General features: G+C 42.3%; 12 protein-coding genes across 18 annotated transcripts; 8 read left to right on the top strand and 4 right to left on the bottom strand.

Annotated features, from left to right (window-relative positions):
- The first annotated feature begins 9,637 nt into the window (after positions 1–9,637).
- Positions 9,638–10,636, top strand: LOC115397779 (C5a anaphylatoxin chemotactic receptor 1-like). Its single transcript, XM_030104237.1, has 2 exons — positions 9,638–10,500; positions 10,594–10,636. Exons 1-2 carry the CDS (start codon positions 9,638–9,640, stop codon positions 10,634–10,636), a joined length of 906 nt encoding a protein of 301 aa, XP_029960097.1.
- Positions 10,637–12,857: 2,221 nt separating this feature from the next.
- On the top strand, positions 12,858–13,775 carry LOC115397781 (G-protein coupled receptor 183-like). Its single transcript, XM_030104238.1, has one exon. The coding sequence runs from the start codon at positions 12,858–12,860 to the stop codon at positions 13,773–13,775; it is 918 nt and encodes a 305-aa protein (XP_029960098.1).
- A 1,820-nt stretch (positions 13,776–15,595) lies between these two features.
- On the top strand, positions 15,596–16,483 carry LOC115397782 (uncharacterized). The gene has a single exon (XM_030104239.1). It carries the CDS (start codon positions 15,596–15,598, stop codon positions 16,481–16,483), a length of 888 nt encoding a protein of 295 aa, XP_029960099.1.
- A 2,128-nt stretch (positions 16,484–18,611) lies between these two features.
- Positions 18,612–22,068, bottom strand: il12b2 (interleukin 12B 2). The gene is made up of 8 exons (XM_030104240.1): positions 22,063–22,068; positions 21,106–21,187; positions 20,740–21,003; positions 20,541–20,643; positions 20,263–20,453; positions 20,038–20,186; positions 19,833–19,943; positions 18,612–18,743 (listed from the first exon to the last, which is right to left on the bottom strand). Exons 1-8 carry the CDS (start codon positions 22,066–22,068, stop codon positions 18,612–18,614), a joined length of 1,038 nt encoding a protein of 345 aa, XP_029960100.1.
- A 1,868-nt stretch (positions 22,069–23,936) lies between these two features.
- On the bottom strand, positions 23,937–26,177 carry LOC115398029 (transcription factor BTF3-like). Its single transcript, XM_030104644.1, has 6 exons — positions 26,063–26,177; positions 25,273–25,341; positions 25,072–25,185; positions 24,607–24,808; positions 24,457–24,513; positions 23,937–24,311 (listed from the first exon to the last, which is right to left on the bottom strand). Exons 2-6 carry the CDS (start codon positions 25,339–25,341, stop codon positions 24,265–24,267), a joined length of 489 nt encoding a protein of 162 aa, XP_029960504.1. The 5' UTR covers positions 26,063–26,177; the 3' UTR covers positions 23,937–24,264.
- A 127-nt stretch (positions 26,178–26,304) lies between these two features.
- Positions 26,305–31,125, top strand: utp15 (UTP15 small subunit processome component). The gene is made up of 12 exons (XM_030104769.1): positions 26,305–26,475; positions 26,922–27,038; positions 27,159–27,251; positions 27,408–27,592; positions 28,098–28,276; positions 28,597–28,722; positions 28,922–29,057; positions 29,279–29,363; positions 29,563–29,718; positions 29,887–29,988; positions 30,103–30,236; positions 30,435–31,125. The coding sequence occupies exons 2-12, from the start codon at positions 26,949–26,951 to the stop codon at positions 30,733–30,735; spliced, it is 1,587 nt and encodes a 528-aa protein (XP_029960629.1). The 5' UTR covers positions 26,305–26,475; positions 26,922–26,948; the 3' UTR covers positions 30,736–31,125.
- Positions 31,126–32,623: 1,498 nt separating this feature from the next.
- LOC115398459 (rho guanine nucleotide exchange factor 28-like) lies at positions 32,624–67,598 on the top strand. Of its 4 annotated transcripts, XM_030105218.1 has the most exons (38): positions 32,624–32,682; positions 36,899–37,040; positions 37,171–37,280; positions 38,239–38,425; positions 40,375–40,558; positions 40,996–41,197; positions 41,524–41,599; positions 42,807–42,853; positions 44,008–44,101; positions 52,415–52,536; positions 52,683–53,065; positions 53,863–54,037; positions 54,571–54,682; positions 55,709–55,751; positions 56,710–56,799; positions 57,364–57,487; positions 58,204–58,348; positions 58,581–58,636; positions 59,313–59,370; positions 59,975–60,107; positions 60,515–60,645; positions 60,737–60,877; positions 61,018–61,268; positions 61,353–61,478; positions 61,864–61,981; positions 62,267–62,521; positions 62,608–62,684; positions 62,779–62,957; positions 63,115–63,212; positions 63,291–63,488; positions 64,164–64,295; positions 64,418–64,551; positions 64,641–64,688; positions 65,197–65,301; positions 65,429–65,593; positions 65,794–66,045; positions 66,130–66,493; positions 66,595–67,598. In XM_030105218.1, the coding sequence occupies exons 1-38, from the start codon at positions 32,650–32,652 to the stop codon at positions 66,783–66,785; spliced, it is 5,481 nt and encodes a 1,826-aa protein (XP_029961078.1). In that variant the 5' UTR covers positions 32,624–32,649; the 3' UTR covers positions 66,786–67,598. The 4 variants fall into 4 exon arrangements, with proteins under 4 accessions (XP_029961078.1, XP_029961075.1, XP_029961076.1 ...); XM_030105215.1 differs by lacking the exons at positions 32,624–32,682; positions 36,899–37,040; positions 37,171–37,280; ... (4 more) ...; positions 42,807–42,853; positions 44,008–44,101 and adding an exon at positions 47,320–47,551; XM_030105216.1 differs by lacking the exons at positions 32,624–32,682; positions 36,899–37,040; positions 37,171–37,280; ... (4 more) ...; positions 42,807–42,853; positions 44,008–44,101 and adding an exon at positions 47,320–47,551 and having other exon boundaries at positions 66,598–67,598.
- A 198-nt stretch (positions 67,599–67,796) lies between these two features.
- Positions 67,797–74,069, top strand: osmr (oncostatin M receptor). Its single transcript, XM_030105042.1, has 17 exons — positions 67,797–67,885; positions 67,977–68,128; positions 68,439–68,592; positions 68,715–68,987; positions 69,075–69,198; positions 69,322–69,470; positions 69,801–69,934; positions 70,015–70,153; positions 70,465–70,547; positions 70,617–70,821; positions 70,992–71,177; positions 71,278–71,379; positions 72,255–72,431; positions 72,521–72,667; positions 72,782–72,863; positions 72,949–73,021; positions 73,255–74,069. The coding sequence occupies exons 1-17, from the start codon at positions 67,798–67,800 to the stop codon at positions 73,630–73,632; spliced, it is 2,646 nt and encodes an 881-aa protein (XP_029960902.1). The 5' UTR covers position 67,797; the 3' UTR covers positions 73,633–74,069.
- Positions 74,070–80,296: 6,227 nt separating this feature from the next.
- ykt6 (YKT6 v-SNARE homolog (S. cerevisiae)) lies at positions 80,297–84,957 on the bottom strand. Of its 3 annotated transcripts, none has more exons than XM_030105122.1 (8): positions 84,758–84,957; positions 84,307–84,428; positions 83,447–83,529; positions 83,047–83,147; positions 82,857–82,961; positions 82,565–82,630; positions 82,266–82,367; positions 80,297–82,130 (listed from the first exon to the last, which is right to left on the bottom strand). In XM_030105122.1, exons 2-8 carry the CDS (start codon positions 84,408–84,410, stop codon positions 82,095–82,097), a joined length of 597 nt encoding a protein of 198 aa, XP_029960982.1. In that variant the 5' UTR covers positions 84,411–84,428; positions 84,758–84,957; the 3' UTR covers positions 80,297–82,094. The 3 variants fall into 3 exon arrangements, with proteins under 3 accessions (XP_029960982.1, XP_029960980.1, XP_029960981.1); XM_030105120.1 differs by having other exon boundaries at positions 84,307–84,460; XM_030105121.1 differs by having other exon boundaries at positions 84,307–84,460; positions 84,887–84,933.
- A 4,810-nt stretch (positions 84,958–89,767) lies between these two features.
- gck (glucokinase (hexokinase 4)) lies at positions 89,768–92,807 on the top strand. The gene is made up of 10 exons (XM_030105118.1): positions 89,768–89,869; positions 90,054–90,216; positions 90,303–90,457; positions 90,572–90,691; positions 90,817–90,912; positions 90,994–91,093; positions 91,200–91,383; positions 92,025–92,180; positions 92,342–92,575; positions 92,660–92,807. Exons 1-10 carry the CDS (start codon positions 89,783–89,785, stop codon positions 92,805–92,807), a joined length of 1,443 nt encoding a protein of 480 aa, XP_029960978.1. The 5' UTR covers positions 89,768–89,782.
- Positions 92,808–93,953: 1,146 nt separating this feature from the next.
- Positions 93,954–95,411, top strand: myl7 (myosin, light chain 7, regulatory). Its single transcript, XM_030104662.1, has 6 exons — positions 93,954–94,058; positions 94,492–94,567; positions 94,650–94,754; positions 94,854–94,932; positions 95,018–95,066; positions 95,149–95,411. The coding sequence occupies exons 1-6, from the start codon at positions 94,023–94,025 to the stop codon at positions 95,251–95,253; spliced, it is 450 nt and encodes a 149-aa protein (XP_029960522.1). The 5' UTR covers positions 93,954–94,022; the 3' UTR covers positions 95,254–95,411.
- Positions 95,412–97,258: 1,847 nt separating this feature from the next.
- On the bottom strand, positions 97,259–105,967 carry agpat9l (1-acylglycerol-3-phosphate O-acyltransferase 9, like). 2 transcript variants are annotated; one of them, XM_030105503.1, is made up of 14 exons: positions 105,906–105,967; positions 105,387–105,590; positions 105,222–105,288; positions 103,419–103,567; positions 103,133–103,278; positions 102,258–102,332; positions 102,088–102,177; positions 101,899–101,992; positions 101,684–101,799; positions 101,264–101,319; positions 100,982–101,067; positions 100,768–100,896; positions 98,893–98,972; positions 97,265–98,745 (listed from the first exon to the last, which is right to left on the bottom strand). In XM_030105503.1, exons 2-14 carry the CDS (start codon positions 105,528–105,530, stop codon positions 98,640–98,642), a joined length of 1,338 nt encoding a protein of 445 aa, XP_029961363.1. In that variant the 5' UTR covers positions 105,531–105,590; positions 105,906–105,967; the 3' UTR covers positions 97,265–98,639. The 2 variants fall into 2 exon arrangements, with proteins under 2 accessions (XP_029961364.1, XP_029961363.1); XM_030105504.1 differs by lacking the exons at positions 105,387–105,590; positions 105,906–105,967 and having other exon boundaries at positions 97,259–98,745; positions 103,487–103,567; positions 105,222–105,281.
- Between the last annotated feature and the right edge of the window lie 301 nt (positions 105,968–106,268).

Genomic DNA, 106,268 nt, shown 5'->3' on the forward strand with positions numbered 1-106,268 from the left:
ATTGTGCAACCTGATGGTAAAAAGTGATTGTCGCATGTACAAACCTCCCACACGTTTTTAATCCCATCCCTCATGTGTTGTTTGTGGCCCCCCATTCAGCGCATGTCCACGTTATGGCTCAGTGCCAAAGCGCTCGTCTGACACTGTGTGGTTTCCTCGGAAACTGCATCTTCTGGGTGGATGTTCATTAAACCGAGTTGCGTAATTTTAGGGTCCGAAGGCACTCAGGATGTTTTCAGACTGATTTTTTTAACTGACACTAGTTTAAAGAGGGAACAGCATCTACTAAAGCAAAGCTGGACTAGATGCAAACTTCTAGGTTAGGGATTCTGAAACCTCAAAGATCAAATGGAAAGACGCACAATTTCAGCTTTGTTTTTTTTTAGGGATTAAATTTTAAATAATTCTACAGGAATAACCCCATTCATAAAAAAAAACAAAACAAAACAAAAAAAAAAAACTACACGATCATATTTCTTTTAAATAATTCATATTGTGGAGTCACTTTTTTTCTTAACATGACTTTATTCTGCAGAAATGTCAACATAATGAGAAATAACCAAGAACAAATCCAGTTAAAAAAAAAAAAAACAAAAAAACAAAACAATCAGCCGTCGGATTTGATGAGTCAGGCCAATTGAAAGTCATCCAAGACAGCAAAGAAAGAGTCGTCGGCGTTGTTTTACGCACCGCTGGCATCAACATCCTGCAAATAACGATCCAAGGTTTTTTATTTATAGGACCCGGTAACTGAATGCTTCGAGGGGCCAAGACGTCGATGATTCCTGCTTTGTCATGAAAAGAAAAGAGAAAAATACATCGGATTGCATTATTATTTTGGAGTCATCATGGCAGATACACATGAAGCTTCTGGGAGGCAAAGAAAAAAAAAGGCAGTAAATATGGAGAGGAAATTGCGAAGTTTATATCATGGTAAAATGTGGAATGGCAGAAAGTTGTGGGGGATAATTTAACAAATCATGAACGGAGTGAAGTGACCAGACAGGCAGCCTCTCACCTCCTCCTGCAGCAGGGTCTCCACACTTTGGTGAGCAGCGTGGCTCTGAGCGCAGAGCAGCCTCTGATGTACAGAAGGGGGGTCAGAGCAGCGTTAATTCTGGGCAGAATGCGGAGTGGGTCAGTGCCTTCATTCTTAAAGTTATAGCACGTTCTCCCAATGAAATTACAGGTGATGATATGGATGAATATTGGGAGCCAGGTCGCCAAGAAACACGCAGCCACCACCAGTATGAGATAGACGGAGGAGCGCTTGTTGTCCCTCTCCTCGGAGGGCGGCTCCCTCTCCAGCTGATACCTGGCGATGATGAACAGCTTGATGTTCAGCCCGATCATTATTATCACCGTGAAAATGTTGCCAATAAATGTACCAATGCCTGTGATCTTCTTGGCAATCCCGAGCGTGACCAGGTTGTTCATCGCCACGATCAGGAAAGCGTAAACCCAGTAAGCAACCACGACCCCCAGGGTCCTGTTTCGGGTCATGCGCTGCGCGTACTTGAAGGGGGCCACCACGGCGTGGTACCTGTCCGCCTGCGCGGCCAGGATGGCCATGTAAGACAAGCCCAAAAACGTGGGCGCAATGTAAAACGTTCTCGTCGGGGAATCATAGGTATCTCTTATGTCAAGAACTCCCACATAATAGTAGGACACGCCGCTGCAGATGTCGCTGAAGCAGGTGCTCAGCATGTACATGAAGCGGTTCTCGCCGCGCAGCGCCTTGTTCAGCATGATGGACAAAAACACAGACACGTTCAGGAAAAGGATGGTTGCAGCCAGAAAAATGCTAAAGAGGAATATCAACACATTTCCGAAACTATTGAGGGGTACGACAGGAGACAAGACCAGGCTGATGTTTCTCATCGGTGCGGAGAAGGTGCGCGCTTTGGTTCAGGGGCTCATTGCGCAGCGGAGACTCCCCGCAGAGCAGCTGTACCTGTACAGCCGAGGGCCTTCACGTCTCGCCAGACTTATATAGAGAGCACAGCCAAACTTACATGAGGAGTTTCTCCCTGAGAGTCTCTATTCCCCAGGACCACAGGCCAAGGATGGAGGTCAGCAGTCACTGAAATGCCAAGAAAAACAAATTACGAAATGATTAGGGTGCCATTTCAGCAGACTGATATTTTATCATCATCATATAGTCCCGTTAAAGTCTTTTTAAAGACTAAAATGCAGTTTTGTTGTTTTTTTTTTTTTGTGTTATGACTTTGAGATGTGATTCACATGGCAGCCCTTTTAGGCTCTGCAGCACATGACAATGTTACTTTCAATAGAATATTGTGTTAATCATATAGTTTAGACATTTTTTTTTAAATTGCATAAGAACTTTGAAAGTAAATTGTGTTTCAGTCAGATTTTATATTTGCACATTGTTCGTTCAATTTGCAGCTTTAATCTACAAGAAGACATCATTGTTGTTTGGTGTTTTTGGGGACCAGTCTCTCTTCGCCTTCAGTCTTGTGTACAGAAATTCTGTCATTTTGCTTATCAGTGCTGGGCAAGTAACTTTTAAAAGAAATCTGTGAAAAATTTTTTTAAAAGGTAATTAGTTATGTTCATTTCTTCAACTGAGTTACAGTATTTTAAGAGTAGCTAACTAATGAGGCAAAGTAACTATGGCATTACTTGAAAAAACGTGTTTAATATGTAAAATAATTTGAATTCCCTCTTAAAGGAACTATATGACGCATTTTCAATTATTTATTAAAAAACTGAATATATGATTAATTAAATAAATCGAATGAATTACAAACAGGAAACGTTAATCTAAATCATTCAAATGATGCTTTGTGATGGGACAAGAAGCCAACTTTCTCCCTAAGTAGAAGGATAATAAAACAATAGATGTCTGTACTTCCATGAAAGCTGCCTTTGAATGATCAGGGTCTCTCTATGGCTGTAGCTCTGTCGTCTCATGTGACACACATCTGATGACTCTTTTGAAATCTTCCTGACAGGAGTTTGCAACAATGTATCGGATTTAAATGACGTCACCATCTAGTGTTGACCAGCGATACAACTGAGCAGCTATGCTAATTAGACGATGACGTCACTAGAACGTCCTAGGCGAGGAGTTTGCAACAATGTATCGGTTTGAAAGCAACGTTGTATTTTTTTAAAGCACAATAAAGTGCTTTTTTTTCTGCAACAGACTGGTGACCAGAGTATACCCCAATTTCACCAAAAGCAGCTGTTATTAATTGGTTCCAGTGCCCTGTGACCCTGAATAGGACAAAGCAGCTAAGAAAATGGATGGATGGATGGATGAATGGATGAATGGATATTTAATTTGATTAATAAGCATTTAATGTAATTTTTATCATGATTTAGTATAAAACTCTCATTTAAATTATGATGACATTGTAATATGTAGCCTATAACACAACTCAGCATTCAATTCAGTTCAGCTTTATTTAAATAGTGCCAAGTACTGCCCAACCATTCCTAGAAACTTTAAAGGAAGGGGGCAGCCCCAGCTCCACACAGGTTCAGTGAGACACAGGTTCGGGATAGGAGTGATGGTCGACAGATAAGAATTGGCAATAAAAAAAGGATTATTTTTTCTCTATCAACAGAAAATCATGCTTAACAGAACATCTTGTCTAAAACAGAGGAGATGCAAAACGTAGGTTACATTTTAATGATCTCCTTTCCTGTTCGTTTGTACAGGAAAAATCATAAACCACTGGTGCACTAAACATGTATACTTCAGTAATTTTTAATTTTCTTCTATGAGTGGGTGTTAACATACACACAGACACACACACACACACATACATACACACACACACACACACTCAGCAACAAAACCACTAGTATTGCCTACCACCAGAGTATGTTTGTTTCAACAAACATGGCAAAAGCCATTCTCACAGATATTGAATGAAAATCTTATCTGAATTTATCTGTAAAGGCCAAATTATCAGTCCGGCCCATATCTAAATATTTTTTATACATATCAAGGCTGGAGTTAGGTTGTGAGAAAAAAAATCTTATTTGTTGTGGTTTTCTGAGTCTTCAGGTCATTTCCTTGATCATGAATTAAAAGGTCTTGCTTTGGATGTGGTAAAGCTTTATTGTAGACAAGCAACACGTTGTTGAAGCATGTGAGAGATCTGTCAGGATTATTGCTTTTTAAGCAGTCTCTTATACATCAATGAGTGATAGAGCCTGGTTTTTTACATCCTCCAATTGACTCTGCTCCACATAACAGAAATGATCAGGTGACATTCTCACTTGTTAATGAAACTTTTTCAAATATCAATGAGAAAACTCTTAGCGTGTTGAACTGGCCACATCTACCTGCAACACACATCGGCCTCGATGCTGCCCAGGTAAACAGACACACAAAACGTCTCTTCTAAACAGTTTATATGCAGCGTTTTAAAGAGAACTGAAAGTTTTTACAAGTACAACTGTTGGTGCATTGCTTAATTTGTACTCAGTCACATATAAGTGACATGACTGGGAAAAAAAATCAAATAAAAGTGCAAAGTACAATTCTTAAAAGAGTGCAAAGATTTACTGCAAAGTTTTTACAAGCAGTTACTTTTTAACTTCAAATCCATGTTTAAAATATCCTGAACCTGATGAACTTCCCACATGTTGACTGGAGCACCTGCAGGCTGTCTCTCTTCTCTCTGCGGTGACAGAACAGTGTTCATCTTGATATTAAATCTGCAGTTGTTCAGGTTTTGAGTTGGATTCTGCCAAGGTTGTACTTCGCCTTCTGTCTTGTTCATGATCTTCATGATTTTGGAAGGCTAAAAGGTGGCGTCTCTGCTTTTGGATGACGTTCTTTTGGCACTATGACATGAGACGCTCTATCACTGAGCCACTGTGCGTTAACAGCTAAAGTCTGAGTCCATGGGCACATGGTGATGGGAAGAGGGGTTGTGACATTGGACAGACCGGCCTGCTGAGAGGAGTGCAGTGCAGCAAAGAAAAGCTTTTTTCTAACAGTCGTTCTTTATCCCCACTCTCACTGTTGGCTGTGAAGTCTGGGCCATGACCTAAAGAATGAGATTTGCAGATTCAAGTGGCTGAAATGGATTTACTTCTAGGGTGGTGGGCCTCACTCTGCGTGATTAGAGTGAGAAGTTCAACCATCCAGGAAAAGAGTCAAAGTAGAGCCGCTATATGTTGATGTGAGCCAGTTGAGGTGGTTCAGGGAATGAGGATGAGTCCTGCTCTCTGTGTCCAAATGGGAGGCCTGGTGTTTGAAAGTCATGGTGGACAGTCTGCGCTTCGTTACTCTTAATCAGAGGTTTTTAATTGTTTGGGATGCAAATCAAGAAAAATGTTCAACTTTTCCAAATCATTTAATTGAAATTGGGAGCAGTTTGAACCTGAGAGAGCTGAATAGAATATTGAAATGTGTCATAACACACACACACACACACACACACACACACACACACACACACACACACACACACACACACACACACACACACACTCAATCCATCATCAGAATGAAGATAGGGAAATAATTCTTCATTGCTCAATTGGCTACATGAAAAATAAGCCCTTCATTTCAGTAATTACAGTATCTTTTAACAGAGTAGGTGATTTCATGCACAATTTTTGTGATAAATAGATCTATTTTCAAAAAAGTGCAGAAGACACTTCAGTTTTGATGGCTTTATTCTTTCATATGCTAACACCTCACTGCATAAAACCTATGTTGTCCTCCATTGTACTAAATGCGATTAAATCTTATTCTGCATCACATCTGCATAGCAAATTTTGTTGATCTTAACAAATGGTCTGAAAATAGGGGTTGTCAAATCACACCACAAAGCACTGTCTCCACAAAGGTGTTTGGAAAGCTTTTTCCTGTCCAGGCAATTCCCCTTAACCCACCAGACAATACACTTGTGGACATAAACCGCCTGTTGAGAATCACTGCTCTAAATAATGCCACAAAAAAAAAAAAACCCCACTTGGACCATTCTTTATTTTATCTCTTGTTTCTTTGTCCAGAGACCATACTGTTGTTATTATTATGCAAAACATTAGATGGATGGATAATGGATGATAAACAATGGATGATGGATGGATATCATATTTTTTCAGACATTGAAGTAAACTAAAATTAAACTATGGTTATTTGCCTTGTGAACAGTATGTAAATATAAAGCACTTTTTTTCTTTGAGAAGATTACAGTTGCTGTCTTCAAAAATGCAACATTTTTTGGTCTCTATTTTTGCCATTATTGTAAGTTTGAATATTATTTTATCAAATCTGACATACTGTGCTACGGTTCAAAGCTTACCTATGAGGTGTGTGTAAGACTTTTTTAATCAAGTCCTACACTTGCATATATTGTTTCTTCCTGTCTATCAGTAAGCAATGTGTCCATATAAAGTCATGTCGGAAGCATGAAAGCAACCTGAATATTTTTTTTTTTTTACATTTTACCTCTGAAGTAGCTGTTTAAAATTCAGCAGACAATAGAAATGAGGAGCTGCTGACCTGTGAGCTGCTAGAATGAGTTTCGTGTCCTTATCTCTGAAACTGAGGTGAGACAAAAGTGGGATACCTTTGAAAGCCAGTGGATTCTCTCTCATTGACATTATAACCAAACTATCATGGCCTGCTTCAGTCACAAACAACAACAAAAAAACTCTCCGAAACACAATCACTTGTGAGGTTTTGAACTGATGTGGTTATGAGAGGAAGAAAGGCAGGAGTGAACAGTTTGATGTGCTTCAAACAGTTAAACTTAGAGAAGGAGAAAAACCAATAACAACCACGGTGTCACAACAGCACAAAGACAACACATCAGGTATTAGATTTCACACTGTTTGCCATTAAATTATTTCATTCTGAGTATGAGGACAGCAAATTTATCTTTCAAAAAGTTGAAACAGTGGAACACCGTAGAGACAATAATAATAGTTATACTAAGTTTTTTTGGCAGGTGGTCAGTAATATCAATGAGTATGAATAAGTATGAAAACATTTTTGCAGAAGGTGAAACTAGTCAGATCCTCAGTGGCTCAGTGCCAAAGCGCTCTCCTGACACAGTGTGGCTGAAGAGAAAACTGCATCCTCTCACCTCAGCAAAATCCGCAGTGTTTACAGCAGACTCAAGACTCACATTACGCATTTACTTTACTTAAAAAGTGCTTTATTATTATTAAAGTTTTTCGTTTATCATAATTCATTGTATTATAACTGAATTGATTTATTTTGAAATATTTTCTGACGCCTTTATAATAATTCATTAAGTATTTTTTGGGAAGCAGTTGGCATGACAAACCACTTGTGAGATCAATTAAACGAAAACAGGGAAGAAAGGAAACGGTAAAGTCTGAAAACGCATTTCATTTGTTGATCCATGTTCTCTGAACTGATTTCATTATCTCCATTTAAGAAATTGTTTCTGAAGAGTTAGAGAGCAAAAACTGTAGTTCTATCAAGAGTTTGAAACCTGGAGAAGAAAGTGAAAAGTATGCGCCATGATCATTCAAAACAAAGCAAAAACGGGGAAAAAAAAAATAACTTCAGAGTGAAGTGACCAGACAGGCAGCCTCTCACCTCCTCCTGCAGCAGGGTCTCCACACTTTGGTGAGCAGCGTGGCTCTGAGCGCAGAGCAGCCTCTGATGTACAGAAGGGGGGTCAGAGCAGCGTTAATTCTGGGCAGAATGCGGAGTGGGTCAGTGCCTTCATTCCTAAAGTTATAGCACGTTCTCCCCACGAAATTACAAGCCGTGATATGGGTGAATATTGGGAGCCAGGTCCCTAAGAAAAACGCGGCCACCACCAGTATGAGATAGACGGAGGAGCGCTTGCTGTCCCTCTCCTCGGAGGGCGGCTCCCTCTCCAGCTGATACCTGGCGATGATGAACAGCTTGATGTTGAGGCCCATCATGATCACCACCGTCAGGATGTTCCCAATAAATGTACCGATGCTCGTGATCTTCCTGGCCACCCCGAGCGTGACCAGGTTATGCAAAGCCACGATCATGAAAGCGTAAACCCAGTAAGCAACCACGACCACCAGGGTCCTGTTCCGGGTCATGCGCCGCGCGTACTTGAAGGGGGCCACCACGGCGTGGTACCTGTCCGCCTGCGCGGCCAGGATGGCCATGAAAGACAAGCCCAAAAAAGTAGGGACAACGTAAAATGTCGTGGTGGGTGAGTCGAATGTGTCTCTTATGTCAAGAACTCCCACATAGTAGTAAGACACGCCGCTGCAGATGTCGCTGAAGCACGTGCTCAGCATGTACATGAAGCGGTTCTCGCCGCGCAGCGCCTCGTTCAGCAGGATGGACAGGAACACAGACGCGTTGAAGAAGATGATGGCTGCAGCCAGAAGAATGCTGAAAAGGAACATCAACACATTGCCGAAACTATTGAGGGGGAGTACAGGAGACAGGAGCTGGCTGAAGTTTCTCATCGGTGCGGAGAACACACGTGAGCGGGAGCGCTCCTCGTTGCGCAGTGAGGATTTATGTAGAGATGAGACAGTCAGTGTTGGAAAACTTTGCCCCGAGTGTTTTCAATCCCCGTGGATCGATACCCCCTGATAGAACATGGCAAAGGGTCAACATCTCATCAAAACAGTAAAGAAAATAAATGACAGTTTAAGAGGAACATAGGATTTAATGATTTTAATCTGTCTCTTAAGAAATATGTACATTTAATAATGTACACATTTTTTCAAAGTGGTGTTTCCTCATAATACATGTTGAATTTAGGCCTGTGTGGTTGAGGTTGAGGCCTCCTTCCAAACTTTTTGGAATGTGAATTGAAATGAGAATGAATATCATTTTAAGAGATTTTCAAGCTTGGAAAGCCTGAGATTTAAATCTCTGCACACACTAAGCTCCCTGCTGGACACATAGCCCAGTTAACATACTTTTAAATAGGATAAGACAAATAAAAGATAGTAGAATGCAATTTACTGTCTCATTGGCTTGCATTCATCAAAACATGTAGGCTTCACTCACATCACAAATAATTGCCCAGACCTGCAGTCTGTAACCTTTATGGCCAAATTTGCTGTTTCTGTCACTTTTCACAAAAATACAATTTGTCTGCTTCAGCAATATGTTTAATCTTTAAAATGAGAATGTTTTTTCACATTCTAGCTGGTAAATAATATTTTTTAGTTATCTCTGTTTCCAGCTGTTTTATATATTTGAGCTATTTAGCCATCCATGTGTTTTTAGCTGTTCTATCTGCCCTCAGAGTTTTGACTCTTTTGGTCAGTGTTTTCCTGTTTCAGTGGTTTCTAGCAATTTTAGCTTTCTGGGTTAATTTTCTGCTTTAGTTTGTCTTGTGGTTTTAGGTTGAATTGGGTGGCACAGCTTCCAACAGGAAACCAATATCAAGTAAAAATGGCCTAATATTGGTGAAATTTAACACACATAATTTCAAATCATAAATAAATTAAAATAGATCAGGTTTCCGCAATTCCAAACTCAGTTTGCAAAACTGAATTAAAAAAAAAATATGTGTGAACACAGTGTACTTATGCTGTAATCGACTCAATCGCCCACTGATTGACACGCATCACCTGCTTCTCCTGGATTTGCGCCCCAGAGATTTCCCTCACTCCTCTATAAGGATGCTGAAGGCTCGTGCTCTCTCTGAGCTTCAGGATGCTCCCCAACGCCACCGTCCCTCTGTCTGTGGATTTCGACACTCCGGGGGACTTTCTCATCTTCATCTTCCACATCCTGTTCGCCACCAGCGCCGTGCTGGTGGCCGGCTCCGTGGTGATCGCGATCTCCTGCACCCGCGCCCTCCGGGGCCAGAACCGCTTCATCTTCATGCTGAACACCAGCATCAGCGACACTCTGACCGGCTTTTCTGTCTACTACCTGGGCCTCTTCGACGTCCAGGAGGGCTACCCCTCCAGGAACGGCACGTTCTACATCTTGCCTTCGTTTCTGGGTGTTAACGTGTTGACCTTCCTCTTTGCTCAGTTTGACCGCTACTTCGCGGTGTGCCACCCTTTCTTCTACAACCGCTACATCAGCAGATCTGTAGTCATCGGCATCTGTGCGTTCTGCTGGGTTTACACATACGCCATCCTCACGGCGCAAAACATGGTGCCCATCTCCAAGGCGGCTCAAATCAACGCGTTCGGCGTGATGACGCTGCAAATTATAGTTTTTGTAAAAGTGCTCATGACTATCAAACTGTACATCATCGCCAGAAACCACCTGGTGAGAGAGGCGCCGAGCGCGGAGAGGGACAGCAAGAACGAGTCGCTGCGCATCATTGTGTTCGTGGTGATTTTCTTCCTGGCTCTGTGGTGCCCTTCTTTTGTCAATATCATTGTGAGACAGCTGACGAGGAAAGGCCTCAGGTTCCGGAATGAAGCCACGAACCTGTTCGCCATCATGGCGCGTCTGAACGCGCTGGTCACCCCGGCGGTGTACATCTGGGGCAGCCCGGCGCTGCGCGCGGCCGTGTGGGCGACGGTGTGGTGGAGGCTCTGCCCCAGCCGCAGGGCGAGGTAAGAGAGAATCAAGGAGAAAATGTTTGCCATTATGACAAGACTGCAGAATTGCGGGAATGCTGTAATAATCTTCCTTCCTCTGTGTTGCAGAGTTGGTTTCCACGTGAATGGAGTGACAAGGAAACTGCCGTGAAGCTGCTCAGGCAGGGGTCATCACAGGATGTGAGAGAAATGTCGAATTTTCAGTCACAGATGAGTTTTGACTGAAACAAAAACACACGAGTTGTGTTATAAGCAGTGAAGTTCGGACTGTTTAAAGGACAACTGTTTGACTATTTGCATTTCAAAGCCATGATGTTTTCCTACACTTCTCTCACTTTTTCCTTTAAATATTTTTATTTGAATTGAGCTTTTTAATATAGTTTCTGACACATTTACACTTTTTGGTTTCACGGCCTTGCATTTTGGAGACTTCATGATGTTTTAATATTCATGAATTAACCCACAACATGGGGATTTTACAGTGTCAAATTCTTGGTAAGTTTATTTGCATACCTGCTTCCAAGCAACGTCCTGATCTGAAATACAATGTTATTTGAGATAACCACTGAATTTATTGTGGGGCCTTTTGACGCGCCGAAGTGAAGTAGTGCGTTTGAACATGTTTACTGTGATCTGGACTTCACCATCAAACGGATCAAACTGCTAATATAATGTTTATAATAAAACCCAATCCGCTTTTATATCAATGGTTTTTCTGAAATTTAATTTTATTTCTAATTCATTACAGGTGAACTCTGCTGAATAAACATTAAGTTAGATGGATTATGTGGCACTGATTGTGTGTTTTTATGCTTCAAAACTGAATGTTGATGATACTTACTTGTGATACTAAAGTTCTTGTGATTATGATGAAGGAAATGATAAAGTAACCACCTCATAATAATGTAACGATGGCAGAGGGAAATGAAACGTTCTTTACAAATATATTAACTTCACAATAAAATCAACACGAAGACGCAAATAAACAGAAATGTCTTGAGGAATTACATGCTTCATGTCCACTTATTAGTCCACATCAGATGTTCGAGGTCCCTTCACTCTCTTCAGCAACTTTATTCATTTTTTACATGAAGTCTTAAAGAGCAAGTCGCGCAATTACGCATGCATGTGCGCATATCCGTTGAGCCAACATTACTTTAATTCCGTTATGTTTTGACCTTGATAGTCCAGCAGATATCATCCGCACTGTAATGGCAAACCTCCGTGGTCTGCGGGGTTATTAACACCCGCGCTCTTTCGGCGCAAAAAAATCTGCTGCTCCAGGGGCGCAAAAGCTGGTCACGATGTGGAAAAGAAATACAAAGTATCTATAAAATAGGCTAAGGAAAACAAATGTTTTCTTTTTTTAAATGGTGGCGTGATCTTCACACAATTTTCATTATTTTGGCTTGACTCAATTGAAACTGAGCCCTGAAAGAGGCCTGGTGTGGCCTCTGAAATGTAAATATCTAATTTAAATGTTGGCAATAAATTCTACATTTTCGGACCGAATGAACGTTCACAGTCTCTACAAAGAAAAACATGTGATCGTGATGTTGAACTTAATAATAGTAGTAGTAATAATAATAATAATAATAATAATAATAATAATAATAATAATAATAATAACAACTTTGGACTTGAAAATAGATTTTTTTTTACATTTTCGCGATGGTTCAGAAGTTTTGAAAACATATTGTGATGAAATATAAACACTGCAATGAGTCGATCTTCAAGTGTGACGTGATATAATACTCTCATTGATAATATTGTTCTCAAATAAATTTCTCATTCGATTAACGCTGATTTAAACTCAAACGTATGTGTAGAATACGCTTTGATCTATTCCAGATTTTGAATTTAGACCCTTTTCAATGATATTCAAATGATGAGTATTTTACATTTTGAAATTCACTCTTTTCAAACACAAGGACATTTTATTCTTTTTTTAATTAACATTGGGGTTTCTGCACAGCGTGGACTTATAAAACAGGAATATTTCTAATTCAAATACGAAACCAAACAAAGGTTCAGTGAGTTTAATGGTGGATGAATCATCGTTAAAGTTCTTATTTGAAAGTTAGTGGGCAAGGTTACTTTTCAGTTTGTCTTTCTGTTAAAATCAAGGTACCTTTTATTAGTTTGTTATGTTAAATTAATGTCCGATAGTCGTGGTTGCGTCATGCGCTGAGCCTCATGGGGGCTCAGTTAGAATTGGTGGAAGGCCAAACCTGCAGGACTGGTAAAACAACAACATTTATTATTCAAGTATAGTGATTGGACGCCGTTTAACACCGCTGCCTCCTCCCATGCGCCCTATATCCTTCTTCCCAGTGTGTCCACTTCACATCCCCTCTCTGCGCGCTCCCAGCATGACCCTCTTGGTCAACTTCACTATGGTCCCTCTCTGTGTCGACTTCGACAGTCCAGAAGATTTTCTCATTTTCATTTTCCACCTCTTATGGGGGATCGGCACCGTGCTGGTGGCCGGCTCTGTGGTCTGCGGCATCCTTAACACCCGCGCGCTTTTGGCGCAACACCGCTTCCTGTTCATGTTGAACACGAGTGTTTCGGACACTCTGACAGGCTGCGCAATTTTCTACCAATTTTTATTCGATGTCAAGACTGGCTTTCCGTCCAGAAATGGTACATATTACATCGTGCCTTCGCTCCTCGGCGTGAATATGATGACTTTTTTATTCGCCCAGATTGACCGCTACTTCGCCGTGTGCCATCCTTTCTTCTACGGTCGTTTCATCAGTGCGTGGTTCATTGTGTGCCTCAACCTTTACAGCTGGGTGCATGTTTACGCGCAGCTGCTCATACAAAATATGGTGCCTCTGTCCCTGGCCATAGAGATCGGAGTGTTTAGCAGAGTCAGTCTGATGGGGATCGTTGCGACCAAAATCAGTATGACCATCAAGCTGCTCTTCGTGGCCAGATTCCAGCTGCTGAGAGAGCCTCCGAGCCCGGAGAGGGACAGCAAGAAAGAGTCCCTCTTCATTATAATAATAGTGGTCTTGTTCTTTCTGATTCTGTTTTTTCCCGCTGTGCTTTATACAATCCTTTCATGGGTGACGGGGAAATACATCAGCTTTAGAAATGACGCAGTGAACCCGCTCAGGATCTTGTCCCGGAGTAACGCTCTGTGCACCCCGTCCCTCTATCTGTGGGGGAGCCCCGCTCTCAGAGCCGCAGTGTGGAGGACAGTGTGGGGGAAAATCTGCTGCTCCAGGGGACACAAGAGGCTGGTCACCGTTCAGCTGAAGAGGAGATCCGATTGTGTTTAAATTGACTATATACAGGATATTATATCTATTGTGTCCACATTGTGTTATCATTTGTTTTGCCGGTACACAGCAACACAAAGTGAGCCTGAACAAAAGACAACGTGTTTTTTTTTTTCTCATCAAGTGAAAAGGTGTGAAGGAGAGGAGACCTGCCATATCATCTCAGCCAGGATTATACTCAAAAACGTGAAAGTGCATAAATTGTCAATAATCAATTGTCACTTGTCAACAATTACGCATGTTTTATGGAAAAAATACTCTGAATTTAAAAAAAAAAAAAAGCAATACTGGTTTTCTTGAAGATAAGAAATGATTTCAACAGTGATTTCATTTCAGGAAGTATCTTTTACGCATCATTTTTTTCCCATATGATCGTGTCCAGCTGTAACAAGGAGGCCTATTCTGATTATAAACTACAATGTAATTTGTCCTATATTGGACATTTAATCTCCAGTTTGACTCCGAATAAAACGAATGTGTGTTCAAACACTGCACGGTGATGAAGAAAGTTGCTGAAAACGTCGCAAACTACAGTGCACAACTCAAACAGTTCTCCATCAGCCTGCAGTGAACCCTTTAACTGTGCTACAGCATGTTGGAGAGTCAGCGTGTTCAATAAAAATAGTCTTGATGCAACCAGCTTCATTTTACGTCTTTTTGCAGAAAAAAAAATCTCAGTACAAAATTTAAAACGCATGTTTCACAATGACCACAGAAATGAAAAAGCTGATCTTGTTATTAATTTGTTTTCTTATAGAAAACCTTTATTGACTCATCAGGCTTTGTGATGTGACATTTTGACTGATGCAGGATAGTTCAGAAAAAAAAACTGAAGTAAAGTTGAATGCAGCACATTTTCCAGAGCATACTCTGGGGCTGAAACGAGTGTGATGTTCAGAGTCAGACAATGGATCATCTGTGATCAGTGCCAGTTTTAGTTTGCACTATGAAGGGGACAAGGGAGAGGACATTTTCACTCTCTTTCAGGCAATAATGACTCTTTTGGACACGTGAGCACACATGAAGTATAAAAATAATCAAAATTTAAAAAAAATATGACCGGATGAACTCTGCAGGCTGTTTAACTGTTTTTAGTCAGTTGATGGTATAAACAGCCTCGATGTCCAAAATGAAACTGGAACCATGCACAAACCAACATCTGAAGAGAATAACCTGCATTTTGCAACTTTAAATGCCATGAAATGTATCATAATATGTCTTTGAATTTTAGTGGGAAATTCGACATTTTATATATTTTTTAAATGAATATGAAAAGTATAATTAAGACGATACTGAATAATGTCGTGGAGGTGCTTAGAACAAATAAACACATTTAAAATTGATGAATGCTCTTAATTCTCTGTTTGAAAAGACCATAGCACCTCCGAGTGGTGATATGGATAAACACACCTAACCTTACAGGGACACATTTCATCCGAAGGAACCTTGTTCTTTGTGTTTCTCCACATCCTACACTAATTGTGTTGAAGTGGAATTAAACATATAACATTGTCATCTCAGACTCAGATCGGGTATGTTGTGAGTATTATTTTTCTTTCCTTTATGCAAGATTCGACAAATAAGTCAACTGAAATTGACCAAAAGCAGGTTTAAATAAATAAATAAATAAATAAATAAATAAATAAATAAATAAATAAATAAATAAATAAATACTTTGTGATGGAGGAAGAATGAAATGTTCAAAACTCGAGCATAGTTTCTGCATGTTATGATGGGGAAAAGAGCAGAAGGCGCGTGTCTCTTGGGGCGTCAAACAGCGCATATAACGGACGCGCAGCGGAGGCCTTTGCGCACAAACGATGCCCCTCTCGAACGAGACAGACTCCGCCGCAGGAGGAGTTCCTCTCTCAGTGGACTTCGACAGTCCCGAGGACTACCTGGTCTTCATTTTCCAGCTCGTGTACGCCACGAGCACGGTCCTTCTGGCCGGAACAGTGGTGATCAGCATCGCGGCCACCAGGGCGCTGCGCCTCCAGAACAGATTCATCTTCATGCTCAACACCAGCGTGTGCGACACGCTGGTCGGCCTCTCCGTGTATTACCTCGGTCTGTTCGACGTGAACGAGGGGTACCCGCCCAGAAACGGGACTCAGAACGTGCTGCCTTCGCTTTTAGGTGTCAACATCCTGACTTTCCTGTTCGCGCAGTTCGACAGGTACTTCGCCGTGTGCCACCCCTTCATCTACAGCCGCTTCATCACCAGGCCCTTCGTGATTTGCGTCAACATCTACTGCTGGGTCTACAACTTTGCGCACCTGCTCGCCAGAAACGTGCTGCCGATTTCCAAAGCCATGCAGCTCTACGTGATCAGCATCATCCTCTTTCAGCTGGTCGTGCTCACCAAGGTGGTCATGACCATCAAACTGTACGTGATCGCCAGGTTCCAGCTGGAGAGGGATCCTCCCAGCGCCGACAAGGAGAGCAAGAAGGAGTCGTTGAAAATCATCATCTTCGTGGTCATCAGCTTCTTGGTCCTGTGGTGTCCCTCTTTTATAAATATCATCTTGCGGTTCGTGGGGGGAAGAGGGCTGGTGTTTAGAAACGAGGCCACCAACGTGTTCGCCATCATGGCTCGCCTGAACGCCCTGTGCACGCCGTCCGTGTACGTGTGGGGCAGCCCGGCGCTGCGGGAGGCCATGCTGAAGAGGGTGTGGGGCAGAGCGTGTCCCAGGTGCAGGAGCAGGTAGGATAGGAGGGCTGGCAGCACGATCAGGGCACAGACGTGGAATCAAGAGGGAAAAAGCAGCTTTAATGCAACTTCAATCCCAATCTAGAATGAAAAACAAACACATTTTCCTAATGAAAAAAGAATGGTATTGGTGTTAAGGATTGATTAATACATGATTTCAGCTGAACGATTATATTTTGGGTGACAATATGTATTATATATTTAATCTTATTATAACAAAACAAACTAAAAAGAAAGTATTGGTGTGCCTGGATCACTTGGATCAGTGTCATCTGATTAAATTATTTTGCTGTGAATCATCATCTCCTGATATGTTTGTGTTTGAATGCAGGAAGCAAATGAAAAAAATTCACCATTGATTTGTCACCTCTGCTGTGAGGAAAGTGGATGAACACGAATTTATTTTGTAAGCTGCTTATTTAACCTGACTGTGGTTGTTTTCTGCAGGGTCAGTTCCTGGCATGAGAAGACAGCTGCCACTAAATCGTGAGAATAAGAGCCAAGCCTGAGCTCTGCATCGTAACCTGCAATATCAACAAGTTTCATTCAACAAGCAAAATGATGACAAATGTGTCTGAAACAGGTTTCACAACTTGACTGATCAGAGGATTTACACACTGTGTGTATTTGTTTTTGTTTGGTTCAAACATATTGTCATAGAATGCCTGCAACACTGTAAATCACTCATAAAAAATGATTCTTTGAAACATAATTTATTTCTTTTACAAGATGAATTTACCACTGTCAACAAAAGTTCAACAATATGTTTTCTGTTTCATTTAGGTGGGGACAAATGATGCTTTTGCCTGAAAATGAAATATCTGACTCATTTTAAATGTTAATGAGCCAGTGTAATCAGTCTTTTGTACAGGAAGGTGGATTGTAAATGTTATCGTGGAATTCAAGTATTTTCAAAGATTTATTAAACATTTGCTGAAAAAGTCCTTTCTCAAGTTGTATTTTATTTTTCACCATCAGCAGAGTTAATGTAAACTTTAAATGTAACACAAACCTCCAGCCACCTTCCACTAAATACAAGGAATAAAGAAAATGAAAAAAAAATCCCAATTTTCAAGCACAAATGAATGTGAAACAACAATTAAAGTCTTCTTTATTATTCTTCTGCATTATGGAAAATTACTTTCCACAAATTTCTACATCTTCCAAGTTTACACACTTCTGCTTACTGCTCTTGGTTCTGAGGAAACATAAGTCCAAGAGGCCAAAAGGAATTAAGCAAATGTTAAATTTCTCTTTCAATAGTTAATTTATAAGGTTTAAGAGATCTCCAAGGTCATTTTGGAATTCATAAATGTTGCAAAATTAATTATCTGTTTCACAAAGAAAATCAACAGAACATTCAGGAGAATTTTAAAGAACTAAGTCTTGATGGAATTGCAAAAGGATTATAAATAAAAGAAACTAAAAAAAACAAAAACAAAATATAACATGTTTTATACAGATTTCAAGAATCAACAAAATAACATGCACCTTATTTGCCTGTTTCATTTGTAATTCTAACTTGTCATCTAACTTTCTTGTTGTGAGTTGAAATCTGGAATGCAGAGAGGTAAAAAATGTGATTGCACATTTCAAAATGTTTAGATACAAGGGAAATGTTTATTTTTGCCATAATTTCATTCAAACACTGTCATTAGCTTTCAGCTTTTCATTTAGTGAAACTCCTTCAGTGAAATTGCCAAAACTTTAGTTTGTTAATCTATTAAATGAGCCATCACAGCATCTAAAGTTTTGATTTGATAGGGAGAAACGTCTCTTCTTCTTGGTTTTTACCAACATTTGCCTCTGTGTGGAGCCAGCTTCACTTGCAGTGGTATTTTTCTCACTATGACAGGACAGGATAGGTGGTAGGATTTTATGATCAGGGTGTTTCATGCTTTACATTTGTCTTTTAACTTTCTTTAAAATAATCGAATCAGACAGAATTGAAGATTTTTTAAATTATTTTTTAATTTCCAGGCACATATATTATCATTCAAAATTGGTTGTGAATGCAGAGACTTTTTCTCCACCTGGAGGGCGTCTGGCAGCCACGAAGCAGGTCGGTGCAGAACGTAATTTTGTGGAGACAGGGTTGGTCGGTGATACATCAGTGACAACATGTCTCATTCCCACCAGCATTGTTCATTCTTCCTTCTCTTCTTGCAGTGGTCTGAGGATCCAGGTGGTGACTGTTGGCAGCATTTTTTTGGCCCCCTTTTTTTGGGTTTACATGGGTTCTTTTTCGATTTTGTCACCTGCAATGAATTAATCCACATTAAAGTTTGAATGAGCAATTACAGTATGATATTAAAAAAAAAGCTTTACATGATTTTGTTGGAGAAAGTTATGGGAACAATTTACTTGAAGCACCCCTGTATAACACATTATAAGTACATTATAGCACTGTGTAGCTAAAGGTATAAACACTCATAAATGATCACAGTGCTTTATAACATCAGGACCTAACCCTAACCCTAACCCCATGCTGTATAGTGGGTTATAAAGCATTATGATCATTTTATGATTGTTTATAACTACTTATAATGTGTCATACCAGGTGCTTCAAGTAAAGTGTTACCAAAACTACTTTTAGGACTGTGCAGGATTACATAATGTTTACATTTTGGCTCTAATTGCTTGAGAGTTGTAGTAAACTGCAGAAATGTTGTTTTGTATTCATCTTATATTCATGATTTATGCAATAATTTCAACCTTTTTTAATTGTTCATTTTTTCAAACATCCTGACACTGACATGTGTTCCAACATTCTGCACTAACTGCTTTCAGCATTGGTTCATTATTTGGTTCACTGATCAAAAGCAGAATTCTGTCAATGTCTGTGTTTTATCACAAACAATAAAGTTTTCTTCTTTGAACTTTGACCCAGTGAAGCGTTCAGGCCCACCAGTGAGTGTAAAACTGGAAATTCAGGTCATCAGAATGCACATGACGACAGCCACACACAAATAAAGAAGGAACATGCATACGGAAGGAAGCACAAAGATCTTTTAATAGACATTTGCTCTGCTCTTCACCAAACCACCAAGAGGCAGAGAAACACTGACACACTCACAAGAAAAATAAGCTCAGGAAAGGGGCAAACTAGAATGACTGATGCCTTTTTTTCTCTGTAAAATGTATCATTTTAAATAAATAATAAATAAAATACACAAATAAATAGTTTGAGTGTAGAATAAATAGGTTTTTAGCATTGAAAATGTGTTGGAAGTGCTTGGCTGGTCAGAGGTTTGCCCCACACACAGATGGACACACACTTACGGACATGTGGAGACAGAAAAAGCAGGAGTGGACAGTACTGGGTACAAAGCTTAGTGGTGAGTTACATTTGTCCAGGGAGTCCACAGACTCCAGGCGGAGGGCACCAGCGGGTCTCGGGAGCGGACCCTCAGCCTGCTGATCCCCTTTGGAACCAAAGAAGTGGAAGAACATTCAGTCTGAAGACAAAAGAGGGAGAACATTTACTATGAAGAAAAAATGTCAGACATCCAGAGAGCAGCAGGCTGGGACTTTGGAAGACCTTCTACGCACCCTTCCATCATCTCTGAGAACATATTGGATCTCATGCTCCAGGCTGAAGAAGCTGTGAGGAATGGACCAGCTGGGCGGGGGGGCGACGGTCACGTTGAGGTTCTCCCCCACCTCCTTGCACCTGACGATGTGGGAACTGTCAGGCTGGACTGCAGGGAGAGCAACCTTATCTTTAGCAGGGCAGGGCAGGACGGTGAAGACGCTTGGTTTGACTCATCATCTCACCAATGTCCCGGAGATAAAACCTTCTGGTCTTCCTGACGATGGACAGGTCCTTGATGGCCTCAGCCGTGACCTCCAGCTTGGAGCTCTCCTCAGAGTAGGGCGTGAGGCTGTGGGACAGGACAAACTGGAGGCCTCCGTCTGGATCCACACCGCTCTTTCTGATCCAGTGACATGACTCCCCACCTTCACTGCTGCAGAAGAAACTCCATGTGTGAAATTTACAAAAAAAAGAAGAAGGGGATTTTCTTCATCAGCCACTTCTAGTGCTTGGTGTTTACCAGTCAGGACCCAGCCCGAGACGCACTGCGGTGTATTCACTGCTGGTCCAGCTGCAGTTGAACTCACAGTCATAAGACCTGGCCCGACATTTCAGGAGAGAATCTGTAACAACACGCGATATATAACAAATAAATGGATCAGTGACTTGCATGCTTATTACAAAAAGCCTCCACAAAAGAAGAAACAAAGGATTCTGACCAAATTCCTCTTCCTCCTTCTCCTGCAGCAGTATGTAGGTGGATGAAACCATCTGGTTTCCTCTCCAGCAGCTGTATTCTCCCAACATCGGAGTGTCGACTTCATCGAGGACCAGAGTTTGATTCTGCTGCTGGATGAAGGGATCCGAGTCCTCCATCACTTCACCACCAAACTTCCATGTGACGGCGCCGTCGCCCCGGCCGCCGCAGGTCAGTGTGACTGGATTTGAATAACTTTCCCCATCATTCCTTCTGGCTATTACGACTACACAGGGACACACACACACACACACAAATTAACATTTGTATGCACACAACCAAGAGTGATAAGCTACAGTATATGTTGAGCTATACTTTGAAGACGTACAGTTTTCTGGAAAGTCACTGAGTCCACGCGCTCCTGCGAAGCTGATCAACAGAAGTCTGAATATCCACGGAGTCCGCTTCTCCTGAGGGTGTGTGAGACAGCAACAGGATCACTGCTGATTGCTTGCTAAAGCCTAAACTGACTTGTGATTGGATATTGATTATTATCATGTGCTACATCCTCTCTGCAACAACAACAAAAAAATAAATATTTTGAAATGCGTTTAGTTTGTGAAGTTTTGTCGCTGGAATTTATGCAATTTCTGAAAATGGCAAAAAATGTTATTCTATTAATGGAAAACCGATCACAACAGTCAAAAAGGGTGAGGCAAACATTCTTTCGCTGAGTCTTTTCTTACCATTCGGATGAAGTTATGCTGAACTGAGGCTGATAAAGTGAAGGCAGGCGTTCAGTGGCAGAAATCCTGATGACTACCTGCTGAGCGCCTTCTTATATAGTTGACTATCATGCAGCATCATGGGTGTCATGGCTGTTTTACCACTTTCAGAGGTGAGAGAGAGCTACCGATTTAGTACACTGATAAGAGTATTGACAGAAATGGTGGGACGCTAATTTCCTCTATGTTGTTTTGCATGTCAAATATGGTATTAAAAAAAAAAAAAAATTGAGAATTTCCAGCAGGGGCCTGTTAGACGGAGATATGAAGTATGAGGTGGGGGATTGCCCTCAGTCTTCAGTATGTCATACTGTTGCATGACTCTGCATCTGAGATGGACGGTGTCTGATTAACACGAGCTGAAATCACACAGGTGATGTTAGAACTTCTTCAACTTTAGGTCATAGATTTTAGACTAGATTTTCTGTATAAATGTCACTTTAACAGTTTTAAAGACTTCCGCATGGTGACTTGCAGCTTGATCTTCAGCCCCAGACTGAAAAACACAGAAATCATTAAACATTACTTTGGTTTTAAGAGAAGTTTTAACTCCACGTTGCCGTCATGAGACCGCCTGAGGGTCCTCTCGTTCATGAACATGCAAACATTCACACAGCGGAGGATGGACGGAGACGCGGCAGGACTTTCCCCTGCGTCCCGTTCATGTTTGAGGCAAACCAGTTTTGCTTGGTGAAATGTCACGTTTGGCAGAAGTAGAAGTCGACATTTAGCTCACATTAGAAAAGCCCGTTTTGCTCATGTGTCATGTGTGTGAGGGAAGGCCGAAGTGAACAGAGACCCATTGAAGGGCTGCATTAATATTCAGTGTCATATTTACCCGTTTTTTTTTTTTCTCTGGATTTCACAAGAAGCCGACATCTACCGCAACGCTTTAATCATCAAGCCGAGTCTTGATTCAAGTTTTGTGAAACTTATTCAGTCATTTGTACAGAAATAACTGGTTTCACTTCCCTAAAAACCTAGAAAGTGTTATTCATCTGTCTGAAGCGAAAGATGCAATATTAGATCACAGAAAAGCCCAGTTGTTTGGAACACTCCCATCCAAAAACACATTTTACTAGAATCAGGCCAACTGACCCACTGATGACGGCAGACGACGACTTAACCGTCTGATTTTTTTTTTGAAACTATCAATTTTTTATGTAGTGTCTCGTGTTTAAATGTGTTATTTCAGTGGTTTCCTTCATTTGTGGCTTCATGAGAGCTGCTATGAGGTCATGAATCTTTTTACGTCAGTCGAAGAGTGTGAAGAAAACTAGAAAATCCCCCTCAGTTCACACTTTGCATGTGATCCGCTTCCATGGAGTTCAGCGCTGTGGCGAGCTCCCGGATCACCTCAGTCCTGACGACAGAAAGACCCCCCCACACAGTGCCGACCGAGAAACTACCCCAGCATTAGTGACTCATTAACTGACGGGACGGTTAACAGAAACTATTCTCTGGTCACACGAGGAACGTCACAGACAGGGTTACTACGGTGCAGAGAGCAGAAGTGGATTTCGTCACGTTGCTGACATTTCTCAAAGCTCAGTTATTTACATAGGAAAGTAGTCGGATACCTTTACCAACGTCATTTACATGTGTAAAGTATGAGAACAAACAACACGTGCAGTATATCATGTGAGAAGAATCATTTCACTTTCAAATGTGACAGAGTCATGCTGATCATTCAGCAGAGGACAACAACTCTGCTGGGCAAAACCTTACGTCATGGCATTATGATCTGACTTTCTATCTGTAGCTTCTCGGCAGTAAAGTGATGCAATGTATGGACAAATCATACTATTGCATTTGGTTTCGACTGCTTCTGATCAGGTGGGGGAACGGTGGTTTCCTCACAGCGAGGATCTCCCTAATTCACCTCTGGGCTTGGTGTCAGTAACAAGCAACAATATGCCAGTGATCATGACCAATAACACAATACCTGCCAATGGTACAACAATTCTTTCCTTTTTCAATGTCACAAAGTCAATAGTATAATAAGCTGCTCATGGGAGTCAAGTTAAATTAATGAAAGTTTCAGTGGATAAAAATAATCAAAAAATAAGTTATTTGAAATTGTTAATTGCCAGCAAAAGATTCATTTGGTTAAATTCATGGTTGATCTGAAGAGCTGTCTGCATGTGAAAGACAGCATTTAGCCACACTGCCAGAAGTGTAGTAACATTTTTCAACTTATACAATAAGCTAGTCCATGATAGAAGTAGATTTAAAAAAATCTTTTCAAAAAAAGAGTCAACTTCACTCAATAATGTAATAATATATAACCACTGCTGCGTTTTTTGGAAATAAAAGCTCCTTTTTTTCTTTACAGGTTTGGTGAAGTTTGCTGTTGAAGAATATATTGTAGTAGATGGGATATTTAAATTTACTTTTCAATAATAAGTTTAGGTACTTTAATAATGGAGCACAAAAATAATTTTAATGTAATCTTTATTACATGATTAATTCCACTGATACATTTTTGATGTGTAGGCATCACAATGCTGGAGCGGCAGCAGGAAAGAGAGAAAGGTGTGCACATTCCACTGAATTAAATATATTTCACCTGTACTGCAGGTCAGGTACAGAGCAGTTAACAGTTGGCAGAGGAGGTGGGAGTTTACTTGCTGTAGCCAAGTTGTCACAGTTACAGTTAGAAAGCATGTGTGTGTGTTTGTGTGTGCGTATTGTAACCACAGAGCAATAACAGTGACGGAGACAGTGAGTCCACAGGAGCGCTGAATGTCTGCTGGTGCTTGTTAGTTGGCCTCGTTCTTTGAAGCTTCATCAAAGTTCTCAACAAGATCTGGAAACAGAAAGAAGGTGAACGCTGTCAAGAGGAACGGAATAAAACTAAAAAGCAACAAATACAAAGTACTGACAGTAAGAAACTGCAAACTGAATGAAAATGAATTCAGACAGCTGTCTTTCCCACATGTGAGTGTTCTTACCTGGGACCTCATCATCCTCCTCCTCTGCAGCCACCATGGGAGCCTTGTTCTCTCCAGCTGGAACGCAGAGCAGAAAGTACATCGTTATCAAACATCGCACAAGACTTTTGACACACGCATGTAACTCAAGAAAAGCTCCATTACGGATACCTGGCTTGGGTAGGGTCTCTGCTAATCTCCTGAGGCTGGTCAGACTGTCGGCTCCCAGCTGGTTTAGGATTCCTGGCAGCATCTCTGTGAGCTGCTTGTTCTCAGCGTGCCCCGTGATCGTGAAGGTGTTGGCGGCCAAGGAGGCCTGAACCTTGGGGTTGTTGAAGTGGATCACTGTCCCCTGGTTTGTGAACATGTTCACCTGCGGGAACCAGCAAAGATGCAGTCTGAAGACAGATCACTGTCAAAACTGAATGTCAATTGAAAGAAACAAACAAAACAGAATCAACACTACTATTTTTCTTTACAAAAACATTTCTACTGACAGTACTTTGTTAACTGGATGACTTCCTGTAACTACACTGTTCAGACTTACAGAGATCTAATTTAAAAAACAAACAAACATTGTAGACAAGCATTCAGGCTGTTTGCTTTCAGTTGACTGTGACACATAATTTGATGTACCTCCTCAATGCCGGATATGTTGTTGACTCCCAGTTTCTTGAGGGAAAACTGCAGCTTCTTGTCATCTGCTGTAGCTGTTCTGTGCACCACCTTCTTCTTTCTGCGAGCTGAGCCCTAACAGAGCAAGAGAGCAAACAGAGAAACTGAGTAATACATCCACAAATTGTGTCTCAATGTACCATTCATACACTTTTAACTCACCTTGCCACCTATGCGGACCTGCGCCTGCAGTTTGGCAAGCTTCTCCTGGTTCATTATATTCTCCTTCATCTGAAACGATAGAACACAAGAATTCTTTTTGTCAGTCATTTTATTCTTAAGGGTTAAACTAATTCTCATCCACTTAGCTGGAAAATGTGTAAGAAGCCAACAGCTGTTCCAGACCATCACTTAAGTGCATAAATGCTGATTTTATTAAGACTGCTTCTCATATATAGACTGACCTTTACGTTAAACCTTCACTCAGTCTGTGACAAGCAAGAAATGGAATATTTTCTAAGCAGGTGAAAACATTAACTACTTTCAGGGCTCATGACATTTGCAATGGCCAAGAAATGACGAAAAGCCTTCAGAAATGTCTTTATTATTTTTTACATCTTGACAAAACAAAGTGAGAAAGTGCAGCTGCCAGGAGGCCAGAAATAGCTGCACATGAATGTGACAAGCCATGCTTCCCCTAAGATATTAGTGCTAAGTGAGTCCAGACATTCACTAACTTGCGTTAAACAGATGATGAAGCTTTGAGAGCTGTGAGCTTTTCACTCATTAAACACACAACTCCGCCAAATATGTCACCTGAAGTGCTAAATTAGCAAACCAAGCTAACGGAGCTAGTGCAGGCCTCTTCAGCAGCGTGTTTGCATTCCGGTATTTCTCCCTCTTTTGTTACATTTTAATGCTCAGCCTGAACGGCGTGTGTGTTTATCGCGCTCCGCGTTTTAATGATAACAGCTGGAGACTGTCGGAAAGCGCTGATCAGACGTGAACTGACCTGGGACAGTGTAAACACGCGGCTCACACAGGCGGCGGAGGCTCAGGGAAAGGGGGGCCGGCCGGAAGTTACGTCACTGACATGAGCGTAAAGCAGGAAGTTCACAACCTTTCAAAGTAAGTGCTCGTCGTGCAGGGCGGTGGGTAGATATTGAGTTGCACCTCAACCCCCCGCCCTTCAGACGGCGCTGTGCGCCGCGAGGCTGTCAAAGCTGCCAAAGCAGGCAAAGAAGAAGAGAAACGTGGTTACATTTACTGTCATGGCGTCCCCCTGTGTGCTGAGAGGCAACGTGATTGCAGGTTGAGATAACTACATGTCAGCTTTCCCCGAAAGTTGTCATCGCCATCAGTTCATTCTAAAACAGCGTACGGACAAAAAAGCAAGTTTTCACTCCCAGGTCTCATATTTTAAAGGTGAGAGTAATCAGAGCGAAGTTTACTAAGAAATGCTAACAGGCTAAAGCGCAGCGTGCTAACTAAGTTGAGCTGTCTCGAGCACGTTGGCTAAATGTCTGTTTTGATGATGCGGCTTTACTTTCAAACTCCAAACACATATATCTATGCGTATGCGTTTTGTGAGAGAATTGAGCATGTATAATTTCTTGATGAGATACAGTTTTCTTTGTGTTTTTTGTGGGCTGTCATGGTGCCGAGTGAAACTTCTTTTCCTGCTCTGAATGTGTTGTTGGATCTGTAGTTCTGGAGATTGCTTTTTTTATGGTTAAGGGTAATGTTTTAACTTTATTTTAATAGCTAAACATCTAAATGAGTCAGTTTAATCTTAATCGGCTCGCCAAAAAGTGTCAGACGCCAAGTAGCCTGTGTGTTGGTATTCAGCTTGTTTTGCTGCATCTCCACAGGTTCAGGTTACTCTGGTCATCACAGTCATGGCATCCTTTAAGCCAACAAAAGTCCAGGTCTATCCTAAACTTGGAGAAAAAGTCACACAAGATACACTGTACTGGAAAAACTACAAGGTAAGACTCTCAACTGGTATGGTGTAGTTGTACTTTGTCACAAAAAGTCTTTTGTTGTGTTCAGTCTTTTATATATGTTGTTTTATGTTCATTTAATTGTGTGAATAACTGTCTTTGCAGGCTCCAGTGCAGATCAAAGAGTTTGGCGCTGTCACAAACATTGACTTCTCTCCTGTGGCTCCACATAATTATGCTGTGACAGCATTCACAAGAGTATGTTTCACTAAAGTTTGTTTGCATGTGTAATTTCAAATCGGCTTCTCTTTTTTTTTTTTTTAAACCAGTGTGACCACTTTTGCTGTTTAGTGCCTTTTTATTTTTCCAAAGTTATCAGCAATCATATGGCTTCTCATTACCACTCCTGTACAGATTCACATTTACGGGCCGTTCTCCCAAGAGCCTGTCAAATCGTTCACGAGATTTAAGGACACAGCGTACAGTGGCAGGTTCAGATCGGATGGTCAGCTGCTCGTGGCGGGATGTGAGGACTCGGTCGTCCGGCTGTTTGACATCGGTGGCAAGGCGGCACTCAGGATGTTTAAAGGACACACAAAGTAAGTGTTGGGCTTGATGCTGCTCGCATGTCTCGTAATTGTTTTGCTTTAAAATGAAAGGTGGACTTCTTTTTAACCTCTGAAATGTTGTATTTGTCGGGTTTCTTTTTCAATATGAGACAGCACCTTCATAATTATGGTCATTTGAACATAATAATAAAACCTTTGAATGTCAGAGACCAAGATTACAGTGTAATATGTTAGAGGAAGTGAAGTGTTACCTTCAGGTTTTTTGTTTTCATGATACAGTTTCAGAAGTTTAGATGACCCTCATTTCTTAGCCAATTTATTTTTGACTAATTTTTGCTCAGAACTGGAGTCAGGGGTAGATGGGCAACAATGGAAATGTTGAATGATGATTTCTTGAGTGATCCATCGACTGATTACATGATGATTCCCAAGATTTCTGACAACAAACTGTTACTGATCTGTAAGTGTCTGTTCAGGAAGGCAAACTGATGTTATTGTCATGGTTTTTTTGTTTTGTTTTCCTTCCTTCGTTCAGGGCTGTACATGTAACAGACTTCACCTCAGACCGCTATCAGATCCTCACTGGGTCAGACGACTACACCTGCCGTCTGTGGGACATCCCCAACGCCACTGAGCTCAACGTCTACCAGGAACACACAGATTATATCCGCTGCGGTGTCACGAGTAAACTCAATCGAGATCTCTTCATAACCGGTAAGATAGAAGAGCAGTGTTTTATATTGCTTTGAGAAAAACACTGCATGAAATCAGTGGCCTGTTAATGTTTGTGAATCATTTAATCATTTTAAATCCTTTTCATTGCCGGTTGATGTTTTGAAGAGAATGTAATCTGGACTAACAGGACTGCTACCGTAATTTGTAACACTTTCTGTTATGTAGAAACAGCAACAGAATGCCACTTTGTAACTTGTGTATTCAGAATATTCATTATGCTGACGAACTAAGTTTTGAAACTGCTGAATGCTACTGAGATCTGAGGGTGTGTTTATGACGAGTGAATGTTTTTCTCTCAGGATCTTATGACCACACGGTGAAGCTGTTTGATGCCAGAGCAGATAAGAGTGTTCTCACCATGGATCATGGCCAACCGGTGGAGAGTCTTCTCCTCTATCCCTCTGAAGGGCTGCTCGTCTCCGCAGGTAATCGGCAGGATGATTTCTTACATAACTCATTCGGTGTTCTGTCCTGAACAGAACACCAGTCTGAACAAATCTTAAACTGTTTCCTTTTTTTATTCCTTTCCTTAAACAGACTGCATTCCAACACTTGACGCTGAATTTAATAATGTTTGTCCAAGATAGTGAAACTTTTTTTTTTCTTCTCAATCTCATCTCTCAGGGGGCCGCTATGTGAAAGTGTGGGATTTACTAAAAGGTGGTCAGCCATTGGTGTCACTGCGAAATCATCACAAAACGGTCACATGTGTATGTCTCAGCAGTAACGGACAGAGGCTGCTGTCTGCCTCTCTGGACAGGTGAGCCCATGTGTGTGTGTGTGTGTGTGTGTGTGTGTGAGAAAGATACTTCTCTTTAAAAAAGAAAAAAACATTTGTGAAGATCTCGGGGAAACGTGTATTTACTGTTCAAGTTTTTTTCTGTTTACGAAGGGCGCTCTTGCTCAAGTGAGTGAAGCTGCTGCCATTGTAACCGCCCTGTATAAATAAAGCCCGTATGAGTGATTCTGTTTGTCTTTCAGGCACGTTAAAGTGTACAACACAACCAACTACAAAGTGGTCCACAGCTTCGACTACGCCGCCGCCATCCTCAGTCTGGCTTTAGCTGTAAGGATCTCATTCTAACATTCACTGCAACTCATTATTTTGTGTTTAGGACGGAGCATTAACGATCAACATGATAAAGACTGCACTCATATAACGTTGAAAACCTCAGCCACACTCATACATGAGTTGAGCTTGTTGAGGCTTCGTCCTCCTCTTCACGAAGACGTCTTACAGTGAAGCTTTGTGTCTTTCTCCTCAGCCGGACGATGAATCCATCGTCGTCGGTATGACCAACAGTATCCTGAGCATCAAACACAGGAAAAGCTCTGAAGAGTCGAAGGGAGCGTCGGGCCAACAGAGGCGGCGACCAGCCTATCGAGTTTTTGTAAAAGGGAAGAATTATGTTCCCAAAGAGGTTCGTTTTCATTTGCTGATGTACAGTGGTCCCAGTATGAATTCATGAAATTAAATCCATGTTATTAGATGCAAACGGTAGCCTGAGTGTTTGATTGGTGCTCACTAAGTTTCTGTTTCAGCTTTTTTGAGCTTCATTCTCCGTTTTCTATCTTTTTTTCTTTCCAAGGGTGATTATCTTGTCAGTAAGCCAGTCAGGGAGCATTTGGCCAAATATGACAAGCAGTTGAAGAAATTTAATGTATCCAAAGCTTTGGATACAGCTCTGCAGGTATGTGTGTCTCAAGCACACAAATATTTTTATGAGTACAGGAAAAAAGGTGAAAAAAGCAAAAGGTGTAGTTTTTATTTGTATTAATTTTCCAAATATAAAATTTGTTTGCAGACGTGGACCCGAGTGAAGAAGCCTGAGGTCACTGTTGCCGTTATCAAGGAGCTGGACCGGAGAGGAACGTTAAAGAACGCCCTGGCAGGAAGGGATGAGCAGGGACTGTCTCAGCTCCTCCACTTCTTCATAGGGTAAGGACGAGATGTGTTAGGCAAGGCTTCGTTACTCTAGTAGAGCTTATGGGGTGAAGATGAGGGGATAAACTTCATCCAATACAGCTAAAATCAAGAACATATCGGAAACTGATGTGGTGTCAGGTTTAATCCTAGTTAACGCCACATGAAGTAGAGAGGTTTGTTCTTTACCTGCTGCTGTTGTTTCTTCTCCAGGAACTTGGTTGACCCCAGGTTTGCCCCTGTCCTCGTACCGGCCGCCGAGATGATCCTGGACATCTACCGCTCGGTAATCGGACAGTCGCCACTGGTAGACCGACAGCTGGTGCGTCTGCAGGACCTGCTGGAGAAAGAGATCGACTACCAGAAGGACCTGCTGGAGGTCCTGGGGATGCTGGACACTCTGTTTGCCTCCTCCCTGCCGAGGACGGAGGCGCCGCGTTCGGGCGCCAGCAGGTTCAACGGCCTGGCACAGGAAGAGGCCAGTTCCTCCAGACCGCAGCTCCAAGCCACCTGAAACTCAAACGCAGAGACTTCTCCGGACTGCTTTAGATTGATTTTACAACTCCAACAACCGACAGACACAAACTTCCTGATGCGGCGGTGCATCTGTCAAAGACTTGACCAGAGAAACATTTGGTGCAAGTTTTAAGAGACTGATGAAGTTGTGGTCTCACTCTGGTGTTTTAACTCAACGATGTTGCAGCTAATTGGCAGAATGTGTTGTCTGGAGAATCTGTGACTGTATGGATGCAGAGCATTGTTTTTATTGGAAGTTTTCTAATTACACTTTCAAATTTCAATGTGTGTGTGTGAGAGAGATCAAGTGTTTTAACAGGTTCAACTGGTTAGTGTTTTCATATCCAGCTTCATTTTGTAAGAAAATTTGAAATAAATCTTTGTCATATGAAAAGCGAGTGTTGTCATAGTAAAGCTGCAGTAGCTGCTGATCCTTAAAGACTCAGTGTGAAAGCTGAAAACTGTGACATTACTCAACGGTGTTTGCACATCTGTGTGAGAAAAATATTTCTTAATGAAGAACTTCATATTAATAAGCCTTATTAAAGATGAAGTGAATGAGGTTAGCGGTGTTGAAGTTGGGTGGATATCGAAACGGAACTTTTCAACAGCACTGCTTTAAAATAAACACAATGAGATTAAAAACATGCATTTAGAAATCAATTCAAAACAGACTGACATATTGGAAATATGTTTCTTTTCTTTTCACAATTATTTGGCCCCAGTGAAGAGGAAAAGAGAAAACACACCAAGAGCCAGACAGGAACGCTCCTGTCTTTGTGCAGTTTCATTTTGTTCCAGTAGGGGGCGCTGCAACAACAGATAATCCCACACAGAGGACTCTGCATGTGACCAGGCTGCAGACTGAGAGCATCCAGAGAGTCAGTGAGTCTGCAGCTCTCCTCCTCCACACACACACAGACACACACACACTCACGCACATCAACACGCAGCCTGCAGACAGAAGATGAATCCGCTGTAGAATTGTTATTTTACAGCCCAAATCCTAGTTTTTCTGATTTTCCGGACTTCTGAGCTCCTGTGGAGGTAAGGTGCTTTATTAATAATGTCTCCAGCTCGCAAATTAGTTCTGGGTGACTGTTTGATTTTGTTTTATCGACACTTTGTCAGTTTTTTTTTTCTTCTTCAAGTGTTAAACGACCCAATTACAGCGGATCAGATAGACCAGCTGTAAACTGTATTGGAATATCCAAGAAAGGCATAAATATATATGAAACTAAATTGATTTTACAGAGACAATAAAACTGAGATGCTGACCTCTTTTGCTGTGTCATAAAAGAAATAGTGTTATTATTTCTTTCATATTTTCCCTCCTGACCTTCAGGATTGTTTGGTTTAATGCAGATTCAGTTATATAAATGTAAATTAATGCCCAGACGTGATGCAGCAGAGGAAACTGTTTTCTTAAGAAGGATGCTAGGATCTTGTTGTTGTGTCCAGTTTAGAAAGTGGCCTCTGATAAAGAACAGATCTGAACCCTGCAGCACTGAAACTCAATCGATTTCCTGCACACACACACACACACACACACACACACACACACACACACACACACACACACACTGCCTACATATCAGATTTTGCCACTTTGATTCTTCTGCCACTGTCTCAACACATCAGTGTTAAAGTATAATAATTAAAATCATTAATCCACAAACTTGGGATCACAAGACCATCCTGTCTCAGCAGTGGACTTCTGTGACTGCTTGGCACACATGAGGCTTGATTAGATAATCTCTTTAGAATCAGACAAAGAGGAAGGATAACCGCAATGACCAGAGGAGTAATTGAAGAGTCATATGGTTTCACTGAGTGTGTTTTCCTTTCTGCTGCCTGTTCTGTCCCTTAAATATCTCAAAAGCGTCCATCTCTGCCTGCAGTTGCTGTGCAGATGGAGCTGAGCAGGAGGAAAGTGCCTTTGTATGTAAGTATGCGCTTCATTTTGTATCAGTTTCAAGAGCATTTGCTCCAATTAATGTGAAGAGCTCTCCGTCCTTCCAGGAAAACCCTCTGCGAGTTCGAGCACAGTCAGAGATCAGCAGCCTCATTTGTAAAAACTGAAAGTCTTTTGCTGAAATATCATGTTTCAGGAAATGTTCAGCAAATGTATTTGGAAGGACTTAATTACTGAGGCTAGTTTCACCCTGATGGCTGAACATAGAGAATATTTGGCTTCATCTGTGTATCAGTTACACTCTGCTGTTGTTGAATCAGTGTTTCAAGAAAAAAAAACACGAATTAATCATCACAGTGGTGACAATGGTTGTCTGGTGTTTTTATATACAACTAGCAAATCAGTAACTCTGGGATTCATTCATGGTGGTGTTTCTCTATTTGTTTTTCACTCACTACGAGTTGAAAAAGAACTCGTGTTTGCTGTGCCTTTGGATTGCGATGTGCCTGGATGTGTGTAAACCTTTGAATAGACGTATTTGAGCTGTAGTCAAACAGGGCAGGACTGCAGACTAACACTTCATTTGTGCGTTAACACACAGCGATTTAAACAAATGTCTCTCTTGAGATCAAGGGGCTACATCCATCACAATCTTTTAATCGAGTATTTTCTGTTTTCCCTTTCACTCAAGGTGACTTAAAGGTCATCAAACGGTGAGCGAGGGCACGCCGCTTTGCCCTTTCTTTTTTCAAATAGATTCCTTCTTTTGAACCTGGATGTAATATGAGGATACTTCAGGAAAATAAGCTATAGATGCGACGGGGATTCACAGAACCATGTGCTCTGGCTGCCTGGTGGCAGGTGTTCTCTCATAACCTCGCCTGGATCTGCGTTGAGTCTTTACTGTTCTGCCAGGAAATAAAAAGATAAACCGGCTTGTCTCCGCTCACTTCACCGGCGGTGTGCCGTTTCTGGCTAAACCATGCTAACGCCACGTAGCCGAGGCGAACAGGCGAGCGTGGGGATGTCGAAACAGTGACTTGGAAGCCGTCAACCACCTGTCAGCCCTCGCTACCCTGAAATTATCAGCTGTGCAGCGCTGTGATTCATAAAGGGGAAGGAGGGAGGTGGGCTGAGTCACAGAGGCTGACCTCAGTGAAATAGTCTTGTTTTGTGAAGGAACAGTCTTCGACCAGGTGTTTCATTATTGGAGGAGTCTCAGGAGGGAACCGGCAGCCTGGCCTGACTCAGTGCTGATCTGCTGTATAGATACTCTTCATGTTTTCTGACAGAAGCCACTCTTTTATGATATAAAATATTGATTCACTTTACTTCTGTAATTTTAGTGTTTGGGTAATTTGTTCCAACTGCAAAGGAGTGCTTCTAAGGTGTTAAATATTGTGCAGACAGGTGATACAAATGCAGATCATCCAGATAAAACATAGACTTCTGTTGCTTCACCATAAACAGTTTAAAAGCAATGTGTCGATTGCAAAAGTGAAGAAAATTGATCTTTAGCAATACTCTGTTTTCAGGCTAGGGACTGTGTGAGACTGAGAGCAAACTAATCGTTACAGACTGCTATGAAGTCCGACGTGTCACGGTGAAGCTCACGCTGTTATTTTTTCACGCACTTGAATAATTTTGCAGAAAGAGTCTTTGATGTGCTGTTCGGCATTGCAACTTGTTCTGAAGGAGTCATACGTCACTGTGAAGTCTTTTACACATAAACAGCTGTCATTCAGCTTATGTTACAGGAGAAAAGGGGATGAATTATCTAAAGAGAATAAAATCCATTGTGTTTCTTTTTAGTTTTGGTTGAGTCATGTCACTCTTACCATGTAAAAAAAGTATACATATATATATATTTTTAGCAACACACACAACCTATCAAACATTGTAAAACTCTCACACATTTACAACTCCTCCAGCCCTCTCGCGACTGTAGTTTTAATTAAATAAGTAGAAAAGATAGAGGGATAGAATTCTGATTATTTCTCGCAGGGAAGCCATGACAACTAGTTAAAAAGCACAGATTGGCTGTGACAGAAAAATGACACCGCCACTAAATTTATCTTATCTATTTTTGAAAATAGGACCCAAACATCAAACTGTGAGTCAATTAAAATAAAAGCTGACACGAGAGAGGAGACAGTTATGTCAGCAATATGCAAGAAAGACCTTTGAGATTGTGGAAGTTAGTAAATCCTTCTCTCCTTTTCCATGACCATGTATTGTGAAAGTATTAGTTGGAAGGTGAACGTTAAAAGCAGCTCATGCCTACTTGGCTCACATCATTTCCCTCATTGAGACATGAATGGGTTTGTGTTTCTCAGTCTCCTTCCAGGCACTTCCTACTGATACATGCAGTATTTCATCTCATCGCCACAGCGTCATTAGTGGTCACCATCTGGTCAATCATACAAATGTGAGGAGCTGTAATGAGGGCACGGCAAAGGCCGGGGAAACATTTCAAAACTTGTGGTAGACCTGTTTTTCTTTCTGTAAAAGAGAAGCCAAAGAGGTGAATTGAACAGGAAGGTTGGATGAGGTGAAAGACAGAAAAGGAGTCTCTCCATCGGAGACGGGGAAAGAGGAAAAGAGAAAAGCCTCTCAGCTTCATAGCATGAGAAATCAGGTCAGCTGCTGATGTGATGCAAAGCTGATAGATAGACTCCCAATAGAGAGGAGCTTCAGAGAAGACTTGAAATTTGCTTTAAATTCATCAAGCACAAGTCTATCCCATTTATTGGATTTCACATTTGAACTTATCATTCACAGTTTGTTGTACCTTTTTCCTTTCAGTCTGTCTCCTCTGCTGCTGCCCCAGTCAGTCGTTTGATAAGTTTCCAAGAATAACCCTCACAGTGTGCCTTATGGCCTCAATTCAGCGGTCTATTGAGGCCGCCGTAGGTGGACAAATTGATATCATCTACAAGAGATTTCACCCTCAGTGACTGTTGGGTGGCGGCAGCTCCGTGGAGCAGAGCGGTTTTAGTGGCAATAGAGATGTTTATTTAGTTAGCCAAAGCATTATGTGAGCTACAGCTGACAGTGTATGCAGATGACACGATTCACTCCATCAGAGATTTTAGCTTCAGGGAGCCACTTCAGTTATCTGAAACCTGCCAAAGGTTTATTTAGCTGAAGGCTGAATATCGAGCCTAAACTTGCTGAAAGCACACAGACACGTCCAACACAAGGTGATTGCTGCTCTTATATATTTTTTAAATATGTGACTGATGACTGTCTACATGATTACTGTATGAATGTGACAGAGCAGACACATTTTATTTACAACTTATTGATTAATTGATTGATTGATTGATGATATTCAGTGATCATTGATTCACCATAAATGACACCATTAATTCCTGAATTTTGAGTTTTAAAGTTGATTCAAAGCATGAAACATTAAAGTGAAATATACCTCTGCCAACTGATCTTTAATTAATTAATAATAGATATATATTTATTTCCAATGAATTTCATTTGTAATTTCAGTATCTGTTTTTAGTTTTTTGAGCAGCTTCATGGATCTCAGTAGCAAATTGTTCTGTATGATCTGTTGGCTTCTTTTTATCTCACCTCTGTACAGTGTTATGTGTTCGAACCTTTACTGACTTAAGCATATTTATAGTTCCACCATTTTAAAAGTCAGCATCAAACGCTGTGAACGATTGATTGCATTTCCTTGGTTGTCTCAATGTCTTTAATGCAATAAATATGTCATTTTCATGTATTTACTCATCTGATTCTGTAATGAATTTGACTGAAATATCTATTTCTTTGTAAATCAGTTTCCCAGAATCTTGGAACCTTTTAACCAACTATTTTACTGTCTCAGGAGGCCAGAATTTTTTTTTTTTTTGTTTGTTACCCAAACCCGTATTTGACCTGCGGAAAGTATTTTAAAGGCTACCAATTACTCTATATATCACTGTGACTGTTCTGCTCTGTTATATTCTCTATTGCCTTGAATCAGGACTTTAAAGGGCTCTGGTCTGTTTGGATCAGGGCAGGTTTTTGCTGTAAACACTGAGGCATTCCTACTTTTATTGAGAGGTCATGTTTTATTGTACCCTCAAGAAAAATACTATCGTAGGATTTGGTGAACTTTTATAGAAATGTAGAGCAGTTTAGCAAGCGAAAAAAATGGTCTCACTCTGAACTGAGCCGTTATATTGAGGATGAGGTTTTTTTTTTTTCTCTTCCTTTCATCCATCCCCGCTTCTCTTTATCTCAGGGCGAAGCGAAGGTATTTGCTTTGCTGGAGGGTTTGGACTCGGTGCCTGAGGACGCAGAGGTGTACGTGGTTCTGGAAGGATCCACGCTGGTTCACGTCACCAGAGCGCAGAGCGACGTGATGCTCTGCTTCATCGTGCCCGGTACGTGGCTCCGTACGTCTCCATCATGTCTGATCACCAAAAACCAATGCTCAGCTGTGAAAATTCACATTTCAATAATGCTCGTACTGTGGTGTTGTGAGAGAAGGAACATGCCGATCTTCTTCTTCAGGACACAATCTGGCGGAGGTGGTCTCCGTTCAGGCCTACCTGTGCTCTAACAGCTCCGTCCTCACCTGGGTCGGCGGAGCCTCGCTGGAGTATGTTCACGATGATGCTCAGGTACAAGTGTACACAAGCATGTACCTGAATGACCCTTCAGATAAAACACTTGTGTTATTGCCCCAAAGCTGGGTGGGTTGATGATATCTTTAACTTAAAACTTTCCTCTTTATTTAGGATCTCAATGGCGAGATCTGTAGTTTAATTTTATATATGCAATTTTTCCTGAATGTTGGTCTATTTGACACTCAAAGTTTGGTAATTTTTCATTGTAAAGGTTGGTAGTTCCATGCCACTTCCAATGGCTCGATTTTATATTATTTAATTTTATCTTTTAGCAGTTAAAATTCCCTTTAATCTCACAATCATACAAACATTTAATATACATATTAGTATACAAGAATGAACAGCACGTTGTTCTTTATGAAACCCTTATGTTCTTTTATAAAGTCTGTATATCATTGCCCCGTCTTGTTTTGCCTCATTGGATTGGAGTGTGTGTGGACACACACTATGCGCATGTTTGCAAATATCCTTCTTTGTTGAATCGGAATTTCTTAAACGTGTTATTTAAGTTAATTAATTCCCTAAATCTTGACTGTGGATACATATTTAGAGAGTAAAACATAATGGCCAATAGGAAAATGTGTGTTTGTCCATTGTAGGATTTGTAAAAGTAAAGTTTTGTTTATTTTCCCCAAAGAGTATACAATTCTGTTTTAGACAAACGTGAGTATCAGTTTATCCTGTGTGATTACAAACAGATTAGTCTTCTCTTCACACGACGCCACTGATTATCTGTAAAGACAAAAGAAAAAGCCAGAAAACATTTTTTGATAAAGGAATGAAGTTATTTTAATGCCAGAAATTGAAAATCCTTCTCTCCCCTGTAGTGATAAATGAAAACCAGATATGCTTGGTTTAGACTGGGAATATTTTTGAATGATTTCATCCTCAGCTTGAAGAGATTTTAGAAAGCAGCTGTTAGAATGTCTCTGCATGACTGATTGATCCCCAGGACCTGGCGGAGCACCTGGTCGTGCACGGACACTGCCTGAGCTGCGGGGATCACAAGGAGCTGAGCAGCCTGTTCAGCCTGGGGCAGAAGAGCTCCCGCTGGGCTATGGATCGCCGCGTGGCCCTGGCCATGGCCAACCTGGACATCCCCCAAACCTGGAATGTGCTGGGGAGCCGCAGCGGAGACGGTGAGAGCCGGACAGAAGCGTTTTGAGTTTATTCTTTTATTCTGTTTTGATATACTCTGCTGTGGACAGGGATCCCTTTTATTGGAATGAACTGCTTAGCACAAAGGCACAGTTTAAGTTTGAGTGTTTTTTTTTTTCTTTCTTTGCTGTAATTTTCCGATTCACATGTTCATTCTACAGCGAGAGAAAGTGAACAGAGGACAGTCAGTGTGTAGGAGTGCAGCTCACAGCCTTTGTTGATAAATTTATGGCTTGGTATTGTCCGTGAAACTTTAGATCAGCACTTTGCAAGAAGGGTGAACTCTTCAACCCTGCTGCCCCTCCTCCTCCTCGACCATCATTCCCATTTTCCGTGCTCACCGGGCTGAAATCGGAAGTGAACATGGTCGCATGTCGGCTCCTGTTGAATTCATCATAGCCAATTAAGCAGCATGTAATGTGGTTAATAGAGCCTTTCCATCTGGAAGTGGCCTGAGGCACAGCTCAATAAATCTGTGTGTTTATGTGGGTATGTGTGCGCATGTCTTTCTGTGTGTGCGTCCTCTCTCTGTGCTGACCACAATGTTTACGAGATGCCACCATCTGTTTGTGTGATCCGGGTGTTCATGTAGGCAGGGCCACCTACATAAATAACAAACTAGATTTAGCTGTAATACAGTTACGGCGGTCTGTTTCGCTGCAGCGTCTCCTACTAAAAGTCTGCAGCTAATCTGATAACGCTGCTCCAATACTGATGCATACAGCTCAATTATCAATTTGTCAACTCTGTTTCAGTTGTGTCTGTTTGCTCACAGTGTAACCGGTACTGTTGCAAACACTGAAGAAAAAAACGAAACACACCTAAAGTAAAATCTTTAAATATCTCCGGATTAAACAGTTTTAAAGATTCTCTGACTTATGGCTGCAAATGTGTTCATTCGAAAACATTTCTTTCCCAGCATAAAGACGCTCTGCGTCCTGGAGTAAGCTTATTTATGTCCCAGCAGCAGCGGGAACCCGGAGGCTTCTTGGTTCCTGGTTCTTCCATTTCTGTTCGCATGATATCCCAGAAACTGCATGAGGCTGATTATTCAAATTCACTCCCACAAAAAAAAAAAATCCAATTAGATTTTAATGGTCGGAGACCACCGTCATCATGAGCTGTCATTTTATGAACTGCAGTGTCCCACAAAAGCATTCAGATCATTACATCAGATTTGACACTTGTTCACGTTGATGACTCAAACTGATTACTCATTAAAACTGACCAAAAAAATACTGTTTACCGGATAGCTTCCTATTGCCTACCTGGAACAGATTGTAATGTTGAGCTTAAAAGGTACACTTACTTCAAATCTTGCTTCTTTGGTCAACTAAGGCGCACACCTCTTGAGCTCAGTTTAGTTTCTTTTAAAAGATACATTTTAATTTGAAAAACAAAATTAAATCCAGTAGCTTAATATTGTGTTTTATTCATTTTCTCTCATTTTCTCTCATTCAAAATTTTCCCCAGACTGAAGACTGAACTGTTCTGAATGCATCTATGATCTTAATGTGATCATATTAGAACTCTGAAACAAATTGTCATCTGTGCCACTTTCTTAAAGATTAGATTTCTTTTTGGTGCAAGTAAAGCATCTCCCGGTAATTCCATTTTGAGCTATTAAAGAGGCTGTTGGTTGTGAGGAGCCGTTTGCCGGTGATTGATATCAAGCGGAGCCGTTACCTGATTACAGATCATGTTGGCACAGGCAGAAAGAAGAACCCATCACTGCTGTGTTAAAAGCCTTTTATTGCTGTAAAGTAGGTCAGTGGAGCGCAGGGATCCAGGGCTGTGCAAGAAAAGAAATCCATTACTGGCAGTTTGTTCTATTAGCATGATTAGAGGTCACGAAGGAAAAGCTGGATACGTTAGTTGCCTCCTGCTTTTGGTTCCTTTTGGCTGAGTTGTTCTTTTCCCTCCTGCTCAGGTCACAGTCCCAGAGAGTCTCCCCTCCACCTGGCCGTGCGCTGGGGTCTGTGTCGGCTTGCAGAGCTGCTGCTCTGCCAGCCGGGCGGTTTGATGGCTGTCAGTTTGCCAAACGAAGAGGGGGTCACACCGCTGCAGCTGGCGCAGGCGGAGGGCAACTCCGAGCTCCTGGACCTCCTGTCACAGTAAGCTCACCAGCTCCGACGGGGCGCGTTGAGCAGAAACCCCGCTTCGCTGTAACATTATGCATCAACTGCAGAATGTCTCCTCAGAAAGCAAAGCATTCCTTCACATTGGGAACGAGGTTTTTGCTACCTATTAACCCAGATTTCATTGGCAGATACTTTAAATGTAATGGCCTCGGTGCATTTTCTGAACACATAAATGCTAAACAGCTGTTAGTGTGACCTCAGGCCACTAAATCAGCTCTGGTACCGTCTGGATCCATAAATCTTGAGTACAGTTTCACAATTCTGTTTATGTGTCCTGAAAAACCAGGGGGCCCTCATCAGGCTTGAATTGCAGTACAGTAGGATTTGTTTGAATAATCTCGTTTCTAAGTCTTTCTGTAGGATATTAAAAACATAAGTCTGTGATCCTGATGCCTCGTGTGGTTCTGCAGCCCCCCCAATCCTCTGGCCACCCCTCCAGCAGGGCTGTCCCAGGTGTGGGCGGACCGGTCCCGCCTGCTCAGGTTCTGCCACGACACGGGGAACCTGACGCTGACCGTCCGTCAGAACCTGCGGTGGGGCTCAGAGGAGAGCCGCCACGCCGACATCCTGCTGCTCCGACAGCGACTCAGAGACGAGGCCTTCCTCAGAGAGGTGAGTGGAGCGGGGGGGGGGCTTTAGCTTTACTGGGGGTACCCAGTACACCCTTCATCTTATTGGCCTCTCCATGCACCCCCTGCTTGTTGTACGTGAGGTCAATCACTGTGCAGAAATTGCTACCCATCGTATAATAAAACAGATATTCTGCTTAAATACTCCACTGAAAATCAGATGTTAAAGAGAAAAAAAAAGTTTGTAGATATTCCCATCAAATGTCAAAAAGTAAGAATGTAAAGACACACACACACACACACACACACACACACACACACTGACTTATGATGCTACTTTTCACTTATGATTCACCTCGCCTCTCTCAGATCAGATCCCTCAGGAGGGAACGGGCGGAGACCATCTTAGGGAAGGAGGAGCTGGTGGATGATCCTGCAGACAACGGTACCTTACATGTCCTAATCCCTCACTTCTGTGGTGTGTGGGAATTTTTTTTTTTTCTTTTTTGTGGACTTCAATGTTCTTTTTAGTGTAGCAATCATTTGTCATCCTTGCAGCTTTGTCTTGAAAGCAGACAGAAACAGGCTGCCCTCCTGTGGGGATGCAGGAGTACTGCATGCAGGGAAATGGCAACATTAGAATTATTTAAATGAGAAAACAATGTACAGTATTTTTTACTTATTATTGTAATTTTTTTATTATGAATTTAAGACAAATTTGTGTCAGTTTTTTTTAATCAGAGGAATTTCCTGCATAACAGTGAATTTGATAAAATCGATTTAGATTTTTAGAGTTATGTGTTTTAAGACCGTGTGACTAAAGCAAGGTTTCTAGAGAAAACATATATGCACAGGGAGAACATGCAAAACCAAAAGCATTCCATACAAATTCAAGTTCATCAGATAGCTCTCATTTATTTCTTCTTAATGACCTGCTGGGGGCGCTAGAAGAGAACTTAAAGGAGCTGATGATTCCCTGCAGAACGTTGCTTCTGAGCAGAAAAGAATGTATTTCTGATATTTAACTGATGTAGCAGCAAGCCATAACCAGCTAATGAAAAATGTAGCTTCTTCTCTCTTTTTCAAGCCTGAAAGGTTCATTTTCAAATCAACTTCAAAGTGAGCTAAAATCGTTACAGCGAACGTGTCGTCTTATGTCACAGTGAATAAAGAAGATAATCAGATGTACTTTGCTTTATGTTTTATCTTCTTGCTAACACTTTGCCTTTGTTTCCTTTTACTTGGCTTGTTTATTAGATTTATTTTGTCTCTCACTTTCTCACCCCACTTATCAACTTTTACAGGTTGCCACCACTTTCCTCCCCCTTTATTTCCCAGTTTTATATCTTCACATGACCCCAGGCTGCTGATCAAACCACCCAAACGCTAATTTTGTGTGTGTTGCTGCTTGTTTCTGGTGGGCGATCATATGCTGTGCCCTTTGATCTGGGATGCCTGTGGTAATTAAGTGAAAGGAGAGAAGATTAAGAGCGCACGATAAAACTCCCCCCTGGGTTATGAAAAAGACAAAAGTGGGACTTTACATGCTGTCGTTACAAACTGACAAACATCTGCACTGAATTGAGTCTCTTTTGAAGTTTAATGGCTGCGTCTGAATATGTTTTCTTTCTTCTTCTTGTTTTTCTTTTTAGCACTGTATCCTGACCTAAGTGGAGGAGACCCTGCAGTTGAAGAAAATGTAAGTTTAGTTTAGTTTTCAGACAGTTCTGAATTTTCTTTGTATTAAAGAACATCCTTAGTATACAACACTGAGTACAGATATGAGCAGCATATGTTACATTTGCTTAATAAATTTAATAATCATTTACGGTCCATTGAATTTACTCCATTTAATGAATACACGTTTTGATTAAGTAGCATGCAAAAATTCTGGCTTGAATTTCTGTCTTTTAAACAATAGGCACCACCTAATCCATTTTCCTCTTAAGCCTGGGATGCCTGGATTTAGTTAGATTTCTTTGGCTGTACATTTGTCAAAAAATGTGCAGTCAGTGAGTGCCTCCGCTCCTTTTTCCAAAATAACTTCCAGTGTCTGGCAGGTCGTCATTATCATTGTGTGTTTTTGATGAAAGCTCTGGTTACAAAGGTCTGAGACGTCAGGTTTGGGTGGTTATACTGTGGAAGTCATGAGGGCCACTGTAACAATGACTGTTGTACTTAGTCTCACTGACAAGTTTGTTATAAGCGACTACAACTGCAACACTTTCACATTGTTGGGAAGAAGGCAGCTTGTATTTCATCTTTGTCCTGATTTATCTCCATCTTTCAAAACAAAAAAAAACAGCTTAGACTCATGTACGCAGATGCTGAAATAAGTGTGTTTTTGATTTGGTGAAAAAAGATGAGAGGAAAGTCCAAACCACAGAACATTCAGATGGAAAAGGAGCACAATCGCCACACAACATGTGACATATTCTGAGTGCTATAACAAGTCGCAGTTTAATGGCCTTCGTTTGGAACATCTGCAGCTCGTGGCGGACTGCGGCGGAGGCCGGAGCGCCGCGGCTGCCCTTCAATACGCCGCATTGTGTCGCCCTCATTGTCGGAGCGCTGCTGTTGGCACCTTGCACACGCCGCTGAATAGCTGACTTTGTGCACCCGGTCAGATGTGTGTTTCATGTTTTCTAGAGGTGTGGTGTGGCGTGCACATGATTCGCTCCTCCAATAGGATCTGTTAAATGCGACGCAGATGGTTACCGGATTGAACTTTCTCACACACCTTCGGCGCCGGCCAAACACTTGTGTTTTTGTACTTAGCTGCGCTCACCGGTTGGTTTCTGTGGCATGCCTGTAGCTCACGGTGGAAATCTCACAGTTGTTTTTGTTAAAAAGGCTCCCAGTTTCTTCGCCGGGGTGTACGAGGAGCCGCTGATGTTCTGCCTGAATGAGGAAGACGAAGAGGAAGGCCCTTCTCAGCCTGTCTCTGGTAAATATTAAGAGTCCTTCAAAACTTTCCTGCGAGGATTGTCACTTTGACAAAAGTCTGTTTTGAAATATGGTCTTAATTCTACAGCCTGCTGAACCTCATCTACGTGCAGGCCGAAGCCGGTTCCTGTTGTTTTAAGTGATGTTACATTCGTGGGGAGTTATCCAAGTAGCGCCCAATCATTAAGCAAGTCCAACGGCAGGAAACATTTCCTTTCCTGAACAGAAATTGGAACTCACCTCTAATCCTCGACTTTGGCTGTCTACCATCCCCGCTGACTATAGGATCACATTTCAGGCCCCTGACTTATTTTTGCCCCCCCTTCCCTTCTCTCTGCAGTCTTTGCATTCACGTCACTCTGTCTTTACGGTTATTGCGGCACTGAGGAGAAATCCTTCTGTGTGACATGTTGACGGCACCCTTGCAGCGAATCCTGAGTCACCGTTGTTTGGCAAACAATAATGACTCAGCGGACCTGAGACGAGCCACCGTAACTCCTAACAAGGTGTCTGAAGGTGACTTCGGTCTGGTCTGCCTGAAGAAGCAGGAGGAAGGAGTCAAAAGTGGGAACATCCTGTGGGTTAATAATTGGCTTGTGTTGCTGCAGAGCAGACTGATGCCTCAACATAAGAATGCTGTGGTTACAAGTTGAGGCTTCAGGGTTTATAACACTTGGCAATGGACATCTGCAATCTCACCATCCTGTGGCTGGTGTAGTTTTCCATGCTGAATGGCTCAGCCAGTCACTCCTCTGTTTGCATGTATGTTAATGTGAATTTCTATCTGTGTTTGTTGGCTGGAAGAAGGTTTTCAGATTTCCTGCTCAGCCTTTGATGGCCGCTTCCCTGTGACCTCGACTGACCTCTCCAAATGACTTTTTGCGGCTGAGTTGGAAGAAATCTAGTCTGTGGTTCAAGTTTCTCTTCAAGTTTCCCCTTTAATAGCATGTTTGAGAAGACAGTCCAGACTGGAAATGACTCAGGTTTTGGACACGGCATTTTTCCGGGATAACAATGCTCATTTGACCCTTGAAGAATTTAAGTTCTTCATCAGACATTCCTGAGCTGTCAAGCAGCGCGGATGATCGGCAGGTTTTCTGTCTTTTTTCCTCCAAAGTAGCCAGGCTCGTATTGTGATTTCAGCCTGTTTGTTGACACTTGCAGTATGGCCGCTTAACTGGAGGTAATGCGTCATCAGACAGACAGACAGAAGCTGTGTAGCCAGAACCTCAGCAGGGAATGAGGAATTTAGAGGGTAGCTGTCATGTTCTCTTGTTTTCTTGATGTCATCTTTCTTCTCTTCATTTCACATTTTCTGCAACTTTGCTGGCATGACTGTAGTTATGAATGCAATTCATGAGTAGGTTTTTAATCACTTAGATACCATTTTTCTGATATTTCCAGAAGAAAGATGCCCCCTTTTCTCTTTGGAGTTTCCGCTGACCCCGTATTCCCCCCTCCCTCTCCCCCATCTCTGCCCTCCTGTTGCCCCCAATATCTAAATACCCCACCCAAAACACATACTTGCGCCCATATACCTTCATGCAGACACACACACACTGCTTTATACACCCGTTCCACCCCCTACCCCACCTCATCCCACCCTCCTGGGTCAGCATTTTAATGCGAGTTTAGTGAACAAATAGCAAAGGCCACTTCAGCCTGAGAGGCTCTGCTCTCCACAGCCGAAGAAAGGACGGAGCTGGCTGTGTGTGCATGTCGTTGGTCTGTGTGTGTGTGTGTGTGTGTGTGTTTGAGAGGAAGAATGCAGCAGGGAAGAGCGCTCTGAAGGGGGCATGGGGTATAGCGAAGTGAAAAAAAAGGGGTGTTTGTGGCTGAATGGGGGTTGCCAGGGCTTTGCTGAATGCAGTTTTCCAGCAGCTTGTTGAGATCCCCGGGGAGAGCAGAGTAGATGATGTGTGAGTGAGTGTGCATGTGTATGCACGCAATGTTGGGGGGGGGTCAGAGGAAAAGGGATTTATGATATGGATAGTTTTGGCTGGGTGACAACAGACGATAAGTTTAACGCCAGGAGCGCCAACAAGAGCCTCCGACCCCGACCGAGGGATCTAATTGGAGAACGGAAAAAAGGATTAAACCTCACACAGACCCCACAAAGGCAGCATTAATGTTCACCGGTACAGTGCCAACTCCCCCACCTCCACTTCCCCGTGCACACACACATGCAGACACGCAGACACTACGTTCTACAGTCACAGTGTGGCTATTTTCTCTCTGTCTTTTCTTTCTTTTCTTTATCACATTCCTTTATTTATGTGCATTTATAAACCCATGTTTGGCCCTCTTTGCACGGCCCCATTGTCTGATGTGTCTCATAAACCCCCTTTACCAGCCCATTTGCCAAACTTTACTTGAATCTTTGCTGCACCAAACGGAGCACTGTACTCCTGCAGGTTGGCAACGGGGAAGAGGGTGGGGGTGGCACGGCGGTGCGGGTAGAGGGGGGATAAAAACATAGAAGAAGAAAAAAAAGCAGCAGCTCTCATTGCTGTCTCCATGGTGAAGCAGCTGACCTGGCAATCTACCCCCTCTTCCTCACCCCTCCGCTTGGCTTTGACATGCTAAAATATAGAGGAAGAGAGAATGGCGAGAAGGACTCTCTTCGTATGTGGCACTGGCCTCATCCAAGCCGAACAGCTCGTACGCCGAAGTGTTTGGAGTATGCCGCCCGTGTCGGCGGCAATCATGAACTCACAAGGTTAATGATTTCTCCTGTGTCCGAGACTCACCTCCGCTGAGCCGTCTGCCTCCGTGTTTATCTTCGCTGCAGGTTCTGAAATCACTCCTATATTTGACTTGGTCTCCCTCTGTTTCTCTCCCTCCTTCAGTCACTCTTTCCGGCCGTCAGTACCCTCCTCCTCCTCCTCCCCCCCCCTTCGCTCCTGTCAGCATGTGTTGATCTCTCTCCCACTCACTGGGCGCCGTGTGTTATGAGTGACTGAGGGAGACATAGAAAGACTTATAGGCTGAAGAAGTTGGCACAGACGTGAGATGAGCAGGAAACGGCAGTAGTTAGAGGAAGAACTCCCAGAAAGAAAAAAAAAAAAAGAGAGAGAGAGAGAGGAAAAAGACAGGGTCCAGTCCCGGCTGTGTTGGACAGTTGATTCGGAGTCGTGGCGGGGGGAAGGGGAGGATTTTAGGGGGAGGGGTGGTTTGGGGAGACAGAGGGGAACATGCTGGCTCACTCCTGAAGTGTCAGAGTCTGCAGCGGGTCTCTGGAAGAAGTGCTGCAGCCGGTCCGCGGTCTGCTCGGCCATGTGGGAATGGATGTAATCTGAGGCGCCGTTCACCCGTTTATCAAACACCTTCAGCTGTTTGGGGGATTTTCTCCAGCACCGAAGAATCATGGACTCTGATTCCGACTCTCCTTTCAACTACTCCTGGCCTTCGTTTCCCAAGATGAGGATGCGGAGGAAGACGGGGAAAAAGGGTAAAGTAGCTACAGAAGAAAAACCAAAACTTTTTTTGTGTCTCTCTTTCAACAAACAGCCTCAGTGGTGTGAGTCACCATGAATATTAAAGAGCCAGTGACATGTACAGTCTGCAGTGTTAGACAGACATTAGATCCATGTTGGACTAATGTAGAGGAGAAAACTGTTAGTTTAACAATCAGACCAAATGGCTCCTCTGTGTTAGAGCCTGAACTCCGAAGCTGCCTTCTCGGCAGACATGTTTCACCATTCACTGTGGAACAATAAAGTTAAAATTAGCCTTTTCCCATTACACACGCTCTTACTCACGGGCCTCCACGGCAGCACCGAGTCGGTGAGATAACTGCGTGTTTGTCAGTGATGTAACCTGATATCTGACAGTCCGGTGGGGAATGTCAGATGTCCGCTCCGGGCTGATTGAGTGGTTTAGTGGGGGGACTTCCAGCATCTCCAGCCCAGACTGCTCTGTGCAAGAGTGAACCCCACTGAGGAGTCATGCCCTCATGTGACTGCTGCTGTGTCGAGCAAAAGGAAGACTTGATATGCCCTCTTCATGCAGCTCATCGTCCCATCAGGTTTTAGCATAGGTGGCACTGAGGGAGTGATGGGAATGGAAGATCAGTGGTGAACCAAATAAGTGAATACTGACATTTAAACCGAGCACACCTCTTTATTGCACCATTGTTAGTCGCGGGAGAGGTGAAGAGGATGCTAAAAATAGAGCAAAATTAGACCAGGGCGGTTAATCGACTGCCTGTCTGCGAATGGTGGCGTGCTTGATGAGAGATGAGTGTGAGGAACAGAAAGAGACACGGTGGAAGATTATGTTACTGTCATGACTGTGTCATGGCTCCACTCCAGTGGCCTTCTCCTCATCTTTCTTCATAAACCCCAGCAAGATGATCCGTGTTATTGCTTCTTAATTGTGATTGACATTGGTATATTTAATATGGTGCTGTGTGTCTGCTCTCCTCTGCTGAGGGGCACAAACACACTCTCCATGCACGTTTGAAGCTGACCTCAAGTGGACAATTTTTAGAAATTGGCTCCTGAGCGCAACGATGCACCTGCAAAGCCAAATGTGATTTCAGGTGTGTGCCACCGCAAGTTTCTTTCTCCGGTCTCAGAACTGATCGTTGCTTGGTCTGCTTTCAGCTCTGCCTGGATCTGTGAGGCAGAGCGACGCATTAAAATGTAAACACAAAGGGAATGTGATGCTTGGACCGGGATGTTTTACCACAGGTGTCATAACTCAGAGCAGGTTTGTGGATTCTGGTGGACAATTGCTTTAATGATTTAAACGGCCCGAACACTAAAGCTGAATAATTGCCCTCCCCCCTTTTTTTTATTTTTAAACAGCACCCTCTGCTTTTATTTTTGTATCCATGGCTTGTTATTTTACTTTGGCCATAAGTTCTTGCAGTGACGGTTGTTTAGCACTGCTTTTAGAAAGCAACTTACATCATAAAAGACGGGCGCCAGCGAGCACTTCATCCCTATAATAAACAGGCCCAGGTGTTTATACAGTTAATAATTATGACCATGTTTTTATCTTGAACGTTTTGTTATGTCCTACAGACTCTGAAGAGAGAGCAGACCTTGAGAAAGAACCCTTGTAATAGTCCTGACCCCCTTTTCTCAGTTGCCTTTCTCTCTCTCTCTCTCTACTCTATCGCTTCTCTCTCTGTCTCTCCCAGGGGTGTGCATGGGTTGAAGGGTCACTTTCTGTGTTTAACTACCCTGGTCTGGAAACCTGGCACTGACTGCTGTCTTTGTCTGAGTCTCTGCAGAGCTCCCGGTCTCTCGTTTTCTTTCTGTAGCTACTCCAAGCGCTGCTACTGTAGAGGGTTGACTCTCACTCGGGGACACACTAGGAATATCACATCACTCCAAATATACCTTAAGAGTCCAAAAAAAAAGTCCTGTATAAATAGCCCCCCACACAGTGAAGCTGCCTTTCAAGTGGCAACCTGTGGAAAGTGCTCCCTGTGTGATAAAGCCTGCTCCTCTGGCAGAAAGATGGATTTCCTTCTGCTCTCGCTTCTTAGTAACATGAACTCCCCGCTTCTCTGCTATTCCCTCACTTAACTAATGTTAAACACAGATCACGCTGCCTGACAGTAATGTTCACCGAGGTGGCGTTTATGGATCAGAGGTGTGTGAATGATTGAGCCGTGGCAGCCAGCTGTGGCTTTGGACTCGGCCCAGGACCTGAACCATTAGAGCTGTCGGTCAAAGCCCCGGAGTGGCTGGATATGAAATGGAATCTGCGCTGAACAGCAGTTCAACCCATCTCACGGAGCAGACCTCCTCTGTGGATCTGATGTTTCACCTCAGCTAATCCTATGATACATGGTCGAAGGGCTAACGTGACTCTGTGCAGGTATTTGGGATTTGAACGCAGGTTCATGTGTAATTTATTGTTTTCATGTGGAACTGAGAGCATCCAGATGTTTTCAGCAACAGAAGAAGTTATAACATTTTGTAATTTTGTCTTTGAAAGACGCTTAAGATATTGGATTGATGTGGTCTTTCTGTATCCTGTCATCATTCCACTAGAGTTAATTCCCTTATATTTGATGTGGATGTAACAGGAATCATCTGGTGTCCTCATCAGTGTCTGAATCCCTGTTGCTTCTGAGATTTATTGGACTCACAGCCTACAGGAAGCAGAGCCAATTGTTGGTCTGATTTATTTTCTGTTGCGAATGCTGGACGTCTCTTCTTCTTCTCGGTGGTGCTGGCAGCCTGGAAACGATGGATAAACTACGGATTTATTTAGAAAAAGAACTGTTGAGTCTCGTTTTGATGACTGCTTAACGGCCTGAGGTCAAACTCGCAAAAGATGCCAAAGATGTGTTTTTCTCTTGCTGGCATATCTTGGCCAATATTAGGTGAAACTGTCCCGATAAATATATTAAATCTGAGTATACTAGTGAGCTCTTTTGGTTAAAAAAAAAAGAAAACAAGTACTGAAAACATTATTTTCCTCTGAATGTGAATCTCTCTGAAAAGCTGTATTTCCACGTAAAGCATTGATAACCTTTCAACCAGTGAAATTATCCACAGCGTATTTCCACATCTGCATAAACTCAGTGGAGTTTTAAGGGTTAGTTGATGGACTTATGAATCGTTTGGGGAATATATTCCGCCTTATTTTTTTGTTTTTGTTGAAAAAGTTCAGACATTTACGAGATCAATTTATGAATGTTTTCAGTTTCTAGAAATGAAAGGTAAAGAGTGATTTGTAGATACATTTCATTTGTGCCAATTTGCCAAATATATTGCATGAAATTATTCTTCTTTGAGACAGTAAGCCGTCTCTTTGCAGCCATCTTTTTATACCCCAGAGCCGTTGGAATAATAGATGAACACTGAAGGGTTGACCTTCTGTCACCTAACACTTACAATATGTGCAATTCCTACAATGCAATGCTTCATCTTGTTCAGTCTTTTTTCTTTTTTTTTTTGTTTTTGTCAACAAAAAAACACATTCAGTTGCTGCTAGATATTCCATTTTACCTTTGTCATGTAGCAAATTCCTTGTTATGTGTCATACTTTGCTTTTATATACTATTTATTCTAATCTTAGTCACTTTCTTTTTTTCTCAATTTGTCCATAGTTTTTTTTGTTTTGTTTTCTCTGAATGGGATCGCACACAGTTGTTTTAGTACAATGACAATAAAGGTTTAGGTTTAGATTCTGATTCTGAAGATGGAATATGTTTGATTGAGCTGATTCTGTCAGCAGCCCGTAACCCACTGCTTTGTGTTCAGTTTAGTTCAAGTTATATTAATCACACACACTACAGAGTGGGCGTAAAGTTAAGCAGTGAAAATCAGGAAGCATTATCCAGTAGTTTTAAACCAGTCTTAGGAATAATGCAGTTTAATGTGGTGGTGTTTCTGTAAAACCACTGAGCTACTGACTGATTACTATCGTGAAACTAACTCAGTTACTGAGGTTTCCATGAACTCATTAATTGCTGCTTTTGTTGAAGATGAAAAGAGTTGCAGAGCTGCTGTCTCAGCTGCTACCCTTGATGTGAATCTAGTATCTTTTTCTTTTTTTTTCCAGCTTTCACTGTCGGAGCTTCCTGTTTTTTTGGAAAATAGAAGTGGTGCCATTGTGATTTCTCTGAGCATTAACTTCGGTTCTTATTGACTTTTGTTTTCCAAGTGGTTCATCTTTTTTTGCTTTGTGCACAGCAAACCTTCAATAATAAGAAAAGAACAGTAACATGCACACTGTGACTGGTAATGTTAGACCCCTTTGTTTGCACGCACAGCTTATGTTCTAGCTTGAAATGCCTTCTAAGAACGTTTGTTGTGGAGAGGGTGTGCTCAATGCAGGGCAGCATCCCAGAGGGAGCTGCGTGTGTTTTGAGAGCAGGAGTGTTTTCCCCTGTTTAACTGCAAAACCAGGCGACCGCTCACAGTGACTCCACTGTGTCCGACGGGCTCCTCTCAATGCTACTGTGTGCTCACCGGGAGTTATTTCCACTCTGCTGCTGTATCGAAGGCAGGGTGGGAAAGAAACCCAGCCACAGAAGTCCACTCACAGCCCCATGCACAGCCATTCACATGTGTCTGCGAAGGGCCAATCCTGACACACACACACACACACTCACCTATGCACACACACTTGCACACATGCACGCTGCGCACACACTGCTGCCTCAGCCAGAGACTCCTGGTCCTGAACAATGACATGCGACTTACCCAGGATGTGTATGTCACTTCCTGTGTTTGTGAGGAGTTGCTGGTGTTGCTGTGGAAACCAAATGCAATATTGAAAAATCCCCCCTCTCTCTCTCTTTTCTGCTCTCTCTCTCTCTCTGCTGCTTCTTCGCTCTCTGTAGAGAAAACTCAGTCCATAAGGGAGAACCAGGCCTCGTCCCCAACTCTGGCTGCGGCTGCCCGGCTGTCAGCGTTGATTCACGGGAAGGACCAAGTGTACGCCAACGCCATGCTGGTGGACCAGGTGAGTCCTGTGAGCGTTTCGTTTCTCGTGATTACAGTATATGAATTACTCAGATCTCTCTCTGCTATTATAAGATGTTTGATTACAGCAGCTCTAAATGAATGGTTCTTATCCATTTCCATTTCTTTGTCTTGTTTGTGTTCCAGGTGGATGAAGCCGACATTAAATACCGATCTCCCGGGGAAGAAGAAGTCAGCCCCACGTCTCAGATTGGCAGCCCTTGCTGGGATTCCTTCTCCATGACTCCCCCTCATTCAGGGAGCTGCTCCCAGAGCCGGCACCCATCCTCACCTCACAGCGGGCAGAGGGGCGTCCACGACCCCGGCCCGGAGAATCACAGGGAGCCATCACCCCGGGTCTCTCCCCGCTCCACCTTCGCCTCCTCCCCATCTTTTCCTTCCTCTCCCCTGGCTTCCGCCTTACGGCTGTTCGACGGAGCACATCGGCGTCAGGCGGAGACGTGCTCGCCAGTCTCTCCGGCTTTAGATCGTAGAGGGTGCAGCCTGACAGAGGCGAGCCAGGGCCTGAGGTAGGACACTGGTGCGCTTGATCCTTGAATGAAAGTTTTTTTTTTTTTTGCAAGAACCGTACATGAGGTTGGGATTTACATGTATTAATGAAAAACAAGCACATTGCGTAACTTCTTTTACTTATTAATACAATAAAATCATTGCAGTTGAACATGAAACCTTCACAAAGTAAAAAAAAACAAAACATGTGTGCTGTGACCTTCTTATTTAAAGTACAGTTTGTCCTTTGCAGTATCCATACCAGTGTACTTATATGTAACCTTTTGTGAAGCAAAATATTGTCTGGCCTTTGCAGTGATTGTATTCGGTGAAGGTTTGGAAAGTGACAGGAAGCTTGAACACAATTGAGCTGTTTATGTGTTCCATGTTCTACATTCCTTCCAGTTTCCTCAGTCATGCAGGAAACAACAGAGGCGATCAAAGGCTACGTGGTCTTCATATTTGCCCATGATGAATGTCTGTGGAGGACATTTGCCATTATCTCAGCAAAATAACTCGATCTATCATGATCCATTGTGTAGTCATCCGCCATCTACTTGAAGCTTTGACAGGATAGAGACGTCTTTATTCCTCACATACGAATTTGTTGACTTTAATGGGAACTAATGTGAATACGGTTCGATAGTTTCAGCATTTTCATGACAGAAGCCTAAACATTGTTTTTTTTTTTTTTTCAGTTTCATTCAGCATGAGTGAGTCTGTGATGCCAAGATTCCTGACTTTGATTCTTCAAGTCTACCAGTTCTTTTTTTTTTTTTTGAAATGCAAACATGTGTGTCTGTGTGTGAACACATAGCCCCAGCCTGGAGTGTGACAGTGGAGAGGAGGACATCCTGGGACATTCCTACCCCTGCTCCTCTCTGAAGCAGAACTCCATACTCCTCTCCAGCTCCGGAGAAGAGAGGGACTCTTTTGAAGCTTCGCCCGATTTCAGCCGCTCACACTCCGACAGCACGCACCAGTCCACCAAGGTATCCCCTCATCTCCATGTGTGTAGAATTATTTAGCCTCCCGCCTCACCAGCATCTCTTCTCCAACTCTAAATTGAAGCAGTGTGTATGACTATTTTCCTCTTGAGGCAGGGAACTTACAAAGCTTTTATTTGCTTCTCTTTTTTTTTCAGTTTAGACTATTCGCTCAATAGTACAACTGCAATAAACAAAGTCACCTGTGTCTAAGACCCTGTTTTCATTCCATTCAATCAATGTCCTCCTGTTTATACCAGATCACACATTTAATCAGCAATTTGGCTGCAGGATTTGTTCTGGAAACATTACTTTCACATTCAAATACAGAAAATGCAAAGTAAGATACTCTAACGGCCTCGGCTTCCCTCACAGACGACCATCAGCAGATAAACCCACACTGTCAACAGTTCGATAATGTGAACAGAAGTTCAGATGTCCTCCTGGCTCCACTGGCCATGTTAGATTTAGCTGCCCTCCAACACTCCTGTTTGCTGAACCTTGACCCTGTGCTCACTGCTCTGATCTGTTCTGCTCAGAACCCAGAGGAAGCCGACGTCCGTCTGCGCTCCTACTCCTATTCCTCCCCTAAAGCCAAGCCGTCACGGCCGCTGCTCAACCGAGACGCGACTATCACCGATCTGGCAGAAGGTGAGTGAACTTTGACCCCCGTACTCTCTAGCCTCCATATTCCCAGGGGCCATCTGAATGGACAAATGTGCCAAATGTCTTAACAGGGCGGAAGCCGCCAGACAGGTGTCATAAATCAGCCGAAACTCTATAAAGTACACATGTGTTTACTGTCAGCGCCGCTTCGGTACAGAAACGCCCACGGTGGCGTTTGTGAGGACCTTTAAGGCGTGTGGCATTAAGGCCATGCTTTATCCCGTGTAGATGGCGCTTTCAGCAGCAGCGGCCGCTCTCTACTTCAGGCTTTATCCCTTTCTAAGTCCCTCTCTCGCCTCAACCAAGTTAGTAAGTACAAGAGAAGCAGAAGACGCCGCTGGTCGGTTGCTGAGCAGATTTAGGCCGCTGAAATGACTTCTTCTGGTAAACCGTTGGGCTGACTGGTGGTGATCAAGACCTGCACAGTTTGAGGCTTTCCTTCAAAGGATTCATTATGACCCAAAATAAATCAAAGTGATTCACATATTTTCACATTTGATATTATGTAACATTTGCAAGGCATTTTCATAAAAATGAATGTTCATTTTTGGCCAGATTGTGCAGCTCTGTGTCTGTGGTGAGGTTTCATTACTGGTGGTGAGCGTGACGTTTACAAACTATCGCCTCAGTAAAAATTAATGGGGGTCTTAAATTCTCATGTAACTAAAAGCAGACTTTTCCTCTTGAAAATTTGCTCAACTTGCAAATCATCTGAAAAAGTGCTGTCTGTCACTTTTGGACACATTTTTTATTCTGATTTTGATTCTTTTCCACCTTGCCTGTCTTAGTTTTTTTTTTTTCATAAAGCAGAGCTCATTGTATCAGTCTTTCTCTGCAGCTTCTTTTGTGAACTTTTTTCAGAGGCCTCTGTATTCTAAATCAGATTTAATTTGAGGATGATGGTTTCAAACTCTGTCAGCTGATTTTGCTTGGAATCCAAAAGATCATGTCTAGATTTACGTTTACATTCGGCCTTCTCATATTGTTTGTTCTCGTTGCTCCCCGTTACAGAGCAGAGAGCGTTCAGCCTGACGGAGACTTCCAGAGAAAAGAGGTAAAGCCAGTGCGTTATTCCACGAGCCGAGGCAAGACCCCACTCATCTGCAGGGTCCTGCCGAGGCGGTCCTCCATATTTATCCATAGTTGTTGACCGGCGGTCAGAGATTGGTTTAGATGGGGCCTACATGCGTATGTTTGTGTGTGTGTGTGTGTGTGTGTGTGTGTGTGTGTGTGTGTGTGTGTGTGTGTTTATGTCTCTCTAGTGTTAGACCTGTGGTTAGGGTCTGAGTGAGCAGGATGTGACATACTTCCTGTTGCGTGGATGGATCCAGAATAAGTCTCTGATTGCAAACCTCAAAATAACCTTGAGTGTAACAACTAAGCTAAGGGTTTACTTGGATGTCAGACCTCAAAAACATCTCGCTAATTTCTGGACCACATCAGTGTTACTGGAATTGTAGCATGCACATATGGTAGCATTCATCCTGCGTATCTACTTAAACAATTGTTCAGCGTTCACAGCTGCCTCACAATTCTACCATGTAACGCAACTTTGCTCATCTTCATTTCGCTTCGTGAATATTGCTAGCCATGGTCATTTTATGGTCCATTTCATTTCACTGCTTCACAATCCCATCGTGTGCTAATTCAATTTTTTTTTCCTCTAATAGCTATGCATCGCTAACAGAAGAAATAGAAATAAAGTTAACATATATCTTTGTGTTAAAACTACAATAAATCATGTTGATGTGCAATATTGACATCATTCTGATCAGACTCACGAGTATTTATTAATTTGCAATGTCAGTTTTCCTTCATTAACAAGGTGTGACATTGCCTGTGCCGTAAGCAGCCATATACTTTATGTTCTACTAAAACTGTGTGTAGCGACTTACACGTCTTATTCACACTGATAGTCTGCAGAGTTTAATCTTACCTTCTGCAAACATTAACTTTTTGAATTACCTTATGAGCAGAGGCACAACAACCTGAGGTGTTTTATATCCGTGCAGGGTTTTGGGTTTCCGTAAGCGGGCCCAGTCAGCAGAGGAGGACAGCAGCGCATCACTCCAACACCTCACCCTTACTGAGTTCCTCAAAGAGTATGTTTTTCATCGTAGCAGCCCCGCAGCCATGCATGCGTGGCCCAGCTCCCGCTAACCCCGTCGTACAGAAAACACTCCCCATCTCATCTATTAACCACATGAATTCTTTGCAGCTGTATTTGATGATGTAGGAACCTGACAAATAAATTAACACTCTTTATTCAGGTGGCTGCAGAGGCTTGATGTGTTTTTGCATGCTTCTCCTCCGTACCGTCTGTCTGTTGCCTTTCACCTAGAATGTGTGTCGTAGCATAAGTTACTGTAAATAGTTGACACATTATTAATTGCATTTTGCCAAGGTCATACTATAAATAGCATCCTCTAGAGACCATAGTGACTTACAAGCATGCCAAGCATGTTGTCAAGAGTAATAATCTGTAGACCAGGGGTCCTGGAAGTCTGTCTGGACATTCTTTCATTCCAGCATGACACCGGAGTAGCTGGTATTCAGTGCTTTCTCATCCCCTGAGATAAAGACACATTCGATAAAGGGTGTGCACGTTGCATGTGATACCCCGGTTCTTAAATCAGTGTCTGACTAATGTTTTCTCTCTGGAGCAGGATCGAGGATGAGGAGTGGGATAAGTACATAATCCCATCTAAGGTCGAGTCAGAGAAGTACAAAGTGAGCCGAACTTTCAGCTTCCTCAAAAGCAGGATGTCCAGCACTCGCAGCAAGACCAAGGTGAGACGCCGCAGCGGGTTTTCCTCCAGCGGAAAGTTTTCCCTGCCGACATGTTTCCTCAAACTGAAAATCTTCATAGTTAGCATTTTTATTAGGAAAGTCCAAGTTGAAAGTCCTCCCAAACCAGAGCAGTAAAAGGTTTACCGCCCCCCAGACAAGCCAGGTCAGGATTCCTGTGCTGGAGGGGCCATTGTTTGAGCGCTCTGCCTTTATTTGGCGAGGCAGAAAATTCTCTCTCCTCAGGTCTTAGCAACAGGACACAGCGAAAATATTCTCTTACATAACACGCAGATCGGCCCTCCACACAGCACGGGGAACCAAAACACATTCCGTAGTATACGCTTAGCCTCGCCGTCACGTGTGCGTCTTTTCACGTATGAACACACGCAGAATGCACACCGGCGGTAAAAAAAAAACAAACAAACACACGCTCTTCGACTTCCTCGCAACATTTGATAAGAAAATAAACACCGTGCTATCGGACGTGCTAATACCCCCCCCCCAAAGGGTAGAGCACCATAACAGCAGCCGTCCCGGCGGACCTTAACAAAGTAAACAGACGCTCACGCAGAGGCCCCCTCATCTCCACTAGCTCCACTTTAGCAGGTGTCATCCCGCTCTGTCCCTCTTCGCGTCTGCAGCTTGTAATCATGTCATTTTTACTGGAAACGCGAGCCAAATGAGTAATTCAGAAATATTTATGGCTGACATTACAGGTGAAGGGGAAGGAGGTGAAGGAGGGAAAGGAGAAGCCAGGCGCCGCTAATGGACACCAGTTTGTTCCCGTGTCTCCGTGTGGCCCGGCGCTCTGTGTGGCCTGTGAGAAGTCTGTTTCTGGGAAGGAGCTGTTACAGTGCTCCAGTGAGTATTACACTGTCAATGCTGTTGTTTTTTTACGTCCCGCGGTGGCTGAACTGTGAACAGGGTTTGTTTAGGTCTCGCTGCACGTGCTGCCTTGATGTTCTGTTCGACGGAAGACGTGAAATCGATCCTGCTCGTCAGGAGCGGAGCCAGATTTGTGGTCATTCTGCCTTTTTATTGGTCAACATGTGAAATTAAGACAAGTTTTTTTTTTATCTGTCTTTGTTTTCAGATTGTTTCCAGAATGTCCATAAGAACTGCAGGGAAGCTGTTTCAGTTTGTGGAAAGGTAACTGTCACATTTCAGCCCGGATTGCTTCTGCCTCTGCCACCTGAGAACTGAAGCTCTCTGATAACCTTAAAGGAGGCGTGCAAAAAAAAACCTGCGCCTGTTCGTCCATCAGTTGATTGCCCACTCATATTTACACATGCTGGTTCATTGTCATAGATAGCTCAGGTTGTACTTTATAAACCTTACTGTGTGCTTCTGTAAGGTGGAAGCGATACTGATGCACTTATGAAGACTGATTATTATTGGTGGAAAAACATATATAGTCTCCCTTTAAGTATTGAAAGGACAGTTTCTGAGCAGAGCATGTGTTTGTGCAGAAAGCACAGATAAAGATAAAGCTCTGCAGTCCAATTAAGGCAAAATGCCAGAAACGAGATAAGTGGGTCACTTATGGAAGCAGGCGGAAAGGACGTTTGTAACGCAGGAAGAGTAAATTCCAACACTTGGTGACAAAGGAACTCTGGGAATGTGTTGAACATCACAAACCGGTGATGCATAACCGCAGTATCGGAGCGGAGGGCAGCTGCTCCCGCTGTACTTCTCTTTGGGGCGTGTCTGTAGCGTGCGTGTGTGTAGGCACACATCAAAACTTTGTTATTTTCAGCGTAAACACAACGACGTGCAGCTGTTGATGTTAATGTGATTGTCTTTTAATGTTTTTTTTCCCCCCCAGAAGCCACAAGAGAGGAATGCAGTGCTGATGAAAAGCAAGACCTTGTCTCTCCCACAGAGTGAGTGACCGCCATGTCCTCCCCTGGTCTCTGATTCATTTAGCTCTCACCTGTCCTCCCTTGTTCGTGCCGCGGTGGATTAAGTGAGGCATTGGTCTCCACCTCGCCTCCCCTCCCTTCCCTCTAGTTCTAATCCTGTTAGTGAAGAAAGTTAAATTTTAATCTGCCTCAGTGGGAGATCTGGCCTGGATTGTGCTCATGTGCGTGTTAGTGCATGAGGAAAAGGCCTGCGTGTTTTTCTACGGCTTTCAAACTGTGGAGTGAGCCTATACTGAAGGTAGCCGAGAGCCTCACAGCAGCAGAAAACATCTGGGGGTCAGAGGGATGCCTGGGCCTTTTCGTGTGGATTTTGCATGTTCTCCCTGTTCGTGCACATTTACATAAGCTTTCCTACTTGTTGTGTGTAGTTATTACTGCTACACTAATGCTAGGCTACAACAATGAAAGACTGCAGCTTCAGACCTCCTCCTCTAGTTATAGTCACTGGCTTCATGGATGTAAACACAGCATCTGGAAACTAAACAATACTTTGAGGTATTTATGTGCAGAACAGAAAAGCCTCCAATGTGCAGCTGATTCCTCTTCCTGCTGTTTTCTCCTTTAGACTCTGTGAAAGATAACCATCCACCCTCCGTTTTCCCTTCATCGTCCTCCGCCTCACTTCCAACAATGACCAGGGAGAAACGAGACACCGTCGCCACGCTCACCAAGAGCCTCACCATCTCTATAGACAGCAGGTAGGCCAGCATCACGGGAATGCTTCAATTTTGTACTTTAATTACAGCAGTCGCTACAAAACGAGAGGTAAATACAATCACTTAAAATGGTAATCGTGTACAATGATGTTGTGTTTTTGCGTGTTTTCTAAACAGACGTCAGTCCTGTGATTGCAACTGGTTTAATGCATGTGGTCTTATGTGAGCGCTTGTGTCCATGAACTCTGAGGCAAAACTGGATCCTGAATGCCGACAAAAAAAACGACCAGCCAAGTGTGACTTCATCCTCCAAAAACTGCAATCTGTTTCAGAATACCGAAATGAATAAAACATAATGCATTCAGGCACGGGGCCACATGCAGTAACTGTTTTTCTTTCCCAAAAAAATCTCCTTGTTTACCTCTTTACCTTTCTTCGTTCCTCCGCAGACGGCTGAGTGACGCAGCGGCGGTGGACGCTGATTCTGCTGTCACATCGTGCGCTAACAGCTCGATGTCTGACGAAGGAACGCCGGTCGCAGTGACGCCACCCTCCGCTGAACTGCCCATCACCACGCAGGGTGGGGGACGGAGACGTCCGTGATTTATTCCACTCCTGAGATGATTTTTTTTAATCAGAACTAAGATGTCTCATTACGCTTCTTCATACAGACACTGTTGATGCTCCTCTGCTGAGCGACTTGTCGGCTGACCTGCTGGGGCTTGAGGCGGAGTCGTGGAGTCTTGCTGTCAGTCCGGAGTTTTGCAGGCAACACGACAGGCACACCATCAAACGGCAGGATGTGATTTATGGTAGGCCCAGAGGAAAAAGCCCCGTAAAAAGCTGATAATTCGCTAGAGAACATTGTGTGTTGTGAGCTTATTCTCTCTCTGTTTTGATTGGATGTTTCAATGCCGATAATCTTCCTCTTGACTCTCCGCCCGCCGTGCAGAGCTGATGCAGACCGAGCTGCACCACATCCAGACGCTCACCGTCATGTCGGAGGTGTTCCGGAGAGGCATGCTGGAAGAGCTGCAGCTCGACTGTGAATGCGTGGCTCGGATCTTCCCGTGCCTGGACCCCCTGCTGCTGTTTCACAGGAATCTATTCCGAGCGCTGCACGACCGCCGGCAAGCTGCGGCCCAGGCAGAAAACATGCAAAATTACCTCATCTATCAGATTGGAGATATACTGCTTCAACAGGTTAGTGGTCATTAAATCGCTAATGCAAATACAGACATGTTGCCAGTCGCAGTCTCATCTAGGGGTGTGTTTTGTTTCTCCCAGTTCTCAGGTGAAAGTGCCGAGAAGATGAAGCAGCTGTACGGCGAGTTCTGCAGCCACCACATCGAGGCTGTGAATGTGTTCAAGGAGCTTCAGCAGCAAAACAAGAAACTCCAGATCTTTGTCAAAGTAAGCTCATTTCTTCCCAGAACTGTTTTTTTTTTTTTCATCTTATTTGTATTTTTTTTTTTTTTTAAGATTTGAGCAGCTGTCATTTGGTGCTTGAATGTTCCTCCTCTGTATGCTTTATTGGTTTCTTCATTTTTCCCCACAGTCCAAAAACATGCTTTTAAAGTTAATTTTTTGACTCTGAATTTCCCATCCTTGTAAATATCGGTGAGTGTGTGAGTGTGTGTTCTTTTGTGCTGGACTACTGGTCCCTACCTGTCTAAGGTGCATGCTGCCTTCACCCATAGTCAACTGGGATCAGCTCCAGCGCCCAACCCTCCTGAGTTGGATAAAGCAAAATAAAAAAAACTGATGGAAGCTCACTTTTTCTTTTCCCTGCTTACAGCAACAGAGCAACAACTCTCTTGTGAAACGACGAGAGGTCCCAGAATTCATCCTGCTGGTCACTCAGCGAATCACCAAGTATCCTGTGCTGCTGGAGAGGATTTTACAGTACACTCAGGGTAAATCTGCCTTACTGTGCCCAAATCGTGATAACAAATCTTTACAAATGTGTTTCATATGATCTCGATACAACACAACAGACTCAGCAAAGGTCATTCATTTCATTGTTGCATAGTGCCACAGTGCAATACACAACTCTTATAAACAGCTAATAATGTTTATGCAGTGTGTTTTCTGTGCTTCGTACCCTCCGTGTCATTCTTATAAATGAATCTGTGTAATACTTTGTGAATTATTTTAATGACCTCTCTGGCAAGACACTGACCTACTCTCTTTTCCTACAGAGGGAAGTCAGGAACACTTGGACTTGTCGAGTGCCTTGGCTCAGATTCGAGACATCATCGCCGCCGTGGATCTGACTGTCAGTAGGTATGAGAGGTGTCAGGAGCTGCAGGAAGTGCTGGCCCGACTGGAAAACAAGAGCTTTGCCAAGCTAAAGAACGGAAAGGTGTTTCGGAAACAGGACCTGCACAGCAAACACAGGGACCTGCAGTATAAAGGGCTGGTTTACTGGAAGACTGCCACGGGACGTCTGAAAGGTGTGAATATCATCGATATCATCAAGTCTCAATAGACTTATTTTCTGTTTTCCGACAACTGGACTTCATGTGTGTCTTCTTCACAGATACTTTGGCGCTTCTGCTCACTGATGTTCTGGTATTCCTACAAGAGAAAGACCAGCGTTTCATCTTTGCTGCCGTGGTGAGCGTGAACCCGATGACGTTTTGAAATCACACGCTTGCTGCCATTGTCTTTCTCCATTCTTTAACCTGTGTTTGTGGGTCACCTCCTTCAGGACCAGAAGCCTCCCGTGATCCCCCTCCAGAAGCTCATCGTTAGAGAAGTGGCAAACGAGGAGAGGGGGATGTTCCTCATCTCCGCCTCCTCCGTGGGACCCGAGATGTACGAGGTTCACACCGCCAGCAGGGAGGAGAGGAACGCGTGGATGCGACACATCCGGCAGGCTGTGGAGAGGTGTGTCCAGGCGCATGTGGGTCAAGCTGAGACCACGGTGTTTGTCCTTGCTCAGGGTGTATGGGCCTGTGTGTGTGTGTGTGTGTGTGTGTGTGCCTGGTTAATGTGTGTCACCGCCTGTGTCAGTCATTATCTAACCTGCTGGTCGATGTGGCAGCTGTCCAGAGGAAGAGGACGAGGAGGAACGAAGTGCTGAGACGGAGGAAGCCAGGCAGGCGGCAGAAGTGAAGGTTCAGAAAATCACTAAGTTCCAGGGTAAGAAAGCACAAAGTCAAAATCATCCTGTAATGGTAGAGAGCTAAAAGGTCTAATCTTTCTGCTTGTTTGGTGCAGAGACCCTGTTGAGTCAGGACCAGCAGATCTGTAACAGCCTGGAGGAGAAGCTGCAGCTTTATGCTGAACTCACTGAATTAACGCTGCACTCACCAGAGGCTGTGCCACATCGTCATCTGCTGGTCCAACCAGGGCAGTACACAGACTGCGAAACTCCTCCGCAGGCCTCCTCGCTGCTCACAGCAGCACTCAGAGAAGGTCTGGATCATTCAGTGCATTACGAGATAAAACACGATTTAACACATTATAAGATGCACTATGCTGTTCTCATAAGAAATTTCCTCTGAGTGAGTGATGAAGTCAGAAAATGAAGTTTAAATCGATTACAATTTCAAACATGATCAAAGCACAGCAAGGTTGCAGAAAGATGGCGCTAAAAGGTGAAAACACAGCAACAGTCAACAAAGTCCATAGTGACCAGTGTGTTATCAAGCTCTCCTGGTTATGTTCACATCTTCTATCTTAATATGTATTCGTGTTGGGGAGATGTGGTAACTGATGTCAGATCCTTCATTACCAAAGAGTTATGTTTTAATTTCAGACTCACATATTTATGAAATATCCAAAATAAATAATCCAAAAAAAAAAGTAGTGGATGACATTCCAGTGTATGTATCCCATCATGTCATCTTTAGTTTCCATGTCAGGCTTCTGCTCAGTAGCAATCAGTATCACCCAGAAAACAAAGTGCATGTAGACATTACAACAACAGTACTGCTACTGGTAAAGTAAACCTCATTTTAAATGGTTTGTTGGAGTGATCTCAAAGCAGAGATTCACCAAATGATTTCATACGACACAATTTGATTGTGAACTAACTGCAGTGGCTTCCTGTTGTAAGAAAATTGTTTTGTTTCTTTGTTGTATTTGCAGCTGAGAACTTAATCGCCATTCTTCAGGCTCGCGATGGCATGAATGCACAAAGCCAGAGCTCTCCTGTGCGAGGCCCGGAGTGCTGCAGCTATAACAGCCACGGCAGCAGCATTCTGGAGTCTCCCTCCGAACGTGAGTCTCAGATACGCTTTTCAAGTTTACTTTACAGCAAAAATTTGCTGATGCGTGTGAAATACACTGTGCATTATGTGCACATTTACTACATCCTCTTCTTCTCCCCACCGACTCTGCAGCGGATTATCTGAGCACGCTCAGCATGAGCTCCACCTCTCTGGGTTCAGACAGCGAGCTAACGGGGTTGGACAGTGCGCTGTGGGGCTCTGCGGTGGAGCTGAGGAAAGGAGACACCAAAGGCACTCTGTTAAAGGTTCAACCACTTTAGTTCCCCAAGTGCAACCTTTTTTTCATGTAAGCGTCTCTGTTAGAGCTTGTCTGTAATCACTGACCGTTCCACAGGTGGTAGAGAGCGTCCACAGCCTCACTCAGCTGCTCTACAGTCTGCAGGTGAGAATGTCTTGGCCAGAATAACAACTTATTAATTATTAACAAGTTAGTTAATACCTAGCCTGAAAGGCCAGTGTTGTTCTTAAATAGTGAATTGATTGTGTGATAGAGCTGCTCTGATTCTGCTCTGATTCTAAATGATCTTCAAATAAAAAATACAAACAGTGGTGTAATTACATTTGGCATGATCAATATTGTTAATTCAACAAGATAAAAACTAAAGGAGATCGAAACCGCTATTCCAAGAATGGTCTGTCGAGGAGCATCAAAACCTGGAACAGTGCACACAAACAAAAACAACAGGAAAGTTACAAGAATCAAGACGACCTCGCTCTTTTAGAATTACTTTGATTTTCTGGGGAACAGATGTGAAGCAGATTTTTTTTTGATTAGGGCCACAAAGGTTGATGAGAGACATTTGAATAAGAAAAATAAAGGAAATTCCAATAAGTATCATGGCCATGCATATGTTACAAGTATTAATCTGAACGATTCCTCCTGTTCGCAGGCAGCAGTGACTCTTCAGGACAGCTGCTATGAAGTCCAAAAACTCCTTTTCCAGGATGGAGAGAAGCCTCACCTCCGAACCCTGTCCTCAGTCCAAGGCAGCCTGGTACCAGCCACCATGTTGTCATGTCAAAATACACATTCATTGTTTGGATCACAGTCACTGAACTACATTTCAGATGTATATTTTTGGAGTATTAACAGAAAGTTTCTGGGGATTTCTTGTTATACAGGAGCAAGAGAAGCAGAGGACTGCTGAAAAGAAGAAGGAAGAAACTGAAAAAAAGGGGATGGAGCGGAAAAGAGAAGAAGTGGATGAGGTGCAGAAGCTCCACGTGAAGCTGAAACAGCAGCAGCAGCGGTGGGACAAAGAGTGCGTGGCCCGAGAGAGGCAGCAGGTGAGCCTCGTGCTGACGCTCCGGGAATCCGTTCATGTGACTGAAACATGAATCTCTATCGTCTCTTTCTGTTTTCACATTGGGACTGTTGTTGTATCACTCGATACATTTGATTATGATGTATTTTATCTGGTGTGTGTGTGTGTGTGTGTGTGTGTGTGTGTGTGTGTGTGTGTGTGTGTGTGTGTGTGTGTGCGCAGAGTGAACAGGAGAGCGTGCTGGAGCAGCGGGAGCAGCAGTGCCTCCTGGAGGCCGCCCGGCTGCGCTGCCAGCGGGAGGAGCTGGAGGCCCAGCTGCTGGAGTACCAGCAGAACCTGGACAGGCTGCGGGAGGGCCAGAGGAGCGTGGAGCGGGAGAAGGAGAAGATCGAGGCCCAGCAGAGGCTGCTGCAGAGCTGGAGGCACAGCCGCCAGAGCAGCCTGCCCGTCACCATCCCCATGGACGGATACAAGGTGAAGCAGAGCGGCGGTAGTGAGAGACAGCCTGAAAATAGAGTCTGCTGAAATAAACCCTTGCGTTATTTTCAAACTCTATAGGCGTCGACTCACAGCCGCTCAGGCAGCCTGGACGGCAACTGCTCGGTGTACGAGAACGAGGCGGCCCTGCTGGCCTCCCTCCACCAAGCCACCAGCAACAACCAGAACCAGCACCTGCTGTCCGTGCCCAGGAAGAACCATGACGGCGGTCTGCACGGCTCCAGCTACGGCGCCGACCTCGGCCTGAGCGCCAGCCTCTACAACAGCCTCAACACGCTGCTGAGCCAGGCGCACAGCAAGCAGCCTCTGGACGCTCTGTCGTACCCAAACCACGCTCACAGCCGCGGCTGCTCGCAGCCCCAGCATGACCCCGGCCCCCCGATCGGCGGCAGGGTCCCCGCAGAGCCACAGAAGACCAACAACAGTAAGAACAACAACAAGTTTCTGTTGGATATACAGACTAGAACTCTTCCCAAAACTGTAATCCGATCTTCCTCTTGACATTTCTCTTCTTGCTCTCCTCAGCAGACTTAAGCCCAGCGCTGCACAGACAATCGCCTGGTCCCTGGAGGTCAGAGGTCACGGGTCATGAACTTTATGAAGAAGACTACTCAACGTCTCCCTCCCTCACCCCCCTCCTCCCCCCGCAGGCCTACCTCTCTCTGGAAGGTCAGAACGGCGAGGATGGCGGCGAGGAGAACATTGTTTACCTCTGAGGATCCGGAGATAACGAAGCGGTCGCTTGTCTTGTGTTTGTTTATGTGTTCATTTAATCCATCGACGCCTGATGGATTCAAAGTCATTTTCTACACCCCCGCAGTGAAAGATGGAGATTGTTACAATGAGATTATGAATTGATGGACTTTACCCTCCTCAGCATTTGTTGCGCTCTTTTAGTATTCTCCTCGTGTATGATCAAACCATTGTGCCTTTTTGTATATTTAAAGAAAACCTAAACTGTAAATCAGTTTTTCTTTTCATTTGGAATAATGTGCATTGACTCGTTTTTAAGTAACTGTTGCACTTCTTTGATGGCTGAGGTACCTCTTTGTGTTACAAACACTTTGACCTGAAGTACCACGAAATCAGGACTCATCTAATTTTCCCAGGAGCACTTAAACAGAAAACGGAATTACATGAGTGGCCGATGAAGCCCTGCAGCAAACTGTGCACATACAGAGTGCCGGCATTTCTCAACACGATCTGTGAACATATTTATAAGGGATTGTTCTAAACATTGAGACATACTGACAGTATTGTATAAATGTTGAATACATGTTTAGTCTTATGCAAAGGCTACCTATGCAGGATGTTGGAAGATCTTTTATTGCTTTCTTTATTGTTCTCACTTAAGTGCCAAAAATCTTGCTATATGATACTGTAACTGATTTCTGTAAAGAGTGGGTTATATTTTTTTTTTCCTCATGGCCTTTTCTGATAATTTATTGCTTATAAATGGCTTCATGCACTGTCAGTATGCAGTTTAATTCGTGTCACCTCTATAGTTGTATGACTGTGATGTTCCATAATACGCATATTGAGTATAAAACTGTTGTGGTAAACCTGTGTGCTGTCGTTGTGCAAAACCTGACATCAGTGAGATGTTTTCACACCTCATCAGTTCTTATCTAGCGTGACGCAATCCTCTGACGGTCGATTCGAGACGCGCTGCTTCTCACCTCTCAGTTTGTGGGCACTGGAGTTATCCTCCGGTCGTCCCCTGGCAGGATGTCTGCTTTTAGATTAACTTTCATTAAACTGACGTGGCTCTACCTGATACTCCATATGGATCCAAGTGAATGCTGCATTACCAATGGTAAGGTAGATTTATCTTAATTTTCTCGGGTCAGATTGAAGCAGCCTCTCTGTGTGTCATTTAGGTTTACCCGTCTTGTAACATTTGCCAGATTCTCAACCCTTTAAACCAACCATCAGTCTAAAGGCTGTCAGCAACAAGCAACGCCTGATGGTCAGCTGGCTGCTGAACCACTGTGGATCCCAGAGTGACGTGTTTGAGATCCAGATCAGTCGCACTGAAAAGCACAACATTGTTCACAGTGTGAGTACTGAGGGGTTTTATTATTGATCCCAAAGACAGTATATATTTACAATAACGTCATAAGATATTTAGAATTCCACTTTTGTCATCTGAACATGTGCAACCAATTCAGGAAACTTAACAAATTGGTTTCACATGTAATGAGAGGAAAGCCACTTGAGCCACATTTGAAACTAATTCAAATTGTAAATACCGTTGCATTTTTGTTTAATCCATAGCTGTAATTCCTCCTGAAATGATCAAAGTTGATCATCTCTGATCTAATCAAATACCACATTTGTGTACACTGTGTCCTGTTTTACTGATTTAGACAAATGTAAGCATGTCATCCAGAGAGTCAGGAGAGTACACATGGACCTGGACCTCTGAGCTGCCTCTGGAGTGTGTCGATCACTCAGTCAGAATAAGAAACATCTGTAATGTGTCTGCACACAGTCCGTGGAGTGACTGGAAAACCAGCTATGGTGAGTTTCCATTATGTTTTGAGCGACCACAAACACTTTAAATAGAATTTTTATCGTCGTTGTTTGCAAAGCTGGATCGATGTGCATCAGTCAGCATTATAAGTCCAGCGTCTGCCTTGCAGGAGAGATCGCCAACAACAAAGTCAAGATATTTCCTTATCATAAGGTACTGAGTGAGGGCAGCAGTGCTACGTTCTGCTGTGTTCCCCCCAAAGGAGAAGAAATCACAGGCATGGCTTTCAGAAACAAGCAGTACAGTCTCATTAGTGTTGGAGACAAAGTCAAGGCCATTGCTGTAAACACCGTGCCTGTCCCAGAAGGATCCATCAACAGGCTGTTACTCACTTGCAGCGTAACAAATCAAAAGAACAAGCATGTCTTCAACTATGTCGGTTGTGAGTGTGAATCATATTTTGATTTTTTTGTTGTAAATTTTCATGAAGACTTTTCACACTTGTGCAGCATTATGTGTCTATTTGTAGTTCCTCCTCAGAAGCCCCAAAATATCAGCTGTGAAACGACAGATTTCATCAAAGTCAACTGCACATGGGGTTCAGTCACAAAAGAAGACGGACGTAAAAAACCAACGCACACCCTGCGCATTCAGTAAGCAGCACACTCACCTTGACTACAGTAATCAAACTACAGATCTGTCCCAAAATTAGAAACATTCCATTTGGATGCATAATGGATCTTTCATTATTTCTAAATTTTCTACTGAACGCACAGGAACACAGATCGCGCTCCATTCCACTGCGACCCGTCACGCTGCGTGTTCCCAGTCGTGCCTCAGCTGCAGGTTTATAACATCAGTGTGGAGGTGAAAAACGAGCTGGGAGAGGAAATGGAAAGCTACAGCTTCAACATCTCCGAAAGAGGTCAGAGGTCTTGAATGGTACTGATCTCATGGGTCATTCACCTTTTTGAAACTTAGAGCTTCTTCAAGATTACCGAGTAACGCGAAGAGTTGTTACACCACAGTGCAGGTCAACAGGTCAAACAGTGTTGATCTCTTCTTTTCTGTTGGTTTTAACAATCTTAATTAACACATTTCTGATTATTTCATAAATATCTTTCTTTATAAATTGTAAAATTCCCTCAGTTTGTTTTTTAAGACCTAAAGAATGAAACAATTAGTCCTGTCCCCTCAGTTTCTCTTCAGATGATCATGAAATGTGATTAATGTTTGCTCTGATTCTTGCTGTAAGTCCGTCCTGTCGTGGAGTGGGACAACATTACCCAAGGGGCGACAGATGCCAACATATCCTGGAGCATTCAGGGGAACTTAACTCAAAATAACTTCATCTGCCAGGTTTCCACACCTCAGCAAAACATAACAGAGGTGAGATCAATGCGGTTTTCCTGAAATTAAAGTTATGCTGCATGCTTTATTTTTCTATCATTGCATTTATGTGATAACAGAGCTGTGAACGTGTGAGAGGTTTCTGCAAAGCCAGGCTGAAACATCTGCTTCCCAACACTACGTACGCTATCAAGATATGCTGCTCTGTCTCCGGCAGCCTCTGGGGACACTGGACAGAACCCAGACAATTCACCACTGGTAAGCAGAGGGCATGAGTATGAACAGGATGGGATGGACAGGGTGTGCACGAACAAATCAGAAAGTTTACAGTGTAAGAGACAAAAGTTTAAAATGAGAAAAGAGTCAATTTGTTTAATTAGAAAATGTGACGTCTCCATACAAGGAAGCAGTGGAGTAACAGTCCCACGGCCGTTAAGAAGACTTCAAGCTTCACAATACTGAAGCTCTGACTCAAGGCCATCCTTTCATACATGTCACTGATTTACACAACGCTACTGCTGGCTCTAAGCTCCTCCGTTCAGAAACCTTGAGCAAATAATCTTCTTTAGATCCACTGGTGATCCTGGACGTGTGGAGGAGAATCCAGCTGTCTGACCCAAACAGCCGTCGGGTCACTGTCTTGTGGAAACAGGTACGTTTTTTCAGTTCTCTTTTAGTGCTGAAGTCTCAAAGTCTTCAAACCTTCCCTTTTGTTTCCCAGCATATTGCTGGCGCAGCGATCCAGAGGTACAGGGTTCGGTGGTCACAGGAAGACCAAATGTGGAAGACTCTGACAGTGGACGGAGAGCAGACGCAGGCTGAGATCTCTGTTGGTTTAGGAAAGAGTGAGATCAGTGTTGAGGCTGTTCTTCACACCGCCTCCTCCATTCCTGCCCACATCATTGTCCCGCCAAAAGACCCTGCAGGTGAAAATGCTATGGGCTTGATGGTTTTTTTGCTTTTTTTCAATTTATTTTTTTTTGCTTTGAATTCAGTACCGCTCTTGATAACGCACTCAGAGACGGTCTGACCCGCTTCAACCGTCACTCTGATATGTTTGGATGTAAACCCAGCTGAAACCCGTGTCTCTGCTCAGAAACCCCCCCTGTTCAGAAGCGGCTGAGTGGCGGCACGGCTGGCGCCTTCTGTCTGTCCTGGAGTGAGAAAACCTCAGTCAGCTGTGGTTATACTGTGGAGTGGTGCATTCTGGGAGGCGCGAATCCCTGTACTCTGGGCTGGATGAAGGTACCCAAAGAGAACAACACACTCTTCCTGCCTGCCGGTGAGCTGCTGTTGAATAGCTTCAGTGACAGCTGTGAAGGTTTCAATGTGTTTTTTAAGTAAATTTTTTTTTATTCAAACTTTTCCTTGTTTTTTAATAGAAAATTTTGAAGCAGGTCGCAGGTACACATTTAATGTCTATGGTTGCAACAACAATGGAGATAAACTACTGGAGACGCAGACTGGATACTCGCAGGAACTCAGTGAGTTTTCTTCTCGACCTGGCCGCTATCTGAACTCACAACCTCGTCACTGTGAGGTGACAAATCTGCTTTTTTTTTTTTTTTCCCATGAAGGGTTTGTATTTCCTCTCCATGTCTGTGTGTGTTTTCTCTCTATAATCCAAATGTTCATGTTTGGTTATTTGGGAACTTTTAAGTGGTTGTAATCGGCTTGTTTTATAATAGGTTGCATTTCACTGGGTGTCTGCTGGAATAGACTCGTGCTCCCATGACTCCATGAAAGCTGACATGAAAAGAGTGACCGACTCCAAACTGACTGAAATTGTAAATATTTCTCCGTTACGTGGTCTTATAGGAAACCTTAGTTATTTTTTTCATAAGTGCACACAGTACGTCATTTCCACAGTCTCACATTGTGGCTTTGGAGAAAAGATGATGAACTAGAAGTTTGGGTTCTGCAAACACGTTTCTAAATTTATCTTTTGCGAAGGTGAAGGTGCTGAAGTTTCAAAACAGGATGTCCTTATCAAAGAATCTAAACACAGAGTCATCCCATCACCCTTTCCTGTTTACCATTGCAGAAAGAGGCGACAGATTGTCCAAGATCCAGGGCATAAAAAAAACTTAATTGCAATTAAAATTACTCATCAGCACTTTCTAGGTGGGCCAGTTATTTGATATAACTGGATTTATATCTTTGACATATGATGATAAACCAAGCCGATAGATATTGGACAAAATTAATCAGAAAAACTGTTTTACTCACAGTACAACAAAACAATACTGGGATTTAAAGTGAGTTACAGACATATATGTTCATCCATCCATCCATTCTTTTATTCCTGTTGATGGTGGCGGGGTGCTGGAGAGAATCCCTTTATGCCTCTTTCATTCAGTACCTGAACAGATCCCGCGTCTGGTTCAGCCTGTTCAGAAGACTTACTCATCTGTCACTCTGGAGTGGCTTTTCGATGAAGACGACCCGGCTGAGCGAGCGTTCATCACTGGATATCTGGTGACCTGGATATCTGTGCAGGATGCAGGACTAGATGTGCTGACGGGTCAAGCTGCCAGTATGTGAAGGGAAAACACATTTCTTCATCCATTTAAAACAATTTCAGTGTAACACCAGTCTGAGATCATGATCTGCGTTTACACCCAGATCGGTTCAATGTATCAGACCCCCGGAATAAGTCTGTGACCATTCAGGGTCTGCAGCAGGACCAGGAATACTCTTTCTCCGTGAGCGCGCTCAGTAAAGTCGGGAGTGGAGTCGCAACCAACTTTAGGACCAGGACACCAATCAACTGTGAGTTTTTTTCTCTTAGCTATTTTTTTTTTTATCTTCAAATCTTGACTCAAAAATACATGCTAATTTCAGTAAAAAGCCTTTAATTTTACTGTAAACTGATGGCTCCCCCAGACCATCCTTCCTTGGTCAAGGCTCTGACTGCCATCTTCATTCTGCTGGGCTGCATCCTTCTCCTGTGGTCCAGATGGAAAATGTGAGCGACGCCATTTTCAAACCTTCATCCTAAAATCTGACTCCGAAAGAGGTGTGGCTGAAGACTCATCCCTCTCTCCCTCCAGACTGAAAGAGCTGTTTGCCTATCCCCCTGGAATGAATATCAAAACACCCGAGTTCGACAGTTTCCTGCTCGAGGTATGAAGGAACCGCTGAGATCAGGTCAGGCTGCAGATGAAGCAACTGAAATGCTGCATCAGAGACACTTGTTTTTTTAGATTTTTTTCCCCCAAAATAATTCCAAATACAAATTCGAAATGCCTGAACAAGACTACATCCACAGTAGGATCACATATTTAAACAGTAGGGTGTGACGTTTACTGACCCTGACAATGATGTTTCTGCTGAAAATGATGGTGATGTTTGTACAGACTGAGCAGAGACTGCGCTCCCAGGCGGTGGAGGACTGCGTCAGCTGTGACATTGAGATTGTGACCAGCTCCAGCCCTGGACTCATAAAGAGGCTCTGCTCTGACGGTTCCCCGTCTCGTCTCACATCCTTGTCACCGCCGCTCGTGCTGGTCCAGGAAGGCTACAGTCCGCAGTCAGACAGTCGGCTCTGGGACAGACCTGCCTTCACCCAGATGTTATCTATCACTAACAAGAGCTACCTAACAACCCAGGAGGAGAACTGCTCAGAGCCACAACAAGACATATTCAAAGAAATCAAATCCAGCTTCCAAACCTCTGATTGTTTGCCTGAGTCGCCTGACTGCATCTATGGCTATATCTCCTACGACACACTGTGAGTGTACAATGTGTTGAAGTAAAGGTCTGTAAATACCACCAAATGTGCTGCTGAGGCCCAGATTAGGGCTCTCACTTTTACCCATTAATTAGATCAATTACAGCACACTTCAGTGGCATTTCAATGTAAATTGTATTGCGAGTTGCCTCATTTAGAGGCATGTTATACTTGTGTTGATCATAAATTGCTGTATTGAGTTAGCTTTAGTGTTCATTTTGAGTTTACAGTTTGCCTAAGTGCCTATTTGGGCCTCAGCCTTATTTTATCTCAGAATGTTTTTATCTACATTTGTACTGCGTTTTGAATAATACACCGGGCCGGATTGGTTTGCTGGGATGTGTTTGACTTTTTTCTGCTTTTAAATCTCATTAATGAAACATACTGGAAGTGTAATTTGAGTTGCCTTGATTGGGCTTAGAATGTATTTTGGACAAGAAGCCCTGATTTAGGTTTCAGTCATCATCAATAAAAATGTGGATTTCAAATCTTCTCCTCTCAGTGTGCTCATTTATTGAGTCATGCACTTCAATTATGTCATGTCCAAGAATTTGATTTTTTTTTTATTTGGGGAACCTAAAGCAGATATGAGATGGAAATGGGATTAATTGCATTAATTACAAATCCTGTAATTAATTTGATTAATGTTTTTGGTCACCTGACAGCAGTATTTCAGATATTTCATGTATGCTGTGGAGAATCAATGAAATTCAGATTTTCTTCAGTTTTTTCGTCCATATACTCAATAAAATACAGTACATGGATTTCACTCAGACTCTTCCACTGCTTTAACAACCTCAAACCACTTTACATTTTTAGTCATAGGAAGCGCTGAAATGCATTCAACCTGCATTTGGAGCAATTTCAGGTTTACGGACACTTCAACACATGGAGAGGATGAGATGGAAATCAAACCTGGATTTCAGTCCCAGTGTGAGCCGGTATGGCGTTCATAGACCATCGATGGATTCTGCTATTCTATTGGGTTTTACGTTTCTTCTGGATTATGTTTGATGAGTGCACTTTTATTACGAGTGTCCATAAAATGTTTTTGTAATCATAAAAAGTTATTTAAATTTACTTTAAATTTAGTTATTCCTTCCCTTAACGCAGACAATAATTTTTCAACCTGTAAAGAATAAATGAAACATTCGACATGCTGTCATCACAATTCTTTTTTTGGGATCTGCTTATATGTGAAAGTGTAAATGACAAAAGAGGAACTGGCTGTAACTCTGCTCACCCTGGAGGAGCTGAGATGTTATCAACAGGATGTGGCTATTTGCACCAATAAGGTGGCTGAACGCAGCGTAAAGCAGTCAGATGCTTGTCAGAAAGGTGTGAATCTTTTCCCAACAGTTTAAATTTATAAATATAAACATCCTATATGAGAAAGAGGGTATATGTATGATTGAAATGCACAAGACAAGCTGATGAGAATCACTGTAGAACTGGTGGATCTGTCTCATAAGAGATCCTGCAACATTTAATGTTTTATTCAAAATGTTTTATTGTGAAAAAGTTTCAAAATGTCAGATTTCTAAGAGGAGCAGGAACTCCAGAAATAGGAAGCCACTTAAAAATGTGAGTGGCCAGCATTTTAGTGCATTCAAGTGCTGCTCTTACTGGGTCAGAGGTCACAGGTCAATCAGGGGCATCATCACCCTCCCTGAGTTCACACAGTGTTTGTTCTGTAGTTTATCACAAAGTTAACAGCAATAGATAAGTTCGGACTTAAAACTGATAACATGAATATATTATATGCTGCATATATATAGATAAAATAAATTGAATTTTAACTGAATAATCAAACAGGCCAAAATATTGTGTGTGCTGCATCGTCTGACAGTCAACCCACACGATGCTGCAGCTCCCGTTCATGCAAATGATCAGGACATTCGGTTAGTGAACCAGAGTGAAGCACAACTTCCTATTCCAAGTACCTACTTGGTTTTGTTTGTAACAGTGACGTACCTCCAGCTCTTCTGAAGAAGAAGCGATTCCAATGAAATAGCAGTTATTAGCCTTGCAAAACCCTTTCAAACACGCTCCATGGATAAAATTTAATTTTTAAAAAAATAGAAAGAAATCTTCTGCCAAGCATTTCAGATGCAAATTTACATGTTAATTGATTCAGTAACTTGTACAAGGGAATATTAGTTATAGCATTTTTTAAAGACAATTGTACTTTTTTCTCTCAGAAAATCATAACAGTAATTTTTCACATTTTAATTTGAACAAGGGAAGACTTCAAATCCTAATTTCTGCATCTGTTCAACCAGTCACTGTAAAAAACATCCACCTTTCTGGTCTGTGCTACAAATACACCTCATTTCACCCCAGATAAGACTGAACCTGACATCTAAAATTATTTTTTTTATCTACCGCCTCAGTTTCCACTTACCCAACAGGTGAAGCATGTCTGATCAGATAAGCTCAGCGTTCTACACTACAATCACATTTCCTGTCATCCAACCGCCTGACTTACTTTAAGTTGCAAAACTGGTTCTGTGTGAGAACTGTGCTGCGATCCAAGTGGCTCCTGGTGCATTCCTGCGCTGGTGGCACAGAGAATGCACTGACGGCCGAACCTTTACGCATTTCATAAACAAAAAGCAAGATATGAAAGGAAGAGGAAGAACAAACAAATGTTGCTTCACTAAATCAGGACTCACACATTGATCATTTATTCATGTTTACATCAGGACATCGCTGAAAACAATAGTCACAGTTCATTATTAAGCTACACGTCACATCCTGAGAAAAACAAATACACTATTTCAAATTGAAAAAAAAAAACATCTGAATTTCCACATTCCATGGTTTTCTATGTAAGGAGGATTGTTCATTGTTCTTTTACATAAATGATGAATAACCTGAATAAAATTCAGGCATATGGTGACAAATTATTGAAAAAAAATTTAACTGTGTTGAAAAGTTCATTTATTTGACAGTTTATTGCTATACTGTTAATGTGTAAACCTTAAAACTGTCAAGCATTGTTGATGTTAATCGTAACAATTACTCCAGTTTGAAAATAAACACGAGATACTGTGTTGTTTTTGTTGCTGTGCCTTATAAGCGACAACTAAAACAATGACACAAAAAAAAAGTAGACATTTTAGTGTGTAATACATCAACATAGAGAAGTTTCTGTGTTTGGAATAAATCACACAAACATGGTACTTTTTGATGTATTTGCAATTCAGCTTATTTAAGTCGTACTCATACTTTAAAAATACTGAAAACGAAGTGAAAAAGGTTTTCTTAAAAAAAGGATAGCTACATTAAAAACACCTGTACCTGTACATGTACCAGAAATCCCATTAGTTTAGTCTTTGCAGGCCGGTCAGTGGAGGGAGCCGCGGCCTGGGCCGGCCCGTCCGTCAGTAGTAAACCATTCACAGGAGGAGAGCGGCGCAGCCTGACCTGCTCAGACAGTAGTGTTTCACATCACGGCGCAGCTTTGAGCCAACAGAAGTCACCAGCGGTCGGTACAACTGAGGCAGACATCCTCTGATCTTTGGATTCTCTTCAGGGGAGCAAAGTCTGTCTCACATCCACACCGTCGGTCAGGACCCACAGTGACCTGCTGGCAGGCTCCGCCTCCTCACACTGACACCCTCTGATGCCCTCTGACCCTCACTTTACTGTGCTTTCTGAAAACAGAAACAGTCAGTCTCAATAAAAACATCACGTGACTCGGTAAGATGTAAAGACAGCGTCGATTCTGTCAGATGATCCAAAGTTCAGACGTGATAAAATAAAGTCAGAAGTCTGTCTGTAAAGATTTCTGTGTCAACAAAGGGAAACCGACTCTGCAACAAAATCAAGTTACAACTTCTGTCCTCTTCTTACCGTTGCGGCGGTGACACCATGCACTTCCAGAGGACGGCATAGAGGCCCAGCAGAAAGGCAATGAACACCGTAGCTGCAATTAAACCTGAAGGCACAGAAACATGCATATATTTGTACATTACTAGAAAGTATAACTTGTAACATTTTGAACTGGGGGGCTTTCCCAGCAGTTTATATATTTGATAACTGAGTAATGATTTAACAATAAAAGCTAAAAAGTGAGACAAACTGAAACTTTAAAATAAGCCAGGGTGCAAAACTGCTCAATAATATCTAAAAAATAAAAAAAGTTATAACGGTGCAAGGAGGGAATGAAGCCCAAAGGGCTCGTACAACATTTCCATCCCTTTCCACAATCAAAGAATTTAAACGTTGCTGAGGATTACAAGACGAACTTTGAAGCACTTAAAGAAACATTTAAAGAAGCAAAGTGTTGCGAGAGTCATTGGTAAATGTTTAAACCGGAAAGATCAAAAGGCAAGAAACAATGCACAGAACAATCCTTCTAAATAAAAGATAAACAGAACAAGAGTAATCACTAAAAATCAGAGAAAGAAACAGAAAACAGACTGTGGAGAATTTGATGAGGGATTGTCTTCATTGAGATTAGCGAGACGAGGGACAAATCAGGCTGCAGTAAGTGAATGGAATAAAAGGATAAGGATAAAGATGTATGATTAAAAACTGTTTTCTTGGATTTCTTGTGAGAGCCAATTCCAATAGATTTAAACAATCTGACTGAAAATCACGGTCCGTTCCTTTGATGCCATTCATTCCTGATGAAATTTGGACTTTTGTGATGCAACATGACTTCTGTGTATTTGCTGATCAGGCGGGAGTGAGAGGCGTTCCTGTTAGCTGCTGACTCAGGGAGGTTAATCTTGTAATACTTATGTTTTTCAACTCGAAAAAAGGATCCTTCAGTGAGCATGAAACCAGAAGATTGTGCTCACCGGGGATGATCCCACCGCTGGTGAGAGAGTCCTCTGTCCATGGAGGATGAGTGGCAGCTGCTGTGGAAACTTCAGGAGGAAGACACCAGAGATGCCTGATCACAATATGAACTCTCACAGTGTGTCACAGTAAACCCAATTATGACTCACAGTGGGATTTACTGTGCATTTTGATGACTTAGTGATAATGTGATTGTGGAGAAGGAATATTGTCGAACTTACCACACTGAACACAAAAACATTGGAAGGCTGTGTGAAATGCTATCCTTTATTTATTTATTGATAACAATATCTCAGATTTATACTTTAATACTGATAAAACATAAACATGTCATATTAGGAAATGGTGACATTTCACCATTAATGGAAAATATAAGCTCGTTCTGAATTTTGAAGGGACCACAAAAAGTTTGCACTGCAGCATTTATTCTTTATTTTTAATATGCAAATATTGGAGGGACATTAATCTCAGTTTCTGACACAGCAGATAAAAATTCGACAGCACGTGAAGCTCACCATTCCTCTGCTCAGCAGCTGTATATATAATGTGTTCTCTGAAAACTGGGTCAACCATCTGAAATGCAGCAAAAACAACCATGTTTGAGCAAAAAAAAGCAAACATGCAGGCACAGATCAGCAGACGACAACAGCGAGGAGTGGACAACAGCTGTTCTCATGCAGAAATCGGGAAGTTTGACTTAATTTTTGCGTGTTTGGAAAGAAACTGAATGTCAGTTTTAGGAACAACAAGTCGTGCAGATGTGGAAACTTTCTGCAGGAAGTCAAACAATATGGAAAAATCAGAGCGGCGAAGTTAACCTGACCCGACTCAGACTTTATTTTGGTTTGTCTCCAGAGTAAAAGGTGTTGTTTTCTGTCGCTCACCTCGGAGTTGTTGGTCGTCCCGCTCCTGTTTCTCACCTCGCTCCACATTTCACCATGTTTGATGTTTTTAGTTTCACCTCAGCAGACGCACCTCTCCCGCTGCGTTCAGGGGCCTCGTTTCAGCTCGTTTTTTACAGCTCCGCAGGGAACAATTGTTTCACTACATGCCTTTATTTTTTCCTTATGTTTAACAAGCTCATATTTAATGATACTGAATCCATGCAGAAGTGTATGTGGGCCATCACGAAGATTCTATTATGCCATATTTTTGTCATTCCTTTTTATATTGTTAATTTATTCAACATGTCAAAATGAACATCTGAACATTTGTTTTCATGTCTACTTTATTTCGATGCCACAATGCTTTTCGTGCAGTTATTGTAGCAGCATGACACATGGTTGCATTTTAGTTCTCCTATGAAGAAATTTTTAGTTCTCTCAATGCTCCACAAGGTGGTATTATAGCCAACATTCAGTCCACACAGCAAAATCATGTAAATTCAATCCCAGGTTTCGGTGGCCCTTCTGTGGAGTTTGCATGTTCTCCCTGTGAGTGACACATCTAGGCACATCTATTTGGGGTTAACTGTCCTCTCTGAAGTGAACGACTGCCTGTGGTTCTGCACTACGATGAACCGAAAGCCTATTTATGTTGTCACCCACCTTTTATCCAGTCAGCTAGCAATTCAACCACCCTGCGGTCTTGAGGTGGATAAAGCCGTGTAGAAGATGATTATGAACGGCCTTTCTCACTCCAGCAAAACAGTGGATAATACATATTACAGGTAAAACTATTCCCATCCTTCTCTGCTTTATTACAGGCCAGCCTGGGATCATAAATCTTAGCAGAATAATGTCCACCAGTAGTTATTTCAGAAACAAACAGCACATAAGGAAGCATTCTTCACTTTCTGAATGACATTAAGGTGCAAATTGAGGGGGGGAAAAAAGGATACCAAGACAAATTGTTAGTCCAGACAGAAAATAACAGTTTATTATAAGTTTTTATTTTCTTTTTGCAGACCACACCTGGATCAAAAACTTGAACGGAGATAATTTAACACACGGGTCAATAAGACTTGACCTGAAAGTAGCTACAGCATTGATCTGACGATATAATCAAATTCAACACAAGCAGGGTTTTTTTTTTTTGGAAGAAAACAAAAATCTCAAAACAGCAACCCTGGAATCGGTTTACATGGTAGTGAGCCAGAATAATTGCATACACAAACATCAATTCATTGTCCAATTTAGAGAGAATTTCTTTATTTCCTGTACTTTCAAAAGGGACTCACGTTGACAGTCTGCAGATATTGCACGAAAGTTTACACTGTAAAAGCAGAAAGAGCAAATTCAGACTATCCACTCCTCACACACACACAGGCACTCAACATCAATGCACCCTGTGACTGGATGATGCACATCAGCAACTTATCCACATGTACAGCAGAGAGAAAGAAAGAGCAGAGAAACATCTAAAGTACACAAAGGCATCTCTTCATCCTAAACTCAGGAGCCGTATCTGAAAGAAGAATATTTCTATTCAATCAAACCTACAAGTAAAGCAAACCGTAAAACGTTGTCAGACGTGGAGTGTCTCAAGAGTACGATGCGACTCTTAGAGTAAGTTTGAGCGTTCAAAATGTTACACCCATTTCAGCAGACAGGTGACGAGCACAGAAAAAGAAAGAAGAAGAAGAAGAAGAAAAAAAAAAAAGAGACCAGAGAGTACTTGGAGCCCCTGAGTGTCCCCAAAATCACTTCAGTCACAAACAGGATGGAAAAAAGGATCAGTGATTCCAGCTTTAAGAGTCACAGCGGAGCCGCAGACTGAACACAAAAACCTGCATAAGTGTTGAATATATCAGAGTGAAAAGCGCGGCAGCGTTGCTTCGAAAAGTCTTCGGTTAGCCACACCGCGGTAAGGCTGCTTCTAACCGTCGCACTACGTTTGACCTCTACTCTCCCACTTCTCATCAGCTTCAAACACCTGCACTCAATAACGCAAATCGTTCAAAGTGGGAATGTTAGCGATTTTAACACAATTACACAAAACAGCAAAGACGTTTGGTTAACTAAATCCAGTTTGCTTTTGAGAACAACTCATACTGAAATTGTGCGGGATTTTCAGACCGCACGTCCAAGCAGCCGCCCGCTGCCTCTGCTCATGTTAGTTTGAAGAACAGCCTCCAAGCTGAGGCTCATGGGAGTAAATAAACATGGCCACCTAGTGGGCACAGAAGTTAATAAGAAACCAGGCTTCAAAGAACGGAAAGGATCACTCGCCGTCGGAATATATAAGACTGAGAGATTGTCAGAGTTGCCTTGAAGCAAAAAGCACAACTGTGGTTAATACTGGCTGAAGATTTTTGAAGTCAAATTGCTGAGATCTGAATAACATAGAATGGTTCTGAAGACGTTTCAACGACACACCAACAACACACGACGTCACACGAGCATGTCTTCAGCTGGTATTGATACGCCACACAGATGTTCACCCATTGAAAGGTTAAAAATCACTCGAATCGTTACTTTTTCCCCCGACCAAACCCCACCGCTCCTTCAGCCCCCATCAGTCACAATCCAGAGAGGTCAACAGTCGGACTGGCCGCCCCCCCTCTGGCTCTCATGCCCGTCCCGGTGCCCCGTCTGCGCTCAGACGGCGTCCGCCCTGTCTGCGTTGAGAGCTGGTGGCCGGTGCGTGATGGGAGTTGTAGGAAAAACAGAAAAGGCAGAGAGAGGCGTCGCCCGAGAGGACGAGGCGGCGGCATCACATGATTTCACAGCATGAGTTTTGTTTCCGAGCCTGCGGAGTGAACACAGGCAGACACCGTCAAACCCCCGACCCACGGGCCACACGAGGGCAAAATAGCATCAAAATTAATTTTGATGGCTAACAATATAAGATATATAGATGTGAGAAAGAGTCATCAGTACTTACAGTCTTGTAGAAGGCTTTGGAACAGTCTCCCAAGTGTTCGGACTTCGCCACGAGGTCGTCCAGTTTCTCTCCTCTTTCCAACAGACTTTCCATGGTGTTGTGCTACAGGACACAAGATATCATAATAACTTTCAATCTGACAGAGATATATGCTGACTGTAAAAACAACTACATGAATAATGGACTCTGTAGACATAGCAAAAGAAATAATTTAAGATATTCACATCTTTATGCAACAGTACAGAAGTGATTTGAACACTTATCAGCCTTCATGAATGCAGATAAAGGGAGCTGCTCACCAAAATAATCTTTGTTTCGTCCAGCTCTGCCTGCACTTTGGTCATTGCGTCTGCCTCCCTGGGATTCTGAGGGGGTTGGAGAAGACAAGACTTAAACGGTCATCTATTTAAAAACACTTTGGTATTTTATAAGAACAAACTTTGATAACATCTCAACTCGGTTCATATGCTTCATATTTTTCATATCTCCGTGCTTTTTCAACAGCATATTGCCCCAAAACACTGAGAAAGTAACACATTTATGACACAAAAATGTGAAAGTTGTCAATATTTTCTCTGATGACAAACATACCTGGTATTTAGCAAGGTGAATATCCAGTGCTTTGTAGTTTATGGTGTCAGGATTACCTGTGGGCCAGTCTATACTGTCCACTTGCCTTGAAAACTCCTCTAATACCTGAAACGTTTTAAATGAAACGTAAAGCCAGCTCAGTATTGAAATATTTAATTCCACAAGAGCATGTTTTATTCAGTGTACCTACCTTATCGAGTAATGTGAAACACACTCTCTGTGGGTATTCTGCGTCTGCGATGACCACAGCACTCAAGTTGTCATTTCTCACATAAACATGGCACAAGTACTCTGAGGAGGAGGAACCACACATGGAGAGAGAGAGCTCAAAACAACATTTCCAGTCTTACATCACAATGCTGATGTGCGTTGATTAGAAAGCAAAAGTAAAACCGGTTTTAAACGAAACTTGACAGAACTTGCTTTGTAAAAGAAACTCAAATAATGTACCTTCACTGACATTTATTGATGCCATTGTCATGAATTACTTTCAGTGATTTAGTGTATTTATTACTAAAATGCTTCAGTAATCCATTCATGTGGAAAAATGAGTGATGAAAAAAAGATGAAACTAGTTTACATGTTTTTACCTTGTTCTTTGACAGAGGCACGGCTTCCTTGAGACGATCGCTCAACAATCAAGGCACTGGTGAAGGTCATGAACTCCTGGACACTAGTCAGTTAAGAACAAATGGGTTAGACAGGGGTATATTGTATGTATAGAAGAAAATCTGTTTGCTCTGAAAAACTCCAACATCACATTTATGGCAATACAATCTAACAACATATTTGTTTTGGACTGTATATTTAACACAGCAGTACATTTAAAAAGACCATTCACATCTAAAACTTCAAATGAAATGACTTGAAAGAGCTTTAAATGTTCTTCATGTTCAGGGATGACATGGCAGTTCAGAGCAGAGCAACATTTCTCATGGACTGACAGTCAATTTAATAATCTGAGGCACTGAACAGTGGCATAAATAGCCACTACGCTTTCCTCATAGTTAGAACTTGGGATTGTGTCCGAGTCAGGCCTTACATATCTTACATATGCATGCATGTTGTTTTCTCTGAGTAGTCTGGTTTCCTCCCACAATCCAAAAACATGTTTATGAGGTGAACTATTGACCCTAAATTACCTGCGATCTGAGTTTGACACCCCTGGCACAAAAGAACAATGGGTGGATTATTTCAGGGTGAAGCTGACATGCTTTTGCATCTTCTCTAAAGACGAAGAACTGATGTGCTTGACAAGTTTCCTGAAGGGACAATAAAATCACTCATATGAACTTGTTGTTTGTGCCCCGCCCCTGCCACTTGTAACATGTGTTTGGAGTGATGTTAGCTTTACTAAAGATTGTTAGAAGATGAACCAACCTGTGCCTATGCCTGTGTGATCACAATAGGTTGAACCACCTTAACTTGCGAAATGATGCATCAGACGTACCTGGAGCGCTGGAAGAAGCTGAAGGAGGACAAGTCGTAGGCCGCTTTCAGGAGGTTGGCTTTGGTCGCTCCTTTGTGGAGGATGCTGAGGCTGAATAGCTTCATTTTCCCGCTGTATCTTCACTTTGCGGACACAGAAACACAGTCCCGGTGAGCTGCACAGTGAGGTGACACAATCACAATCACATGAGAGGTTTATCCCCGAAGCAGCTGAGCCAGCCAGCGCTCCGCCTGCTAACAGAGAAAACTCCACAGAGGAACTGACTGTCAACCTGGACTTCCCGTGAGCAAAGTACGGTTCAAACCAATCGCTTTCAATCAGCTGTGAAAACTAGCAAACTGGAAGATAACAACTAGTAAAACCTGATACTGATACAATCGTAGTACAAAACTTGTTTTGTTTGTGTAGCTCGCTGTTAGCTACACAAGCTATCAGGCCGCGGCTAACTTACCAGCTGTAAACCGTCTGATTCCCGTCAAAACAACAGAATGTAAGAGAGATTCCTCATTAACTAAATCTGCTCCTCTTGTACGACAGACGCCACGCGGTAAAATCAGTTTAAAGTCGGTAATAAACTCACTACTTTTAGAGTTTTCCTCATAGACTTAAATGGCCAATCACCACGTCACGGAGCCCAAACTGTACAGCACGGAAATGACTCCGGGGGAAACAACAACCACATCTTATTGTTCCGGTTGAAACCTCTCGGTTTAGTTTATTTACTTATTTCACGGAATGATCAAAACATAATGATAAATTACTGAGAGTTAACAATTAAAACCTCCGTCAATAAATAACTGAGTGTTCTGAGTTGGTGAAACAAAACAAACTTAGAAACGAAAAAGCTTGTTTGTTGTCATTTTGAAAGCTTTCAGCTGGGAAAGTCCCTCAAATCCATTACATACAAGGCAAACAACACCATCACCCATGATCAAATACAAAGATGTAATGATGTTGATGAAGAGTTTCTTATCTAAAGATGTCACATTAGAAAGTTGGGGATGTGCCCTGCAGCTTAAATTGACTCATATTATGTAACTGACATAAAGTTGCTTTATGACAGTCTACATTAGTTGTATATTCACATCACTATCACATGAAAACAATGCTGTCAGAAACTTAACACATTTCTAGTGGAAATTTAGTTTAACAGTGGCCAAATGCATAACATTTTCTATTATTACTCACATCACATCAGTTCTCATTCGAGTAAATTAATTATTGTCATCCTTAGCTATTTTCTCGTTGTTATCGTTACTATTATTATTATTATTATTATTATTATTATTATTATTATTATTATTATTAGCCTATTCCTCTGATTTTTTTTTATTAAATTATTTTTTTTTTTTAACAAATTCTTTATTCTACCACTAGTTTTGCCCACCAAAAACACCACACCCCCAATTGATGTTTTCTCTGGTGATCTTGCTCCATTTAACAATTCCGTCCTGGCCACTTACCACAGTGTAACTAAGTGTTTTCCATGTCAGAAGTGTCCCTGTTATTCATTTCCAGGCAACACATTGAAATCCTTTTGGCATGGAAACCACAGAGGCTATGGGTGCGTCTGCTTCCAGGCCGCCTGCTCCAGGAGGACTAATCATTTTTTTCTTTCTTTGAATTTATGTTGCAGGGATTAAGATATTGAAATTACAACATTAAGTGCAACATCCAACTGGAGGTTTGACATTTTTGTTCTTTTTTTCACTCTAAGAAAAGGTTCATCACTGGAGTTACATTTTCTGATGAGCATTGAACGTTTGGGGCAACGTGTCTGCAACAATGAGGATGAACCCGTGGTTATTTTTGCATAAAGGTTTTCCAAAATCATCGGGAATGAAGAAAAATGCATTTTTGAAGTGAATGAATGAAGATGTTTTTCTTTTTCCTTTAAATCGTCAGCAATAATGATGCAAATCTTATAACTTCTGTACAAACCTCTCCAGATCTTAGATTTGACCAGTCAAGCTTTGAACAGACTGTCGATATGTAAATGTTTTCCTCACAGCTGCTCCGAGGCACTATGTAATGCTGGGAATATATACATCAATGGACAAAATCCCCATGAAAGGATAAAACATTTTTCAGTCTTTGTGCAAGGTGCAAACAAGAGAAGAGAGTAAACCACTGCTGCTGAGCACTCATGGTCCAGAGGAGACTCAAAGATTAATCCACATCGCCATAGGATGGACAAGGTAACAGTATTGTTGTTGTTTCCAAGTATAACTACTTCATAAACGTTATACTTGTGTTTTGGAAAAAAACAAAAAAACAAAAACAAAAAAAAAAAACATATGGCTCATGTATGTTGGTGTTCTGCATATTTCACCAACCCTGATCAACCAGTAGCAGTGAAGGAACTCATCAAATCAATGAGTATCTAATTTCGTCATTTCTGACATTGTTAGAGTGCTTATACAGTTTGGGCTATCCTCACTTGACCCCACTGTGTTCCAGATAAGTTGCCCATTTTGAGCCAAAAGGATAATAAAGGTTCTTAAACATTTGCTATTTGTTCTACACATCTGGCATGAAAGATAAAAGCACTGGAATCTGGGAATTGACAGAATACAGATGATCTTTTTTTATGCTGTAGCAAAATATATGTAAAGGGATTCTGGGCTATTTGTACAATCTACCAAGTGCATTTTTCTAATACACATTAACATGAAGTGATTGCAATCTATCCCTGTCTCAGGTTTATACTCGTGCAATCTATCATCTTGTTCATTTCATTCATTTCCCACAGATGAAATGTCTCCTAACCTTAGTAAGGATCCATTATTTGGGCAGTGCAATTTCTATATCATCAGTCCATCACCCAAAAGCATGGGACATACAATCTGCATTTCTCCAGCAAAAGACAAATTACTCATCATATATACTTCAGAATCAAACCAGAAAATTATGGAATGGCTTTAACTGCAGCTTTTATAAAAGATGAGATTATGTACAGTTTATCTACAGGCTCAAGGCTACAAACTCACTCTCACCATTGTAGATGAAGTCAATAATGCGATTCACAATTAAAGTCAGTGTAGAAACATTTGAAATATTTGTTTGCACATAAATTCACAGTTGAAAACAAAATATGGTAAAGGTGTATCACAAAATTAGCAAATTCTTGTGCAGAACCTACTTTAATCTCTTCAGTGGAGACACTGAAATACCTGAATTCAAAATTTCATTCATGGCAAACCTTTATTCAAAACTCTATCTATCTATCTATCTATGTATCTATCTACCTATCTATCTCGGCACCATAAGATGATTGAAACAAGACTTCAGTGACTGAGTGGAAGAATTTGTGATGCATTAACCTTCTTAAATAAATGGTAATACAAGATTAGCTATCAAAAGGGGTTCATGAATTTCATCACGAATGTGATAAATGCAGCACATGCCTCACCATGTGACAAAGCCAAAGGTCTCCACCTCATTGCGCAATGAATTGTACAATGAATCAGCTCATGTGCCAGCGTGCACGAGCGCACTGACACAGATTCCTTGATGTACAGCTATACGCATGCACTGAGCCTACAGTTCTTTACATCTCTCTTTCCTGTAATCGAATAGCGCAGTTGCGCAGCCTTGGAGGTTTACTCGGTGAGAGACAGCTGGAGATCCATCAGGCCGCTCTCTGTGCAAACAGGCCAGCGGGTTAAATTAACCAGATAATCAGCTATTGACAAGCACTTGGCACACATTCAATTCTTCCTGTAAATGGCCTGATGGTGAAAGTGTGTCTGTGTGTGTGCGTGTGCCAGGGTACCTCAAAGTTTTGCATACAGTTGGAAGGTGATGTGTGTTGGTGTTAAGATTTAAATAGGTTAATATGGCTATGATTCCAGTTTTTCCCCAACTACTCATCTATCTATCTATCTATCTATCTATCTATCTATCTATCTATCTATCTATCTATCTATCTATCTATCTATCTATCTATCTATCTATCTATGTTAAGGTAAGCTAAGGTAAATAGTACGATGTATCCAATGGAGTATATTCAATCACATTTATTCCTTAACCTCCACTGACTGACAGGACTTCATTAGGTAATTGTTACTCTTTCACTTAACTTTTTAATGTGTATGAGGGCTCGGGGGGTGGGGGTGGGGGGGTTGGGGGGGGGGGGATGGGCACCACAGACTCCTCACAGACCAAGGACAAGGTTAAAGTGGTCGTGACCTCTAAACTTGTGAACTGGAGCTGTGGATGAACTCAGGAAACCTCCACCGTGACACTGCTGGAACAAGAGGGCATTCATCCCTCACTATTGCTAATTTTAGACCCGTTTCTAATTTTACAATCAGACTTTCAACTCCTCTGTAGATTTTCTGACCCTCCATTGTTGAGCAACACTTTAGTATCGTACGATGTACTAAAGAAGGTTACGCTGGGTTGGTTTATTATGTAATATGTCAAGTTGTGAAATCTGAGCTCAATTGCTGCTGCATAAAGGCAAATAAAAGTTATAAAACTTTTGAAGTGACAGAAGAAAGAGAGGAATTCTGCAAATTGGTAGATTCACAAGGTCTACTGTTAGGATTGTTTATTTCCTGAAGCAATATGGGATTACTGCAGCAAAAGATGAAACACTCTTAATGTATATCTTCAGAATCAACGTGGAATATTATGAAATGGCTTTAGTCACCTGCTTTTATGAAAGATAAGATAAGCTCATGTAAACTATGCCATCATGCTCAAGGTTACAAATTCACCCTCACATTTCAGACTCAGTTACAGTAATAACGCGATTCACCGTTTAAGAATGAAACGATTCAAGACATTTGTTTATTCAGCTAAAATAATTCACAGTCAAAGAGAAAATTCTAAAGATATTAAAAACTAAATATTTAAAGAAATCCCAAGATTAGCAATACATTGCCTACTTTATACTCTTCAGTTGAGAAATAACGAGAATAAAGTACGTATGTATTATTATTATGATCATTATGATGAAAAGCTGCAAAAGTTGCCATTTAAGATACCTTAAGTAACAATTCTCTTTATTTTGATTCAAAGAAATTTTACTTAAAACATTTATCATATAAATATTAATCACTTTTGATTTGAGATGCAAAAAAAGAAATATATATATTCTCAATAATAATGTCACATCTTGCAGAAGATATAATGGAGGAGACTCTCGAGCTAAACTGTTCATGAAATTTATCTATCTGTCTATGTAATCTGTGTGTGTGTGTGTGTGTGTGTGTGTGTGTGTGTGTGTGTGTGTGTGTGTGTGTTTGGGGGGGGTGTGAGGTCTGAACCGGCCAGATGGAGCAGGGCTGGGAAGGGGTGGGCATTTGCGTCTTGTGCGTCCAGCCCACTTTACCTGAGCATAAAAACAGCTGAGGATCTCATTCAGAGGCACTCACACCTCACTGACTCTGCACACACACAGGGTGGACACACTCTCAGCACACGCCTGGAGACACACACACACGTCTGTTTAGATTAACCTGTGAAGATGCCTTGCGTCAGCTCCCACATCGACCAGATGGTGAAGGTGAAGGTGCCTTGTGGCTACAGCCCTGTGGTTGATAAAATCCTCATGGTGAGATCTGATTATTGTCCACAGCTACTAAATACACCTTTATTTGTTGTTTATCTGATCGCTGTGTACTGTGTATTGAAGAAATGTATTGCCCAGAAATGTGAAACCGAGGTGTCTTAAAGAAAGGACTGTTTTTTTTTTTTTTGTGCACCTTCTGACCTTGTGCTCTGTCCTCTGGCGCCAGGTGGAGCAGATCCTGTCAGAGTTCAGGCTGAAGAAAGAAGAACTTAAAGAAGTCATGAAGAGGATGCAGCGTGAAATGGACAGAGGGCTCAGCATAGAGACACACGAGGAGTCCAGCGTCAAAATGCTTCCAACCTATGTTTGCTCCACTCCTGAGGGATCAGGTACACGGACATCGTCCATACACAGCCCCCCCTCCCCCACCCTGTGTCAGTTGTCTTACAGTGTGTGTACTGTTCTGTCCTGACAGAGGTGGGTGATTTCTTGGCTCTGGACTTGGGGGGAACAAACTTCCGCGTGATGCTTGTGAAGGTGGGAGAAGACGAGGAGGGGATCTGGAAGATTGAGACAAACAACCAGATGTACTCCATTCCTGAGGACGCCATGACAGGCACCGCTGAAATGGTGACTTATTATAACACGTTCAGTTATTCGTAGAATCCTTAAGCAGCTAAATGAAAAATGGATTTTACAAAAATGCTAATTATACCACTATGTCTCTGAAATCTCTCTCTGCAGCTGTTTGACTACATCGCTGAGTGCATGTCAGATTTTTTAGACAAGCACCACATCAAGCACAAGAAACTTCCCCTGGGTTTCACCTTCTCTTTTCCCGTGCGACATGAGGACATTGACAAGGTAGGATTTATCACTGCCTGTTGGATTTAGCTCCAAACAACGAGCTTCCAAATTCAGCACATTCATAAAAATCCTGAACTTTTTGTTAAATTTGCACATTGAAAACGAGTCTTTCATCCTTACAGGGAATCCTGCTGAACTGGACCAAAGGTTTCAAGGCCTCTGGAGCCGAAGGAAACAACGTTGTGGGTTTACTCAGAGATGCAATCAAGAGACGAGGGGTGAGTGAGCGCCTAATGAAACGGCTTTCTGGATAAACAGATGCAGCCGAGTAATGCCGGCGCTTTGTAACTTGTGACCAGGACATTGAGATGGATGTGGTTGCCATGGTGAACGATACAGTCGCCACCATGATTTCCTGCTATTATGAGGATCGCCGCTGTGAAGTTGGGATAATTGTTGGTAAGGAGCTGTACACACACATACACACACACACACACACACACACACACACACACACGGACAAGCTGAAATGACTTGACGTGCGTTTCCTGCTCTTTAAATGAAGGCACTGGCTGCAATGCCTGCTACATGGAGGAGATGAGGACTGTGGAGCTGGTGGAGGGTGAAGAGGGCCGAATGTGTGTGAACACGGAGTGGGGGGCGTTCGGAGACAACGGGGAGCTGGAGGACTTCAGGCTGGAGTACGACCGAGTGGTGGACGAGACCTCGATTAACCCCGGACAGCAGCTGTGAGTATCTCTGAGCACTCAGGTCAGACACTCAGCACGCTCCAACTCCCTCAAAAACAGCCCCGATCAACACAACACGGCCGTCCGGCGCACGCTCACCCGTGACCGGTGTCAAGGCCGCGTCATCTGCCGTTCAGGCGTGAAGCGCTCGGCACGGAGAGTCAAATTTAGACTGTCACTTCAAACGTGCCGCACGCTCACTTCCTCTCTCATTTGCCGTTTTGTGGGGATTAATCACCCTTTCCCTGCGGTTCTCACCTGACCCTCACCTGAGGTCTCTGGCTTGTTGCTCGGCGACCAGCTGTTTTCCTTCAGGATGTTTGTCAACGGCCAGAGCCCTCGCACGTCACTGGTCCGTCAGCGTGTGGGGGTGTCAGATTAATGACGGTGCCCGACAGGCTAATGGCTGTTTACCTTCAGTCCCTTTAAACACACTACACAAAAAGAGCCTATCAGCAGTCAGCTTCTTTAGCACCACTGTCATCTTCCTCATTTGTTCCTCTTCTCCAAATACTTCAGGGAAAAAAGGCGATGTTTGTTCACAGCTTCTAGGAAACTGTGTTTTTGTGTCTGCCTCATTTTTTTTTTTTTTTGGAATATCTTTAACTTTTTAATGTGTTTTCTTCTCTCGTCACTGGCAGATATGAGAAGCTGATCAGCGGGAAGTACATGGGAGAGCTGGTGAGGCTCGTGCTGATGAAGCTAGTGAACGAAGACCTGCTGTTCAACGGTGAAGCCTCAGAGCAGCTGAAGACGCGTGGCAGCTTCGAGACGCGCTACGTCTCGCAGGTGGAGAGGTGAGCATCAAGGAAACTTTAGGAAGACTTTATGCACCAGCCTGGAACTGTTTTTTTTAAATGTTATAATGAATGGACTAATTGGTACAACACAATACAACACAATACAACACATCCTCTAAGACTGTCTTTAAATTATTACTTTTTTGAACATTTTTCAGTGACTCCGGGGACAGAAAACAGATCTACAACATCCTGTCGTCGCTGGGCGTCCTGCCCTCAGAGCTGGACTGTGACATTGTGCGGCTGGTGTGCGAGAGCGTGTCCACTCGCGCGGCTCACATGTGCGGCGCCGGGCTGGCCGGCGTCATTAACCTGATGCGGGAGCGACGCAGCCAGGAGGACCTGAAGATCACCGTGGGGGTCGATGGCTCCGTCTACAAGCTGCACCCATGGTGAGGAACAAGCTGACGATATTTGAATATTAAATATTTGATGTAAATATATAAATATTTTGATGTGTCTTTTCCGTGTCTCAGTTTCCGTGACAGGTTCCACAAAGTGGTCCGGGACCTGACGCCGCGCTGCGAGATCACCTTCATCCAGTCGGAGGAGGGGAGCGGGCGCGGCGCCGCCCTGATCTCGGCTGTGGCCTGTAAAATGGCGGCGTGCCTGCTGACACAGTGAGGCGCGCTGGGCCGTCTCCCCGCTCAGGACCGTGGGCGGGAAGGACCTCACTCTAAAAGTGGAGGCTGTTGATGAGCAGCTCTGTTCGTCCTCGGGCTCAACTGAATATCCGTCGCCGGACAAGAAAGAGACAAGAAAGCATCAAACCGCTTGTATTATAGACTGTGTTCAGTAGTGTTAGACCGAGTTGTAGCAACTTCAGTGTTTCTAAACTTTGAGAAGTGTTTCACTGTTGCACCCACAGCATTAGGTTACATGAAAGATCTTTTCTTTGAAGGATCCTTGTGTGTCGCTGCTCGCTGGACTGAAGCGTCTCAAACATGTATCATTGATGAAAAGTGTATTATAAATACCAGAGCAAACTACTTAATGTATACTGTTTTATAAGTGCTCTTGTAAATTATGACTAAATCACGTTCATCGGTGTGTTGTTTGATTATTATTTGTGAGAAATGAAATGTTTTCTTTGATAACTCTCTATTTGAATTTTATGTTTGTAACTTATGTATGTTTGGCAGTAGCCTATGGCTTTTGTTGTGTGCCTGATAAAATCTGCTTTGGATATGGATAAGTGCAACTGTAAATAAAAATATTAAATGAAACTATGGAAATCTGAATGGTTTTCTTTTTGATGCTGTCATAAGAGCGTCTGGGAAGTCAAGATGAAACAAAAAAAGTTCGTTAAGTTTGAATAAAAAAGCAAATGAAACATTAATTTCTCTTCAGGTTTTTGGGCTTTATTTGACCTCGAATGCTTACGTTTTTTTCTTGTGCCTGTCAAACATCAGAGAGCACTTCCCTCTGGCTTTGCCCCGTGTCTGCGTTCATATCTCTCCTGGCGACCTCGCTTCTTATCAAGTCCTTTTTCTGGGCACAGCCGTGGCCATGTAAGGGGCTGCGCTGCCCACCGTGGGCTATTATAGGAGGGCAGCAGATAAGATGGGCCGTACATAAACCCACCCCAGCATCACGCCTCTGCTGGGATTCCATAGGAGCACAGGGAGATGGTGAGTGAGTCGATTTTCACATATGCAGCCAGTGAATTCATTAATTTTCCCACTTTGTCATATGTAGATCGTTTTGATTTAATATGCTTTCAAATATTTGTAAATTGATTCTTTCAAAACTGAGTGTTTTGAATTATTTCAGGCAAGTAAGAAGGCTTCAAATAAGAGGCAGAGAGGAGCACAGAAGTCCTGCTCCAATGTTTTCTCCATGTTCGAGCAGTCCCAGATCCAGGAGTTCAAAGAGGTAAATTATGTCTTATCTATGCAGTGTTTTAACATTTAGCTTTGGAATTCAAAATCCAGAATTCATTAATAATGGTTATTATGATTCCAGTGACTGGGGTGTTTCTTTCTTTGGTGTGAAGACAGAAGTGTGAGAAAGTAAAAGAAAAAAAAGAGAGAGAGAGAAATATATAAAGATTTCCCTAAAGATCATACTTGTGCTCTGCAGACAACATTTTTGGATACATCATCAATAACAAGATGATATACAGTTAAAATGCAAACTGCAAAATCCTGTGAAAAACCCTTCCCCAACTAAAGACATTATTTTGATTTTAATTCTAGCATATTACATATGCAACTCTGTTAATGTGACTTAGAGTTATTGGCAGAAACAATGTGTGTGTCGTTTCTTTTCCCAGTTCAGCTTGTGACGGTCTTGTTGCTGTTTTCAGGCTTTTGGCTGCATCGACCAGGACAGAGACGGCGTCATCAAAAAACAGGATCTCAGAGAGACGTACGGTCAACTGGGTGAGTTTTCTCTGTCCAGGAAATATTTTAACATTTAGGACTTTTGATCAAGGTTTTATATTAGTCTCTGTGTGTGTAACAGGAAAGCTGAATGTCAAAGATGAGGAGTTGGATGAGATGTTGAATGAGGGGAAAGGTCCCATCAACTTCACCGTCTTCCTCACCCTGTTTGGAGAGAAACTTAACGGTGAGGGCTTTACACAAATAAATCCAACAATTCATGTAAAAACATAACCTCTACTTGAATTCTTTTTCATGCTATTGCTATATTTTTCCTCCCCTCCAGGTACGGATCCTGAAGACACCATCCTCGCTGCCTTCAAGCTGTTTGACCCCAATGGAACGGGCTTTGTTAATAAAGAAGAGTAAGACCATTTCTTTTGCAAGCCTGTATGTCCTGTAACAACAGGAACATTCCAGCCTCTAATTCGTCCTGTGCTGCTCATGCAGGTTTAAACGGTTACTAATGAACCAGGCCGATAAATTCACAGCAGAAGAGGTTTGTGTTTTTCATTCATAATGTGACAAGACCATCACATTTTCCATTCCGAAGAGAATGTTGTGACTCTGCTCTCCTCCAGGTGGACCAGGCCTTCGCTCTGGCTCCCATCGACCCTGCTGGCAACATCGACTACAAGTCACTCTGCTACATCATCACACACGGAGACGAGAAGGAAGAATCCTAACCAGGATGGTTTAATGTTTAATACGTTTAGAGATTACTGGAAAATAATCGGCTTATCTGATTGGGGCGACCATAAATTGCAGTCAATGGAGCAATTGTGTCTGTAAATGACTGAGAATAAAACGTTTGATCTTCAGAGGAGTCTTTAGTAATACAAATATTAATTTTGCAATGTAAAAGTCACGAGAATAAAGATTTCATTGCTGAGGTTGCGAAAGAAAACCAACAAATGCTTTCCTTCTTTCTTTTCTGAATGTTTCTAAAAATGAATTCCTGGAGTCTCAGGAACCATCACAGGAACTTTTCATGTTTCAACCACTGAAACCAGGGTCCAGGTTTAGTTCAAGCATTTTTAGCCACATTACGATCAAAGGTACACGGCATTTTGAATTGACCTTGACTTGTTCCATTAAAGGTGTTCTCGCCCATTTACGATGCAATAAAGTGCCAGTTCGGCCAGCGACATGTCGTCTGACCAGCTCAGTGACAGTTTCATTTAGATGGATCGACTGCTGTTTAGAATCCTGAAGCAGAAGAGGGATCATGATCACTCATGTCTGTCATGGTGTTGTTGCATTTAATATATTACTTTCACCTAAATCACTCAAATTGGGAGGAGGTCATCCCCCGCTCCCGAAAATGATAGAAGTGAATGAAAGGTATATATATATATATATATATATATATATATATATATATATATATATATATATATATATAGGTATATATAGTGTATGTTTCCAGACCTCTAACACTCAGAGGCCTCGCTGCTTCTCCCTTCTTTTGGGGCGCCGTTGTCAAGGACACAACAACAAAACACCCCCATAAACCCCAGCAGCACATTTTCCAGCTCACACAGCAAACAGCCAGCAGACCACAGGGAGGGAGTGTGTTAGAAATACAGTAAGGAAAGCTCTTCCTCTTCCCAGCACTCACTGCAGCGGCTTTCCGTCCAGATGACTGAGAGGTTCCCTTTAACTCCTCACACCTGCGGTTCAGAGGACAGAGATGCCGATTGCATCCGGAGCGGCAGGCAGGGTGGATGTGGGGGTAGATTCAAGCTTGACGTGGACGCCGGATGGGATGAAGAGGAGGACCAAACCTGCCAACAGACACTGTGACTCCTATCTGCAAAGGTGAGGCCTGGAATCAAGACGACATCAGCCCGAATCTAAAATTCTAAAATTTTCCAAGAATCTTCAGGCAAATATCTAATGAAAACATTTTCCTGTGTTATGACAACAAAGTGAATGAAAGAACTACTTGTGAAATCTACACAATGAGAGACTAGTATTTCGTATACAAATGTCAATTCTACTATTTAGAAGAAAGTATAGTGGACTGGATGTTTTTACATATACCTTTCTTCTTCCAATGGACACTTGCAGATAGAAACATGAGTGTGTGAGACACTTCTTCAAATGTTCACAATTAACAGCAGAATTGAGAAAAGTGAACAGAGAGACAGGGTTTACTTTAAAGACTTGAGAGATTTCTGTACTGTTCCTAAATGCACCACAAACTTGGACTGTAAGTGAAAGAAAAGCTAGAAACAGCTGCAGAGGAGAAACTGATTTTCAAACACTTTCACGGCTGTTATCAAAATTATATTGATTTTATTCTTTCAAAGATTTACATTTGAATATAGACAGTTTTTCCTCACTAACTTGAGGTAAATGTCCACCATTGAACATGAAATCCAAAGAAGTTGAAAAGTAGCTCATATTTAGAGTAGTTGTTGAGAAAGATGTTTTGTACTTTGACTTGGACCTTTTCTTTAACACATTTATTTTAAAATGTGTTAAATGTATGTTAAATGTATTTTTAAATTTCCAGTGCTCTTTCCTTGCATGCTGTTAACCAGAACATAATGTTAGTGTGGCTGGTATATAAATAAAACTTCACATTAGAGGATACTGTAGCAATGAATATCAGCATGCTAAGACAGTTTTACTGTGATTTTATTTCATGTAGAGTCACAGTCAAGTGTCTGGTTTTTACTTCTGTTGACGGCAGATATGCAGAACCGATCTGAGAGAGAAAACTCAGAGCTGGCCTCTTTAAAAGCAGCACCTCTGGATCCAGACAGACGAAAGCCTTCATGATTTGTTACAGCGCAGCTTTATTGGCCTTCATTGCTAAGAGAGACAAGCAGCTCAATTCAAGCATGCCTGGACTGAATCAACAGACCTGCTGTTTATCTGAACTGTACAGATGGGGATGCAGATGGCGGGCATGTATACGACTCATAAATATTATCAACCAAAACATTTGATTTTCCAAACTGGGCCATTAAGAAAAAACAAACAAAAAAAAAAAGATATGGGAAGTAACATTTTAAAGAAAGTAGTGACATTTTGACTGTAAATCTATACAATCCACCTTACCTTAAAGTATAAACTATAAATAAGATAGAATCTGTTGATTACTTGTAGTTACATTTTTCTCATGTGATTGTCTTTGTAGATATCAGGAACTGAAACAGAGACAGAACAAAGCTCACCTGTGGCCGGTAAGTCATACCATCATTTATTGGCTCATAAATGGCTGGGTTAGAGGTTATCAGAAACATTTGGGTCACGTGATTCAATAATCTTGCTCTGACACAGGCGAGGCAGGGCGTCAAGGATCCCGGCGGTCACGTGCACCACGGTGAGAATGCACATTTTGAGCGCCGCACTCACAATTACCCTGAAAACACTTTAATATGTGCTTCAAGGAGCCGAGGAGGAAAACCCGCAGCACGTTGAAGATCACACTGCAGGAGCATCGTCCAGTGAAGAGAAGTCCAAAAAGTCTGTGCTGTGTGTGCTCCTGTGAAGTCCTCACATTATGAATTGGACACAGTGTCATCTACCAGCTAGCTGTCTGATGAAAAATAAACACATGTATTCATGCTTCCACACTTTGAAACTACTGCTCTGGATGAAATGTGAACAAATGATGAATGAACCAGTTTCCATAGGAATATCCAAATATTTACAAAATAGACAATTATTCAACTTGCAAACTGAATTTATATATATGTAAAAAAAAAAAAAGAAAAACACTGAATGTCTGACTATAATGAATCATAGTTGTTTAACCAGTAGTTTTCTGGAATCACACATTTGATCCAGGGTATTTTCCAGCATTGTTGTTAAACTACAACAGATAGTTTAAGCAGCAGGTAAAACAGTTTTCCCTTATTTCAAAGATGTTCTTCTCTCATATTGCACTGGTCATTTGCCAACAGCTGAGACTCTGTCGTTGGATGTACCTCTGCTTCCAGCGTTTAAGTCCACACAGAAGTACAGAATGATTTCAAACAACTGAGAAAATACTGAAATGTCCACGAATAACCTCAGAGAACAAACAGCAGGAGCTCTGTCCGTTATGTTGAGAGGGTCAGTCGCTGTTGCTGCTCTCGTCTCCCACCACCATGCTGCTGTACTTCTTCTGCTGCTGCTCTTTGAACGACTCCTTCACCTTGGCTCTCTTCAGTGCGCCATCCCTGCAGGAAGAGGCGTTATCAGAGAGGGGCCGATCCCCGAACCTCACTGCATGGTCAACGCATTTTCATGGCCGATTTATAGGCGACACACTTCTATGTTTTTCTTTGTAAATTCCACATCTAAAAAGAAGTGAGGTTCAAACTTACCACTGTAGATCAACCAGCCCTCCCTGGCGAGCGATGGCCGACTTCACTCTGTTAGCAAACTGTACAGCATCTTCCCCTTCCTGTCATTTTTCAATAAAAGATAAAATCAGTCTACTTAAATGTGATACATGCCATGAGTTGTAAAAATCATTTCCACATTTGTCACATTACAACCAGAAATGTAAAATGCATTTAATGTTTTGGATCAATACAATGCAACACATGATTTCTACAAAGAAAAAGTGTGATCATGAGCATCTCACTTTAGCACACCACTCTTTACAATGTTTTATTAAAGGGTACAGCGCAGTTTTAAATATTAAATTATCAATTATTCACACCCACACACGTTTGTACCTTTGCCTGATGGGTAGCAAGAGCTATTTTTGCAAGATCGCAGTCGCTCCTATTTTCCTGTGCAGGGCACTGAAGGCACAGAAATATGAGTGATTCGGGTACGAATCGCTTTGAGCTTGACATAATGCGCGCTCCCGCTGGCCTGGTAATCCTAAATTTCGATTTGTCCGCCATTACTCCGCCAGACGCTTAGCAGCAACAACTGAGCAGTACTGAGGATGGAGCTTCCAGAAAGTAAGGAAAGACCGGCTTCTAGCACTGCCACAACTCCAGCACAGACCCCACAAGGCAAAAGAAACTTACATTTTACTCGAGCGCTGCTAAAAGAGCGAGGAAGGAGTTCCCCTCTTCTGTGCACGTACATGGGCGCATGCCACAGACACGAGCTTTTCACTAAGCTACAGTTACGCCTAAGGCCTGCAGGGGTCGGTGTTTCGCATAAAACGAGCAAACTGCGCTGTGCTCCTTTAAGCAAAATATTTGTAAAACCAATCATGTATCATTTTACTTCAACTTCACAATCACGCGGCACATTGTGTTGGTCTAGAGCATGAAGTCTCAAAGAAATTCATTTACATTTGTGGTGAAAATGTGGAAAACTTGTATGGCTGTATGAACACTTATGTAAGTCACTGTATATTTTTTCATGTAGACATTTGTCACTTCACATCAACTTCTCCCAAACTTATTGGTCTCATGCCAAAGGGGGAATTCTGCACAATGTCAATTTCAGCTTACATTTTCAAAACCTAAGCTGCAATAAATACTTCTCATGTGCATCTAAAGTTCTTGTTCAAAAGGTTTACTATTATTATTATTGGCTCATGGATCTAGAGAGCCCAGTTAATATGTTCATCCTCTGATCACGACACATTAGGTGAGAACTGCAGAGACTGAAGGAGCCTGAGAGGTCAAAGATAATCCAAGGTTTAGTTTGGTTCCTTGAAGGCAACATATTTCTGATTTGGGCCCTGGGTAGAAAACGTGATGAATCATGTTAGGCGCATTGAGACTGCTGGAGCAGTGAAATGAGGCATTTATCATTTATGTTAAAGCAGGGTGCCGTTTAAAAGAGGGCAGAGGGATTGTTCCCTCCGTTGGGCCAGATAGGCTTTCATTGATTAAGTCGTATTAAATCTTTCACACCTTTCCACTTCATTTTTATTCTTAATCATTTTAGCTTTTAGGCCATAAAAATTAAATTACAAAATCTTTAAATATTGCAGTATTTTATGACCAAAATATTCTGTTATTATTATTAATGTTTACATTTTTGTTATGAATGGTAAAATATGATACCATAATTTTTAAAATGAGTAAAACCGCTTCTGTAATAAAAATATAAAATGTAAAGGAACATTTATCTCTAAATCTAAATTAAAATTTGTTTTAAACTCAACTTTTATGAAACAGATTTCTTCACAAATTGCACCTTGGGATTTTAGTGAGTGAATATATCATGACCACAGTGTCTGCATGTCTGGGCTTTACATGGCTTGATGCACGTCTCTCACACACCCGCTGATGCATGGCCGGCAGGTACCAGACGTTGCAGACGAGGGCCCAGCTGGTCATCATCATCAGCAGGTAGTTCACCATGCTGTACTTGGAACTGTTCCAGAAGGCGTCTCCAAATTTTGGGTCATACTAAGAAAAGTTCAAAAACACCCACAGATATAAATTGAGGCCCGGGCGTTCGTCAGAAAGACAGACTGAGCCGGACTAAAAGTACCTTAATGGCTACTGGATATATTGTGGCTCCAATCTCAAAGCTTCCCTTTTTAAACATCATGACAGACGTGTTGTTGATGCAGGTTCCTGCAGAGACCAGACGTCAGGAAATTAAACACTTCTTCCAAACCCATAGAACACATTTGTCACATTGTGCTCATTTGTCACAGCACTGAAGCCACAGCACCACAGGATTTAAAATAACACTGACTGAGGCTTCTCTTTGATGATTCAAAGGCTAACATCACACTGGTGTGGATAAAGTTCACTTGGTTACACTCACCCTCAGGAAATATCAAAATGGGAAGCTTTGTTTTGTCATTCACATGATCCTTCAACCTGGAAGAAACACAATGGGAAATGAAAACCATCTCCTCTCTGCAGACGCATGCAGTGAGTCTGTAAAGGGTTTTGATGCACGTTTGCAATGGCACATCAAACATCTGGAAGGAGCAGAGACAATAAGAGCCTGGAATCCGAACTGTCTGAGTCACAGCTCAGTAGCAAGTTCTCCACGGTCCACATCTTCTCTTGTTTGGATAAGTTCAGTGTGAACAGTGTTTACTGCCAGAAAAATGCCAACTTTTCTTAGAAAACAAAATCCCCCAGAAAGAAAATACGAGACAGAAAAAAAAAAAAAAGAAAAGAAAAACCGTGACAAGCCTTTGAAGAAACGTGCTGGAGGTTGGCGAGTGCGACAAACCTTTGGGTCACTAGATGGCGATCTTTCATTTCTGCTCTCTCAAACCAAACATGAGGACAGGACCTCACCATGGCTCTCTGAACAATTCCCATCAGGCCCCCATGAACCTGACCTACCTGGGAGGGGAGAGGGGGGTAAAAAACACAAAAACATGTTAAAAACTTCACACATAAAAGCTGACTTTTGCTACTAAGTGCCGTTTGTGTGCATCATACCATAGCATAGCAGGTGTCATTGCAGAGGATCACTATGTCGATAGGGGAGGTGTGATTCGCAACACAGATTCCTCCTTTTTTAGGGATGTTTTCTCTGGTTGTACAGTGAAGACATGAAGCCAGAATCAGGATACAAAGACCTTTTCTTTTTTAACATTGTAATGGAAATAAAGGAGATGGCTCACGTACCTGTTATGATACCGAATAGTAGCAGAGAGTCCTCGAGCACAGATTCTGTAGCACATCACATGGACCCACTCACTGAGCCACGGCTTTATCCTGAAGACAGACGTTCATGAGCACAGTGATGCACAGCAGGGGAGAGACCCATTGTGAGCATTTCGAGACAAGTAGCATACCTCCAGTTTGGAAGTAATCCGACAGCTGATGTTCCTACGACTAACCAGCTCAGGCCGATGCAGGCGAGGGTGATCCTGGACAGAGAGAGAGACAGAATAACTTCATTTATTGTCAACCAGCGAGTCAGAAATAGACTCCGCGGCATGGGAAGAGCAAAAATGGGTGTTTGGTTCTGAGCCTTCACATAATAACCGATTTCACATGTGATAATTAGGCGAAACATGCGCTCATGTATGTTTTACAAACATTTTCATTAAGTCTTTTTGTTTCTTGTTTAAAATTGAATTCAAGTTGATTACTATAATTATCACATTATCCCAGAGTTTTACAGTCTTATAAATGTATTCAGTATATGTAGTAGCTGGGCCAGTTCATGTACAAAACATTACACAGAAATAAAGGGTCATCAGGCATGAGTTAATGTGTGTCTTCACAACCAACTTCCAACATGAAAATGTGCAAATAAATTGACACTAATCTCTGAAAATGCATTCTTGGGTAAAGTAACATCGTCTCGGTGGAAGATTTCTGTAAACTTTGACTGAACCACGAGCAGCCTTCAATGTTGCAGTTGTGGAAAAGAGTTCAAGTATTTCTGCTTTCTTGTAATTTATCACTCTGGACAGAGAAGCTCACATAAATCACAAGAGATGTGAAAATTATTCAAGATAATATCTTGATTTCCAACATTCTACATTTGATTTCTAGGCAGAACCACTAAAAATCCACCCACAGATGTTTGACTCAACCTTTGTTTTTGGTTATTTTTTTTTTTTTTTTAATTTCTGTTCTACACTGCAGCCTTTCTGTCACCAAATCAAAGGGACTGACTTTTTTTAATGCCGTCAGCTGGTTCTAGTCAATGTTTGTGTACCTGAGCGGAGCGAGGATACAGTATCTCACAAAGATACCGAGACCGTAGACCAGCGTGAGCCTCAGGCTGATGTACTGGAAATCATTGTTGGTGCGGGTCAGTAAGTTCCAGGAGACCAGCTCCTCAGAGCTGAACCGCTGGGTCACCTGGATTCAAACGCAAGAACAATGCAAATACAACAAAATCAACACATCAGCAAAGGCAGAAGCTTTGAAGTCTGAAGGCAAAATAATTATGAACAAATTTGCATATCAAATAATTGTGTTATTGATAAGTGAAAATGCACCTCATCTTCTATAATGCTTTCAATTCCCCGTCGAGTGAAATAGAAACAGTCGCTTAGAGTAAAATCACCTCCATCCGGCGGCTTGGGGCGACTGCGTCTCAGTTCCTCTAACTCTTTCTCCATCGAGCCGTCTTCCCTTTGAATGAGACCTGACACACATATACACACACACAGGCAACACACAACAGCCACATTTGTCAAATGTATTGGCACAAGCTTAATTTGGTTTTCTCTCTCACTATACAAGTATGCATGAAAGCAGGTGCTGATCAAAGCTCAGATGATGTGTGACATTTAGACACTAAATGCTCGAAAACACTATTTAAAGGAACATCCCATCTAAAACACCTTTAAAAGGTGAGTTTGGCTGAAGGGTCAATGACATTGAACTGAATTCCCAAAGATTTAGACCTGTGAAAACTCAGTGTCTGAATCACTTGACACAGTTTTTAATCTGTTAGGACTATCAGATAATGGACCCCAGATTAAATCTGGGTCAGTCTTTTCTGGATCAAGTCTTCATGTTCTCTAGGTTCTCCCCACAGTCCAGTTAAGACTGACGATATTAAATAGTCTATACGATATATAGACTATTTCTCTGAATTCAACTCACGCAATAAAGTTTTCAGAAACCTCTGCATGTTATGAATCACTCTAAGCTCTTCAAGTGCCATTTCTTATAATACAGTCACAGCCAAAATACTAAACAAATCCTAAAAAAGCCATTAAAAACCTCTAAATGATTGGTTCCAGAAAAACATGTAAGTCATTTTGAGTAGTGGCTCATTTTGGTGGTATATTATCAAAAGGTCTGTTTCAAAATAAAGCTGCTAAACTGAAATAAAGCATTAACCAAAGAATGTAGAAGAGTTGAAAGCAATGACAGTAATGGGACACTCAGCAGCGTGATGACTGAGGAAAACAAACCTGTGATACTCCAGATACAAGCTCACGTTCCCAGACTCAAGGCCACCCCTGTTCAATCATTAGTTCAAACGGTGAATTAAATTTATTGTAGGTGTAAATGAGAGCGTGTGTCTCTGTTTTCCCTGAGATGACCGATGACTGAATGAGCATCAATCCTGCCTTTTCCCATAGTTCACTTGGAACGACTCCAGAGCTTTATGATAAATAGACAGGTGATCTGTAGCATTATTGCCACACAACTCATCTTGGACTCCACTTTATCTGATAGCTCAGCAGTCAAAGTCCAAAACTGGGGAAGTGTCACACTGAGCATTCAACATTCATACAAACTTTCACAACAATGTTTTTCTTATCTGTGCACATTTAGGAGTGGGGCACTGTCACACCTTGGACTATAAGAACATCTTGCTGATAAAGCTATCATGATCGAATGCTACAGTCAGGGAGACAACCCAGTGACAGATAAAGCCTGAAGTAAATATGTTGTTGTGAGACGGGGCACACCTCCTTGAGCAGTTTCACATTGTTGCCGATCACGAATGTTCCCAAGCTAAGTGAGTGACAGTGCCATATGGAGACTGCTCAGAGCAGAAAAACAAGTCCTGCGTTTTAAAATAACGCTTTTAACCAGCTGCGTCGGGAGACTATAAACCTGCCAGCAAGTGAGACGCATGCAAAATGAAATGCTTCACAAGGAAATTAGTTGCCATTGCAAATGGAAGCAACATTGCAACACACATGCCCTGACTTGTAACAAAGTACATTAAGAAATCTATTGCAGCTACAATGACTATGTCACCGAACTCCATGTTTCACAAGACAGGATATGACATTTTATATCTGTCATCTATCAAAAACCTGCATTTTCCCACTCACCACTAGAGTCTGTGTGTTTCAGGGTTTGTTCTGTAGCTTTTGCTTTTTGCATCTTCATTGTGGCCCACTGTAGGAAGAACGCAGATGATCATCACGACACAGTAATGGCTGGGAATCTCAATATCTGCGCGAATTGAACTATTAACAATACAAAAGTGACAGTACCTCTAAGGTTTTCATCAGGATGTTCATGTAGGCCTCAGAGATGCCTAGTGAGAACCCAAACATGGCTGGGACCATGATGAAAATGACAATGAGGTACAGCCAGATCCTCAGGGCCCAGAGGGCAGTGACCCAGAAGTCCTCCATCTCCACCTTCTTCCCTGAGGGCGACAGAAGCAGGCTGGTGGCTCCAATCTAGTGTCAGAGCTGTGGGAAAGAGTCAGCAGGACTTTAAATATTTTCCAACTTCACTACAAATCAGTGTATCCAGAGAAATGGTTTAGGGCAAAAATACAAAGTGTATATAAAGTTAAAAGACGGACGGAAATCAGCAGTAAAATTTGAAAACAGCACGCAACAACACGCTCGCGACCGTCACACGTGTATTCCTGCTCATATAAACAACAGCATTGCTTCTCTACAGTTGAACAACAGCAGTTTGTAACAGGCTGCACTTATTTTTTTCAGTTTTCCAAAATAACCAGCGGCATTTGCTCAGGTTTTCCTGCCTGCTCCACTCACCTGTCAAACCTCAGTCCATGTCCTCAGACTGAGAGCAGCTCACCGTGTGCGGACTCGCCCACTTCACACTGGAACAAAGTTCAAGGGGCGGAGACCAACAGCGACCCTTGGTGGTCGCAGAGGGCATTGCACACAGGCAGACGCTCATGCGTTTCCTGAAAAGTTCAAGAAACAGTCATAAAACGAGAAGAAAAAACTAGAGTTTTCCCTTTCCAAAGTCGCTTATTCTTGAAAATTAAATTAAATACGATGCACTCTTTTGTATTTTGTCAAAGGAAAAACCCTATGTCGCTTTAAAACCGATACATTGTTGCCAACTGCTCAGTTTTTAGAAAAATTCTAAATGATGCATCTAATTTGCAT

The sequence above is a fragment of the Salarias fasciatus genome, chromosome 12 (assembly GCF_902148845.1).
Source record: "Salarias fasciatus chromosome 12, fSalaFa1.1, whole genome shotgun sequence".
In the NCBI taxonomy this organism is placed as follows: domain Eukaryota; kingdom Metazoa; phylum Chordata; class Actinopteri; order Blenniiformes; family Blenniidae; genus Salarias; species Salarias fasciatus.

Coding starts and splice junctions, on each gene's coding strand:
- LOC115397779 (XM_030104237.1), top strand. CDS start 9,638: ATGCTCCCCAACGCCACCGTCCCTCTGTCTGTGGATTTCGACACTCCG. Junction 10,501..10,593: donor TGCCCCAGCCGCAGGGCGAG/GTAAGAGAGAAT, acceptor TCTGTGTTGCAG/AGTTGGTTTCCACGTGAATG.
- LOC115397781 (XM_030104238.1), top strand. CDS start 12,858: ATGACCCTCTTGGTCAACTTCACTATGGTCCCTCTCTGTGTCGACTTC.
- LOC115397782 (XM_030104239.1), top strand. CDS start 15,596: ATGCCCCTCTCGAACGAGACAGACTCCGCCGCAGGAGGAGTTCCTCTC.
- il12b2 (XM_030104240.1), bottom strand. Junction 20,644..20,739: donor GAAGGAGGAAGAGGAATTTG/GTCAGAATCCTT, acceptor GTGTTGTTACAG/ATTCTCTCCTGAAATGTCGG. Junction 19,944..20,037: donor TTCTCAGAGATGATGGAAGG/GTGCGTAGAAGG, acceptor TTTTGTCTTCAG/ACTGAATGTTCTTCCACTTC.
- LOC115398029 (XM_030104644.1), bottom strand. CDS start 25,341: ATGAAGGAGAATATAATGAACCAGGAGAAGCTTGCCAAACTGCAGGCG. Junction 25,186..25,272: donor AGGTCCGCATAGGTGGCAAG/GTGAGTTAAAAG, acceptor TTGCTCTGTTAG/GGCTCAGCTCGCAGAAAGAA. Junction 24,312..24,456: donor GGAGGATGATGAGGTCCCAG/GTAAGAACACTC, acceptor TTCTGTTTCCAG/ATCTTGTTGAGAACTTTGAT.
- utp15 (XM_030104769.1), top strand. CDS start 26,949: ATGGCATCCTTTAAGCCAACAAAAGTCCAGGTCTATCCTAAACTTGGA. Junction 27,039..27,158: donor TGTACTGGAAAAACTACAAG/GTAAGACTCTCA, acceptor CTGTCTTTGCAG/GCTCCAGTGCAGATCAAAGA. Junction 27,252..27,407: donor CTGTGACAGCATTCACAAGA/GTATGTTTCACT, acceptor ACTCCTGTACAG/ATTCACATTTACGGGCCGTT.
- LOC115398459 (XM_030105218.1), top strand. CDS start 32,650: ATGGAGCTGAGCAGGAGGAAAGTGCCTTTGTAT. Junction 55,752..56,709: donor GAGACTTCCAGAGAAAAGAG/GTAAAGCCAGTG, acceptor ATATCCGTGCAG/GGTTTTGGGTTTCCGTAAGC. Junction 65,302..65,428: donor CCTCAGTCCAAGGCAGCCTG/GTACCAGCCACC, acceptor CTTGTTATACAG/GAGCAAGAGAAGCAGAGGAC.
- osmr (XM_030105042.1), top strand. CDS start 67,798: ATGTCTGCTTTTAGATTAACTTTCATTAAACTGACGTGGCTCTACCTG. Junction 67,886..67,976: donor TGAATGCTGCATTACCAATG/GTAAGGTAGATT, acceptor AACATTTGCCAG/ATTCTCAACCCTTTAAACCA. Junction 70,154..70,464: donor ACCCAGACAATTCACCACTG/GTAAGCAGAGGG, acceptor AATCTTCTTTAG/ATCCACTGGTGATCCTGGAC.
- ykt6 (XM_030105122.1), bottom strand. CDS start 84,410: ATGAAGCTATTCAGCCTCAGCATCCTCCACAAAGGAGCGACCAAAGCC. Junction 83,148..83,446: donor TGCCTCTGTCAAAGAACAAG/GTAAAAACATGT, acceptor CCTCCTCCTCAG/AGTACTTGTGCCATGTTTAT. Junction 82,631..82,856: donor TTCACCTTGCTAAATACCAG/GTATGTTTGTCA, acceptor CAACCCCCTCAG/AATCCCAGGGAGGCAGACGC.
- gck (XM_030105118.1), top strand. CDS start 89,783: ATGCCTTGCGTCAGCTCCCACATCGACCAGATGGTGAAGGTGAAGGTG. Junction 90,913..90,993: donor ATGCAATCAAGAGACGAGGG/GTGAGTGAGCGC, acceptor ACTTGTGACCAG/GACATTGAGATGGATGTGGT. Junction 92,181..92,341: donor TACGTCTCGCAGGTGGAGAG/GTGAGCATCAAG, acceptor AACATTTTTCAG/TGACTCCGGGGACAGAAAAC.
- myl7 (XM_030104662.1), top strand. CDS start 94,023: ATGTTCGAGCAGTCCCAGATCCAGGAGTTCAAAGAG. Junction 94,059..94,491: donor AGATCCAGGAGTTCAAAGAG/GTAAATTATGTC, acceptor TGCTGTTTTCAG/GCTTTTGGCTGCATCGACCA. Junction 95,067..95,148: donor ATAAATTCACAGCAGAAGAG/GTTTGTGTTTTT, acceptor GCTCTCCTCCAG/GTGGACCAGGCCTTCGCTCT.
- agpat9l (XM_030105503.1), bottom strand. CDS start 105,530: ATGGAGGACTTCTGGGTCACTGCCCTCTGGGCCCTGAGGATCTGGCTG. Junction 101,800..101,898: donor ATGACACCTGCTATGCTATG/GTATGATGCACA, acceptor CTCCCCTCCCAG/GTAGGTCAGGTTCATGGGGG. Junction 98,973..100,767: donor TGCCGGCCATGCATCAGCGG/GTGTGTGAGAGA, acceptor GAAAAATGACAG/GAAGGGGAAGATGCTGTACA.